This window comes from Hydra vulgaris, chromosome 02, assembly GCF_038396675.1.
Source record: "Hydra vulgaris chromosome 02, alternate assembly HydraT2T_AEP".
Lineage (NCBI taxonomy): Eukaryota > Metazoa > Cnidaria > Hydrozoa > Anthoathecata > Hydridae > Hydra > Hydra vulgaris.
The window spans coordinates 21,686,299-21,830,477 of record NC_088921.1 but is presented as its reverse complement, the minus strand read 5'-3'; the positions used below and the strand labels follow the sequence as shown (position 1 = coordinate 21,830,477).

At 28.1% G+C, this 144,179-nt stretch overlaps 1 protein-coding gene across 2 annotated transcripts; it reads right to left on the bottom strand.

Annotated features, from left to right (window-relative positions):
• Positions 1-63,017: 63,017 nt before the first annotated feature.
• Positions 63,018-119,408, bottom strand: LOC100209617 (kinesin-like protein KIF23). 2 transcript variants are annotated; one of them, XM_065790288.1, is made up of 35 exons: positions 119,260-119,408; positions 106,251-106,337; positions 105,444-105,476; positions 99,584-99,689; positions 96,502-96,638; positions 96,055-96,167; positions 89,407-89,470; positions 87,404-87,510; positions 86,789-86,901; positions 85,322-85,443; positions 80,593-80,695; positions 80,011-80,102; positions 76,550-76,615; positions 76,397-76,450; positions 75,266-75,327; positions 72,061-72,095; positions 71,898-71,951; positions 71,690-71,754; positions 71,287-71,389; positions 69,621-69,679; positions 69,401-69,441; positions 69,130-69,175; positions 68,471-68,533; positions 68,324-68,383; positions 67,852-67,902; positions 67,677-67,766; positions 67,126-67,401; positions 66,072-66,171; positions 65,871-65,938; positions 64,991-65,020; positions 64,284-64,355; positions 64,004-64,104; positions 63,802-63,868; positions 63,669-63,727; positions 63,018-63,518 (listed from the first exon to the last, which is right to left on the bottom strand). In XM_065790288.1, exons 1-35 carry the CDS (start codon positions 119,326-119,328, stop codon positions 63,503-63,505), a joined length of 2,784 nt encoding a protein of 927 aa, XP_065646360.1. In that variant the 5' UTR covers positions 119,329-119,408; the 3' UTR covers positions 63,018-63,502. The 2 variants fall into 2 exon arrangements, with proteins under 2 accessions (XP_065646360.1, XP_065646361.1); XM_065790289.1 differs by lacking the exon at positions 64,991-65,020.
• Positions 119,409-144,179: the final 24,771 nt, after the last annotated feature.

Below are 144,179 nucleotides of genomic sequence, written 5' to 3'. Positions count from 1 at the left end.
TAGATATACGGTCAGTTTCATCTGGAATTTTTAATTTTGTTTTAAAAATTTGATTGCCGATTACTTTCAGTGCAATTTGTATTTCCCTCATCGAGAATCCTTCTCCATCTAACTCTGCACATGCATGGTAGATATCACTTAAGATTAAGTTTTTTGATTGTCGCACATTAGGTGGAACTTAAGTCTTGTGAGAACTATCTTCAAATATTAATTTTGGTTTTGATCTCGTCATGTATGGCAGTTTTGGTTCTCTTATATCAACAAACCTAACTCTCTCTTTTTTAATTGGTTCAGTGTCTTTTTCAAAAAACTGATGTTCATTTTTTGTTAATTCCTTTTCAAGAAATTCATCCTCATCTTCAAATTCACTTAACTTGCTATCATCATTATCAACGTACATTGTCTGATAAACTGCTGTTTCAATTTTTCTCCATTTTTCTTTTGTCATTAATAACTTTTTGATGGAAAGTTTTATCAACATGTAAAATTTTTGTTACCGCGCATGTTTTCTAGATACGAGTAGTCTTCAGCATTCATTGAAATACCGAAAAACTTCTCTAGTTTTTCACGATGTTGTGGATTGAAGCAGAATATGTCAAAAAGTTTTTTAAGAGATTCGTTCATAGAAATACATCTACTTAAAAAATCACCTTGCTTGTTTTTGTCAACACCTTTTAAGTAGCGATATTCATTAATTTCACTTTGCAGACGTTTTAAAATGGCCTGATATGATATTGTGTAGATATTACGCTCTGTCCAATGAATTTCTACTTACTTTGCAACTCTTCGACAAGCACTTTCAAAAAATAACTTATTGTTGACTTCGATAAAGATAAGTGAAAGAACATCTCAGAGTAAAGGCAACTTTGTATGATAAAATTTATCAACTACAGGGAGACCTTCTAAAGGAGTTTGTTTATTTTGATTTAAAACTATTTTGTTATTACGTCTTGTTACAATTTTTTACATTTTAATTTATATCTAAATTTAGTTAACAATAATAGAATCAAAGTATTCTCTAGCAAAGTAAAACAAAAGCTACTTTTTAAGTATATATAAATTTTACGTTTTAACAAAAAAAGTTTTATTACATTTTTTTTTTAAAACGCAACTATCATTCATTTTAATTCTAATTTATCCAATCAAAATTTAAATTGCATAAATTTTAACATAAAGTTGCGTAACTTTATACGCAAAATAACCGCTGCAAAGATTTTTCTTTTATATGTTTTTTTTTTTGTTTCTTTATAAATGTTTAAATAAAAGTAGAAGGCCAACCACAAAAAAATAGAAAAAACTGAATTATTTTTCAAACTATTCTAAAAAAATTAATAAGGAATAACTGGTTAAACAAAAAATAATTGAAAAAGATGATATGTTGCAGAAAACAATGTTTTCAGCAACATATCATCTTTTTCTGCAAGTTCTGAGCAACTGTATTTTCCTGAATTAAATTTAACAAACAGCTGCCAAAGTTTTCATTGTAAGTTGGGATTTCCCTTCCGTCCGAATATCATTGCAATTGAAAACAATCGCTCTACGGAAGCGTTTGTACCTGGCAAACATAAAGCGGCTTCCACCAATTTTAAGAAATTGTTATAAGGAACGTGATTATTTTCGAAATAAAAAAAAATTTCAACACGCTTGACACATTCAACACACTGTGAGTTCCAAGAAATAGAGTACTAATAAAAAAAGACAAATAGTACATTTGAGGACCTCATCTTTGATCTGCATTAAGAAAGAAAACATTTTCTTTAAATTATCATTAAACGTGTTTAACCTTCTCTTCTTAATATTCATTTTTTGAATTTAATGTATAAGTAGTTACAAAAAACTTATTTTTATGAACTTATTAAAATAAATCGCAAAGCGTTATTTACAATAATTAGGGAAGAAAAGGCATTTCAAGACATACAAAATTAGAGTAAAACGAGCGCATTTTCGCGTACGTATATTAATACATTTGATACATTTCAATGTTACCTGCATGTTAAAGTAACAATGTTACCCACATGCCATAGTAAACTCCGAGTTGCCTTTTCTTTATTTTCTTGTCAATAACATTATAAATCTTTAGAATGAAAAGCATTCTTTTGTTTGAACTTAACGCGTGAGTAAAACCTTACGACTGTTATTAAAATCGTTTGAAATAATATAGACATTACGATGGCTCCGCGCATAAACGGACTATCTGCTATCTCCGCCCATAACAAAAATCTGCAATCTCCGCGTAAAACAAAATTGGCTTATTTGAGATCTCCGCGTAAAACAAAATTAGACTATCTGCATTTTTGCTAAATGCATTTTTGGACTATCTGCGTAATTCGAGTGCGTAAATTTTAGATGGTGTTTTTTTAAATATTTGAAGTTTTCTATAAAATTCTAGAAATGTTTAAATAATAGCGATTATTTAAACATTTATTAATAGCGATTATTTAAAAACAAAACCTTGATCATTACTTGATTAAGTTTGTGAGTAATCAAGTAGTTTTAATTAAGATAAATATGTTAAAAATACTTATGTTGTTGTTAATAACAACATAGCATATGTAACCAAAACATGTTTGCTATGTTACATACTAATTGACAAATTCATAATATATACTTTATCAACTCAATCAAATCAAAGACTTTAGTTTTGTTGTTGTGACTAGTAACTTTAGATCAAATAAAATTCTTGTTATGTTATGTTGCATCGTTGCTAAGTGGTCTTTATATGCAAGATCTGCATATGAAGTCCACTCCACTTTCTACAAATGGTATATTCTTATAAATGTATTTTCTAAAATTGAATTAAATTGCAGAAGCTTTTAGGATTTAGCTGTAGTAATAAACATCCTCAGGAGGTTCACTACTACTGGAAATTCCAGAGATATCAATCCTAGAATGTTCTTCATGATTATACAAATATCTAAAAAGATTCTAGAAAAGTCTCCAAAAATGCTATAGAATCTTGTATTACAAAACTGCATTAATACTTTTTTATATGTTTGCAGTATTCCATAATTAATTTTTAATACTTTGGTGACCTGAAAATGTTTTATATATATATATATATATATATATATATATATATACATATATATATATATATATATATATATATATATATATATATATATATATATATATATATATATATATATATATATATATATATATATATATATATATATAAGTCAGGAAATTCAGATATCTGCAAAAAAATCAGGGGATTATCAGGGAAATTAGGTTAAATTTTAGAAAAATCAGGAAAGATGGTTCTTCATCAAGTTTATATAACTTAAATAAGTTGTATATGGTACACGTGATATAAAAGTTTATTTGGCAGATAGTTTTATGAACTTTTCTTGATATATTTAATACTAGTTGTATTATTATTTATATTCTTGAAGTTTAAGGGCATTTTTCTAAATGAATTTAGGTCAATTTTTTTGAAGTTGAGTTTGGGTAACTTTAAATTAAATCAGAGAAAACAGGTAGAAGATCAGAGAAAAGTCAGTGAAATTCACCTTAATATATATATATATATATATATATATATATATATATATATATATATATATATATATATAAATGTATGTTTGTATGAATATATTAGTATTTAAGCAAAGTATAACAGGTTTAGTAAACATAGTACAAACATTCTACATTTTTGCAATTAATATAACATCAATTAATTATTAGAATTGTTATTTTTTTATCATCTTCCATTTTACTTGTTATTATTAGTTTGGTTCAGTATTTATTAAAAATTTATGTCATGTAGTTTGTTTCAATTTAAGAAAAACTACAGAACAATGTTTGGCCTGACCCACTGCAGTCTCTATCTATACTTATTAAAAGTTGCTGATATTGTCTGAAGAAAAGATTGTAATTCAAAAGTGATATATTTTGTGTTACAGCAAATTTACCATATCAAATGCAAAAACTATGCTCGCAGTACTTACATAATCCAACATAAAGTCAAGCTCTTCAATATTTTAGTAGTAAATAACTAATTTTGTGATAAAAATATAGAAACAGAAATACTTTGCGAAAAGTATTTAATATATGGTATAAATAGGATTTTCAGTTTTGGAAAAACAGGGCAGGACAGGAAAATGTGACTAAACGTTGAATGTGTTAAACTTGTAGATTTACATAGAAATACAAATTAAGAGTACAACTTACTTTGCAAGTAATACTAATGTTTGGCTATCAGAAAACCGTCGATATATGTAGAAAACTTATTTCAAGTTCTAAAATCAATAATAGGTATAGTAAACTAATAACAAGTTTCAAGTTTTAAGTTAAATTGTTGAATATGTCTAATTTCTTATAAGTGATTCAAACTTGTCTTTAGTTTATATTTGTTTGATATTTATTTTAATAAAGTTTTTTTCTCAATTTTACATTTCTTATTTGTGCGAGTTAGACAGTTTTTGATTATATCATTTTTTTATTTTGCTATAGTAGTATTATATTAAAATATTTATTTACAGTTACATCTTTAACCACATGTAAATACAGGTTTCATATCTAAACTTTTTCCCTCAGATCATTAAGGCTTAAGGAGCCTCGCCATGTTTAAATGCACAAATATTTTTCTCTTGTAGTAAATAAAATATTTTTTTAAATTAGTTTCATAAATGTAAATGTATGATTTTTTTTTCAGTCATAAACCTTATCTACTTTCAAACATAAACATTTTCTTTCAGCATACAAACTTAAAGTTTTTAAAAAAGAAGTTTAAATATTATAAACAGTATATTATATGTATATATTATTACATTATATAAACACCTTTTAAATGAAAAATAATTTTACACTAAGAAAGATAAAGTTCTGTTTACTTTGAAATAAATTAATATACAATATTATAGTATATTAGTAAAAGAAAAAGAGTTTCCTAGTAGGATGGGAATGACCCCTGGATTTTGAAAATAATCCTAAGCGTTACTAAAAACACAATTTTTACAATAAAATAATGCTAAATTAATGTGCTAATTAACAGTGTCGGATTTGACATTGGCTTTAGGTATTTTTACACCCATTAGATATTGGTCAGCCATCGAAATTTTTTTTTATATCTAGAATGATTTAAGGGTTAATTCCTTACATATCAAATTTCAAAAACCCCATTTTAGACTTTATTTTTTCTACTTTTTTTAAATCTGTTATTGGGCAAAAAAAATCCAGCACTGTTAATATTGCCATAAATATAATTTGTAAATATAACATAACATCAAAAGTTTATTAGGCGGGAAATCATTTAAGTTGTTATTTTGGGGTTATAAGGCAAATCGGCGTAGAATTTCCAAGCAGTTTTTCTCGCAAATATTTTAAGATTCATCAAGTCTTTATATTTTGATTCCCCTATCGGAATTCTGGATTGATAAGTGTCAATAAGTTCAATTGACGTGTTAATGTTAAGATTTTGCGGTTTGTAATCTTCAGTGGAAGAGTAACTTAATTTATAAAATATTTTTGGCTCCGGAGTGTATTTCAGACATCTTATGTTTGTAACTGTTGCATCACCCTTTTTACTACCTGGTCTGATTTCTGTTTAATATTTAATATTTGAAAAACTTTTAAAAAAATCGTATTTGAGAAATTTTACTTTATACTTTGGAAAATAAATTTTTGCATTTTCAATGAAAGCAATGTAGTAACGAGGCTCGTGTATTGCTCTTCCTCTTAGATTTCTTTCAATATTGGCGTGTACACTGCCTCCTTCCATATGTGTTTGTCCTTATTCCAAATATTTCTGTTCAATTATTAAATTATTTTGAAAAGAAAACAAAAGAAGTGAATTTGCTATAACAGTACAAAGATTTTGGTAGGTACAGCCATCAGAATATATTGTTACTTTATTTATGTTTTGATTTTTTTCTTCATATTCTAATAAGTGATAAAATAATATCGAAGCAAACACATCACTTTCCAGCCCCCCTCCCCCCTCGGTTTCATCCCATAAATAATTGGTTGCCTCTTTTGTGTGGAGGTTATAGGTAGTTTGATTATGAATTTTGATCTTCTTTTTAAAGTACAAAGCACCAGCAGATAAAACCGGGCGTAAAAGAGTTTGCTGGCAATCCATTGTTAAAACTAGTACATTAAGGGCAACGTTTTTTTTTATCGAAATCTTTACTATTTTGAGCTTGCGTTTTTAAATACCAGTGATCAGTATAACTAGATGGAAGAACATAGTCAAGTGTATCTTTCTTTCACGAATTTCAAACATCACACTGATCTTTCTTAGGTTTGTGTATAAATTCGTTTTTCTTGTCAAGCAACTCATAAAATACTCTGCTGCTTTAATCTTGTTGAATCTGCAATATATATATATATATATATATATATATATATATATATATATATATATATATATATATATATATATATATATATATATATATATATATATATATATTATATATGTTACTGTTACCCGCAGTACCAGGAATTAGCTAAATACTAATGTTTATAATACATTATTAATTTGTTTTTAGATGGCTAATAATTGTGAAATAGTTATATGTTTAATGTTGTTTAAAATATATTAATGTGTTAATGTGTATTATTTGTGTATTAAAAAATAATAAAATAAAAATAAGAAAATAAGAATTAAAATTGATATAAAAATATACATAATATTATGAAATATATTACAAAAGCTGTTTATGTGAGTAATTTATTAGTTAGCCTAGAGATATATGGAGCAGATTAGTATAGTTATTTTTATTTACAGTTGTTAGTCAGGTTAGTAGCGAGCTTTGTAATTTTTTAATAAAAATTTATTTTCGTGGCGGCACTTTGATATAATTTCGGTTCTCTTATTTAACAGTTCTTCAGGTTTTGGATATGATATAATATTAAATTTCTCATTCAGGCATAGTGGGCATCTTTTGGAAATATTCAAGTAGGGGGGTACTGATTAGAGAATAGACCATGTTAACATAGGGGTTTCATTAAAATTGTTTTTTAAATCCCAGACATAGTTTGATAGGGCGGTAGAATTTTTGTATTTAATATTGTTGAATGATGATTTGTGGTTGTTGTATCTGGTTTAACGGAAGGTGAGTGGAAAACTATGTCTGTATGAGAAATTTACTATTATATCATATCAAAAATAACTATACTAATCTGCTCAATATATCTCTAGGCTAACTAATAAATTACTCACATACACAGCTTTTGTAATATATTTCATAATATTATGTTTATTTTTATATATAAATTTTAATTCTTATTTTCTTTTTTTTCTTTTTTTATTTTTTAATACACAAATAATACACATTAACACATAAAAAATATTTTAAACAACATTAAAACATATAACTATTTCGCAATTATTAGCCAACTAAAAACAAATTAATAATATAATTAACCTTACTACTAATCAATTTCCGTCCCGTAACGATCTAAAATACAAATATAAACCGTAACGTCCACTAAACAAATCGTAGCCAAATTAAACTTTTACTACTTGCCTGATGATTGTGATAACACATGAAAATCAGAGTTGCAATATTAAATATATTATAAACATTAGCATTTAGCTATTTCCTGGTGCAGTACCAGGAAATAGCTAAATAACATATATAACAGTAACAGTAACATATATACTATATAGCTCTAGTATATCTATTGAGCACTCTTTCAAGTATACAATATTATACATGATAATATAAAGATATTTTCTTTATTCATATATATATATATATATATATATATATATATATATATATATATATATATATATATATATATATATATGTAAATTATGTTAGTGTATTTTACAAATAGAGTGCTCAATGTTCTTAAAGAACAGAGCAATAATTAATTAGTAAAAAACACTTATCTAACTTTTATCTAACTTCAAGTCGAAGATAAAAGTAAGATAAGTGTTTTTTACTAATTATATATATATATATATATATATATATATATATATATATATATATATATATATATATATATATATGTATATATATATATATATATATATATATATATATATATATATATGTATGTATGTATGTTTCTGTATAGTATTTTATAATTACTCACAAGAGAGGTTACTTATTTGAACATTATTGCGCGTTGGTTTAAATGTTTGTGCTCTCCATTTAATTCCCGTTAGAAATCCACATTTTAAGGCTCAAGCTTTTTTTTTTTTTTTAATTGTTAGGGGCTAGTGCATAATTGGTATTGATATTATTATTATAAATTTATACGTCTCTGATTACTCATTATGTTATTACTCAATGTTGTATTAATGATTTTTATAGTTACAACAGTGCATTGAGAATTTAAAAACGGTGGTACAACATTTTGAGCTCCGATCTCGAATTTCAGGTATCTTAAGTATGAATTCTTTCTAAGCAAACGTCAAAATCTTTTGTTAATCGCATTATTAAAAATGTATTGTATTGAAGTAAATGTAGGAAGTAATGTTTCAAAAATTAAAAATATGCTTGCACCTATACTATAACACACTGACATACGCAACCCCCCCTCTCCCCACTCACTTTGAACATACGCATTATCAATAATCGAACTCTTTTCCTCAACGCAAAATTTTTTCAAAGCATTGAAAACAAAAAAAGCATTTAGAATATAAAAAAAAAAATTAAGAGAGATAAAGAACAAACGATAGTCAAATCGCGTACGTACTTTTAAAAAGTTTTAGATTATATGAAGTATTTTAAAAACTGGAATAAAACTTATGTATTACCAGTTATATTAGTTAAGTTCTAGAATATCAGTTGAAAGGTCTAAAGTGTTCATTACAACTTTTTATATCATGATCCACAGTTTGATCCACTTTTGGTGTCTTTTTGACAGTAATGAGACTCCAATTTTTCTAACGAATCAATAAACTCATCAGCATACTGTTTACTCAATTGAAAACTATCAAGACTAGTAAATAAATCTGGTTTAGATAATACGTAAGGATTTGCTTTTGGGAATTCTGTTAGACAAAAACGTCTTACTGTGCTATGAGGCAATGCCAGAGTGTATAAAAAAAATTGCTTGCATACAGGCTGTATAGTATTTTTAACTTTAAGGTGGTATGCATACTCATCATTTCTTGTGTATTTATCGTATGGGTTAAATACTGTTCTTTTTTTAGTATCGCTGACACAAACTAACAATTTAACCATTTCAATTTTCAGATTTTTATCAAGTAGGCAGAACTTGGTTAAAATATGTTGTCTTATCTCGTCATTAATCTCACAACACCGCAGATTTTTTTGAAAACACATAGTACTTTCACATCTTGGACCAAGTTCTTTGGCATTTTTTTGAATTTTTTTTCGAACCCCATCAACTAGTTTAGTACCGGTATATTCTTTACCTTGTTTGCGCAGCCTTTTGCTTACATTCACAAAAGTGCTTTTTTTTATACTTTTTCTTAATGCGTTGTTAAGATCATTTCTAATATTTAATGCATTACTTGATTTGTCAAAAATATCAGGTAGTTCAAATTTATTTTGGAGTTCAACTGTTAAAAATGTCCTTTCTCTGTCCGATGAACCATCATCATTTACTATTTCAGCCATACTGCAATCAAAATACGTTATTTTAATAAGGTTATATGACATTAAACTTATAAAAACCGGATGCATTTAATACCTTGGTTGACTGTTTTTACTCACTCTCCTTAATTTCCGTCAAATTTAATTGAACACAAGATTTTTAACAAGGGTACTGCCGCGTATAGAGGTTAAGAGCCTGCCCTCCCCTTAAAAGGCCTGAAAATTTTAAATGTTAAAAAAGCCCTTAACATTGTAAAACGACCCTTAATTTTGCAAGTGGGTCTCTAAGTTCGTTAGAACCCCCTAATTTGGGTGTGGAGCAGCCTAGTCACACCTCTATCCATTATTATTATATGATACCTATATTAAAAACTAATACTTTGATGTGTACAAAGAAATTTGCTAAGGCACGAAAAAATGTTTTTACAAGATTAAAATTATATAAAAACTTTATTTTTACTCACATAATAAATAAATTAAAATTATATTAAAAACAGATTGTAATAATTTCCATTAATTTCCTCAAATATATATATATATATATATATATATATATATATATATATATATATATATATATATATATATATATATATATATATATATATACACATATATATATATATCTCTCTCTCTCTCTCTCTCTCTCTCTCTCTCTCTCTCTCTCTCTCTCTCTCTCTCTCTCTATATATATATATATATATATATATATATATATATATATATATATATATATATATATATATATATATATATATATACTTCTAAAAAATGTAACATGTGTATAAAAAATGTAAATGTGTGTTTATGGAAACCACCATAGTGTCAGGTGCCCAAGGCACCTGACACTATGGTGGTTTCCATAAACACCAAAAATTTTTTATCTCCGAAAGTATATTAACTTGGGTCTCAAAAGAAGTGGTTTTATATATGTAAAAAGTTTGTTAAGAAGCGTATTAAAACAAATATAATAATTTTTATTAAGAACAACTATAACGTTTTTAGACTTGTTATGAAATTTTGCTGCTTTTGAGAGCCAACTTAATATACTTTGAGAAAAATTTTTATGATATATGTATGACACTTCCCATTTTATTGAGAAACTTGGGGTGTTTCGTTTTTTGAGTTAATACTTGCAAATGACATTTTCTTAATTTAGAAAGATGTAAAGATGATTGTCCCAAACTACCTTAGGCCTAGAGATTTTTATTTTTTGATCAAGATAATAGTTAAAGTGACATCTGGCTGTAATTTACTTTGAATTGAGCTTCAAACTATAGTTATATATAACTATATATGAAGCTCAAACCAACTGAAGCTCTAACCTAACTAAACCAAATGCGGAGAAACTGATTTTAACCTAGATCGTATAGTTACGATATAGGTTATTATATATATATATATATATATATATATATATATATATATATATATATATATATATATATATATATATATATATATATATATATATATATATATATATATATATATATATATATATATATATATATATATATGCTATTTAACTAAACACAAACTAGTTAAAAACTCATGCATGAGTATTAAACATTATTGTTACCAACTTTTCTTAAATTTGGTTTATCAATAATTAGAATCAAAATCAAACTGAACCTAAGGTTCAGTTGGATTTGGGCTAAAACCATTAAACATTGGTTTAATCAGATATCACCTTAACTGTAGTGATAATCAAAAAATCTTGGTCTAACTATATTTGATAATTTTTACATACCCAAGGCTTTGGGATAATATGATATATAAAAAGGGTTGTTTTTTTAACTATGATAGTAATAACAATGATACTATCAAAAATAGCTGCATTATTTCTATAAAAGAATAATTACAAAATAACAATAAGCTGCTGTTTTAAATAAACATCCTTAACTTGTACATTGATCTGAATACCAGGCTTTTATTACTTTTACAGCATATCCAATATAATAAATCATCATATTTTTAATAGACAATATTATTTACTTGAACTTAAATTATAGTCATATTTAGGTAACTATTAGGTAACTTTAGAAATTATAATTTAATATAGTATCACAACTTATCTAAAACATCTATAACATTGTAGTCCTAACATATTTTTAAGATCTACCATATTTTATTTGATGATAGCAATAATACACTTGAATTAATTAATTTTTGAAGCTAAACAAACCAACTTGTTATTTACACATTTAACCAAAACATGACTGACTGCTATATACTTTATAGTATACCTATATAATATAGATAACACAGTACTTGTTTTTTTCGGTTGAAAATAGTCAAACTTGAAAAACACCAAACAATGTCTCAAATAAGCCTCGTAAAATTGTAAAACGTTTTCTTAATCCAGTAGCATTCTAATTTGAACACAAAAAGGTGGTTTGCGATTAGCTACACATTGATCAATTCATGATGTGTATACGCTTACTAATTAAGTTCAGAATTGAGATTAAAGTAGATGCAGAATGTTCTTATTTTAGATGCTAAGATGATGTTCTAAAAGTATTGTAAATTTTTAATTTGCATTAACATACTATATGTCATATAACTATTTAAGATAATTACTTCAAACAAAATCAAATGTGGCACATTAAACTTTGTGTTAAAACTTAAACAGATTTATATCTCAGGAATAGATGGAAAATAATGCAACTACTGTTTTCTTATTAACAACTTTTATCATCAGATCTGCAATTTGTAGTGAAATCACATTTGTCAAGGCGCAAAATTTCATGCAATAAAAACTTTGAACGCCCGGAGAATGCAGATAGTTCAAAAATGAAGCTGGCGGAAAATGCAGATAGTCTAATTTTGTTTTACGTGGAGATTGCAGATAGATCAATTTTGTTATGGGCGGAGATAGCAGATAGTCCGATTTTGCGCGGAGCCATCGATTAGCTTGTTTTGCAAAATCAAGTAATAAAATTTGTTCAATTGCTGACGTTTTTTATGGTTGAAGAAAGGTTTTTTTTCAAATTTTATTTAAAAGATCTACGATACCTTTTAATGGATAAAAGTTCAATTCAGAACTACTATTATCGTACAGAAAAAAGATATATTGCCGTACGTCTGATAGATGTAAACAATGCTCAAAAAGAATTAAAACAGCAGAAGGAAGTAGTAATGGTTTACATGGCCATCAAAAGAGTCAGCATAAAAGTAATTTATTAAAAAGAAATATATATATATATTATTATTATTATTATTATTATTATTATTATTGTTATTATTATTATTATTATTATTATTATTATTATTATTATTATTATTATTATTATTATTATTATTATCACATGACTGTTATGTATCGTACATTTTCTACAATTGGCAATAATAAAAGTACTTTACAATATTAGCACAACAGATGTACAAGATGTTAATGTTATACTTAATGTTGGTTCTGATTCTGATTTTTCTGAAATTGAACTTAAAAACTTTAAAGTAGAAAAGTAAAATATACGTGGGAAGTATATTCAAATAGTTTTTGACTATTTAATGACCATTCGTCCAGCAAGTGTTAAACCTGAAAGAGTATTTTCGCGAGCAGGACTAATTTGTACTAAACTTAGATCTCGGTTAGGAAACAAGACATTGTATAATTTAAGCTTTTTTAAATGATATTACATCTAAAATATACAAGTATTGAATGAAAGAATAATAAATCTTTTCATAATCTCACACAAAAAAAATAATAAAAAAATAGGAGGGGGATATATATATTAGAAATTGTAAAAATACAGTTAAAAATTAGAAATACTGATAAAAAAAAATTGAATACTATTATATAAATAGAAACGCTTTTATTTAACTTTGGCAAAATACGCAAAAATAAATCCACTGTATTTATTAGTTTTAGTGGTAGGGGAACCTGTCGGACCTTTGACCACTTTTTGCTTTAAGGGGTCTTTTAGTAAATTAAACCATTCAATTCTCTATTGAGTAAATTTAAACCATTCAAACTATATAATATTCTCTCATATTTTGCTAAAAAATTATACTTAGGACTTTTTTTTTCATTTGACCAAGAAGTATCTTTTTCCCGCGTTTTATAAAAAGAAGTCAATTGGTGAAAGGTACAACACGTATGTTGTACCTTTAACCGATGCACGTTGTTCCTTTGACCAAAGTGTTATTATTATTATTATTTTTTTTTATACATGTTTTATTTTACAACTATAAAGTAATTACAAGTAACCAATCACTGATTGGCAGTAAAGATATACAAATTTAAATCATAAATATAAAGTTCGAAATATACGAGGTAAATAAAAATATAGTTGCTTACAACTCCGAGACATGAATAAAATAAATACCAATTACAACAATATAATAACGTGTAAGTAAAAATATTCCGAGAAATATATCTCTATATTACTCCAATTAAAATAAAAAATACAAAAAATCAAAATAAATCTGCTGATTTATTGGAGGAGAGTTTAGAATGTTCACTATAAGTTTATTTATCACATTTCAAAATAATGTTAGTGTATAAATATAATAAAAACAAAATTTGTGGTATATATGTGCGTGTTACATACATACCTTGTTATTAATATCTTTTTGTTATCGATTTCTATTAAAAGTTAAGTTACATTTATTTATTTATTTATTTAAATTTAAAAAAATTCCTTACAGTTGTTTAATTTGATTATTATTAAGCCTTTTTTTTCAGAGAGTGTTTAAGTTTAATAGTGATTCGTTTCTGGAAATTATTTTGTTAAATAAATAGGGACCACGATATGTAATTTAGAATTTTGAGAGTCTTGTTGTTTCAAAATCTTAAAGTTGTCTGTTGCTCTTGTATTGTATTTATTTATATTGTTTTTAAAAAAGTGTGCTGGAAAATGTTCTGGAACCAGACTTAGTTTATATTTAAACATGAAAGTATATTTTGAAAAATATTTATTTGGAATATATTTAGTGCGCTTATTTGTTCCAGTAAGGGTTGAGCATGAGTAAATTTGCTTTTGTTGTATACTAGTCTTGAAGCGTGTTTTTGACGTAAGTAAGGTGGTTGTAATTTTGATTTGTGGGTACTGCCCCATGCTATATTGGCATACATGAAATAACTATGTATGAATGAAAAGTAGATAAGTTTGAGACTTTTTTGTAACAAAAATGGTCTTGCCTTGTAAAGTAAACCTATGTTCTTTGATATTTTTGTGTTTATGTAGTTTATATGGGGTTTCCAGGAGATGTGTTCATCAATTAGAACTCCTAAAAACCTTGTATTCAGAGCTCTTTTGATGATTATATTTTCTATGTTAATTGTTGGTAAGTTCAGGGGTATTTTTTTAATTTGTCGATTAGAATGAAATAGTATATACTTAGTTTTTTCTATATTGAGAGACAGTTTATTTGATTTGAACCATATGTTAACTTTTTTTAGTTCAGCATTTGTTTTTTCATAGAGGTCTTAATTTTAAGTGATTTAATAGCTATTTCAAGTTCGTCTTGATTAATTTCATTGAAATTTAAAGAGCAGTGTGAGCCTGTTAAGTAACTTTTAAATGTATTATTTGAGCATTGAATTTTCAATGCAAGATCAGCACCAATGTTGGCAAAGTATTTGTTAAATTCATTTTAAATATCTCGCTTATTGTATGATTCATTTTCATTAATTATTACTCTTGAAGGCATTTTGTTAACATTAAATTTACTTTTACCAATAATTTCCTTTATAATGTCCCATGTCTTTTTTAAGTCACCATTAAATTTTTGTATTTGATTAGAATAGTATAAAATTTTGTGTTTTTTATTTTTTATTTTTTCAAATAGGTTTTTGCATTGCTTGTAAAGGGATAGGTTTGCCTTGCTTCTATTTTTTAAGTATTTTACGTATAGTTTTTGTTTTTGTTTTGAGGATTTTCTTATTTCTTTTGTTATCCATGGACAATTTAAATATTTTGTTTTTATTTCTTTTTCTTGAATTGGAAAACTTTTATTATATTGTAGGATAAATAAATTTATAAAGTTGATGTACGCAGAGTTTGTGTTTCCTTGGTAACATTCTTGGTAAACAGTTTGCCAATTTGTTGCCGATAGCAAATCCTTAAATTTTTGAGTAGACGTTTCATCGATAATCCTATTATAACATAAGATTTTTGAATTATTAATTTTTGTGGAATTTTGTGACAGAAGGAAGTATATTGGAAAGTGATCTGAAATATCTGTTTTTATTATTCCTGATTTTAGAGAAGGATCTTGTATTGAGTTTGTTAAAATATTGTCAATAGCAGTAATAGATTTGGAAGTTACCCGGGTAGGTTTATTGATTATGGGGAAGATATTAAGTTGAAACATGTCGTCAAAGAAATTTTTAGTAATAGCATGTTTGTTGTACATTAAAATACTTATGCTTATATCTCCAATTATGAATAACTTTTTCTGTTCTCTATTTTTTGTAATTATATGTTTCATATAATTTGAAAACTTACAAGTATCACCATCAGGTGGTCTGTAGCACGTAGAAACTAGAAAGTTCTTTGAGGCAGTGTTTATAACTTCCATTATGAAGACCTCACTATTGCCATCAGAGTTTGAAAGGTCGTTTCTTATCTTAATGTTTAGATCATTCCGTATATAATTCACAATTCCTCCTCCTCTTTTGCAAACTGATCTTTCTTTAAAAAATAATTTTCAGTTTGGAATTCGGAGGTCAGAGTTTGTTTCTGCTGCTTCTTTAAGGCAGATCATGGCTGCTTCTTCTCTGTAAGGCAGATCATACTGAAAGCATGTTTGCATTCAAAGAGAAAGTTTTTTAATTTGTCTATATTAATTAGTAAACTTCTGATGTTTATGTGTATTACCGTAAAGTTATTTATAGTGGTTATTAGTTCAAATTTAAAATTTTGTCAAAATATGCAGAATCGGAGTATTTTTTGTTTAAAAAGCTAAAGTCGTCATAATGATTGTGTGGTAAAAACTTATTACCAATTTCAAAGATATTCAAACGCAGCGTTACAAAGTCTATTGTTTTATAAGCCGTAATGATTTTTTAGAAAATAAAAACTTGTTTAAAAATGCGCTTGCTTAAAACAGCTGTTTATTTTTTAAAATCTCTGCAATAAATTTTATCAAATTTAATGATTACGTACTTACCAGCTTTACGAAGTCGTTTAACTTCCTACCACAGTTTCTTTCGATGTTCAATTGTTTCTTTCGCGTAGTCTTCGCTTATGTAAAGGCCAGCCTCTCTTAATTTTTTTGCGTTGTTGAGAACTTTAGTTTTATCTGAATAATTCCGCAGTTTAAAGATTATTGTTCTTGGTAACTTATCATTTCTTGCATTTCCAATGCGATGAGCTCTTTCAATTTCAATTTCGTCAGATATGTTAAGTTTGTTTTTAATTATTTGTTTTATCGAGTTTCGACAATCATCTCAGCTTTCACCTTCTTTTTCCTTTACACCATCGATCCTTAAATTGTTTCTGCGTGAGCGGTTCTCTAAGTCCACTGTTTTTTTACTAGATAGTTTATATCATACCCCAAATTTGTTATAATTTTTTCCAATTTTTTATTTATATTTTCTTCTTAAAAATTCAAGCTCTCTTTAATTTCTTAACTTTCTCTTTCAATGATGGCATCTTTTAAATTGCTTTCTTTTGCTTCATATTCAGGTTTGTCGAGTCGTTCTGCGAGAATTTTTAAGTTTCCACTTATTATTAATATAAAGTTTTGTTCTTGTTCTTTTAATAACTTGCTTGTTCTGAGAGTATAAAAGTTTTTTGTTCTTCAAGCTTTGTTGTTATTAACTTTTCGATGTTTTTTAACGTTAAATCCATATTTTATTTTTTTATTAAGATTGATAAAAACACGTCCGTTCACAAACACGTCCTTTCGCGAAAAGAAAGAACAATGATTAAAAAATCATGAAATGTTTGAACCACTTTAATATTTTAGCTTGTTATATATTATATCGCAACTTCTGGGGTACTTTATAAATTTAACTATTTTGTTAGCAATCCAAATCGTCTAAAAAAAATTAGAAAAATCAATCCTTAAAATCTTGCAAAGACTTGTGTATCGAAGTTACTATACTCAGTATTACTGATAGTATTACTAATTTTTTAAAATGAAATCAGTTATTATAACTATTGAGATAAAGTCACATATTTTCTTTAGTTTATGTCGGTCAAAAGTACAAGATCCTAGTCAGGTCAAAGGTACACGAGATGGGTTTTTTTAACAATTATCGTCTTAATCCCCATTTACAGTCAGTCATAATCATCCAAACTTTTCCATAACAAAAAAATGATGTTGGGTAATGTTTATAATGTCGTAGATGAATCAAACAACAATTTAACACATTTTTAAAATCAGATTAAGATTAACACAAATATTTACAAATATTTATGATGTTTTACAGTAAGAAGAGTGGTCATGGACTATTATTTCAACTGGCACTTCACGTTTTTTTTTAAATAATGGTGAGCCTACAGAGTTACCAAAGGTACAAGGTGGGTAAAGGTACAACAGGTTCCCCTACCTATGTAAGTAAAATAATTAGTTATTTTACACCATAAAAAAAAGAAATTAAAGAAAACATTACTTACTTGAATCGTCTGCGGTAGTGAGTTATTTTACTTAACTTAAAATTATAATATTTTTTTAATTATCTAAATAATTAATTAGTATTGTAATAGTCATAGCCGTGTCTAGACCTTATTCACAGGTTGTGCACAACAGTGGCATATTCAGGGGAGTAGGTAATGCATCCCCATCACTCCCTGAAAAAAATTAGGTTTTGGTTTAGGGATTTGACCCCCAAATTTCTTTTATAAGCTTTATGATTTTGATCTAATAATGATTAAATCAGTTTTACTTTTTTTATTAGGAGTAAAAAATAATATTCCTTTTATTAGATAAATAATTAACTAGGCAATATGAAAATATTGTAATTAGTATTTTAAAATATAATTTGTAATTTTTTTACTTGTAAATTGTTACAAATTTAATATTTTTATAATTAAAATTAGTCTTAATATATATTATAACTTTAACCGTCGTTTTGTTGGCATCATCACTTTAAATTCCTCGGTAACTTCGTCAGAATTAATATATTATCATTAATACATATATACAACAAGAATACGATAATTTGCAAAAAAAATAAATAAATAGATACATTAAGAAATAATACAAGATTTTTTTTTACTTAAAAATACAAAAATATGTTTGTGTCTTTTAATTCAAGTAAATACTGTTTAACTATATTTTTAAAACAATTTATTAAAGTTATACCTTTCATATTTTCATTAAGAACAACGTTCCACAGACAAGGTCCTCTATATGAAATTGAGTAATCAGACGTTTTATGAGTTGACTTAGGTAAATTAAAATTATGGATAGAGCACCTCGTTAAGTATTTATGATTAATTTTTAGAAATCGATTATTAAAGGCTTTTGGAAGCATATCATTTTGATATTTAAACATGAATAACAAGTTTTGGAACATGTTTAACTCATTGACATTCGGAGCTTTAATTTCCCGGAGTAACGGCTTGGAGTGGGCGTATTTATCCACACTACATATAATTCTACTGGCTTGTTTTTGTTTAATATATATATATTTTTCAATGCTGATGGGCAAGTACTTGCCCAAGCAATATTACAATAGCTTATGTAGCTATAGATAAAAGAGTAATATAAATGTATTAAAGATTTTTTACTTAGTAGGTGTTTTGTTTTGTGCGTAATGTCTATAGTTTTAGAAATTTTGTTTTCAATTAGCAAAATATGATTTTTCCAATTGCAGAGACGAGTCATCGGATTTAGATTAGTAAGTAAATAAAATCTACATAGTTTTACTGATATTCTAAGAGAGTTTGTTTGATTTAAAACAGTCATTAAGCTTTTCCAGCTCACGATTTACTGTAAAGAAAATCGTTTTTGTATTGGAATGGACTTTAAATAGATCTGTGTCATCAGCAAAAAGAACGATATTATGCATGTTTGAAGATAGGTAGATATTATTAACGTAAATCAGAAACAGTAAGGGTCCAAGAATAGAGCCTTGAGCAACTCCGCAGCTTATTGTTTCTAACTTTGTACACGTTGAATCATAAGATACTCCTTGCTTTCTATTTTTAAGGTAACTTTGCACCCACTTTAAGTTACTATTTATTACTCCATATGTTTCTAGTTTGTACAAGAGAATTTTATGATCAATAGTGTCAAAAGCCTTAAGGTTTTAATTTAATTTCAGTTTTAATATATTTGTAACAGCAAGTATAAGTTTAAGAGTTATTACTGTAACAATGACATGTTACTGTAACATTACATATTAAAAATATTTTTTTGATATATGTATTATATAGTAATGTAATATATTGTTTTATTTTATATTTTGTTCAATTTTTTCTTTGACTGAGCAAGAGTAGAGTAAAATGTAGAAGCTTTGACTGACGATATATTTGCTAATAACTACAAGTCACAAAACGAAAAGTTGCGCTCGTTTTTATGTCCTTGAAAATGAGTTTCAAATACATAAGATAAAATTATTTAAGGCCTATTTACTGCCTAATAAACGTTTATTTATTTTTGATTTAAACATGGACGTATAAGATTATATACAGTATATTATATTATTAGATTATATCTCTTATACGCCCATGATCTAAATAAAATAATTTTTTGTCAAATACTTCTTTACTATTCGATAATCTGAACAACATGAGTAAGACAATTGCATTTTTTTTCCAAACGGAAACCATATGCACCATTTTCGTCTAGTGAAGAAACAATTAGTGAACTACCTGAAAGCCCTCCTCATACAAATGCGTCTATCATAGTAAAGCGACTATTTGTGAACTACCTGAAAAGTCTTTTTTTAAATGAAGTTTTTATTATTCTTATTATTGTTATTATTATTATTATTATTATTATTATTATTATCATTATTATTATTATTTGCCGTATATTTAAATTTACAAAGAAATAAATCGTGTTAATAAATAAGAGAGCTGGAGCAAGCAGAAGACATAAACTGTCTTATCATCGAGCCCCATTTACATTGAAAAAATCGTCAGTTTATATACAAAAAAGAAAAGTAGCTAAGTACATAATAAGAATTTTACACATGTTAGTTACAATATAAATATTAATATAACATAAATATTAGTGTTGAAATATAACTCACTATATCAAAGATTAACAAAAATATAAAAGTATTAGAGTTTTTCAACAAAAAAAAAAAAAAAATTAAATAAAAATAAAACTGCAACAAAAGAGAAGTAGTGTCAATAACTATTTTTTAGATAATTTATATTATTTATGTATTTATTTTAAAAGATATATTTTAAATCAAAGTCATTTTGTAATAAGAGACTCGTAGATTCTTTCCTGAATTGTTCCAAAGAGATGTTTTGAATATTCTGTTTTTTTTGTAATCAATTTTGAAAAGTGTTTCTATAGAAACGGTCCACGGTATTGGATTTGGTAAGAACTTTGTTTTAAATTAGTTTTTGGTACAATAAAGTTGTTAATTGAAAATTTAGTAGGATACTTGTGCGAGATGACACTAAAATAAGGCTGAAATACAATAGGAGAAAGCCCGTGTTTTATTTTAAACATGAATTGTAGAACTTGGTGAAGTTCAACAAGAAACAACTATCCACACCAAAAATCAACTTTTTCTTCCGCCAAAACATTATGTTTTTCCCAAAACAAAAGTTGAAGGTCGAGATTTATGCTAGCAAAACTGGTACAAGGATTTTCCGTGGTTGCATTATAATGAAAATTAAGATACATACATTTTTAATTTTTCTGTCAAGTTATAAAAGTTTTAATTAATTAAAAACTGCTATTTTTAAGGTTTTTTACCATAATTCTTTGTTAAAATGATCGCATTTTACTTAGATCTGACTGTGTCTTCTGCTACTATTGTGTTATTCAAGAATGAAAAGGAAACCTAAAAGATCAGAAAAATAAAAATGATGCTTATATAAACAAGGCTTATATAAACAAAGCTTATATAAACAAGGCTTATATAAACATTGCTTATATAAACATTGCTTATATAAACAAGGCTTATATAAACAAGGCTTATATAATCAAGGCTTATATAAACAAGGCTTATATAAACATTGCTTATATAAACAAGGCTTATATAAACAAAGCTTATATAAACAAGGCTTATATAAACATTGCTTATATAAACATTGCTTATATAAACAAGGCTTATATAAACAAGGCTTATATAAACAAGGCTTATATAAACAAGGCTTATATAAACAAGGCTTATATAAACAAGGCTTATATAAACAAGGCTTATATAAACAAGGCTTATATAAACAAGGCTTATATAAACAAGGCTTATATAAACAAGGCTTATATAAACAAGGCTTACTTTCATGAAAAAGAATTCTAAAATGTTTTCAGACTCACCATAATTCGACATGTCACAAACAGCCTCGTTTTAACAGCTTAATGTTGTGCAAAGTCAAAATATTGCGGAGTTAACGGATAAGCAGATTTCTAATCGGATTGCTACAGAAAAAAAAATCTTTGCAAGTCATTCAATGTCTACGCTACCTCGGACGACAAGAATCAGCTTTGCAAGGTCATGGTGTTTCCATCATGACCTTGCAAAGCTGTTCTAACTACACATAACGAAGTTTAAAATGAGAATTTGGATTTATTAGCTTCTCTTACAGCATTACAAGAAAATTTAAAAACCATTCAAGAAGTTTTTTTTCATTATTGTACTGATTTTTTCAATTATAAGTACTGATATGAGCATTAAAGAATAGTTATCGTTTTGTCATTAAACGATAGATAAAGATTTGAATCCTTGTAAAGACTAATAGGATTTTACCAGTTGAAAAATATTAAAAGCGGTATTATTGTACTTGTTATCAAAGGTATTCTCTTTAGAATTAATTTAAGTATCCACTATTGCAGGGGGCAAACCTATAATAGCGCATCTAATATGATGGGGAAAATGTGTAGTAAATGTGGAGCTCAAATTCTTGCTGAACAGCGAAAAGCTGTTGCTATACGCATTCAAGAGCATTAGTTTAGCCATGAAACCACTGACTACAAAGCGTGACATTTTTCGAGATAAGTTGAGTGATGTTGGAGAAATATGTTAAGTTTTCACCGAAAGGAGAACATTTGCTTGGAAACATTAATGAGAGCATCAATATAGAACAAGGCTTTGAACCATTCAAAAAGCTAAAAAAAACTTGCCTTAACAAGATGGACCGTTCGGGCTGAATGTATTAGGAAGTCATCAATAATTATAAATCATTCTTTCAACATTGGGACGAATGTTTGAAAGAAAAACTTGACCAAGACACAAAAGCAAGAATCTATGGTTGCAAGAGCCATTTGGAATCCTTTAACTTCTTGTTTGACATCGGTCTCTTTTTTAAGCTTTACGCCATGACTGATAACTTGTCATTCCTTCAATTGACAAAAATGTCGGCAACTAGCGGAAGAAAATCAGCGTATTTAGTGATTGATACAATAAAAAATATGAAAAAATGATGACGACTTTCATTTGGTTTTTACGGTGATTAAGAAAGTAGCAAACTCAATTAAATCAATTGAAGAACCTATTTTGCCGAGGAAACAAAAAAAGTTGAAATATTCCACTTTTCAATACGTCATTGGTTACGAAGAACAAACAAGCAACTCTCAGAAACTGCCGATGGTTATTTTAAGTCAATACATTTTGAAGCTCTTGACATAATTATTAATGCAATAAAAGATTGACTCGAACAACCATCATTCAAAAAGTATATGAACGTTGAAGAACTGTTTTTGAAAGTTAATAATAAGACGCTTCTTTCACCAAGATTTTCTTAAACTTTATTTTTTCTACCTGGACCTTCTTTAAATTTAATTCTTTTAACAAGATCAGAAAAAAAATTCCTCCTGTAAATAAAAAATTAATTAAATAGAATGATATCATAAAGAAAATTATTAACAAATAACTCTTTTTCTTTACCTGCAGCCAAACACCCTCTTTTAAAATCAGTCTGTCATAGTTTATATTATGCTTATCTAACTTAGCTCCCACTTTTGCTTAAAAACAGACAACTTATTCTTTGAGTTAGTACGCTCTGATTTATCGAAGTCATCTTCATGAATGTTATAAATTTAAAACTTCTGTTATGTTATACATTTAAAACTTCTTTAAACAAAGATTCAAACAGATTAACTTTATTGAAAACTAGCTCTTAAACTTAATATTTAAAATAATTAAATATAATTTACTTGCTTCAATTTGCTCCAATCTTTTATCATGAACTCGCCTAATATAATATTTAGCAAGTAAATGATAAAAGTTCTATTTTAGATTGGAGCAAATTGGAGCAGGCAAATTTTATTTAAGGTGACCATATTTGAAAAATACCAGACGCGTACAAGTAATAAATATCGTATGTATAAGTACAAATGGTTTTTTAATCAGTGCCAAGCCTGATTTAAATATCATTTCTTTAAGGGGGAAGCACTTTTTTTAAGAGGCGCCAAAAATAATATAAAAACAAAGGCGCCCAAGGGCAATTTTTTTTAACGTCTATATTCACCTATTTTTTGATAAGATTATGCATAAATATTATAAAATGGTTAATTAAATTTTTTATATTTTCAAGACGGTTTCGCCTTTTTTATGTTGTACTAACAATTTTTGAATATATGTTTAATTTCAATTTCTTAGTGGCCAAACAGGACAAAGCGCAGGGGAGCACGTTCCCCTCTCGCTCCCACCCTGCCTACGGGCCTGGTTTAAATGGGTTTTACTAAAAACTTGTTTATTTATTTTAAAATAGCATATGAAACATTTTTCATAAGAATGAATTATTTTCAGCAACATGTCATTTTTTTCAATTTTTTCTGCAAATCTGAGCAGCTATATTTTCTTAAATTGAATTTAACTGCCAAAGTTTTCATTGTAATTTGGTATTTCTCTTCCGTCCAAATATCATTGGCAATCATAAACAATTGCTCTACGGAAGCGTCTGTACCTGGCAAACTTAAAGTGGCTTCTATCAATTTTAACAAATTGTTATAAGGAACGTGATTATTTTCGAAATGAGAAAAAAATTCAACACATCGCTTGTCACATTCAACAGACTGTGAGTTCCAAGAAGAAAACTTTTCCTTTGTGCAATATAAATTAGTTCTCCGAATTTCGTCAAACATTCATTGTCATCGAATGTGACTTCTATTGATTTTTTCAAAAAAGTTATATTTTTAGTAATTTCAATCCATTTAACTTTACAGTTAAGTAAAGACCATTTAAAAACTTCAATCTGATTAAAGTGACGCGTCCACTCATATATATACTCTAGACAGACACTGTAAAAATGTTTACTTTTTTCAGAAATTGGTTTTTCAAATGATGGCTACTTTCTTCAGTAACTTGTAAGACAGCATTTACCATGAAAGGAAGAAATTTTTTTTCTTTTGTAGATTTTATCTGGTCTTTCAAATCCTTTAATACTACGGCAACTTCAGCAGCAGAAGTTGCCGTAGTATTAAAGGATTTGAAAGATATAAGATAAAGGATCAAAACTATCATCTTTCTCAATTTTTTTACCGTGTTATAAAAAACATTGGCTTGCATGTGAACAAAAAACAATACTATTTCACTCATTTCGTTATTGAAAATGTCAAATAAAAGTTTCGGACAATTTTCTAAGCTTAAAATGTATGATCTCAGTGGCTGATATAACTTAAGCACTCTTTCGATAGCTGGAAGGAAGGCCAACCAACAAAATTTTGAAAATCCTAGCAATTTTTGATATTCCACACCGGCCTCATCGCAGAAATTTTCTAAACTAAAAACTCGAACAGTAAAACGGTAAAGAAGTAAATAAATTTGAGGAATAATTATCTCCACATCAATAGATAAACAACCAAATGCAGTGTTTATTGCGTTTGATAAAATATGAGCAACCGATATCAATGATTTCACGGTTTAGCTTAACGATTAACTTTTTGTATATATTGTTACAACCGTTTCGTTATAAACCTTCGAAATTGGTATTGGTGTTGTCTGCAGAAATAGTTTTTAAAACTTTTGAGGAAGTATTGTTAGCACTAATGCATTTAAAGATGACTTCTGATAAAATACCTGATGTTTCTCCATTTTCACAATCCATGTTAATCAGCTGAATTTGCACTTCTCTTTAACATCAAAATAACGAGCCAAAATTGGATACATTTTAACGTCCTTGTGGTTTGATGCATGAGAAAGAATTGACACATATGATGCTTTTAACAAAGCATTATCTGAGTTAGTTTCACAATATTTCTTGAACACGTTTATTACTATTGCTTCACGTTTTGTACGCGCACAAGCAAACCTTGGATTATAAATTTTCTTAATTAGCTTTGATGTACAATCAGCACTTCAAATGCTATGGTTGTGTTTGATTGTGTGGAATGCAATTGCTCCTTCTTGAACGTCTAATATTTTTTCATTTTGACTAATGCTCTGACTCTTTATCAACTTTGTGATTTTGTTTGACGATAAAGAAGCATGCAACGTCATTTTGTGTTTGATAGATTTGAAATGATCTTCAATTGCAGACCGTCTACGAATACTAATGTCAAATAGGCTTTGACAAATAGTACATTTGAGGAGCTCATCTTTGATCTGCGTTAAGAAAAGAAACATTTTCTTTAAATTATCATTAAATGTCTTTAACCTTACTATTCATTTTTTGAATTTGATGTATAAATAGCCATAAAAACCTTAAATTATTTTTTTATGAAAACTTATTTTTATGAACTTCTTATTAAAATAAATCTCAAAGCGTTATTTACAATGATTAGGGAAAAAAGACATTACGAGGCAAACAAAATTTGCGTAAAACGAGCGCATTTTCTTTGTCGTACTTGAAAAATCTTTCGAAGTAATTTTTTTTCTTCTCTTATGGGAGTTTAAAAAAGTTGTTTTTATAAATGTTACAGGAATTTAATTCATTTAGTTTCGTGTTTTATAGCTAAGTTTATTAAAATTTTATTCATATTGTTTTTAAACTTTGTTTTAGAAAATGTATTTATTAAATATAATATTTTTTGAAAGAATTTGCTTTTTTTAATATATAAACGCATACACAAACGCGTACAAACCCCAAACGCGCAAAATTACCGTCAAACAACTACTGTACGCGCCAAACGCGTACGTCACCTTATTTTATTCCATTAAATAGAATATTGCTGACAGTACTCAAAAACACTAAAATCAGCGTGAAGTTATGTTGAACATTTTTGTTCTTGTATCACAAATAATGTGTTACTAATTAAAAAAAAAAAAAAATTTAATATTTTTTCTTTGTGCTTACAATTTAAATTAATAAAAAATACTAACATTTTAACTACTTTGTTTCCATAAAATAAATTTCTATAACTGACTATTTTATCGAACATTCACGTTTTTTTTCCGTCATAAAAAAAGCATTAATAAATTGCTTCAAATTAATACACAACCTTGCAATAGCTTCAAAAAAAGTTTTAAATTGTTATGCATCCTGGCCATCATTAAAAGTTATTTGTAAATTTGAATCAAATTTTTTGTAATTAAATTTTTTTTTAAAAATTTAAATTAATTTTTTTCCTTTTTTGCCACTTCTTAAGGATTTTGAGCCACTGTGTCGCGTAGGGGATGGGGGGGGGGGTAGGGATTTGGTTGAGAGGCCAAAGTTTTTTGGACCCGAGCCAACTAAGGAACTTTATTTAAAAGTTTGTCAGTATTAGAGATAACTTGCAGTATTAAAAATAATATTTAACAATTTGTACCAATGATCATGTAGTCAAAAAACTCAAGTTCTTGTTAAGATTATTTTTTTCAACTTTAATAATAATCTTGACGATTACTTTAAACAGTGAGCAACTTTTTATTTATTTATATCTAAGAAAATTAAAATAAAATGCATTAATTCATAAATAATAAAATAGTATACAATATAATGTCTGTAATGTCGCCTTAAAAAAAAATTAATAAAATGTAAGTGATAAAGCCAACACGACGGAAAGGTATTCTGAAATAAAAATATCAAATATGTCAAGTATAGATAAAGTAACGTAGCAACACGTTGAAAACATATCGCCAGCTCGGAATAAAAGTGTCGTATCGAAAATTTATTAAAGTTATATATAAATATGTAATTATATATTTTATGTAAATTTAAAGTTATGTAAATGTAAAAAATTATTTTTACTTAACGTTACTATATAACGTTATACAAAAATATTTTTTTTATTTACATAATGTTTAATTTAAATAAATTAGATAATTACTATTTTATATGTAATTTTAATAAATTATCGAAACGACGCTTGAATTCGGAGCTGACGATATGTCATTTATCTGAAATTATTTGTGAGCAAAACCTTTCTGATTTTTTAAATTTTCAAGATGTTATAACGTTAGAAAAAAATACAATTTATCTTATTTGTTGGTTTTTGTCTTCACGCAGGAACAAAGATATTAAAAGTTGTTAATTTTCAATAAATTACTTTAGAACAATTCAAAGAGGAAAAAACGATAGATACTATGTTACTCGATTTATATCTTTTTATCAGATGTTCAATTATTAGCCTCTTGACCATATTAATTATTTATCGCCTCAAATTCAGAATGAAATTATTTGTTTTAGTCAAAAAATTTAGTAAGAAAAAGTAACACTGATATCAATTAAATCCTTTTTTTTCAATGATTGTTGATACTACTTAAGGTTTATCTAAAAAAGATCAACTTAGAATATCCTTTCGATTTGTTAAAATTTATTTTAGCATCATTGAATCTACTCTCCTAATAAAAATAAAAGAAAAATTTCTAGGCTTTTTAAGTTAAATCAGCATGTGCAATATCGAATCAAATTTTTGATATATTAAAATCATTTGGTTTTGATTGAAGAACTTGTTGGACAAGTCTACGATTTTTTCCTCGTCTGATCGAGCTTGCCACTTTTGTAAAGGCATTTTATAAGCTAAATTATGAAATGATTCAAAGAAGCGGGTCCTTGTATGAAGAACCGAGAGTCCAAATGAAATTGCTTCTGTATTGATTTGCTCTTTTTTATTAAATTTATTAAAATCTTTTGATGTTTCTCCACAAATATAGCACCTCATAGTAGATGTAGTATCGGTTGTATCGTTGCACACTTTACAATCTATCATTGTAAAAAGCAAAGAATGCTTTATTTTTTTTAAATTTCATTAGGCAACCTTGTTTCCCTGAGATTCTTTATTTGGTTTTTTACGTGTTCCACCTCGTCCATTGTTGTGTCTTTAGATTTACTAATAAAACGTATTCGAATGAGCCTGCAGAACCTTGGAGAAGAGGTGACTAGATTTTAATATATAACTTTTTCCTGTTCGCCATCAATTTTAACAATCATTCTCAAAGGTATTAAAGAACTTAAATATTTTTTGCATCGCTGTCGGTGATCACTGAGCTCTATAAATAATTTTGATGGCCGACCAGGTTTCCGTCGAAGGTTTTGCCAATAAACGTACAATGTATTGACCATTAAAACACCTTGATATTTGATTTAAGCTATCGTCTATTGTTTTTTATAAAACATTTTCGTTTGTAACTTGCAGCTATTCATCTTTTTTTTAAATCACTTTTTAAAAATTTTAAAATTCTTGTTATGGTACTTTTTTGATCTCTTAGATATTTCACAACTGCTAAAAGTTGTTCTTTCAACAAAGAAAACTTTTCATCAAGTTTTTTACTTTCATAATCTTTCATTATTTCATAATCTTTTATTATTTCATAATCTTTCACTATTTCACTCTCTTTGAGTGAACAACTTTTTGACTTCAGACGAATCTCCGATAAATAACAAAGCTGGGTAAAGGTGTCCTTAACGATCGACAAATAAAATATATTTGTTTGAGATTTTATAGTTTAATAGTTTAATATATCTATTTAAGATTTTGTTTACGTAGTTTGGTTAAGTTTGTACAAAGTATTTGAAAATTGGGCTACAAGAATTTATTCTATAGATGTTTTAAGACTTTTAAAGAGATTGTGTAATGGTTTACACGCTATTTTCAAAAAGTTAATATAAAAAGTGGCAAACGTTGGCGGATAATTTTACAAAAGTTTCTGATTGTCAACAGCCTATAAAAATTATAACTTGACAGGGCCATAGCAACATGCTAAGCAGTAAAGTAGTATCTCCAATATTGCCAAAATTGAGATATTGCTACCTGGCGGTTAACATTGTGGTTTGTATCATTTTTCGCATTAAAAAAGCAGTATGTTCAATATTTAACATTAAAAACAAGCATTTGAAATTAAGAAAATAAACAGTAAGTCTATAGTTTTTGTGAAACTAGAAGCAAAAATACAGTAAATCGTAATAAGTTGCAAATTAGCAGTAAGTGACGTGTTACTGTTATTTCGCTTATTTTTAAAACATTTCAAAGAATATTTTCAAAACGGATCGGTAATATGTCTAAACTTGTTTTTTCGATTTTCAAATGTTTCGTTTAGATGGAGATACTGCTTTTTTGCTCAGCACGGCAGCATACTTGTTAACAAAAACATTAGCATCTTTAATTCTTCGTCAAAATTAAAACTCGAATAGACCATCATAAATGCGCTTTACATTATGCACAATAACAATAAATTTATGTAATTTTATTTAAAAATGTAGGTCCTACCTTTCTTTGCCAGAATTAGAAGTTTAATTTTGCAAAACTGAACAATTTGATAACAATAGCTGGAATAACAAATGTTATAAACTTAATCTTTTGACTTTTGAGCGGTTTTGTTATACAAATACTCCACTCTGCGTTGTGTAAACCTCTTCATGTCTTTTTCACAAAGTTGGCTATTGGATCGGTAAACATAATTTGGTCAGTTATTTTTCAGATTAATCATTTACATTATTTATACCTGGTTATAAAACTAATTTAGTACTAAAAATAATTAGTTATGAAATTTTTTGATTCCTCAAAATGATCTTAAAAAAAAAAAAAAGATTCATCAGACCGTCAAGTTTTTAAAACATGTCAAGTCTAACTTACATAAGTCTGGAGCTCAAATGAGGAAACTCAAAAATAAGATAAAATCAAAAGAATTTTGTAGTAGTCAAACCAAATTTAACCAAACTGTAAATGAACAGCCTTCTAATGGTAAAATTGAGGATTGTAGAGAGAGTAACTCTAGCATCGATGTTATACCTGAAGATCATATTGAAATAGATTTATCAATTAAAAAATCAGACAAAGAAAATAAATATGTTTTCATTGATTTTGAAGAACAAGGCATCAGAGAAAATTCTAAGTATAGTACGGCAGAAAATGATCTAAATTTAGATGATGTTTCTGATTAATAATAAATCAAAAAAAGTCTGAAATGACCCTAGTATATGGCGCAAATTGATTTTAAATAATCAGCGCCAGTGTTTAGTAATTTCTTAAAGCTTTTAGAAAATTAAGCGGATTTATGAAAATTTATCGAGAAAGAAAGTTTTATGAACTTTTGTTGTTTACAAAAATGAAAAATAAACGAGCAAAAGATTTTTATAAAGAATGCTTGGCATTGAGCATAACAAAAGAAAAACTTTGTTGTGTACCACGCCGTATTTTTTTCGATCGAAATAACAACAATTTGAGCAGTTTAGTCAGTGTAGGATTTAGCACGACGGTTGGAGATCTTCATAATGATTATTTCTTAGGAATCTTAGAACTGATTGGAAAGTACAATGAAGTAACACATCTAACAAAGTTAAAAAAAACAATTAGAATCAAAATGCATGAAGGGACAACCACATTGTTTGTCTTAGTATTCTCAAAATGAACTAATCAAGCTATGTTCAGACAAAATACTTTAAACTATTTTAAATCAAAGATAATATGCTATAATATTTGCCACTCTAGAAAGACAAACATAACTCTAAAGAATGTCGTTCACAAGGTTATGACAAGGTGTCATATAATTTCTTGTTTAAAGTAACATTTAAAAAGGACGTTATGATAAATAATAAAAACAATGTTTTCATAAATAAATATTGACGACGAAATGGAATAAGGAAACTCACTTGCTTGGCTGAATTTAATCAGGTCAAGCTTGGTCATATTTGTGGTTTTAATTTAAGAAGTTATTTGATATTTTTAAAGGGGGTGTAATGGTACCATTTCATCATAAAAGTTAAGTTAAGTACTTCAATCTTTAAGTGAATAAATCTTTAAAACCTCATTAAGTTGAAAAATTAATTTTGAAAAATCGATTATTTGAAGTTTAATATTAAAAAATTTATAACTTAATCTTTTTAGAAACAAAATGTCCCTTAATAAGTAGAAAAATTAATTTGAAAGTAATAGATATTTGTTTAAATAACAAATTCAAAGTGTTTTTTCAACTTTTTTTCAATTTTTTATCCGCAAAACAAATTTTTTTTTTCCCTCTTTGTTGCTCAACCATTAAGGGGACCCTCAGAAGACTCTAATAAGGGGCCCCGTTCAGATTTTGGGGCTTTGATAACGATAGTAAAGGTCATGATGGTGTTTGCTGTAATAGCTACACTTTATCATGTTGCTTTGTCAAAATATGAAAACTAACACTTTCCTTCATGCCTTGAAGGTGTATTTAGGAGGTGTCGGTGTAGTCGCAACAAAGCAAACTGTACATTAGCATACCCACCTGGTCCTGGCTTACCAGTATCTATTGTTCGAAAGCTTAAGCTAATTTATGATGACTTAACAAATGACATTCTTTTAAAAAATGTCTTCATGACTTTACCCTAAATAACAATGAATCTTTTAACATGACAATATGGGAGCGTGTACCAAAAAGCCATCATGGTTTCGCTGATACAACTTTTATTTTGCAAAATTTGACGCAGTTGTCTGTTTTAACATTGATAGATAAGCTAGTGCTTTATTTAAAAAAAAAAAAATTGAGATCTACAAAGTATTTGTTGGAACAAAGAAAAATAATTAAAAACGAATACACTTTGTTTGATAAAAAAGTAAGTCGTGGAAAAAAAAAGAGTTGATATGACAAATCCGTTGAAAAAGAGGCAAACCCATATAAACTGGTGCATACTAAAAAGAAACTTTTTTTATTTGAAAAATTGCATATTTATCTACACTATTTTGAAATTTTTTATGTTAGCATTTTTAAGATCTGTTTTTCTCCGGCAAGCATATTTAAAAAACTAAATGAGGTTTTAAAATGAAATTTTAAATATGAATTTGTTTTACTGTCGTCAGTGATTTAAGTGACAGATTTAAAAAAAAAACTACATCCAGTCCGTTAATAGGTCAACAAAGCCATAAAATATTTTACCCCCCAACCCCTATTTTTTTTTTTGGTGGTTGTTAAGATGCTCACAGAAATCTATACGGTCTTATCACAGAGCACAGCGGAAGAGCGTTTAACTAGGAAGTTCGCGCCTCCTTCCTTACCAATGTTGCTTATTTGGTCCAATATATTAGTTTATTGAAAACTATTGTGAAAAACGTGTTATTGACATGACAAAAAAAACCAGCAAAAAAGATTTTGATAAAATTTTATACCATTTTTGATAAGTCGACCGGGGTCTTTAAATATTATGATGTTTTTTGCACCGGCTACAGGTGCCATTTTAGCCCCAAAAAATTATTGTTGTTTTTGGTTTATTCTGTTATTCCCTTTATGTATACAAAGTAAACATATAAAATATTGATATTTACTTAAAAAAAAAAATCTAGGGGTTTTCCACTATAAGTCAATTTCATGTTTATAAGTAATAAGAAAAAAACTTGTTTTAATTTGGCTGCAGCCTTGAAGATAAACAGTTTAGACCTGATCAAACCATTGGGTAATTAACAGAACAAGAGGAAATAGATCACAAATTCTAATGTGCTAGTCTTTTAAAATAATCTAATATTAGTAGATTCTAAAAATGTTTGTTTAAATTACATTATTCAAACAAATAAGAACTGTGGGCAAGATGGCGAATGAGGCAAGATAGCTTTTCATATAACAACTCAACAAGAAAACTTAAATATGGGTGAAAACAAAACTATATTTACATCTTGTATTTTAAAACTCTAATTGGTTTTTATAAATATTATTAACGCAATTTAATAAGCATAAGTTTACTTTTTGCGCTTAAAAAAAAAATACCTCAGTTTCGGTTATTATCATTGGTGTCCTATAGGTATAACTTTTTTAGGATCTCTTTTGTGCAACACGTATTTATTTTGTGTTACTTTAGTTAGAGTAGTTGGTAGTTTTTAAAATTTTATAAAATTGGTGATATAAATTGCATAAGTCAACTTGCCCCGGTCGCGTAACCAAATGAAAAATTTATCAACTTTTTATTTTAATTTCAAATTTTTCTTATTGCAAACTTAAAATTTATGGAGGCAATGAACAATTAAGATAACATAAGCATACTAACAGAGTATTATTGCTTCATGACTGATAGTTTTGCAATAGCTCAGGCTTTTCAGAAGATTCTCCATCTTGCCTGGTCTTCCTCTACATATTTTAATACTTATTCATAAGGATTCCAAATCCGGATTTTGGAATTTCGGAACTCCGAAATTCAATTGTTATTATTAAATTTTAAATTCCGGATTACACTGTTCTCCAAATTGACCGCCAGGTTAAAACTCTCCCCATTAGTAAACACTATCTAAGTTATCAGAAAATTCTGAACTAAGTGCTAAATATGTATAACACCTTCAGTACGTGAAAAAATTCAAGATACATCTGTCCAAACTTCTATTTTGATCTTGAAGTTTGTTTTTTAGTAGTTTATTCCAACTGCGGAAGAAACTTATTTAGCCTAAACAAAGTGGAGACTGCATATCCTTTTAACTGGTTAGAGACTATATCAAAGGTACTTTAATATGAATTAATTGCTACTTTATATATATATATATATATATATATATATATATATATATATATATATATATATATATATATATATATATATATATATATATATATATATATATTAACGAAGAAAAAATAACTTTTCTATGGTACTTTAAGTTTCATGCCTATACAGCAATCGTCAGCCGTTGCATGCAAAATCAAAAACAAAAAAACCCGCAAAAAATTTCAAAATACTGTGTAGTCGGATCTTTACGTCGCTAGGACATACTTGATGGCAACCAAAGAAAAAACAAAATATAAGCCAATCACCGGTGTCAAAAAAAGATAAGAAAAATTTATTCTTGTGCCTGCATTTTGAAATCTACTCATTTCGTTTATTTAACAAGTTATCACTTTTATATGTTAAAATGAGGAGTTTCTCGTATAAGCAAATATTGCAAATTTTTGACGAAGCGTTATAAGGTTTTACAATATTCCACTTAATTAAGGGTGTAAACATTTTGTCATTTATGTCCCAAATTTCTTTAGACTACTTGGTATCATTTTTATATTTATTTATGTTAAAAGATTTTAGGTGATAAGCATACCGAAATTTGAATGGTGTTTCACATAAGCCAAATTATACTTTTTCTTTGTAGTTTATTTGATGACACGGTGGCTTGATAAACGATATTTTTCAATAAGCACTGGTTGTTCATGGGACAGATGGATTTGTTGACCCAGTTGCATGTTTTTCCCTCATCTTTACCTTGGCTATATAATACCCTGTGATTGTGCGAGTTAATGATGGACTTGATGTTTGGCATAATGAGTAGCTTATTTCAATGGTATTTTGATTAAATATCTTACGAAGTTTGTGACCAACCGGAAAGTGCAGGTGTACCGTGTTCAAAAAAACGACTGCCTATCTTTGTTGCAACATTGGTACTGAAAGGTGGGTTGTACCATATTATGTTTCGCTTGTGATTTTTGAATTGGGTTGGTTTTTTATTTGAATGGTAAGCGAATTTGCAGGTAAAATCTGATTTATATATTGCATCTTGATAAGGATGGATTGTTTAAAAATATTTTCGTTAGAAGAATTGGTTGACAATCTTAGTTCGATAGTTTGAGGAAAGCTTTTTAGTATACTAGGAGGGTGGTATGAGTCAGCATTTATATAGCTGATGAAGTTACCAGGCTTTTAAGTCCAGATAATTTACAATTTTAAAGTTACATCGAATGGATATAAGAAGATCATTATTTTTAAAAGTTTTCACAAAGTGCTTTTTAATTTTTTTCATTTGTTGACCACTCCGGTTCTTTTTTTTTTTTTTTTTTTTAGGTGCCCCAAGAAGCTCTATACGGTCTTGTCACAGAACACCGCGGAAGTGCATTTAACCAGGAAGTTCACGCATCCTTCCTTACCGTGACGCGAAAATTTGTCCAGAGCTCGTTTCAAACCTGGATCTCCTGCTTATAAAGCAAGCGCTCTAACCACTGCGCCACGGCCGCACACTTAAACACTGCTAGACTGTCATCTCTATACAATCCGAATTCATCTTTATTGTAAGACTGTGGTAATTGAAACAAGATAAATATTCCAACTAACTCACAAACACTTGCGCCATCAAAGGCTCCTGTGATGACATCAAATAAACCTCCACTTTTTTAAATCCAGGCTTTATCATTGTTAAATAATAATGATTTCCTGGCGTGATATATTAATTTTTTTTCATCTTGTTTTATAAATTTTCATTAATCGTAGGATAAAAATCATCTATATCGAAAATTAGGAACTTGTTTAGATGTTTATTTTTAATACTTTGAAACCAATCTATAACGTTCTGTGAGTTTAGCCATTGATTGATGCAAACTTTTTTTCTAAGATCACTATTTGTTTTTAAATCTATCTGTCCCATGAACAATCAGTGCTTATTGAAAAACATCGTTTATCAAGCCACCGTGTCGTCAGATAAACCTGACTACAAAGAAAAAATATATTTTGGCTTATGTGAAACACCATTCAAATTTCGGTATGCTAATCACCTAAAATCTTTTAACATTAATAAATATAAAAATGACACCAAGTTGTCTAAAGAAATTTGGGACATATATGACAAAATGTTTACACCCTTAATTAAGTGGAATATTGTAAAACGTTGCAATCCCTATAACGCTTCGTCAAAAATTTGCAATCTTTGCTTATACGAAAAATTCCTCATTTTAATATATAGAGTGATAACTTGTTGAATAAACGATATAAGTAGATTTCAAAATGCAAACACAAAAATAAGTTTTTCTTAACTTTTTTTGACACCGGTGATTAGCTAATATTTTGTTTTTTCTTTGATTGCCATCAAATATGTCTTAGCGACGTAAAGATCCCACTACATAGTATTTTAAAATTTTCAGCAGGACGGGGATTAACAATTCCCGTATAGGCATGAAACTTAAATTACCATAGAAAAGTTGTTTTTTCTTCGTTTATATATATATATATATACATACATACATACATACATATATATATATATATATATATATATATATATATATATATATATATATATATATATATATATATATATATATATATATATATATATATATATATAGATCAGAGAAGTAATTTAAAAAGTAATGACCATCTAAAACCATATACTTTTAAATATCTATATATTTTTTTCAAAAATATAAATAATAAAATATAAATATATATTTTAAATATCTCGACAACTCTTGTTCTCAGCAAAACAAACAAGCAAGCAATTGCCTTCTAATAAAATGCTGATAAAAATTCGAAAAAAATGTTGATAATAACATTATTCGATTTGACAATCAAATTGTGATGAGTAAAAACCTCACGTGTATTACAATAAATACTTCGTTTTTTGCAATAAAATGCTGTATTGAGAAAATTTAAGATTTCCGCAGATTTTAAGTTTATCTCAAGAAAATAAATGCTATAGAAATAAAGTCATTCTATATATTTTACAATAGGTTTCTGATAGAAAAATATTTAAAAAAAAAATATTGGGGGGGGGGGGCTAGACCCTCCTGGCCCTCCCCTCTTCCCCGGCGGTTACGGCTCTGATATATATATATATATATATCTTATATATATATATATATATATATATATATATATATAAACAGGGCCGTACCGTGAAATTTTTCAGGGGGGGTTGTTTTTGAAAAAAAAAGGCACTTTTGAAACATATATCTTACTAAATTTACTTAATAAAATTTTCGTGAAACATAGCTGTATTTATGTAAACAATGATTACATAAACGAATTTATTGTTCTCCGAATATTTTTCTATTTTTATACTTCAAAGGGCTTATACGCCTTTGTATAAAAATAGAAAAATATTCGGAGTTCCTCGATACAAAATGGGTATCGATACAAAGATTAATAATACTTTGATAAACGGTTTAAATTTTTATTCAAAAATCAAACTTTTTTCATAACTCTGAATAAAAATTTAGACTTGTTTATAATCAGCAATTTCATTGTAGTGGATATTCATGATGGCTAATGAACCAAGTCTATCTGCAGTCATGCTGGCTCTCAACCATGTTCTTAATCTTCGCATTGCTGCGTTCACATTTTGCGGACGTTACGGGTAGTGTACATCCGATCTTTAGAAGCTTAAAGAGATTAGGATATTGATTTTCATCGCAGATTTTAATGGCTTTAGCTAGAGTATTAGGCCTATCTTCAGGTTTAATAACAGACCATTTTCTTTTCCAAAACATTAATTCTTGATCTACAGCTTCTGAGTTTGGAAGATGACTTTTATACATTTTAACTAACTCCTGGAAAGCAGTTATATCCTCACTGCAAATTATCGAGGGAACCAAGCATGACCCCTTTGCATCAATGCAATTTGTCTTTTGGAATCGTATTTTGATTTCTGAAATGATGGTATCGAGAAAATGTGTAATCAAGGCCCGTTTATAATAATTATGGGGATTCTCTGCATGTAAATTATTTCTGTTAGCCTGTCTCATAGTGATTCTGGGAACCGTTGGTTCTACAAATAATTTACTTGCCTTACGAGTAGCTTGTTGGTAAATTGCGTAAGTTTCTTTTTCAACATTTTTCCGTAGATGGTTCAAATCGTCGATTGTTTCTTGAATGTTACTGTATGAACATTACTCAATGAATACTGCACAATATTAGTTGTGCGCTCTTGTAACCTCTCTGTTATATACGACAACGGGTCAAGTAAGCGATACAAAGTTATAATACCAATTATGAATTCGAACTTAGTGAGTGCATTAAGGAGTCAGCTATCCTCTTTTTTTCCTTGTGCGTTCCAATCTATACTAGACTCTATATTGAACTGTTCTATATTAGAGTGTATTCCTAAAACAATCTCTAATGTCTCTGCCATAAATGGTATAGCTAAATAAAAGTGTTCATATGCAGCATCTCTTTCTGACCATCTTGTTTTGCACATCCCTATCAAAATTCTTTTTTTTTCAGTTGATTTACAACGGATCTCTGCAACATGCTCCAGCAAGCGCTCTCTTTTCGGAGAGGTATTGAAATAAATGGATATATTTCTGTAAACTTCCAAAATGTTATCAAAAATTGATATTTTTGATGTTGCAGCAATTGATAAATTCAAATTATGTGAGCTACAATGTGTTACAATTGCTTTTGGTGATCCTTTTAAAATATGTTTGGTGCGCCATCGTAACACTGACCTCTACAAGAACTAAGATCAATTGCACTTTCGCTATAAAATTTCACCAAGCTTTCCCTAATATGTTTGCCTATTATCCTGTCAAGATTCAAAAAGTCAAGAAATACTTCTCTATTTTCTTTAATTAACTTCTGTTTTAAGTTATTCGTAAACATTTTGAATATTTCATGCGGTGATAATTATTGATTTCCGCGCAAGAGTTCGGTAATATCATATCGTTTTTCTTCTTCTTTAAAATCACATTCCTTTAAATTTGTTTGGTCTTCTTCGCTTTTGTTAACATTATTATCATTTTTATTGACTTCCTCTTTTTCTTTTACTTCGGGTAATGTTTTATCGGTTACATTTTGAGAACTGTAGATATTAAAAAGCACTTAAAACCTAAGTAGTTATTAATAAACTTTCAGATCTTAAACTATACAAAAATTAAAAAAACTCGCGTAAGCATTGCAAAAAAAAACAAGTAATAACAAAAGTACTATCATAAAAAAATTTAACATATAGATAATATCTTTATCTATATCTAGTTAATATCTATATCTAGTTAATATCAAACCAATTATAAAAAAAAAGTCAAAATAACATTTTTACTTAAAATATTCACCCAACGATTTGCATTTCTTTGCAGCATTTTGAAGCACTTTTCTATCAGCTGCTCATTTCCTAATTTGGTTAGACATGTTAACTCTATCGTTTGCTTTTAAAAGTGAATTAGTATTAGTTAACTATGAGCGAGATCTCGTCTCATAGATTTTTGATTAAAAATCTAATTAAAAAATTTTAATTAGATTTTAAATAAATTTAATTAGATTTTAAATACAAAAACTTTTTGTATAAAATGGTGCACTTTTGACTTAATTTCATTAGTTTACCAGTGGAATTCAACTTGACACATATTGTTCATATTGAAAAGAAATATTCTTGTCTCATTTCAACGATCAAAAATGTCATCAAGAAAAAACAAAATCTGGAGATATTTTCAAAAAACAAGTGACGGTGCTGAATGCAAGGCGTGCAAAAAGTCTTTGAAAAGAAAAGATGGAAACAAAAGCGGACTTCATCGTCACCTCGAAAAAAAACACAGCCAAGATTACGTTGAGTATTTTGAAAAAACTGACGACTCTCTACTTCCTCCTCCTAAGAAGAAACAACGAACCATTGGACTTTTCATGCTATTGACGAAAATCGGAGACTACACCACTGGACACCCCATGTCCAACAGTTCCCAGGCAGACACTTAGGTATCTTAATTGAAGGAAAGCTGGATTCTTTTTTAGAAGAACTAAATTTGCCTGCTGATATGCCAATGTACTGCGTGAACGACCAGGCAAGAAGCATGAAACTTGCAGTCAAATTGTCAAAGCGCCTTGACCAATACTTGTGCAACAACCATATTTTGCAATGTGCAGTTCGAGACTCATTTGGAATGACTGCTGGAATGGATGATGCGTTGCAAACATGAAAAGATTTGGCTTCTTTAACTCACCAGTCAACAGTTGCAGCTGAGTTGCTTGAATTAGAATTAGACGCTCAAGGAATCAATTTTAGACAGTTACGCCAATCTGTTGACACAAGATGGAATAGTGAACTGGATTGCATGGCTTCTGTCCTACATCTAAAGAGTGCAATTATCAGCTTATGTGCAAATGAAGATATTTTTTCTTCAAAGACCATCAGTGCATCACAGTGGAATCAATCGAGGAAGCAGTAGAAATTTTGGTACCACTTAAAGAAGCTACAGAAACGTGGTTGGCTGAGCCTATTCCAACAATTAACACTTTCGCCGATTGTCTTTATTTAATCCATGACAAAATTGATCAATTTATTGAGACGGATGGAAAAAATGGCTACGGTGTCTTGTATGCAAAAAACTTGAAAAGCTGCATTGAGAAAAGATTTCCTCTTTGTCACACTGGAAACTTATTGAGTGCTGCAGCAAACTACTTAAATCCTGCTTTAAAGGGACTTCACTTGAAGCTCTCTAAAAAATTTCAAACAACAAAAGAATGGTTAGCCTCACAGGTTAACGATAATGTTGAGTGCCAACCTGTTGCCAGAGTCCTTTCAGCAGATTTGTCCCCTAATTCAAAACTGAAGCGCAAGTTAAACGTCAGACTTGAATTACAAGAGCCAACATCTGAACTGAATCCTATTTTGAGCGAAATGTACCAGTATGAATATCTCCCTGATGGCAAAAAGGACATTCCGATTCTTGATTGGTGGAAATTGCATTCAAATACATTGCCAGAACTCTCTTCATTAGCTAGACAAATTTTAGCTATTCCAGCAAGTTCAACTAAATCAGAGAGAGTTTTTAGCTCAGGTGGAAATGTCGTCCGATCATCCAGACACAACTTACACCCAGAAAAAGTAGAACAAATCATCTTAATCAGAGAAAACATTGTCTTGTTGGAAAAGTTTGGCAAAAAAATTCTGAATTAATATTTGAAAAAGTTGTTTACATTTGACAAATGTCACTTGTGTCTATTTGTCAAAACCATGTTTACATTTTTTTTTACTTGGATTTTAATAAATTTGTTTTCAAAAATTGTTAAATTTCTCGTCTCGTCTTGTTTTCGGTCTCACGAGAAGTACTAACTTCTCGTATCGGTCTCGTCTCGGTTTGAAAAAACCGAGTCTCGCTCATGGTTAGTATTAGTAGAGAATTTTAATTACAGTATAAACTCTGGAAAGACTATTTTTCATTTTTCGTTTACAAAAGATTTCACAATGCAATGACTTGTTATGACGTCATACCTTTGTGAAACAATAAAGTAAAAATTGTTTCATGAGAATGATTCATAAAAATCAAATAATTATCATAAAAATTTTGATTTAATATTTTGATATCGAAAAGAGTCTAGAAATAATTTTTGGCGTCAAATTAAAAAAGGCACTTTGCATCAAAAGGGGGGTCAATACACCCAATAACCCTCCCACGGTACAGACCTGACATATATAAAAAGAATAAATAAAAATCATGTAGTTTTAATGCATAAATATATTAGCACTGATTTAATTTATAAAGCAACATCATTGGTATTAGTGAATCACTTGGATATAAAATTGCAGAGCAAGTAGCTTCTGGATTGTTAAAATGTAAAATGGGTCGTGAAAACATTGTAAGCGGAGAGCAGTTCATGTTGTCTACTGGTGAAAATCTTTTCTTTGTTACAGCTGGAGTATGAAAATAATTTAAAAAGAAAGAAAGTAAATCAAGTTTGATTCCAAACTATTATGGAGCTATCAAATGTATTAGATCTCTCTAAGAAAAAAACTAAAAAATTGTGTTCTACTTTACGCAGTAATCTAACTGGTGTAGAATCAAACATTAATATTAAAATGACTGAATTATGGGATACTCTAGATACTTTATATAAATGTAGAACTGAAGAACTCCTTAACGGCAATGAAATAGTTGTTAGAGGTATAGTTTATGTCAAGTATACAACCGAATTTATCAAATTTACAATTGATGAAATAGGTATACCTAGAATACCCCTAATGCAATAGTAAGAATATCTATAAATGGTGGTCAAAACTTCCTTAAAGTTATCATTAATGTTTTTGATCCAAAAAATCATTATTTTTTATTCGAAATGAATGAAGATTCTAGTATGAAACGATTTTTTTTATTCTTGCCATTGTGAAGATGGTTTCTGAGGATAATGGCATGGAATCTCCAAAAATTATTGGCACCTTTGAAACTCGAAGAAGTAAACTTTAGTTTAGCATTTGATTTAAAATATGCAAACAGTGTTTTTGGACTCTCAAGCCATTCTGGCAAATATGCTTGTCTTTATTGTGAAGGAGAATGCTCCCTCGAAGCAGGGAAACTAAGAAAATTGGGTTCCATAAGCTTATGTTATGATCAATATGTATGTAAAGGAAAAAAAAATTAAAAATGCAGAAATACAAAAATGTTATAAATCCTCGTTTAATATACTTAAAAGAAGATCAAGTAACATTTCTTGAACACATTCCTTCTCCTGAGCTCCACATTATGATGGGAGTTGTGGATAAACTTTGTACCATGCTTTTATGTGTTTAGCCAGCTTTTCAAAATTGGTTAAAAACACATTACATATTAATGAGAGGATACCATGGAGTAGGTTTAGATAGAAACAATGCTAATAAAGTTATGTCCTTGTTAGATGTTTTTGAGATGGATGTTACCTTAACTGCAGCAATTGATATTTTACCTATAATTAATTGTTTGCGTAAGTTTTCATTAGTGAAATCAGCAGTGTTCAGTTTAGAAATGGGTAGAGATATTTCTCTTAAAATTGAAGACTTCAAATGTTCTTTTTTTAGTCTCCAATTATAAGCAAAAGATATTTTTGACTACGATTTGAATGTTTCCTGAAAAATTCATGTTTTAGTGTGTCATATTCTTCCCTTTATAGAATACAATAATATTAGTTTAGGAAACTACGCAGAATAATGCGGTGAAGTTGTTCACTACAAATTTAAAAAAACTTGGGTGAACTATAAATGAACGCAAAAGAACACAAAAATTATGGAGACACATATAAGACACAAAAGTTATGGAGAAAAGCTAAAATCTGCTGTTGTGTATTTTAATTTAAACAATCAGTAGCTTAATATATTTTTTTGTTATATATTTATTTGTTATATGTTTTTTGTAAATTGAATTAATTCATGTTGATGGTTCATTTTGAATAACACAATGGCTGACTTTAATCAAACTTAGGAAGAAAAAAAAGCAAGAAATTATAAGTTTTAATTTTGAAAAAATGTGTACTATGCACTTAGTTCAGATTTTTCTGACAACTCAAATTGTGTAATGCATATGATTAAATGCAAAAAAATCAGGAGTGGGGAGAGTTTCAATCTGGCGGTCAATTTGGAGAACAGTGAATAGAAAGAAACAGAATTCCGGATAATTCGAATTTTTATATCGTTACTTTTTTTCCGAATTTGAATTTTTGTTGTTGTTGCGCTTAAAAGCAAAAACCAAAATATAAAACCGTAACACATTTTGTTGTGAAATTATGAACAAGAAGGCTGCGTGAGTTTACATTAGTTTCAATATTTATTATATAATAATTATTATATAAGCCCAGATAAAAAAAAAAAAGCAAAGACAAAGCATATTAGGTAAATTTTATTGGTTTTAACGTTGTTTAAATTTATTGCGTATACTTAATTTTAATCTCTAGGATGTCGGGTCAGTAAGAAGAAATTTTTGTAGATGAATCTAAAGAGAACTCATCAAATTTGGTGTGGAATTATTTTTTACGAGGGACAAAAACCAAGTGGCGAAGTGCATACAATGAAAGCAGACTTTAAAGATATTAGGTGGATGTACGACACCAATGCATACCCATTTGCGAGCAAAGCACAATTAGGCAAACAAAAAAAAAATTGAAAATGATTCAAGTGTTGCTGGTGCGAGTGCTGTTAGTTTTTTTGCTGCTGTACTATCTGGAATGGTCTCCTTAGACGGATTATTGTTTCACGTTTTTTGTATTTCAGAAGATTTTAGAAAATGTTTAATAATGCGTGGATTTGATGTTCCTAAATTACCCACTAGTATACAGAAGGTTGTAATGGACTTCAGCAAAAAAATTTGCCAGTCAATAATTTAAGAAATCGTTTCCCAAAAAATGAAGGCATTTTTCAGTGTCACACTTGACGAATGGACTCGTAACCGGCGTTTAATGAATATTAAAATTATGAAAATGGAATGCGGGTAGACATGGGAAATGAAACTGATATTTTAAAAGCCACCGATTTCCAACTAAGAGCATCACTAAAACTACGAGCATTGATCACTAAAGTGCGAAAAGTTGTTAAAGTATTCCGTCTTTCGCTTTCGAAAAATAAAGTGCTTCAAAAATACGTAAAGCAAGATCGTAAAAAAGAATTAAATCTTGTGATTCGAAAACTAGATCGAGCAGCATGTTGTTCATGTTAGATCATTTAACTGTTTTAAAATCTTCAAAAAGAAACCACTAATTGATATCAATGCGGACATCAGAGGGAAAAATAAATTCATAACAGTACTTCTGTTTATTCTAAAACGGAAATAAATAGCTTAATTCTAACCTTTGCTCAAACTTTAAAAAAACCATCAACTCAATCAGCAATACGAAATGAAATGAAATTTTGGGACGAAAATGGGTCGCGTGGACCACTTTTGGAAAATATTTACAAAAATCTGTTGTGTGTTCCCTCAACAAGTTTTGGAGCAGAGAGAGCTTTTTCCGCCTTTGGAACATTTTCAACAAAAAATCAGGTCAAGATTTAATGATACGATAGTGGATAATTTGTGCATGCTAAGAAGCTTTTTAAAAATTTTAAAATAAAATGATATAATTTTGGAATATCATGAAATGATATAATTGTAATTTTTTGCAATTACAGAATTATATCATTTCATGATATTCCAAAAATTCCGGAACCCATTTTTCAATAAAAATTGGATTCACTACTTATTTAGGAATTTATTTAAATTAATATGTATAAACAATAGCATTTCTACGCGTTAAGGTAACAAGTTTAATTGCTTTTTTTCGTAAATATTTCTGTATTCAGAAAACAATCTCTCCAAAAATGCAGATGCTAATAGTAACCCAGTGGGCAAAGAGACGTCGATATCGACGTCCTGAGGACGTCCGTTTTGGACCAGGAGACGTCTCAATTGGAAGAAGGGGAGACGTCCAAGGGACTTGCCAATTTAAACATGTTTTGTCCGTCTCAAAGGGATGAAATACTTACGTAAATAGGACGTCACAGAGTCTTCCAATGGGCGCGCATCTGACGTCTTACGGCCGTCCTTAGGAAAATCATACATTGACGTATACCTAAAATTAGACGTTCTTGGGACGTTTAATTTTAGGTTATATATTAAAATATACACGTAACTAGGATGTTACATGAGACTTCCTATGGACGCACGTCCGATGTCTTAATGACATCTTTATAACGATCATACCAACTGACGTCTTAATGACATCTTTATAACGATCATACCGGACGTCCTTGGGATGTTTTATTTTAGGTTTATTTTCTTCAATTTAGGGTAAAGTTCGTGGTTTATGACTATGTCATAATAGTTTCCATAAGTAATGCTAACTAATAACTAATCAAGTTAGAAGTCCCTCTCGCTACAGAGAAAATAACTAAAAAAAAGACAACAATTAATAAACTAATAATATTTATTTGCAAAAATTAATGCTCCGAAAACATGTAAAAAGCAAAATAAGTTAAAAATATTATTTATCTATTGCCTCTTTGTTCAAAAATCAAGCTGTATTTCAAATTGCTCTTTTGAATCACCAATATTAAAATCATTTATATCCTTCCTCAAGATTTATTGAAGGATCCAGAAACGCTTCTAAAAATAAAATAAAATATAAACTTGTGTATAAAAATATATTAATAACTTTAATTTTTTTCATAATCAAATTGTAAATAAAATTATATATTTTTAAATATGTTTATGCAATTTTCATATCAATTATGTTTTTTAAATACTGCTTTTAATTTTCAAATTTTTGATTTGTATTATCAATTTTACTTTTTAAGTTACTATTGTCTTTAAAAAAGCTCTTTTTCCAGATATCCCATCTTTACAAAATAAATTTCAAACATTGCAAACCATCAATGCATCTAATCCAAGCCTTACAGTTTCCCGCACATCATTTGCTCGAAGGGCTTTTATAGATATTTTCTATTTAAGAAATGTTATAAAAATTTATTTTGATCAGGGAAAACATTCCATTTAAAATTTGCTAATAAATTCAGCATAAAATAAAAAATAAAATTACTTAAAAGAGGCAGATCAAAAAATCGTATTTTTCAAAAGGTTTCATTGTCATAACTTTCAGAACAGTGAAAAAGAACAGCTGCTACACTTTCTTTCATTGCATATAAACTACCAATGTTCTGTGTGATAGCTTTGCCATAGTAATTTTGCAATATGTTAATAACATTTTCTGTCAAACAACCTGCTCCTTCTAGTTTTTTACCATAACTTAAAGTTTCTTTGCTGCTTTCTTTTAAGTTTCTTAAACGCGTGCCAACTCGTTTTCGAATATGATCAATGCGCTCTGCTTTTTTAATTTTTACATTATGTCCATAAGGTTTAGCAACAACAACACTGGTATTAGAACTACTACCTCCGTCACCAAGATATGTGGTATACCTTACATTGTTTTTCTTTTCAGAATGATGAAAAAGATTTAAAACACCACTTGATTTTATAGTTGATGATGATCCAGTATGACTAATTTTACACTTTTAGTAATGTGTTGACTGGAACTTTTCATATTTAACTGGATACATGTATTTTTTTAAGTTCCATATTGAACATAATTTACATGATTTTGTTTCTATTTAACAATCAATACATTTACTTTCAACTGAAATTGCAGAAACAACTCCGTTATTCTGGTCAACTAAATTTTGATAAACATCCAACAGGTTATGTTAAGTTTTATTGTAGCTTTTTTTTTTATAGATGGCTTCATATTCACTATTCCAAAAAAATTTTCTAATGACGAATCCTTTACCCATTTCACGAAAAGCCACAATGACACGTGTGTTAATATCAAATGGTTTTTGTCCACTAAATTTGCTTTTACTAGGCTCTTGTTGTTCGATTAAAAATTTTTTACAAAATGCACCAGATAAAAAAAAAACAGTTTTCTAATTGCAACTGTTAGAACATATTTTTAAACCAATACTTAAACCATACTTTTTTGAGGAATCAAACATTACCTTCACACAAATTTGGGCATTTCAGCAGTGATATAACATTTTCCAACAGACTAAAGTTTATAACAAATTTAAAATCTGTACTTTGAAAGTCTTGAAAATCTCTATCAGCAATATTTAGTTTTTTTTTGAAGAAGCAGAATGAGTAGCGGGTTCAACAAAAGATAAAGCTTTCATTTCTAAAGAAGGGATCTTTGAATATCTGTTTCCACAAAATTTTGCTTTTTTATAATATTTTCTTTAACTTGATATTGTATTGAAGTTTATTCTCCTCAGGCATTTACCGTGCAGAGTTTTAATAATGAATACAGTAGTTATATTTACAATTTGGTCTACTGTTCCACTACTAGGTAAAATATAGTCTCTAGAGGCCACATCAGCAAAAAAAAAAAACACGAAGAAGAAAAAAAGAATCAAAAAACAGAAAAAAAAATTAAAAATTTAAAAATTATCTGGGCATCTCAGTTTAAAAAACGATTGTTGTTCATTTTTATATTAATTTTATTTTCGTTGCTCCAAATTTGTGCAAACCCTAAAAGAAGAAAATCGTTTTTATTTGTTAGCTTCGAAATTTCGAATTCTTGTAACAAAATCTTTTTGATTTTGTTTTAAAATTCTACTAAGAGCGTCACTCTCGTAAACATGGACTTTTAGTGGAATGACCTCATTCTGTTGCATTATAACTTATATAAAAGTTCATTAAATATTATTTTACCAATATTAAAACTATTTACAGAAGGTGATAAAGCAAAAAGAAAAGATTTAAATGTATTTTTTAGAAGTGGATGATGTGGATAAATTTTTCGGATGAGAGCAAATGTATATTTTATTAGTGGCTTTACTTTCTCGCATTTATACATCATGTGGGGTAGATCTTTTTTATTCTTACATTGGGGGCAGAGATCATTTTTTATGTATCCTCTCTTTTTAAATACTGAGTTGGTAGATAAAACAAAGTGTATGATTTTATACCTTCTTTCATCTGCTTTGTTGTTGGTGTTGTTTTTGTGGATTGAGCAGAATAATTGCGACCATTCTTTTGCTGTGGTGTTTTTTATGCTATTTTTGAAATGATTTTGCCACTTGAAATATTTTTCGGGTAAATTTGTGTTTTTGTAGTTCTTCGAGATGATGTATAAATTTTTTAGATTGAGTTGTGACCGTACATTTTATTTTGAGTATTTATGAGCTGTTTCTATTGAGGTAAGAAGTTTATAATTTTTGTTAGGAGGAGTTGTTTTATACCGATTAGTTGATTTACCAGAAATCCAGGGATAAATACTTTTGCGATATCACCTAGCTTTATTACGTCGTTGTTTGTGGATTCTTGAGTTGGTTTGCGAGTTTTATTTTGTGGCGTATGTATGGGTTATAGAATATAGGTTGCTTTGGTATTTCTTCGATTGTGAAATTTGTGTGGTTATTTATTTTTCTATATAAGCAACTCCATTTTTTTATAGTTTGGTGATAGTAAGGAGGGAGAGTTTTTAATGATTCTGTTGAGTGTGTGGTGAGAAAGATAACGTTTCCCTGGTTGGCGTTTCTGTAATTATTGAATATGTAGAAAGCTGAATCTTTCCACGCTCCTTGTTCATTTTCATTAAAATATTTTGAAATCCAACTTAGTTGTATAGATTGAAGTTTTTCCTAAACGTCTATGACATTTAAGCCTCCCTTATCAACAGGGGGTTTAGATACTTGTCTTGGAGTTTTTATGGTGCAATTGTTCCAAAGAAAACTTTCGATTTTTTGTTCTATTAATTTAAATTTTCGGTCTCCTCGAATATGAAGCGTAAAGGCAAGATGCCATAAGCTGCTTATGAGTATTTGGTTTCATTCATTTTACCGATAAATGAAACCTTTTCCAGCTTTCTGTTTTTTTGCTGATTTTAGCGATACCCTCATCCCATTGGTGGTTGGTATATCGACTTCAACTTGAGAAAATAACACCTAAATTCCGAAGTGTGGAGTCTTGCCACGAAAAATTTAAGAAGTTTTCTTTTATTATTGATTTGTTCTTTCCAAGCCACAACCCTTGGCATTTGGCAGTGTTCAATTTAGTACCTGTTGCTAATTTATAAATATTTATGGCATTGCCTAGGGCTTTTATGGAGTTGTCAGATGATAAATAAAAATGTGTCTCATCTGCGCATTGTTGTAGTTTAGTCTCTTTATTGTCAAGGGTAATTCCTTTTATTCCGGGATTTTTTCTAATATATCCTGCAAAGACTTCAGCTTGAATTATGTACAGTGTCATTGAAAGGGGGCATCCTTGCCGTACTTCTCTGTATATATTTATTTTATCAGATAGAAAGCCGTTTATTTTAAGATTGGAACTAATTTCATAGTATAAAGTTTTAACAAGATTAATAAAGTAAACACTAAAACCAAATTTAGATAAACAGTCATTTAAAAAATTTCTGACGACACGGTCGAAGGCTTTGATTTGGTCGATCGATATAATAGAGGCATCTAAATTGTTTTTATTTGCGATATATATTATGTCTCTGATATATGCCAGGTTTTGGTAAATTGTTCTATGAGGGATACTTGCTGTTTGGTTTCCGTTTATGATGGTTGGGAGAATTTTTGTGAGTCGGTTTAATATTATTTTAGTAAGAACTTTGTAGTCCGTGTTTAAGATATTGATATTGGTCGCCAGTTTGAAATGTTGGTTTTATCTCCTTTTTTAAAAAGGCAATTTATAATGGCTTGTTTTTGTGTAATAGACATTTCGTTTTTTTTTATTATTTCATTTAGAACTGTAACTAAACTTTCACCTAAAATGTCAAAATTGGATTTGTAGAATTCGGCAGTTAAGCCATCATTTCCGGGTGATTTATTATTTTTCATAGTTTTTATTGCATTTTCGACCTCACAAAGCATAATTGGTTCGTCTAATGAGCGTTGTTGTTGCTTGGTGATTTTTTTTGTCTGTTATTGAGTAAAAACTTTTGAGAGTGACGTCATTATTAGTGTTTTTATTGAGCATCTGCGTATCGTCATCGGAATATCGAAACTAACCTTTTTAACTAACTATTTTTAACTAACTATTTTTAACTAACTATTTTTTACGATAATGGGTTTCGATATGAATTACTATAATCTGATATGATTCCGATAAAATGTCCTTTGGGTTTCGATATGCACGATATCAGTATCGCTTTTAGCGATAAATATCGCATTATTTATCGCTAAAAAATGTATAACGATATTTTTTGAGTTTCAATATGATTCGATACGTTCCGATAAAATATCGTTTGGTTTCGATATTTTACAATATTTTGTATTAGATATAATTAAATGTTAAATTAAGTTATTTTGCAATATAATTTCTCAATTATTATTTTTTATCAATATTTTATTGATTAAAATATTGATAAAAATTATTAATCGCCTAATTTTGAATGTCATTTTTTAGATTAAATTGTTAAAAACGGCTCAGGCGGTTAGGAGAACAATCCAACTGTTTAGTTTTTTAAATAAAAACACACCGTGGTGTGACCTGACAAAGTCCAATGCGTTAAGAAAGTCCTAATTTAAGAAATGACAAATTTTGTATATATAAAATAAATATTTGCGGAAAATAATTTTGTTATTTTAACTTGATATATGGGGTCATGATGACTTCCTAATTATATTGATATCTTAATCGTTTGTGGGTAAATCAATTTTTAATTACAACAATTGGAGTAATTTTTAATTGAAATCACGTGACAATTAAATCAAGTTACTATTCTCAAATCATTCTTTAAGCGATCATCAAATATTAAAATATTTTCACATGCTCTTTTTTTTATCAAATCATGTTACATACAGGGGCTGTATTCTCATCTCTCCGTTTAGCTTAACGGAGCGTTAGTCAAAAATTTCTTTTATTATTAAAAATTATTAAACATTATTAAAAAATTTATTTAAAATTATAATTTTTTAAATAATTATAATTTTAAATAAATAATTGTTTTATTTTGGTATACGTTTTATTTTAACGAATTTATATAAATTTTCGTCATTTCTTTACTTAGAAATATTGTAATGAAATTTCAGACAAAAGCTCCGTTAAGCATAACGGAGAGATAAGAATACGGCCCCTGATCGTTTAAATGCCTTATATCCCATAAATCAGTACAAAAACAAATCTATTTTATTTTTTCAAATATTTAATAATTTGAATGATAAATAAATGTCATAGTTATGGAGTTTTTGAAGATTATTGTTATTATTATCAAATATATATATATATATATATATATATATATATATATATATATATATATATATATATATATATATATATATATATATATATATATATATATATATATATATATATATATATATATATATATATATATATATATATGCTAATAATTTTGATAGTTGTTTGCAACTACTATTAAAATTTGTTTACTTTGGCAATTATACCGTTACTTTGGCAATTTTAAGTTGATCAGGCAAAACTCCTTCGCTAGCGCAAGACGAAAATATTTTAAATAGAATATTGAATGAATTTATAAAAACATTTCCGTTGATATCGTCGAATCCTATTGCTTTACCTGGTTTAATCGTTTTGAAAGCAGCTTCAAATCCCTTATAAGATATTTCAATGCAATTAAGGTTTGTTGTTTTTTGAGGTAAAAATTCAAAAGAATTACCAGTAGGGGAGAACCGGGTGAGATGGGACAAAAAAATTTGCTTGCGTGCTGCGCTTTAAACTTTCCACAAAAACCATACAAATCGGTTTAAAACTATAGTCCAATGAATTGTCATGTTAAATTATTGCAAAACCCATTATTTAACCATCAAATTAAGTTCAAAGGCTTGGTTTTTTAAAGTGACACTGTTTGTCCCATGTCACACCATGTTGGGGTGAAATGGGACAAAAATAGAAACAAATAATTTTAAGCATTATTTTATTGTTTATTCTACTCCTAAAAAAAAACTACTCCTATAAAACATAACAATACACAAAATTTATTTATGTTTAACAAAAATAAAATACCATTCTAAATGCATTTGTAACTTTGTTCAACAGGTTGCTTGATGTTTAAATTGAGTCAAAAATACGTTGATGTCTGAGGGGGTAACTTTTTTTGTTTTTCTTATCTTTATCTTCTTTTATTCTTTTACATTCTGATAAACTTTCAACTAGGTCATTTCTTGTTGGTGTGTCAGTCAATACCATAGACCTAGAACAATTTCTTTTTGCACTTTTTCTTTTTGCCACCCTTTCATCCACTTTTGGAAAAGGCCTTATATCTTCTGCTGTCCAATGGTAGGCAGAAGTGCAGATTTGCTGTTTCTTTTCATTAATAACTTCAGATACAATACACAGTGATGTGGGGATTGTTTGTTTGTCGGAATTGTCATTTGCTGGAATTGGTCGATCAGATATATAAGAACATAAAAAGTCAACATCACTGAAAACATATGGATCGTGCAGGAAAATGCCAGCTGCTTTAAAACCATTTTGAATGTTTTGGGAAGTAAAGGCTCTCGTATAAGCTATTCCTAAATTTTCAGAAATGTCATATATCGTCATAGGAGTATTTGAATGTGCCTTTAACCATGAATCACATGCTGAATTGTAAAATTTCTTTAATGGCCCAAATACTGATCTGTCAAGTGGTTGGAGTTTGTGGCTGCAATGGGGTGGCAATGTCAAGAGCACAACATTGCTTTCCTTAGCTTTATCCATCAGTTCAATCGATATATGAGTATTCTGGTTGTCCATTATTAAAAGTAATGGATGATTCTTGCTAGGATGTCCATACTCCACAAAATGATCAAACCATTTCAAAAAAATTTCTGTATTTATCCATCCACTAGGATTAGCATCACCTTTTGTACCTGTTGGTGCACCTTTAAACATATGGCTACGAAAGTGGACACGAGGAATTATCAAAAACGGTGGAATAAAATTTCCAAGGGCATTAATGCAACCCACCATTGTAACTAGGATTCTCCTTTCAGCAGAAGTTACCTGTCCTACTTGCTTTACTCCTTTACCAGCAATCATTTTCACTGGCTTATGAACAGTTATCAGACCTGTTTCATCAATATTGTAAATGCAATCAGCAGAAAAGTTATAGCGCTTCTGCACAATGTTAAAGTTTTTGAAGAAAGTATCTACATTTGTGCGATTGAAATTAGGTTTTCGACTGAGGCTGGTAGCTTCTGGCGTACGAATAGATAATTTCGTACGATTTAAGAATAAATAAAACCATTCAGTTCCAGCTGTTTCACTCTTTATCCAGTTTTCTGGTATTTTAATGTCATTTTTAATTGCATATTGATATGCAAGTTGCTTTGTTTCTCTAACATCAAGTCCATAATGCATATTAGATGCTTGACGAAGATATATTGAAAGTTCATCTTCTTGTATCTTGTTAAAATATATACATGTTGTTTATCAAAGTATAAGTTACTGTAAGAAGTTTCTTTATTAACCTTTATTTTCCGCTGTAAACTTGATTTTGAAATTGTATACTCTTGTGCAGCTGCTTGTAGTGATAAACTGTCAGATTCGACAGCCATCACAGCAGCTTTTGTTGTATGAGCATCAAGCTTTAACCGACTTGTCACTCGTTTGTAATTTCTTGGCATCTGAAAAATTATTACTCATATTACTCACTCCATTATTAAAAAAAATTATGCTCTTTTTAATTGCATAACCAAAATCCAGATTAGGCTATAAATTTATATTTATTTTAATGAAAATAAAATAGTATCACAACCCTATAAAACTTATAATGTGATTAAATTTAATAAGGCTAATAGTAAAGAACTTTATTTAAACTGAATTTAAAATACAAAAGTGATTGGCATTAAAGCAATACTTACTGTGAAAGATGTCTTCAGGACAAAGTAACAAAGAAATCCAATATAATTGTTATTATTTTCTATGATAAAAAACACTTTACTATAAAGTAAATAATGAAATCTTATCATAAACATAAACATAATTTTCTGTTCACTTGCTTTTTTAAAAAAACATTGATTATAAAAACTAAAGTACAGTAAATGAAAAAAATGATAAAATTGAACATTTCATCCCAATTCTTCTGTCCCGAGTCACCCCATCACTAGTAGGTGTGAGAAAACCTTTATTTTATATAGTTCTCGTAGCCATACGCTAATCATATTTATTCAGTAGTTAAATAAAAAAAATAGTGAATAATTAAAAACCATAAACATAAAAATATATGCAAACAACACTTAAATATATAATATTAATGATGTCTTCAAAATCCAGGAAAATTGTTAGATTTTTAAATATTCGCAAATAATCCGAAAAAAAAAATACTTCTGAAACTTAAAAAACACAATAATATGAAGATGCTATTGCAAACTTATAACATATATAAAAATTTTGCTTTATTAAATTTTTCACTGAGATATTGCCAAGTTCCATCTCACCCCATGTCCCATCTCACCCCGTTCTCCTCTATATGGAACAGTTTTTGCTAAATTAGGCCCTGCTAAAATAAAATGCTTATTTAATTCAACTGCAATATCGCTTGAAGCATATAAAATTTTATCATTAACTTTAATACCGTTAGGCAACGCCTGATTTAGTTTTAGGTTTACCAGTGATTTCTCTTAAAACTTACCAAGTGCGTTTTGAGTTTTTTTTTTTTTTTAAGTAAGTCAAGGTATTTTTTTTTGAAATTTTTTCTTTGTCTTTTGAACACTCTAGCATAATTTTTGTAAATGGTTTAATTTTCAACTGATTCGGATTTCATGTACTTAATATATAACTTTTGTTTAATTGTGGAAGATTTTCTTAGTATATCGGTTATCCATAGGAATGTTATTTTTTTAAGCTTTTGATTTATTTTAATTTTAGGAAAACTTGCGTCATGATATCATAGAATGTTTTAAGAAAATTGCTATAAGCTAAGTTGGCGTCGCGAAAATAATCAAAATGGTGCCAATGAAACATTGATAATTGGTCATTAAATGATGCTAAATTTGCTTTGCTATAAATGCGTTTACAAAAGCTATTTTTTTAATCTAATGTTAATTTAGTATCTGTATTTATGGAGAAAAAAAGCGGAAAATGATCTATGATATTGCATTTAATGATTCCTTTTTAAAGAGAAACGCTCCGTTTTTAAATAAGTCATTGTAAAACTCTTTAATGATGTATTTGACGTGATACTGTAAACAATCAAAAATAAAATCACCAATTAAATAGTTTAATTTCTTTTCGTGGTTACTTTTTTTAAAAATAATTTTTTTTGGTTTTGGTTACGGTTTCAATTACGGTTCTACTGAACCGAAATTAACTAGCTAATTGTAATAAAAACGTTTTTAAAAACTCTCTTGGAAAAAGTTTAAATTACTTAGATATACATTATAAGGCTTTTAAAATAAATTTTTTTTTATAAAGAAAGATGTTAAAATTTTAGTTTGACGTATTAAAATTGTAATTGAACAACATTTTGAAGAATGCCAAGGCCAATGACCGAAATTTGGGGTGGAATGCAAGAAGCGAACTTGAGTCAAGTTCGCTTAAACTTTACATTGTAACCAAATAGCGGCAGAGTATGGGTTTTCCCCTCCAAAAATACTCTGCCGCTATTGGTTACAATGTAAAGTTCAAGTCGAACTTGACTCAAGTTCGCTTCTTGCATTCCACCCTTGGAATCACTTTGATGAAGAGGTCAGTACTACACCTGATGAAGAGCGACTTGTTACTGCAAAATGCAAGTATTGTTTTACAATTTGCAAGTTGACGGACATAAACACATCTGGCATGAGATCACATTTGACAAGGAAGCATCATGTTCAGTTTGCAGCCCTGGAAAAAAAGCGCCATGTTCCTTTTGACGAGTTAGAACAGGTGCAATAAAGTTTAGAAACGTTTTTACTTTTTTAATTTAAATATTAACTTTTATTTTCATATGTGTTAGTTATTACTACTATTACAATACCAAGATTTAACAAGATTTAGCGATAAATATCAATAAATTTCAGTAAATGCTGATGAATGTTTCAATAATAGGTATCTTAACAGGTTTCATATTAATTTTTAGACCTCCAATGAAGACGAGGTTTATGACCAGGTCCGAGATGATAAGACGCCATTAGCGTTGGGCAGTAAAGTTAAACAAGGAAGACTTTCCGGACCATCAGCAGAAAAGGTCCAAAATCTAAAGTATTGGATCAAATACAAGCCACAAGACCGTGAACAGCTTAGAGGAGACATTGAAATTGTCAAGTTTTTGGCCCGTTTAAATTTGCTATTCTCTTTGGTTGAACATAAAGATTTTAAAGATTTTGTTCACTACTGGAACCCAAAAATGAATGTGAAGGCTGTAACAACATACTCCCGGTTTAAGTTAGCAAAATTTTAATTGTTTTAAATAAATTTCATTTTGGGGTGGGGAGTCAATTCAATGGAAGTTCCAAGAGAACTAAATTTTTTAAAAAGCTACTTTTTTAAGTAGCTTTTTAAAAAATTTAAGTAGCGATCCACACCAATTTTTTTTTGGTTTTCTTAGTAGGTAACCAAATTGATATGTAACGAGAAATACCATTAATAACTAATTTTTTATTTTAATTTTAGGTTGCCGTTGTTGTACAAAAATGTGAAAATCTGTGTGGATGATATTCTAAAGGAAGAATTGCCAAAGACCGCTGGATTTGCAATCTCAACTGACCTTTGGCAAAGCAGAAACAATGATGCATACCAAGCCAGTAGATTGCACTAAGTGAGTGAAGACTTCCGGTTAAAGATGTTTGTAATTAGAGTTTTTCCGTTTTCCGGACAACATACAGCTGAAGCCATTGCTCTTCGTCTGGATGAGTATGTTTTAGTATTTTATTTTTGTTAAAATTTCTGTAAATTAAGTTAACCGTTTGAATTATTTAGAAAAATTTAAAATTAATGGCACAAATTAATACTTCTACTTATATCTAAAATAAAAACAAAAGTATTAGTTTGTATTTTAAAATATCAAAAGCAAACAACTAATTTTACTTTGCTTTTCAGGAATGTCTCAGAGTTGGCCGGAAATAATGGAGTTTCGTCCGTTGTGTGTGTCCATGAAGACGGCAATTAACAAGTGCAGTTTTGTGCATCTCTTTTATGTGCTGATCATCTTTTGAATTTGGCAGTTGAAGCAACTGTCAAAGAAACAAAAGGTTTTGACAGTTTGGATCTTCACGAAGCAATCCAAAGAGCAACTGAATTAAGTTCAAGATACCACAAATCATCTTTGTCTAAGCAAAGAACTAAAAAAGAGGTAATTATTTTTTAGTTTAACATCCTTTTTAGCTTTTATAGCAATTTAGTTTATAGTTTAATACAATACAAACGCAATTTAAACTTCTCAGCTATCATTAATAACTGATAAAATGTTAACACTTAAAAAGTAAAAACATATAACATAGTTAATATCAATTTTTAATAATAGTAAATAGTACTAGTCGCCTTTTATTTTATGTTTCTTATAATTCTATTTTAATTTTTAGCTGTTGGATGATGACCGTGATGTTGTTGGCAAGGATAAGTTGAAAATTGTGAAAATCATCACTCCCGTGAAAACACGCTGGAATTCAACTTTTATGATGTTGGAAAGCATTGTAAAAATGCGTCGTATCCTCAGCTCAATTAGAGACATTCCTGGAAAAGATGACACCAAACTAGCTCCAGTCATTCCTTTAGAAGATGAGTTCAATCTTTATGATAAAATTTTGCCTATTCTGAGGAGAGTTGCTTAGATTTCAGAATGTTTCTCTGCTGACAAAGAAGTAAGCATTCACCAAACATTTACACACTGAGGCAAAAATGTCTGGATTTCATCAAGGCTGGTGGGGCATCACCAACACCACAAATGTTTCACCAAAAATTGGTGGAAAACTCGGATGTTCGTTTTCCGGACACTGGTTGTCAAAACCTTTTTTACTCTGTTGCCAACTTGCTTAACCTCTTGTACAAGGGAAGAACTCTGAAAAAACTGGGTAGATTTGATGAAGCCTATGAGGCACTGATTACTCAATCCAATGCTTATCAGGAATGGATTACTGCAACAGATTATTTAATGAACGGTTACATGCTGAAATTCAAGGTCATGTTTCAGAAGATGATCCTTTCTATAATGTTGGAATGGAAGAAGCTCCTGCACTTATGACTTCCTATTCTGGTCCGGCTCCACCTGCAAAGTCAGACATTGTCACTGAATGGGAAATATTTCAAAAACTCCCAGGGGTTGTTGGTGTGGACGTGATGGAATTTTGGAGAGCAAATATGTACAAATTTCCTCTCCTTGCTCAAGCTGCTAAAAAATGGCTATGTGTACCTGCTTCCTCAGCATCTTCAGAAAGAGCCTTTAGTGCCGGTGGTGGAATTGTCTCTTATAAAAGAACAAAATTGCAGCCTGAACAAGTTGAAAAATTGTTGTACATTCGGTAAAACTACCCTAAGATCTAGATCAAAAGATGGTTTCTAACCAGTCAGGATAAAAAATAAAAATTGTTTGAAGAGGCTTCTACCAATGACTCTGAGAATAAAGCTGCTTCAAGTCAGGAACCTTCTACTTCAACTCTTACATCAGCAGTTGAAATGGATGACTAACTTAAATTGGTTCATGGCCTAAGTGGCGTCATTGGTCTATTTCACTGCTTAGAGATTATAAAATTTGTCATATAGTGATTTAGTGATTTCAATAAACCTTGTCTTTGAGATTAAATTTTAATATTTTTCTTATATTAAGTCACAAGCACAAACCTTAATATGTTAAACATGTGAAGCCAACAATTTATCAAGTAAAACATTGTTATTTTTTGTTTTTAGTTGTTTTTTGCTTCAGCTTAAGTCGTAGATAAATTAAAAAATCAAAATTAAAAATAAAGTTTCTTTTTTTACATTAAATAGTGCACTTGCCAGTAATTTTATTAAAGTTATTTAGATTTTTAAAAAAATTATTTTTTTAGTCGGAAAAAGTAATATCGTAATGAACCGATAAGTGTTGTTATCGTTTGAGTTACGATATTTATGGTAATTGAACAATAAATATCGTAATGAATCGATAAATATCGAAACTTTACCGTGCAAATTTTTTGGTTACGATATTATCGTAATATAAAAAAACTTACGATACCCACATTCCGATATCTTATCGCATCGTATCATAATAAGAAAGGTTTCGAGACGCAGACCCTTAGTTTTTATATAGTTTTTTTGCAAAATTGTTCAAAACTTTTAGTAATATCTTGGGTGTTTTTGTTTTCATTTCCGTTTTTGGTCTTTTATTAACGTGATTTGTTTAGATGTTTTTGCTTTTTCAAGCTGGAAAAAGAATTTGCTGGATTTTTCACCATCCGTTCGCCATTTTACTTTTGCTCTAATTTCTGCGCCGTTTATTTTATTTATTTCAAAGCTTTAAAGTTTTACCTTTAGAATTTCGCTGAGGTATTTCATTCTGGGGTTATAGTGGGACTTTTTAAGAGAATTTTTCCATTGTTTTTTGATTTTATATTCCTCAACTCGTTTTTTTTTGCTTCAGGTTTACTGAATTTTTGTGAAAAGTTTTTTATTTCTTGTTTAAGAAGATCCAGTCAGATGTTTTGTTTTCAGAATGATATATTTTTTGACATCCTGTTTTAATAATTTTTGAAACGTTGTCAGTGTAATTATATTTGCTTAAGTTTTTATTATTTAGAACCCAGACTTCTTTTCCAATTTCTGTTGTTCATCAAAATGGCGCATATAGCATTTTAATGGTCTGAAAAAATCATTGGTTCATGTTCGATTAATTTGAGTTGGCGCATGTGTTTGCTTATATATAGTCTATCAAGGCGAGAAAAAGATATATTGTTTGTTGATTTGTATGTGTATTCTCGGACATTTGGGTTAAAAATGCGCCAGGTATCTTCGATATTAAGTTTAGTTAATAAAGTTTTTAAATTATATGTTGACAGGCATTTTCTCCTGTTGATTTGCGGGTAGCAATCTTTATTGTCTAAAATCATTTTCAAATCACCCCCGAGTTTTGTAAACTAATTATTTGAGTTTTTAATTTTTATTTTGTTATATATGTTTTTGAATAACTTTTTTCTTTTGATTTGATCAGTGTAGCTCGAACCAGATTTTGCACAAACGTTTATTGTTAAAATAATGTAGTATTCGTTTTTAACTATAATATGATTATAATGACCATCAAGGTCTTCGAAATGTTCAATTATTTTAAAGTTATAATTAGTTTGGTTAGTTAAGATTAAAGTACCACCTGTGTGTGACGTACCACTCGAGAAAAAACCTGGATTATTCCATTGCCGAATAAAGTTTTCTGCGTTTTGCGTATTTAAATGGGTTTCTTGCAAAAGATAAAAATCATAATTCATTTTTTTTAGTTTTTTAATAATAATTTTTTGCTTTTTTGTGTCACCGAGGCCGCATATATAAGCAGAAAAATGTTTTATTGCCTTCGTTTTTGTTTGAGTGCGGTTTTTAATGACATGACGAAAGAGAGTGAGAAAATGCGCAGAAAGCATAATGACAGATGGTTTTAGAATACATTTTCTTAGAATATAAAAATATGAAAAACAAAAAATCAAAAAATACTTGAAGATATAAACTAAATATTTATTTATACCGCCCTTTGTCGTGCAACTCTTTTCGAGCCTTCCTTTTGAGGAGTCGGCGATGGTGCATTTCTGCTACAAATATTTTTGTCGTTTTTTATTTCGATCAACTCGCCTTCTTCGTTTTGACTTTCGCTGTTTTTTTTTAGTTTTAGTTTTTCTTCTCGTTTTTGGTAACGGCTTTTAACGACTTAAAAGCTTGGTTGTGAAGAAACAGTGACATGTATTTTGCTGTCAGTTTGCTTTTTTAGCAAGCGTAATATTTTCAATCGTTTTCTCTTTTTCTGTCGATTTTTTGCTATTTATTTCGATAGGCTGTTTTCTTTCTTTGGGTTTTTCTGTTGAGTTTTTAATAATTTGAGGATTTCTTATGTGAAATGCATCGTTGTTGGGGAGGGTGTGAGTTGCAGCATGCTTCGCAGAGAAAAGATTTCCCTGCAAAATGTAGAGCGAATGTAGGTTTGTTATTTTTTTTATTTTTTAAATATGCTTTTTTTGTTTTTATAAATACATCTTTTCATTTTAAAATTGGCTAAGATTGCTTGTGGGTTTGTATCTCTTTTAAAATCTTTTAAATAAACTTTTTTTCTCCAAAAAGTTTTGTTTAATATCAATGTTTAATAATATATTGTAATAATATAACTCTTTGTAAAGACTAAAAAGTTGAAAACAAAATTAAGCAAAAACATTTGCTCAAAAATATAATCTTTTTTGTACTAAAAAGTGGAAAATAAACTTTTATTTAATAGTTTAGTTCATTAACTAAAGATTGACAGGTCTGCACAAGATTTATATAGAAACATACTTGTCATTTCTTTAGTTTATGAACTGAACTATTAAATTAAAAAGTTTATTTTCCTTTTTTTAGTACAAAAAAGATTATATTTTTGAGCAAATGTTTTTGCCATATGACCCACCCATATTATTTTTATTATAAAAAGATAAGAGATACTATAGCATAAAAAATATTGTTTGAATGCAGCTTGAAGCTAATTACGCCAGTAAAGGCATCACACAAAACTAATTAACAAGAAGTCGTTGCAGTCTACAACATTGCACTTAAAAGAGTTGACTAGACAAGTTTTATGGCTTTTTTTTTTATAGTTTTACTTGTTTCTGAAGCGCATAACAACGGAATAAACAAAGCGTTGCTAGGGGGAAAAATAAAAAAATATTTTATACCGCTACATTATAAACAAGTTTTAACATGTAAAGCTTTTCTTATTTAATTAAATCAACTAAAATTTCGAAATCTGCGATGATTATATTGGTTAAATAATGAAAGTAAAATAAAAAATTTTTTTTCACTTTTATTTGTGAACTACCACTTTAAAAAGCGTTATTTACAGAAATGGTCAAGTCATACCAGTCTAATGTTGTTTAAACAATTTTCTTTGTTTTTTGTGAAACATAAGTACTGAACTTGAGATTAAAATGTTTATTGCTTTAAGGCTATTTAAGGTTAAATTAGAATTATCAACATTCTTAATGTCAAATTACCTAATAATGAGCATAGAAACAATACAGCAAGCTTCACCAAGTGACAGATATTTTTCAAAAATTATAGCTTAATCGTTGTTGGATAAATTATTGTCATGAAGGAAAGTAATACTTCATACATTTTAAAACAACATTTCTATTATAAATAGTTTTTTCGTTTATAAAACGATTATATATATAAAAAAAACTACACATATTTTATTTCGTACACAAAACCAGTCACATTTAAGTTGATTAGAGGAAAGCGAGTTGGCTAAGTGGAACCGGGATGACACATCTCTATCCAATTGGATAATTTGACTAGCTTGACTAGATAATTATTAAATAACTTTTTGCAAAACATTTTTGTTGGAGTAAAAAGACATAAATGGCTGCAAAACTATGTAAGAAAAGTAACTTAATTATCAAAGCTTTGTTTTAAACATTAACAAACCAACACATCGTTGTTATGATGAGTCGGTTATTATCTGTAAACTCGTCTCATATAATCAGGTTCCAAGTTATTTAACAACTAATCAAAGTGCACTAGGTTTTAAAAAATTAAATCGTGTGTAACAAAATTTCAAATATTTATAATAAATTATCATAAAGCAATCATTTAAAAATCAGTTCTTCGATTTCCTAAATTGAGAAAAAGGATAAGATATATATATATATATATATATATATATATATATATATATATATATATATATATATATATAAACACACACATACACTAATACTAAGCCATGGTAATCAACATTTACTGCTTTTCAAAAACCAACTTACTTTGCATGATGCATTAGACCAGGTTCACATCCAGGCTTTCCTTCAATACCAACAGCGCACTAGAATATAAAAAAGAAGCTAAATATAATGCCTAACATTTTAAATTATAAACAACAGATAAACAAGTTGATACCCTTGTCTCAACGCTAGTCCAACTATCTTCGCTCTGTGCGCGATCTTCTAAAGATTTCCGCTTCCCTCTAAATATAAAATAACAAACAAAAAATTTAATATAATCTGATGCTTAAGAGAAAAAAAAAATTTATATAATTTTTTTTTATCCTAACATATAAAATTTTCTATTATTTATATATAAAAATGAAATTATTCCTAACATTTTGGGAGTTGAAGATTTGCCCTCAATTGTTTTCTTTAATGTTTCTACATCTGTGAACTGAACACTAGTTCCGCCTCCTCTGGTTTTCATAATCTCTCCCTAAATCATTAAATATATAAGATTATAGCTTTATCTATTAAATATAGATTATATATAATTTATAGAATTATAACACTATAAGATGTTTTGAACGAAGAACAGAATTTAATTTAGTGAACTAATTTCTTCAAGTGAATAGCTATTTGAAAATTTTGAAATAATTTACGTGTGTAATGTACCTTAATTAATTTTGTTTCAATTTCTCCACAAGAATCCTCTTCTTGATGTGTTAAAATATAATTTGGTGTAGCCTAATAAAAAAAATATATTTATTTTTTTAAACTTATAAATATGAGATTAGTTCGATTATGTTAATTTTTATGTTTATGTAAACTATATGCACCTTTAGTTAATTATATTCTATGTAATTGCCAATTAGAAATGAGAAAAGAACGTTATTTAAAAATAGGATATTCTACACTTTATATTCCACACTTTAATAACTACTGTAGCATTTTGCTAAAAAAATATTTTAAACCAAATAAATAAGTTTTAATTGAGATTTCATTTAAAAGACAAAATGATTGTATTACAAACAAAAACATGAAAATCATTGATCTTGAGGATCACATTATATAAAAGCGTGCATAGTGAAGCAAGGCATTGCAGTACTTTTTTTTTTTGATACATACATAATACTTGTAAATACTTTAAAAGAAACAAATATTTATATATATATATATATATATATATATATATATATATATATATATATATATATATATATATATACACATATATACATATATATATACACATATATACATATATAAATATGTATATATAAAACTTGAAAATGTTAGTGTTAGTAGAGACATGCTGAACTCAATGCTGAAACCTTTTAACACCTTTCAAATAAAAACTTGTCTAAAAACATCAAACTTACACTAAACATTAAATCTAAGCCAAACGCTTTCTAAAACAAACAAAAATTATTATAAGAAAGTATTCGAGACAAACATATGACACATAATACAATTTGAACAAAATTGTATAACACAAAATTTGAGGGAAAAAAAAAAACATAAAACGGCAACGGTCGTCAGGCATACTATCTTTGTTCATTTTATCTTTTAATATATGAAAAATATTTTAATATATCGAAAGTCCATTAACAAAAGAAAAAACTAAAAAATTTCTGTCATTCCGGCTACCCAGAGATTAGTGACTGACTGAGCACAAGCTATTGTAAAGCCTCTAATACAACATATCACTAAATGCAATTAAAAAACTATGTACGTAAAGAAAAAAGAATATAAAAAAACAACAAAAAACAAATTCTGCTGAATAATGATTGATTAGTCAAAAACATTAAAAACACAAATTGAAATTATAAAAACTATGATAAAAATAGATTAAACTTACGATAAAAAAAATTCTTCACACATAAATTTAATAACAAACATTTCTCATTTAATATTTATGATAAAAAATGTTGTATGTATCAAAAGTTTTACGATGAGTTCATGCTATTTAAGGAAACAGTGACTCACAATCCCTTGCTTACAAAATCACATTTGCAAAGAAGTAGACTTATGTTGCTTTAACATTGTCGTAGGGTTAGATTACAAGTTACTTGTAATCCATCATTAACCTTTTTTTGGAGATTATATTAGATTTAGGGAACGGAAACTTAATGCAATACCCCAAACAATTTTATTATTAAATTTTTGAAAATTTAAAAGTAAAGTTTATCAAAACTGAACTCAGTCAGTCACTTAAGCAGGGCTGGATATCAAAATTGTAATAAACATTATCAGAAATACCTTGAAGTCTTTTACATGAGGTGTGTTGACGGTTTTTTTTTTACGTATTTGAGGCTGCATTACAGTATCTAAGACAAAGATAAACAAAATTAAGTTTAAAAGCAAAAAATAAAGTCTAAAAACATTACTAACACCGAAAAACCCCAACAAATTATCAATTAATTTTAGTAATCTAACAAACTACAAAAAATACAAAAATACCAGTGTTTAATGTAGTTGAAGGTTTGTGTTCCAGCCAATAGTCTGATGACCTTGACCGACGATGCTTTGATCGAATGGGAGTTTGTTTATCTGTTATAAGCTAAAAAAATTATAACATTTATAAAAATTAACTTACCAATATTTAAATATTTTAATAACTAATATGAAAAAAAAAAATCTATTAAACACAACTTAATCTTATGAAACACAACTTGAATATATGACTAAAGGTATAACCAACTTTTTCTATACATTTTTGTACTATAAAGTATAATCACACTAAAGTATTCAAGTGCAACCTAACAATTTTATACATTTATATAAAAATTAGTAAAATTATAAAGTATAATTTATTAGAGTACAAGTAGAGCATTTAATTCATTCCAATAAAATTGTTCTACTAATCATAATTAAAACCTTTGTATTATTAATTGTAGATAACCTTTTATCAATTAACACTAAGCAATGAGTGTCATTATCAAATTGATTTGGTTTGATTCATATTAGGCTGTTGTAAAAGTTTTTTTCCGAATTCTATGCTAGCTCTTGTAATTGTGTTTACATTAACTATAGTATCTAAAAAATGTCCATGTTTTCATAAAAATAATTATTTAGCTGTTTTTATCTGCTACAATATAATGCTGCAAAATAATACACATGTACATTACTTTATTTTTATAACCATAATATATTTTGGAATATTTTTTAGACCTAGTGGGTTGCAAATTATAATTTAATGTTTCTAATTTTTTTAATAAACTTGAATGCAGCAAGATTTAAAAATTTGGGATAAGGATTTTTTGACACTACTAATTTTGAATTGTGTTATGTGAATATATTTATTTAAAGGATGTTAAAGGGTAATTAAAATTTTTTTGAAGTATGATATCATACAATGTTTATGTCATGATTAATATAAATTATTGCAATTAGGCAGACTTATACTAACGCATACTTATCTATAAAAATATCTATACATTTATATCAGCATATATATATACATAAATATAAAAAAAATATATGTATGATAACTTTATTAATATAAAATATATACCAGATTACTGACTTTTGGAGTAGGGTTGAGAACAGGTGGAGGAGATTTTGATCTGTACTTAGGCGTTGTACCATTTTGTGTTTTAGTTCTTAGTTTTGTAGGTGGTTTAGCTGCAACTTTTGGTGGACGAGGAGTTTTAACTAACAAAGAAGGTTTTTCTTCTTCCACATTTTTAACTCTTGTTTCCATCATTTCAGAGGAGTAGTTGTAATTATAATTTTGCATTGGCATAACACTTAATCGAGTTGAATTTTGTTGTTGAGGAAGGTCTAAGTTCTAATAAAACATTTAATAATAATGGACTTATTAAGGAGTAAAATAAAGCTAAAACACATGCTTTATTCAGGTAAAAAAAATTATGAAACTATGTTTGAACAAATATATTTTTATTAAATTTAATAAATGTACTTTAGATAAAATGTTTAAAAAATTATTAATTTGTATCAAAAAAAAACTTATTGATCAAATAGATTTTAATTTTCAGAAAAATTTAATTTAAATTCTTTTTACCAAATAAAACAAAAACAACAACATCAACAACAAAATCATACCTGAACAACATCTCGAAGTTGCTTTAATTTTTCAGATTTTTCCAAAATATGTTCCTCCATTTCAAGTTTAGTTGCTCTTACTTGTTTGTCCTATAAAAAAAAAAAATAATAATAATAATAATATAAAAAATAATTAGTTAGGAAAAAACATCAATAATAATAGCATCAAACTTACACACTCTTTCTTCCACCGTAACCTTTCAGAAGAAGTCAGATCCTTTAATGTCTAAAAATAAAACCTCTTTGTGTGAATTTAACAAAACTAGTGTCAATTTTCTGCAATTACACAAAATATTATAACAAATAGCATCATATTTTTGATATTGGAACCAAGAATTGAAAATAAAATAAAAACAGAACCAGATTAAAAATTAGTAAAATAAAAACAGAACCGGATTAAAAATAAACTAAAAAGAACAATGTAAAATAAAAGTTTAAACATATAAACATTACAAATAAAAAATGTAGATAAAGAATAAAAAAGAAAAAAAGCTTAAAGAAAACATTATTGATTTGAAATAAATATTATATTTGATTGATTTTATTTTAGCTGAATTAAAATAAATATTTGTAAAGCAGGAAATCTGTAAGTTAAATACGCCTAAAGTTGTATAGATTTTTTTTTTATTTAAATAAAAAATGATTACTTGTTTAAGTCTTTGTTTTTCTTGCTTTTCTTTTAACAGTAAATCTTTTTGTTTCTCAAGCTAAATAAAACAGTTTAATTTAACTTTTCTATTTAAACTGTGGGTGCTAACTTTAAAATTAATATATTATCATTAAAACAAAAATACCTCAGCTTCTGCTTGTCGCTTTTGTGTTTCAAATGATAAATTAGATCGTTGTAAATTTTCAACCTAAATAAATAATAAACGTATAAAAACCATAATAGTTCACTTTAGTATCACTAGATAAATAGTAGTTATGACTTGAAAGAATTTATTAAAACTTTCAACAATACAGTTTTAATTATTTACAAAGTATTTACAAATTATTAAAACAAATTATTTACAAAGTTAGCAACATGTTAAGCTTACAATTGTGTTTTAGATGTCCTAACAAAACACTACATACATGTTAGGTTACAACAGTGATATAGAAGTCCTTACAAAAAACTAGCAATATGCTAAGCTTAAGGATTGTTTATAAAGTATGAACACTTTGACTCTCTTCCTCCAACCCACCCCTGCAATTAGCTAAACGGTTTCTTGGGTACCCTCCACCTCTCTAATGTACCTACATTTAATATTTCTTTAAATTTAGTGTCTTCTTACTTTTATAATTGACCACCTGCCCCCTATCTCATATATGCCATTTGCAGATTCCCTCTCCCCCATCCAAGGGTACGTATCTTATGGAGGATCTCTTACAATTATGATATAAACGTATACAAAAAATAAAAAAAGTAAATAACAAAGAACATTTAAGTCAATATAATCATAAAAAAATCAACCTTTTCATTGATTTGGCGTATTTTTTTCTCAAAGTTTTTGCTTTCACTAAACCAAATAATAATAATTAAGTTTGCCTTCACTAAAAAATTCAGCTAAATTAAACAAACAACAAAAATTGATTGGTAAAAACAACCACAAGAAAAAAAGAAAAAAAAGAAAAAAAAAAAAGAAGGAAGAATGCACCACTATTATTATAAAATGGTACCTATAACTTAAGCATCTAAATAAATACACATTATTATAAAAAAAAATTTTTTAAATGAATGTTACCGTTCTTTTTCATTTAACACTACTCTCTGTTCTTCTATTGCCTAAAAATAATTTTAAAACAAAATTAGAATATTGCAACAGCTATTTCTTAAAAAAACACAGTAAAAAAAAGATAAGGCAAAAAATAAACTTGAAGCATTGGTTAAGGAATGCAGTAAATACCCTAGCATCAATAATAATAACTAACAATAATGACAGTATAGTAATAATACTAAAATACCTTTGTTAAATCAATATTATCTTGTTCTAACTGCATGATTAAATTTCGCACTTCAATTTCTAGATTAAAAATAATAACCACTACTTAAAATCAATTTTAGATTAAAGACATCTTTTTCAAGACAAGTAAAAATGTAATTATTTAAAACAAACATCTATATAAATACAAAAGATTTTTGTTATACAAAAATTACATCTGCTTTAAAAAAAAAATTGAATCTGCAAAATATAATTATAAAAAAAAATTAATATTTTATATTAATATTTGATAGTAGGACTGTTTGTTTGTTTGCATGTATGTTTATATACATACATACATACATACATACATACATACATACATACATATATATATATATACATACATACATACATATATATATATATATATACATACATACATATATACATACATACATATATATAAACACATAATAATAAAAACAAAAATAATAACTTTTCGTTTTTATATATAATAAAGCATTTATATTAACAATGATTACTGTTAAGTACACTGACTTTGAATGACAAAATACAATCTTGCTCAATTCAGTTTCTATTTTTATTTGAACTAAAGACCGGCAGTATGAATGTTATATAAATGCTATAAAAATCTACTTGTATAAATTTTGGCAAAAAACAACAAAAAAAAAATTATAGTTTAGATAGGTTAAAGGTCATTGCCTTGTCTTTTTAATTTTTTATTTCAATAAGATAAAATTTATAAAATTTATTATTTATAAAATTGTTATAATAATATGAGCAAAAGTGCTGGGGTGATTTACAGCCACATCTAATATCATTAAAGGCAAAGTTAAAGATTAAAAACAACATGAAAGATAGGCTACAAAAGCAACCTTGTCTATAGATTCAATTAGACCACGGGATCTAATTGAATTAAGGTTTTATTCAAAAAAAACAGGAAATCAAATTGTGAGCTTAGAAGCAGGATAAAAACAGTTAGTTTATTTAATAGGATTCACTATATTAGTTCAAGGTGATTTGCACATAAATATAATGACACAAATTATTTATTATCAAAATCTTTTTTTCTTAAAAAAAAAAGACAGAAACAAATGTTAGAAAATCTAGAAAGAATGTGGGTCATAATAACATAAAGCAAGAATTGGTGCCATGCAAATGCAGAAAAACAGACATTAAAAATAACGACAAAAAATAACCCAGTAAATTTTAAATAATAATTTTTCACCCTATCTTGATAATCCAAAAATTACAATTAATTTAATTTAACCAACCTATCTACAAACCTTGCATTAGTCAAAATTAGGCCCAATGATTACTCATTAATACTTTATAGTAAACAGTTTATTTAGATAAACCTTTTTTTGTTCTTTCTCTATATAAAACTTAATCCAAAAAACATTTTAATGTTTTTTGGATTAAGTTTTATATAGAAGTTTTCTATTAAAAATATATAGTTTTATATTAAAAAAAAAAATTTTAATGTCCATGTTTCTGCATTGAAATGGTATGGATGGATAAAATGAACACTCCAACAAACATAATTTAGAGCAAGCGTATACTTTTTTTTTCCTTAATTGAAGTCTTTTTATATCATTGGTAACAAACTCTCTACAAGTTTTCTTTTTTTATGCTACATTTATAATTAAGAAGCAATAAAAACATCATTTAAATTTAATCCTTACGTCTTTGATTCCAATCCATATATAACGTTTTTCTTAATTTAATTCTTTCTTCTAAATATATTGCTAAATTACGAAGGGTAATCATATCTTCACTCGAAGATAACTATAATTCAAAATTTAAAAATTAAAAACACTATTTGCTTAACTGGAAGTTAAAATTTTGTTTATAAAAGATTATTTCTATGACAATCTTAACAACAATTCAAAAAAACTTATATTCAAAACGAGAGGAAATTAGAAAACTGAAAAACAAATACAAATGATCATGTAAAAATATGCACAAGTAAGATTAGCAAAATGGTGCAATAAAATACTTCACTTGTTATAAGTGAGATTCTAAATGGAAATAACTTGATAATATACTAAAATAAATGCTCTGTGAAGGAAAAGGAAACAAGTATACTTGTAGTAATGGCCATTGGGCAAAAACTTGTATAGGTTGAAGTAAATCTTCTTGACTTCCTGTATCTAAATATACAAACAATACTTAACTAGGAAATGAAAATTAATTATACACTCTATTCAAAAACTGAAGTTTTGTCACAATACAAGTGTATTAGATTTATATATGCACTAAAAAGGTAAATAAAACAAAAATTAAATGACCTTACCACTACTTAAAACATCATCAATGTCTTTGCAAGTATCTTTAAAAGCTTTCATGGCTAAATAGTAGGTTTAAATTAAACAGCTGTTATTACTAACATTATTATTATTATTGTATATTTAGTTAAAACATTTAAGACGTGAAAATTTTTTTAAAAATGTTTATACCATTTCGTCTTCCAGGTGTTAGTCCGAGGTCAAACCTTTAAAATAATTTTAATGCATTTAAAAGTATATCTTTTATTTCAAAATAAACTAGAAAATAACTAAAACAAAGTAAAAATGCTTTTTTGTTTTGTAGATAATATGAAAAACAAAACAAATAAATAAACAATTTTCTTTTATCAACCTTGACTCAATATTGAAATCAAATGTCATAACCAACTTGTTTTGATAAAAATACTCAATGATAATATTACATTATTAAGATATACACACACATACAAATATACACTAGTGGCCATAGGAATGGACACCCTTTAAAAATATATGAAAACTTTACTTAAGTGTATTTTTTAAAAGAAAATAACCATATTTATGCGGTTTTCTATATTGATTATTATTTTTTGACGTGATTAGATAAAAAAAAACTAAAATTTTGATTAAAATTCATAATTTTAATATAAAAATATAACAATTTAATGACAAAGTGGCAAATTATGGTAAATTTAAGTTTTACAGCTTACAAAACATGTTATTAAAAAAATGGCTTATAAAAAAAAACTTAATATTTTGTTGGATATCCATTATTTTTTATTACTGCAGCAATCCTACGAGGCATTGAGTCCACTAAATTGCCCAAATCTTCAGTACTGATCACATGAAACCAGGACTTGATTATGGCCTCTATTAATTGTTGCTTGTTCCTAGGTTTTTCTTTCCTTACAAGTTTTTTCAGTCGAGACCACAGGTTTTCTATCAGATTCAGGTCCAGACTGTTTCCAGGCCACTTCAAAAAGTTTATCTTTTTGGCTTTAAACCAATTTTTGACAGTTTTTGCGGTGTGGCATGTAGCACTGTCCTGCTGGAACACACATGTTTCTGTTTTGCCCTCAAACAAATCATCAATCGATGGGAGTAATTTGGCTTCTAATATGTTTTCTTGGTATTTTTTGACGTTTAAAATACCATCCACAATGTGGATACGACCCACAGCATCTCTGGTCATGCATCCCCACACCATTACACTTATGGGATGCTTCATTGTAACCAATGTGCACTCAGGTAAAAGATTTTCACTGGGCCTTCTTCTCACATAATTGATTCTATCACTTCCAAAAATGGAAATCTTGCTTTCATCACTCCAAATAACTTATGCCAAGTCTTCCTTTCTCACTCCAGATTTCGTAACTCCATTTCCTAACTTTTTGGCGATTTCCATGTACGAATAACCTTCTCCACGTAATGTAACAGCTTTGCATCGCTTTGTAGGCAACCAAAATACTTTCGCCATTGTAAATAAAAGTACAATTTTAAAAAACACTAAATCTTCAAGAGCACTGTCGACTTTTCACCAGCAATTGTTGAAACTCAACTAAATGACTACAAAACAATGATCTTGTATTTATACCTTAAAAGATTTATGGATAAAAATGTTAACTAATAACATAATTAACTATTAGTCATCACAATAAATAGACTAATTTTCACAAAAGCACAAAAATAATGAGACATTCACATTTTACTAGAGAAACTCATTAGCAGAGCAATGACTCATTTTTGACACCAATTAACAATAATAATCCATAATTATGTTTAAAATTGATATAAACAATTAAAATTTTTGATTTCCTATAAGCTAAATAATAGATGACGTGGTTTAAATATAAAAATAAATAATTAAATCTACTAAATGCATTGACATATCAACTTTTCTAAGAAAAATAGTAAAAATTACAGGGGTGTCCATTCCTATGACTACTAGTGTATTATTGAATGCACTCCCAACAACAACAACAACAACAACAACAACAACAACAACAACAACAACAACAACAAGGCTGCAAGAAACCTCTATTTAGTTGGTAGTTACTAAAAAAAAAAAGATAGAATTAAAGAAAGAAATGTTTGGCAAAAGATTTAAAGATGAAAGACATAAAACATAACATAAAGATGGGAGAGAGTTATAAAACTTTAAAGTGCAGGAGAAAAAAACTAAATAAATAAAAGTTTTTTTAAGCATGAAGTGACAGATACAGTAAAAGGATGCAACTTTGCTGAATTAGGACTCAACTTTGCAAGAATGAGTTTTGGGTTGATGGAAAGGTGATATCTCCTTTGAGCAGCAACTTTAATAGCATTTGTTGAAAAAAGAAAGAGATGCAACCTTATGACAATGGGAGAGAGGTTCAAGCTTGGTAGATAAAGTAGATTTAACAATGCTTACAATGCGCTTTTGGATCTTTTCTAGAAGTGAAAGAGTATCATTAGAAGAATACATTTTTGGATCTTGTCTATAAGAGAAATTTACAAAATGCGAAATTTTTTTACAAAAAACAGTGACAGGCAACTTAAAAGAGTAATTTGACCTAATTTAAGGACAATTAGAAAAAAGATATTTAGGTGTTAGAACACTTGCTGGCGCAAAAATGCATCACCATTATTGATAATACATTAAATTCAAATGACAACATCTCTAGAATTCATTCAAACGATGTCTGTCTTATTTTAAATATTCCTCTATTAATCTTTATTATTGTCTTGACAACTGTCAAAATATGCTTTGTTTGAAAAGTAACTCTCCTTAATTCTAATGTACTTCATTTCTTCCTTCAGGCATTCACTGCTCGTGTGTGACCATTCGGCGAATTTTATATATGTCAGAATTATATATATGCCAAAGTTTATAAATAATATTGGGCCTAGCCCGTAAGGGTTAGTGTTACGGTCATCGAGCACGACTATTTTCCTAAATCACAATTACTGTCACCGCGAAAGAAGTTGTTTGTCTCTGAAAGACGCATGGGCTAGTTTTCTAGTCATAAGTCAGTTATAAATCCATGCATAGGTGTATTACTCCCAGTCATACTCCAGAAAACCATGATGGATTAAACACCTATCCATGGATTTATAAAAATTCATACTTCATTTATCTCAAGAACTGATGAGTATTTTATTCATGCTGTTTTATATAGCATGTTATTTTAAACACATTTTTTTATTACTGTTTGAATAAAATAAAATTTGAACTTTTATCACTTTCTTACTATTTTTAAACTTTTAGCAGTAAAATTTTTCATGTTTATGAAACAAAAAAAAAACTATTTAAAAACTTAGATTCCTTTAAATAATTTGCTATATAACAAAAAACCTTAAAAAACTCAAAAAAAAAAAATACAAAAATGATTTTAACGTTACTTTTGATGCTACTTACTTGACTCCATCTGATCGTGATACTTTAACTTCCTGTGTCATCTCAGCAAACTTCATAACATGCTATTTAATAAATAGGTAATTGAATGATTTATGAACTATCGAAATTATTTTTATTAAGGAAAAGCAAAAATGGATGAAAAGTCATATCAATTTATTGGGACTCTGGACCTTAAATTTTAAATGATTTTTGTCTTAACAATTTTTGAGAATATATTTTTTTCTGGTTGAAATTGTCCTGGAAAAGCAAGGTAAATATTTTATAAGGTTTCTTTTTAGATTAAATTTAAATTTAAATTTTTTTTTTTAATAAAGTGAAAACAGACTAAATTAAAAATAGTAAAAGAGGCAAAAAATGAATATAATTTTTATATATTTATATAGTAATTTTATACCAAAATATCATTAAAGACTTTACTATTTTATTTTGTCCTGGAATTGATATTTATTATTGCTACAAAAACAAATAACTTATTATGTACAACTTTTTAGTTTTTCTCTCCTTAAATTTATTTCATTTGGCAAACCTACAGACACACTGTAGGCCAAAAAGACCGCCAGACTTAATGTCATGTCACTAAATAAAACCTTTTGTATTCAAAAGTATTTGGATGCACAGCAAAAAATTCTTTTGTCTTTGTACTGATCAGCAAACTGATTGTAAACTGTTTAGAAAATTTGTATGATATGAATCCATGTAGATAGGAATAAGTTTATTAAAATAGCATATGCCAACTTATACTCAGTCGCAAAAGTTTGACAAATTTTTTTTTTAAACAATTTTAATGGTTTTTATACACTGAAACCATGTAACTATAACTATATGTCTAAGATTTAAAAAACTGAGATTTAAAGGAGTATTAAAAGACAATATTCTATCTTAGTATTAAAAGACTTCCATCTTAATATTAAAATATCCTATTACAAACTAATAGTGACACTGATAAAAACTAATTCTAATTAGTTGAGAAATTTTATCTTTTCATTTCTTTAATTACAAAAAACCCCATAATTTTATCAGGACACCCAAAATCATTGATTTTAAAAAAATATCATAACATTATGTGTCATATAAATTTAAAGAAAGCTGTATTTAATAACTTATGCAAACTTTGAAATAGCAACAACTTACTATACTTTCATCAAAATCTTCAGAACGAGGATTTAAACAAACTATCATTCGCACCTAAACATTTTTAAAATACTTAAAAACTTTTTAATGTCTTTTAATGTTATATATGCATAAAAATATCTTTAAATGTTAAAAAAAAAATTTATATGTCACCTTTCCGTCCCCATCAAAAAAGTTTTTGAACAAATGAGTCAATTTGGAATCACGGTAAGGTACAATCTAATAAAATATATCTGCATAATGTAAACACAATAAAACAATAAAAACTCAACAAACCACAAAAGAAAAAAAAGAAAAAAAACTAATTTTGCCACTTTTCCTCATACAAATATTGACTTGAAAATTTGAAAAATAAATACAGCATTTTACAGTTTATTTTTAAAAAAAGCTTATATATTTACATTTATATATGTATTATAAATTTATGTATTTATATTACATATACTAATATATTTGTGTATATTTAAGATAAATATACTTTTAGTAATATACTTAATTATATTTTTAGTAACTTTTGAAATCTGAAAAGAAACCAAGCTAAAACATTTATAAAATAATGATGTATACTTTTTTTTTATCACACTGTAATAAAAGTCTTCGTAGTAACAACAAAAAGTCACTAAAAATTTTTACTGCAACTTTTTGAGATAATGAAATACATTATTAGTAATTTAAGTAAATACGTCACAAGAACTTTTTAATGTCAACTTATTGTTTAAATAGTAGAATGGTTTATAGATTAAATTTTCATTAGTTTAGCTTTAAAAATGTGCAAGAAGAAAAATGTTATAAGAAAATCAATTAACCAAAAAAAAAAAATATCTAGATAACAGAGTTAAGTCTAATTAAATAATAGAGTTAAGTTTAATCAATAGTCTAATTAGATTATATAAAGAAAAATCTAGTTATATTTCTAGTAAAAAGGCTCGAATCAATTTTATCATTTGAACTAAAAAAACAATTCAAGCAAAAAATATTTTTAGCAACAAATTAGAAAAATGACGACTGTACAGTAGCTTTAGAGATTTTTTAAAAATATCAACTAAAAGATCTGCAATGTTATTCTTCAAAATATTAAAGTTGCAAAGCAATTTAAATTCTTTACCAACTAAAAGAAATCCTAACGCCTTAAAAAAATATTTATTAGGGATGAAACTGATGTAACATTTTTTTGCATGTAGATATTACAAAAACAAATTTCTTTAAAGTCTAAAAATAGTAAAAAGTACAGCTTAGATTGCATTATATTGAACTTTAATCAAATTTTGATTAGAATAATAAACATTCAATTTATTGTAAGTTGTTTTAAACCAAACAATATGTTAATAGTGGATAAAAAATCTTCTGTAAAGTGTGTAAACTTTACTTTAAACATGCTAAACTCAAAATAATTGTTTCTTAACAAACTTTTTACTATAACATTTCCAATACATTGTTGATATTCTTAACAAACTGATTTGCTGAATTTATATAGTTGAATATAATATAACAACACAAGCCTCAACGGGAAGCGAGAGCTTTAGCTCTTGCTCATGCCCACACTCCAATAAAATGGTTTACAGGAGCATTTTATGGCTATCGCAAAAGTATAAATTTTTCTCTTAAAAGTATATTGTATTATTATTGTAACTAAAATGAAAAACACAAAAAGTCATTAAAAAAAAACAACAAACAAACAACTAGTTTCATATTAAACTGTAATGTTTTTAAAAGACATGGTTGAAAAAAAAAAAAAAAAATTATATATATTTATATAAAAAGCGCCGATTTAAACGTAAATGTTTTTGACTAACTTTTAACAAAAAATTATAACACTCTTAATTATACTGATAAAATATTAAATTATTTAACTGATAAAAAATAAAATTATTACATTAAATTATTGCATAATAATTTTTATTTTATGTAATGAATTATATTTATTTATTTACTACTTAAAAATATTATTTACTTTTATTGTAGAATTTTTAATTGTTGTAAAAATTCTTAAAATGCATTCTATTACAATAAGAAAGTATAAAACTTTTTCTTTGAGTAAAAACAACGCTCGTCTAAAGGATTTTTTCATGCTGCAATAAATGACACTTGTTATGTATATATTCTTGTAATATTAACGTAACAAACATATGCTTGCAGGGCCTGAAAAATCGACAAACATGCAAACGTTTGTAAAAAAAAGAAAGAAAAACGAACATCACATTTCTTTATTTTTGCATATGCAAACATTGGGGTTTGCTTAAAAATGAACGCAGTCAGCAATTTTTTTCCTAAATATTTATTTATTTATTCTTATTATCACCAACAAACAGTATAAAACAAGTGCATAAAACTAATATTTTATACTTTCATTTTAGAGTCTAATTTAAATTCTTTTTGGAATATCCATCAAATTCCTAAATATTAGTCTTTGTTCTCTGATATTCTAGAATTCAAAGGAACGGTTCAAAATTGCTGCTATATTGTCTACTATGCCATCGTAGCAACGTTTAATCCTTATTTTTTTCCCTTCTATCAAACACTGGGCAAAGTTTAGCTCAAGTTGATTGCACATTTATATTACTTTGTTGATAAATAGGTATATCTTATAGGTATATAATATCTTTAGTAACATCAGATATCTGAGTCAAAATCAAGGAAAAACAAGTCGGATTGTTCAGTAGTCTGATAAACAGATTTAATTTGTTTCGAATGAGGATGGTAGATATATCATCAATTTTAAAGAAGGGATGCAGGCAGTTTTTGCTGTTTTTTGATATATTGAAGTGGAATTTTAATGTTGACCTTCCAAAAGTGTCCAATTTATTAAGAACGCTGTTATGTCATTGATAGTTTTTTATTTCTTATAAAAAACACATATTTATAATATAAAACAATTAGTTACTAAAATTTAAAATGCATTTTCAACGACTTTAAAAAAAACCAAGCTAAAACGGGATTACTTTTACTTTTACGTTAAATAACTAAGTATTCCATTGAAGAAAAATTTTTGTTTTTGCATGGTTTTTATGTGGATTTACAAAAGTCTGCAAAATTTTACTTAATATGAATGCATTTGCTATTACTTTAAAAGAAACCATGCTTTATTTAAAAGCGTGCCGTTTTTTTGGAATTTTCTTATTATCGTAAAAGTGAAGTAATGTTTGTTTGCATACTTAAAGACACTTTTAAAAGTTTTGAAAAGAATGTTTAAGTTTTGCTGAAATATATAACCTAATAGAATGTATAGAATTATTATGATTATTATAGTTTTCATTTTTTATTGTATGTTTAACAATGCCAATAATAGGATATTTTTATTAACTTACTATTAAATAATTTAATAAAACATGCGCTATGTTTTATCAAACACTAGATATAAATCAGACTAATTTACAATTGAAAATTGTTTACAAAAAATCATGTTATTTATAAATATGTTAAAACAAATTTTTGTTTAGACAGCCCTCGAGATATTTATTTGTTACTAATGAACAGTAAGTAATATTTATTACTTATCTTGAATTAGATGTTTGTTAATAAATAAAACATCAACATAAAAAAAAAAGTGTTTTCAAGCTTAAAATATTAATACTAATAACACAAAATTAAAAAACAAAAACTAATTTAAAATGTACTTTAACTGGATTTCCAATATCCTGAGATTTCTGGTTTTCTCTTAAACACTCAATACAAGATCGCAATGTCATCAATGAGTTATTTATGTTTCCTAAAATAAAAATACTTAGCTTCAAATCAATGAACATTTTATTTTAAATTTTTTAATTGGTTTATTCAATATACATAAGAATGATATAAAATTATAAAATGGAATATTAAATGCCAATTAAACATAAAAGAGGTATTTTATTTTTAAATTGACTTTGGTTCCATCTGAATGTCTAGTTTAGTTCTGGTCACGGTCTAAAATTGATTAGGAAGTTCCAAAGTTTTTAGAGTGAAAAGAAAGGACTATATAAGTCCTGAGATGTATTATTTTTGAACTGGAAGTTTTGGAGTTAATAAATACAACAATATATGAGAATTCAAGGCTCAAAAATTATAGATTCCAGAACACTTGAAACCTTATACTTTTTCAGATAAAATTCAGATGTTTCTAAACATTTTCGAAGTCAGGTAAAAATGATAAATATTTTACTAAAAACAACAATATTTTTTATGAACTTCTATAAGTAAATTAGTAATAAAAATTTACTTGCCTGCCTCTCTAACACGATCACCACCAGCATTAGTTCTGCTCATTCTTTCTGAACCTGCCAAATCACATAAAGATAACTGACTGATACCAATGGCTTCACTGTTCTAATGTCATACAAACATACATATATATATATATATATATATATATATATATATATATATATATATATATATATATATAAATATATATATATATATATATATATATATATATATATATATATATATATATATATATATATATATATATATATATATATGTATAGATATCGATATATAGAATATATTCGAGGTTAAGTATTTTGATGTAATAATACGAAGTCTCTTGTACGTGTTACAGTGCTCAATATTACTGAATAATAGAGCTATATATAATTATATTTAGATGAATAAAAACAACTGATTAGCGGGACTTAAAGTTTTATGCCCCATGGGGCATGAAACTTTAAGTCCCGCTAATCAGTTGTTTTTATTCATCTAAATATAATTATATATATATATATATATATATATATATATATATATATATATATATATATATATATATATATATATATATATAATATATGTATACAATATGCAAAAAAAATAATCATACACAAAAAATCATAATTTTAAAGATATATAATAAAATTGACTGCCAAAAAAATAGTCGTAAACTAATAAAATAGGTCTTTATTTTAGCAAAAATCAAGCGAATTGAATAAAACTAGTCAATAAAATTGAAAATAGTAATTTTTTAAATACACTTTGGTCCTAAAAGTAAAATAGCGTTTTAGTAAAATGGCATCAAAAAAACATTTGTTTTTCCATCAACTAAGCCTCGTAGTTAATTTGAAAAATCAAGGAAAATCCTACCGTCAGATCCAAAGAGAAACTAAGGACACTGTTGTAAAAAAAATTCCTTTTACGACAGTGTCCTGAATTGTTAAGAAGCATGATCTGATTGGAACAGTTGCTAGTATAGCTGGCAGAAAACAAAAACACAAGACCACCAGTGCAATTGATCGCAACATCATCATTAATGTGAAGAAAAATAGATTTGTTTCAGCAGCTAAATTACTTTTAAAAATTCAAGAAAATCATTGATTCACAACATCACAGTGAAGTGGAGTCACTGTGATGTTGTCAACAATCAGAAATCGTATGAGAGAACAAGGATATAGAGGAAGAGTAGTTTGACCTTTTTTAACTTCTAAACAAATAAACATTGATTGGAATTAGCAAAGAAGTATGAAAAAATGCTGATATCATATTGGAAGAAAATTTTGTGGTCAGATGAGTCAAAATACAACCTCGCCTCATTGGATGGAGTCCAGAAAGTGTGGTGAAAAAAAGGGGAAGTTTATAAATTGAGTTGTTTGCGGGGTAGTGTAAAGGCCAAAGGAGGTCCTACTTGATACTAATTTCCATGGAATTCGATCAATTTGACATTATTTTTGAACTGTACAATTATTTTTTTTGCAGTCAATTTTATGCATCATTAAATCAATTGTGTAAAATTCAATAGATTTGAAAAGCAATTAATTCACTGATACACAAATAAATTCTTAAAACATACTTGATAAAAAATTCAAAAAAAAACTAATTTTTTTGATGCAATCTTTAAAATTATGATTTTTTTAAAAATGTACAACCAATTCTTTTACATTTGTGTTTATATCAGGTTGTCAAGCAACAACTTTATAAAAAAATAGCAAAAAATGACAGTATTTTAAGGGAAAAAATAGCAAAAAATGACAAAAAAGGATTAATTTTATTGAAAAGATGAAAAGTTTAACTATTTTTAAAAACAAAACAAATCAGAAGTCATCAAAAATGTCAAAAAGAATATAAAGTAAATTAACAGAATAGAGGAAACACCAAATGACAACGCCAAATAAAGTTATAAATAATTAAACAAAAAGGCTCACAACAACTTTCTCTTTACAATACTACTTTGATTTTTTGAAACGTTAAACTATCCATTTCACTTTTTCATTTTAAACTCTTAACTTTTTTTGTTCATTTTTATGTGTTATAGCATTTTTAAGATTTTTTTTTTGAAAGTATTCAAGAAGTATTTTTTGTAAGTATTTTACAACAGATATATATATCCATCTCTCATTTGTTGTGGGTAGATATTTTTTTTTTCACATGAAATTTTTTTTGAACTAAAAATTACATATTCACTTTTGAAACTCAACATCAGTCAGGAATAATAAATAAATTTTTTGATAAAATATCTAGAAAAGATAAATATAATCAATAACTAATCCAACAAACATTAGTTTGCGTTTACTCTTAAATAAAATGCGTAACAAAATGATAAAAAGCAAAGTACTTGGTTTTTAGCTTCCTTGCCAAAATCCATTTTATTTAAATCAAGGCAGATAGTTGAATCAGAAGAATCAGTTTTTAAAAGATCTTTGGAAAGTTTACCATTAACAGTAGAAGGTTTGAAAAAACGCATCATCCATGATATAAAAGATCTTTCAATTTATAAAATAAAACATGAATAAGTGGTCCTTCATTTTGGAATATGGTCAAGTATTTTTCAAACAAGGGAGCTTTACAAATAAGAAATTTGACAGACACAAGTACCTCTTAAAATAATTAATTACTATAATATGTATCTAATAAAAGAAATTAAAAAAACAACCTAAACTAACTAAATTACATTTTTAATTTCCTTATAATTCTCTGAATTCTTACATAATGCTTATTGTTTGTCAGAGTCTTTTTATATTCCTTTTGTTTTGAATCATACTCCAAAAAATATTTTTTAGTATCTTCCAATCTTAAAACCATAGTAAATCTAATCTTTTATTATAATGTATATCTGCAAGCATTTTTTTGATATCTTCTGCTGTTGCTCTGCCAAAGAATAGCGATGTTAAATATTTTGTAACAACTTGGTTCTCTTCTTCTGACCAAAAACGACATAGAAAATCCATTTGTTTTTTTAGCTGTGCTGTAGTTGTCAAACATTAAAGTAAAAGCACCTTAACTTATTGATATACTAGAACACAGGCATTTCTCCGACAAAGGTCCAAACCCATCTTGAAATACATATGAAGTTTTTTGTCTACTCATACTAAAACCTTGACTTACTATACTATTTGGAAACATTCTTTGAAATAATAATAATGTATTATCACAATGTCTTATAGCAAAATCATTTTCAGCAACTTTAAACAGCCACATAGCTATTTTAAACCGCCACATAGCTGCTTTAAGTTAAGCTGAAAATTTAGATTATTCTATAAATCAATTATTAGAGTATTCTATAAATTTTATCATTTATAGAATACTCTAATTGTACTACTTTCTCTCCCCAAATAGAGTTTTTATTTGAATCTATATATAAATGACAAACTATTTTTGATAATTTAATATCAGAAACTAATTTATGTTTAGATTTTGTAGAATGCTGATAAAGTGTTTGAAAACCATCTAAACTGTAACTCACTTTAGTTGGTTTTCAAACACTTTATTATCAAACTCAGTGCGTTGCTTTTGAAGCCATAAATCAAACACCCATTGTTGCAGTTTCACCCAGACCTGCAAAATTTTTAAAATAATTACCATAAACTTGCAGATCAGATAGAAAACTTTATTTGCAAAAGCAAACTTATTGTACCCTAGCTTGACAAGTTTTGTAAGAACTTTAACACACGCAGGGTCATTATTTGCTGTTTTGTCTACTGTCACAAAAATGTATGATCATGGCTTAACTTTGCAGAGCAAATTTAAATATGGTTATTGAAATTTGAAAAACATACGAATAAGGTTTAAACTTGCTCTGCAAATTTAAGACTTGTTATTATGTTTTTTAAAAATTTAAAAACTCTGTTCAAAACATTTATTAAAGTTTTTCAAAATAATAAACAAAGTAAAAATGATATATAATAAAAATAATGCTGCCACATGCAAAGGACAAAATGTTGTGAGTTAGACATTCCAATATGACAACAACCCAAGGCACACCTCCAGGCTAGTCACAGCACTTTGTGGTTAAAATAAAGTTTGAGTTCCACCACAATCTCCGGACCTAAACCCAATATAACATCTTTGGAAGTATCAAGTGAAAAAGTAGCAATCACAAGATAACTAACCAACAGGATTTGTTTGATTTAATTAAATGCACTTAGGAGGATATACCAATTGATGTTAATTAATTTGGGTAATTCAATGCCACATAATTACCCAAATTAATTAACATCAATTACACGTAATAAACAAATGCAATTCAAAAAAATTAAAAATTAGATACAAAAAAATTTTTTGTGTGATTTTGTTTCTCTTGTACATGTGTCTCAGATTATTTCTTTTTTTTTTTAAATTCCAGGTCTTTTGTAGTTGATATTTGAGGCTGTTACAAAAAAGTTTATTTAAATAAAATTTTGGATTTTCCTTTTTGCAGTTAATCTTTAATGACCACAGACTAAAGTAGGGGTAAAACCCAATCAAACCCAAACCAAAATGTGTAAGTTTATTAACCTTCTAAACAGATGTATAATAGTGAAACAACACATTTTTTTTTTAAAAATGTGTTGTTTCACTATTATACTTCTGTTTAAAAATGTTAGAGCCATTCGACAGGTATTATTATGGAATTTTCTCAACGCTGCACAAGTACGGTAGGCTGTGCTGGGTAAAGAGAAGGTTAAAAAAGAATATTTATTTGCATTAACACTAATGCCCAAATATTTAGTTAAAAAATATAAATATATATAAATAAAATACATTGAGAACTGCAGCTCCATCAGGTCCTAATGGAGCTTGAACCAGTCGAATGTTGAATACACTATGACTTCTACTAGATTCTGTATTTAGTAACGTGTGTGCTGTTTTTCTTCTGTTTTGACCTTAAAATAAAAAATAGCAATATCTTTTATACTTCATTAAACTTTCATTAAAACTTATTATACAATTACTGACTTCCTAAATATGCTGTAAATCTAATATTAGATTAAACTTGAGAAATACTGAAAATATTTCCATATTCTGTCTTTATATCAAAAATCAATTTTTTAAACAAAAAATCCCTTTTAGATTTTTCAGATGCACAAAAATATAGACAACTTTTTGATTTAATTCTTTTGCAATTAGAATTTATGCATGGTTCACAGCATTTTCATATGTAAATGCAACTCCAAGTCTTATTTTTTTAAATGTTACTTATGAAAATATCTTTACACCTTTCAAATTGAAAGAAATTTAACCAAAGATCTAAACTAAATATAACTAGAATTGACAAAGATATTGTCAAAACAAGATCAAAAAACCCGTTTTAATGAAGGTTTAACATTATTATTATTATTTATTAAAAAAATATTAATGCTATGATCTTGAAACTATGATAAAATATCTCATTTAATTTATTATTATTACAAACTATGATTTAAAGTTCAACTTATTTAAATATTCACCAGATAAAAAAAGAAAAACAAACCATAAAATACATTGCAATATTAAAAAAGACTTAAATTAAAGAAGGGTTTAAAAAAATATATAAAAACAAATTTAAACAACTTAAAGTTTTAAAAAAAAACAAAAAAAAAAAAAAAAAAAAAAAAAAAAAACCTTAATAACATAATTTAAAATATACATTTTTAATACTTTAATTATCAAGTATATTTAATTATTTTTAATTAATATTTAACTTTGATGATAATATAAATGTTTAATTGAAAATATTTAAATCTTTAAATAGCCAATTACCAATTTAATTAGGCTAAGTTAATTTATTTTATTTAGTTGATAAATCTTCATTCACATTTCATTGTAAAGTTGTGGAAATTTTTTTTTAATGGCATTAAACATTTATAAATGCTCACAAAAATTGTGTTTTAACGTTTGTACAATGTGCAAATAGCTTAAACTTTAGTATTATCTTTTAATGGTCAATTTTAATATAATATTAACACTATTATTTTAACTTTTTCATTTGTTTATAATACTTTAATTTGGTTTAAATAAGCAATAAATTAAAAAATGCATGTTTTGACTGTTTTTGCCTTAGCTGTAGTAAATTTATTGCTTTGTTTTTTCATAAATTTTTGCAATAGGATAATTTCCAGAAATTACAGTTTACAAACATTTAATTTGAGCATTAACTACAATACTACATACATAAAACTTATGCAGACTTTAAAACATGTTTACACAAAAAAGAAATTTTTTTTCTTTTAGATTTTACTATTAGCGAACCTCTGTAAAAAAGATCAAATGCTTCTTCAGTGCTTTTTACTTCAATTTCAACAGCTTCATAAACATACATATTCTTCCGTTGATCCTCTCGTAGTATCTTTGACACTGGTTGCCTAAAATTATTATATATAAAATTTTCATTATAGATACGAAAATATATTCAATAATTTAAAAAATATTTTATTATTTCCAAGCAAAAAAAAAAACATTTCCATTGATAACAATTTTTTTAAATCTTTTTCTTAAATAAAGATTAATAGATTTAAAAATGTTAAAGACAAATTAAAAAAAGTAAATGACTTAGCATCAAAAATGGATTTGTTAATTAAAAATATTAGGTAGAGGTCAGTGTTATAATAAAATTTAATTGCCATGTAACTATATTGTAAGTAAATATAATATAAATATAACAATTACAAAGATAAAAAAGACAGATATTATTTTCTACTATTTCGGTTTACTGTTAATATTGTTGTTAATAGTGACTTTAACGCTGAATGTCTTGCCTGTATTATTACTGACTCTTGTTTGTACCTATCAATTTCTTATTAATTATTATTCATATTAACAAGAAAAGTTTGGGATTTAATTTATTATAACTATTATTCAACATACTTTTGTTTGAAAACATCATTTGCTGAATCTTCAAGCAGATCAAAGACAGAATTGTTGTAAATTTCAACAAACGAAATAAATACACTGTAAACATTATCTTGATCAACCTAATAAAGAAATTGTTTGCATATCATGCTTTAACACAAAATTATAATTGAAAAAAAACACAACATTAACTAACACTCCTATTTACTTTTATTAATATCATTTTTAATTGTATATTTATATGTGTATGTATCTATATATACTATATACACAGATATAGTATATATATATATATATATATATATATATATATATATATATATATATATATATATATATATATATATATATATATATATATATATATATATATATATATAGACCTACTATACTCAATCCATATGTAGGGATGCAATTTCCTAATATCATTTTTGCGCTCTTAATGTAAAAATGTGTGCTTTAATTTTTTAGAAAAAGAGGAAAAAAACAAAGAATAATTCAAGAAAAGATTGCTGCCTCATGCCAAGCAGCACTCCTTTGCGGCAGCAGGCTATAAGATAGTCAATGTATGTACTACCCCTTGTAACTTCCTTATTTTTTTATGATATTATCTATGTGCACCTAATGCTGCATTTATATGTGTATGTATGTATGTATGTATGTATGTATGTATGTATGTATGTATGTATGTATGTATGTATGTATGTATGTATGTATGTATGTATGTATGTATGTATGTATATATATATATATATATATATATATATATATATATATATATATATATATATATAAATTAGTAAAAAACACTTATCTAACTTTTTTACTAATTTATTTAGTTTTTTACTAATTTATTATTGCTCTGTTCTTTAAGAACATTGAGCACTCTATTTGTAAAATACACTAACATAATTTACATATATATATATATATATATATATATATATATATATATATATATATATATATATATATATATATATATATATATATATATATATATATATAAATATATAAATATATATACATATATATAAATATATATATATATATAAATATATATACATATATATAAATATATATATAAATATAAAAATATGTATATATATATATATTTATATATATGTATATATATTTATATATATATATATATATATATATATATATATATATATATATATATATATATATAATATATATATATATATATATATATATATATATATATATATATATATATATAAACTATGTGTGTGCATATACTGGGGGTCCGATGTTACAACTAAACAAACTCAATATTCATAGTTTTGAGATAATGATAGTTTAAGTTTTTTTCAACAAGTTTACTTTTGCTAATTGTCTTATTTAAATTTAACAATGGTAGCGTATTTGAGATATTCACTTAATGCATTTGGTACTCCTTGACATAAATGTAAATGTTTGGCATAAAAAACTCAAAACCACCAAATTTTAACTATATCCAGTTTTAGTATTGGGTCCACAATATATAAACATACAGCATAAAAAATGATGAACAGTCAAGAACATTCCACAATGAATAAAACTGCTGTTTTGGTCTTAAAAAATTTTCCCTAGTCGAGGCTGATCTGCTAGAAAAAATTGAAGTTTTGGAAAATAAGGTTTTGTGAATTACCAGAATATAATTTGAAAATACATAACAAATTTTTATAACATAATTCAAACATTTATAAAACTAAAATAACTTTGTTTATAACTCATTTATTACCTCTTTAATTTTTGTCTTGTTTTTTATTTATTTGCTAAATTTTTCTTTTATTAGCTAGAATTATATAATTTTTCTATTTTCTCTCTTCTTTTTTTTTGAATTGAAATTTTTTTTACCTAAGATTTTATCAATCCAAGTAGATTTTGTACCTATATTTATTTTTATGTTTCCCATTACATTTCTATTCAAAATATATTTCGACTATGTCCTCTGTTACACCTTAAATTTCAATTGCATCTGTAATATATATTAAATTACAAAATTTTTCTACCTCTAACTTAGTTAAGTCAGGTATTCTTATCATATCAGCCATTCTATCTTCTTCAGTTTGCTTTCTGAAAAAAAAAAAAAAAATACCAGTAATAATATTATTTAATAGATCCATATGATTTAATATTCAAAAACAAAAAAACAACTATTTAATTTTGAATAATAAATTTTAAGATAATTAAAACTTGAAATATTGAAGACAATATTCTTCTGGTTTCCTCCCTTTTTCATATTAATGGTGCAGTGCTGAAGTACTTGTTTTAAATGTTTAAGGAACTGGTTAGACCTACATCAACTTTTTTTTTCTATCGTTAAAATCAGTTTAACAAAGGCTATTTATAAGAAAAAATTTTCCTAAGTTATTTTACGTTTACGCAAATTAATTGTGGTAACTTCCGCATTACTCTCCATAATTAAATTGAACCAGATAGTAGGCCATAGTTAACAATTATTTATTTTAAACATAAAATATTTTAAATTATTTATGTAATCATTTACCATTTTGTGTAAATATAGTATTTATTTTATAAATAATATTTTTTATTTGTTTATGCTGACTTAAATCTAACTTCATGTAAACGGTTAAAAAAGATTGTCAAATAAAGTATTAATACACAATCAGTATTACTTTTTTGATCGCAATTAGATCTTAACTAGATAATAAGATGATAAGATCCAATAATAAGATCCAAAATTAGTTTATAAATTTTAAAATGTATGAAGCTTTTAAAAGTATTATTAACAACTCTGATATTGTTGAATTTCTTTTATAGTAAATAGTTTTTTAAAGAATTTATGTATTGATGAAACTAAATCTAGTTTTAATAATAAAATGACTTGATAACTTGTGTAATGGACTAACACAATATTTGTAGATTCTTCAGTGAATGGTGAACAACATTCTTCATTACTTCACTAACCACTACAGCAGTTTCTTCACCCTCTACTAGAGAGATATACTCATTAACCACTTCAAAGGCTTCTTAGCAATTGGATGAGCCAAAAAAACTTTAAACAGTTGCATTTTTTAACAAAATACAGCTAAAATTAAATAGTATCTCAAAGCAACGCTTTGTTCAAATATCTAGTGATTTAATTCAGCATAGGTTGATGAAAAACAATGGTTGTAGTACAGCAAAGAGCAAGGAAATGGGATTTGATGTCACCTTAAAACAGAGGCACTTTCAAGGAAGAGAAGCAACAGAAACACAGACACAAAAAAAGCAAGCATTAACAATTGTTTATGAAGAGCAATCCTAGAGAAACATTTTATATAAAGTAACTGTAAAATTTATTTATTTTTTTAAAAAAAAATAAAGACTCTTTAATGTGGAGTTTAAACTTATTGATTTAAAACAACAAACACCACATATAAAAAATGACCCAGCAACATGCAATAAACCATCTTTCTGTATTGTATTCAGAATGTATACTGATTTTTTTTAAAATCAGTATACATTCTGAATACAATACAGAAAGATGAACATCTGGCAAATATTTATTTAAGAAATTATATGGATTTGACATACAAGTTTTTTAAATACCAATGTACTATGTCCTTAATGAAAGGAGTTAGGGAGGAGGGGCGGGGGTATGGAAGACGTTTATTAATTTTTAGTAAACCCCCCCCCCTCTCTATTATTTTGATTTGTTATCAACAAAAAAGTTTATAACTAAGAAAGTGAAAAAAAAAAAATTCAGTGTAAAACAGCTTTAAAATTAGAAAATAAGTATTTCAGTCACGGATAAAAACAAAAACTTTAAGTGTAAACAGGCTTATTATTAATTAATAATTAATATTTTTATTTATTAATAAATTATTTAATATATAACAAAAAAAAAAGTGTAAACAGGCTTTAAAAATAGTCGACTTAGTAAATCTCGATTCGTCGAAAATAAGCTTTTGGTTTATTTCCAACCAAAGTATAAAATTATATCAGCATTTTAAATGCTATAGTAGTTATGATGAAACAGCAATTAGAAAACGCACATTTGACTGCAAGCCAAGCTAGAATTAAATAATATTATGCGCATTTTGTAAAAAATATTAGTTCAGATTTATAAATTGAGATTTTTCATAAAAAAAAACTTATATTGTAACATGGTGCCAGATCAAAAGTTTTCACAAACTGAAAAAGATAAATATAGTTAAGAAGAAAAAAAAATCCACTCCCACCTTTTGTGAAACACCCACCCACTCTATTTATTAGATCTGAAACAAACCCCCACCCCCACCCTTGTATTAAGGACTCAAGAATAAATTACTAATTATGTGAAGAGTTTGAAAAAAACTTGGGAATAATTGATACACAAGCATGTGGACACAGGACACTGAAGGCATTAAAAATATTGCAATAGTGTTGTGTTATGTGAATGCAGAAGCTACTGTTGCTACGCAATATATTTGCATTTAGTAACAGACTGGTTGTTGATAGAAAAACTAACATTACCACAAATAGTCTAAAGAAGTACCATATTAGCTTGAATTGTAAAAAATTGATTGAAATTGTCAGCCTTATACTATAACAACGCCACACCATGCCTGGTTGTATTAGTGGTATTACACTGACTCACTGGTGTGTCCTTAAAGCAAATTAACAGACCCTGAGCGGGACATTTAACAACAGATATTGATAGCAAATAATGTAAGCACTCTGCAGGAGGAAAACAGTTAAGATGGAGCAAATGCTTTTAGCCTCTTGCGACAAATGAGACAATGGGTTCAAATAATTTGCTCCAGTACTTTGTTCCAATAATACATGGCAGTATTTTGCTGTTAAAATTTGTGTCAGCAATTTGCTCCAGTATTTTGTTTTAGTTATATGCTCTAGTGTATGTTTTTAAGGTCAGGTCAGAATAAGAATCATAATAGATCACCTTGCTACAGTTAATGTGTAATCTAGTGCCTAGTGGCCGCCTAGTGTCCTATTGCCTTTTAGAACTTGTTTGAGACAAAGGCTAGTGTAAGTTAACTCTGAAATAAAATACCCCTGATCTAATGGTTCTGAGGTCAGCTAGTAGTAAAGATTCCCGAACCCTTTGGTAGTTCTCAGAGATGCCAATTCCATCAACAGTTGTAAAATATCATAGTACCAACATTGACATGTTGAGCATAAAAGTTGTCCCTTATGGTGCTTTTGGAGTGCATACTTAAAGCCACAAAAGCTCTTTGTTATAATTTTAGGTTGATTAGCAAGAATGATACAACTAGCTTATTGCTTAAGGTGTCACGCACTATCTATGATTAAGTCAAATTCTCTAATTATTAAAAATATGAATAAAATACCTAAAATTATTATTTTAAAAAAACCATCACTACCATCCAATTTTTTAGGTCTATCAATTAAAAAAATTTTGGTTTGTTGAATTTTAAATTTTAAAAAATTACCAACACTTACTTGCTATTTATGAGAACAATTTAAATTTGTTTGTTTCATCAATCAAGTTGATGGTTATTATCTTTTGATTTCCAAAGACTCCAATAATTGTCACATACTATGCTTAGGAGAGTCATTACAGAAGTATATCTAAATCAATTGACCGATTAGTAGAAAATCAATTCTCTATTCTTTTATGTGCTTTTGCTTAGGACTTCCTAACTCATCATCACTCAGGATATTTTTCTTCTTGTTATTTATTGTACTTCTTGTTATTAATTCTTTTCCTCCTTCCTAAGACTGCACCATTTTTAATGTTTTGAACAAATTGAACAAGTCCTATCTTTTTATTTTCGAGCCAATATTGCTGTCATGACTTAAATATTGATCACATTGAAATGGACACTTTTGTAGCTTAAAAACTTTTTAATTTCTTACTTAACTTTGTGATTAGTTTTCTAAACAACCTTTAATCACTTATCTTAACTCCTTGATTTGTGCCATTTTACTAACCTTAGTTTAGACTTGATTACTTTTAGGTGGTTCTGATTCAGATTATGCTATGATCTCACTAATACTTTTATCTCATACTTCTTCTACATCAGATTCACCGTATCAATACACTTCTTAGGTTGAAGACCTTAAGACTAAATGGAATTCATTTCATAATTTTCTCCAGCATTCAGGCATAAAAACTCTTATATAAATTTTTAGTTATCTATTTTATGAATATACATATATACAGGCCTCGGCGGGAAGCAAAAGATTTAACTTTTGCTTATATTTATTAATTATATTTTTTCATTTACTAATTACTTTAAATATATTATTCACTATTATTGTGGAATTTTTGACTGTTGTAATAACTCTTAAAATGCCTGCATACTATTACAATAAGAAAATATCAAACATATTTTATAAGCAGTAAAACCTTTTGAGCTCTTTGTCAAATTTTTGATCAAATAAGTAATGTTGTTAATAAAAAAAAGGGTAGTGTGCTTGCGCCTTGGAAAAATTCTTTTGAAAAACATTTTCTTTGTGTGAAAACACAAAGAAAATGTTTTTCGAAAGAATGTTTTCAGGGTGCAATTAATGACGCTTGTTATGTATATATTTTTGAAACATTAACATATTAACATTACAAACATATGATACTTACAAGGATAAAACCAAGTTTTGTATATATAAGCAAATTTTTAAATGAATAAACAAATAGGTCATGCAAAAACCAAAAAATCTCTTAATAAGTTGTTTAGAGGAGCAGCTCGCATGGCTCGCCACTTTTGTTTTAGGAGACCTTTTCTCTACTCTCACGCTCATTAACTTTTGCCGAGGCTTGTATACATATATATATATATATATATATATATATATATATATATATATATATATATATATATATATATATATATATATATATTTATATATATATATGTACAGTATCGGAGAAAACGAGTGCAACCAAATAATGCTAATTTAGTTTCTTTATATAAAAGTGCTGCATGTTTTCAATTAAGAGAAATAACTATGTAACTGTTTAGAGACAAAGTTCTTCAAGTTTTATTCATCACAAAGTTCATTATTTGTACACAAAAATAATTAAATTAATCAAAAGTATTAAAAAAAGTTGATTTCCTTCTGGACAAAACAAGTGCAACTCGACAAAAGGTTGATCAAGCTGTATTTCGCTATCAATATTTCGTGGCGAATCCTTTGTTGTCGATCACAGCCTTGCATCTTCGAGGCATAGATTCGATCAGGTGATCAATGAAACTTTGTGGAATCGCTGCCCAGGCCTTTTGGATTTATTCAAATAGTTGATTCTTATTACGAAAACCTTCACGATTTATTCTGCGGTTGACGATCTCCCACAGGTTCTTGATAGGGTTGAGATCCGGAGATTGAGGCGGCCAATCCATCACCGATAGGTGGTTGTCTTGAAACCACTGCTTGACTACTTTTGCAGTGTGTTTCGGATTGTTGTCTTGCTGAAAAACCCATTTTATTGGCATATTCCATTCAGCATGAGGTAACATAACATCTTTCAGGATATTTTTATACATGAAATGGTCCATTATTCCATCGTTTCGATGTATTAGACCGAGACCGTTAGCAGAAAAACACCCCCAGACCATTACATTGCCTCCACCATGCTTCACGGTCTTATGGCAGTAACATAAATCGAGGCGTTTTCCGGCCGGTCGACGTACACGGCAAATGCCATTGCTCCCAATGATGTTGAACTTCAATTCATCACTGAACAGGACAGTTCACCATTTCTGAACATTCCAGTCAATATGAGATGTAGCAAACAGGAGTCTTTTCTTCTGGTTTTTTAGTGAAATCAGCGGTTTCTTTGCAGGGCGTCGAGAAAACAATCTGGCTTCAACAGCACGTCGTCTGATTGTTTGGTCCGATACAGGCAGCTGTAATTGCTTTTGTATCTTGACTGATGATATACAGGGATCCTTCTTGGCGGATCTGAAGATCATAGAATCCTCTCTAAAAGTGGCGTTTTCCACTATTGTTATCTGCTGCCAACTTCCCCGTAGAACGATATTTGGAACATAATCTCGATACGGTCCATTTTTTCACGCGATATTTATCACAAATACCTTTTTGTGACATTTCACTTACGTAATCGCCAATAATTTTCTTTCTTAGTTCCAATCTAAGACTGTCGGGAGCCATTTTTGCACTTGAAGTCATAAAAATAATAAAAATAAATAATCTTGCTTCTCAAGGCTTACCGTGTTACATTTACCTTGTGACGATACAATAATGCTCTGTGGAACACAACGTCTTGGTTGGATGTAGACTGTATTGATGTAATGAAACACTTCTTGTATTTCACTTCTTCTATTGATGTTCTTTGATAAAACACTTTGATAAAACTCACTTCGATAAACTGTCTTGATAATACTGACTGATTGACTTCCATATACTGACTGAATTACATGTCGATTTAAATGTTTCTTATATAGTAAAATGAACCTAGGTGCTTCTTTTCGATGCTTCTGGAAGCTTCTGGATGCGTCTGGATGCTTCTGAATGTTTTTGGATACTTCTGGATGCTTCCAGATGCTTCTTCTGGAAACTTCTTCTTGTTCAATGTTGGTTGCTAATGTTTTGTCCAATACTGTATATACATATATATATTAGCTATTGGACAGCAGATAAGCATTCTGTTATTGCATTAATACAATTAAACAAGTTAAAAAGAAGAAAAATACTAAGAGAAAATATTTCAAATTACAAACAAAAATATTTACCTTGATTTCTGAGATAAAAAAGCAGCCTGCTCCAAAGATTTTCTTTTTGCTTCTGAAGAGGCTTCACTATCAGAAAGAACTTCAAATCCATTGTAACAATCAGGTCTGAAAACCTTTTTAAAGAAAACATTTTTACAGATAATATGTTTTCTAAAATATTTTTTGAAAGTAAGTTACACAATTTCATTTATTTAATGAAGAGATAGATCTAAAAAAAAACTAAAAAAAACTAGTACCATATTACTATTAATTAATATTAATTTGGTAGTAGTGTAGTGGTAGAACATTTTGAAAGCAAGAAATTCAATCCCCCTCACACCCCTGGTAGAATGGGAATCAATTTATTTGTCAAGGCTAGTATTATTGAGTTATATAGTTAAGAAAAGGTTGTAGCCATAATAAAATTAATACATAAAAATCAACAATAGATCAACAAAAAAATCTTACACATCGTGAAGCTTGATAATCTCCAATACTGTTAAATAAAACATCTAAACAACGTGGGAGAACTCCTCCATCAGAAGGTGTTCCATTCATGGTATGAGTTTTTCCTGATCCAGAAATCCCATACATAAAACATAAACCTAAAATTATTAAACAATTTATAAATTCTACTATAATAACAAAAATAAATACAAAAAATTATAACAATCAGTGACATATCCAGAAAATATTTGGAGACAGTGGTGAATGATCTTTCATTCAAAAAAACTATATATGTAAGCTCTTTGCTATAGGTGTGTGTACATATATACATACATACATAAATACATACATACATACATACATACATACATACATACATACATACATATATATATATATATATATATATATATATATATATATATATATATATATATATATATATATATATAACTCTATATATATATATATATATATATATATAACTCTTAACTGGTTGTCAGAAAGTTTTTCTGTATTTTGTTGACAAAAAGTAAAAATTAAAATGCAAGACCGGAATTTTTTTTTTCATTGATCGATGGACTGCCTGCCCCAACCAAACCCTCAGACGATGCAGCAGCACTTCCTTGCGAGTCAGGTTAAAAGATAGTAGATGTAGCAGCACTCCCTTGCGGGTCAGGCTATTTGTCAGTCTATGTAGCAGCACTCCCTTGCGAGTCAGGCTATTTGTCAGTCGATGTAGCAGCACTCCCTTGCGAGTCAGGCTTTAAGATAGTCGATGTAGCATTATTCCGCGCATGATTTACAGTAAAAAAAATAAAAATAAAAACATTTTATTAAAAAAATTAAAAATAAAAACATTTTATTTAAAAAAATAAAAATGAAAACATTGTTTATATTGTTAAAAACATTCAGATTGTTTTAAAAAGATTCTGGTCAATTAAATTTGCGTTTTAGTGGTTTTTTTAAAAAACGATTAATTTGTAATTAAATTAATGGTTTTTACTTTCTGACAACACGCAAATGTTGGATGAAAGTCTAAAGTAATCAAAAGTGACGTATTTGTTGGCATAAGAATCATTTTTTTCCTTCCGTACTCCCAAATGCAACAAACTATATGTGTATATATATATATATATATATATATATATATATATATATATATATATATATATATATATATATATATATATATATATATAAACACACACACACCTATAGCAAAGGGCTTAGATATACAGTTTGCGGTAAAAAAAACAGATCTTCGATTGTCTATTTAAACTGACAAAGTTAAGGCTAAATTAAAACATAAGGCATTAATTTAATTTAATTATTAATTAAATTAACAAATTAATTAATTTAATTGCAGAAACTAATTAAGATAAAAAAACTACAAAAACGCAAATTAAAAGACTACAATGTCTTTAAAAACATTCTGAATGTTTCTAAAAACATTTGTTTTATTTTTTAAAAATAAAAACATTTTGAATGTTTTTATTTTTATTATTTTACTCTAAAACATGCGTGGAGTGTTTGAGGTCAGCAATAAATCGCCGACCTCATTTCTATATTTAATGTTCAAACCTTTGTTTCACATTTTTTCTGCCGACCTCAAACAGATTAAGGTCTGCAAATTATTACCAACTTCTGCAAATTATTGCAAAATTCTAAGGGCTGTATATAAATATGTAGTCACTGTTCAAATCTTTAGACACTATTAACTAGACACACTATTAATTCTATGCAACATGTTATGAATACAAGAATTTGACCTTTTTAAGAATTGTGCTTGGTTTGTGATCAGATGTTTAGCCACTTACCTCTTGATCAATTACCACATATTTCAATAGAGTTTATATCTGGGCTATTACCCAGCTAATCCAACAGGATTAGCTGGGTAATAGCCCAGATATAAAGATATTTTGCTTTTCCAAAAAAGCTTAAACAGACTATGTTGTGTGGCAGGGAGCTCCATGTTGCTTAAAAATAAATGAGAAACCATTTTCTGTGTTGCAAAACCAACTGAACATAGTAAACATCTGTGCTGGTTTTTATTTATTTTATATAAAATGAAATTCAATTCGTTATTTGTGATGAAATAAATTAACTTTTTCCAGAAGTTAACATCTTTAATGCGCCAATGTTTGGCCCACTTAAAATGCTTTGCTTTTATTGTAGCTATTAAACCTAAATCCTTTCATATAATTTTCTTTGAGCACTGTGCACAGAAGCATCCAAATTAGCATCTAATAGCAATTTGTGATTTTTGTGATAGCAATTCTGTTTTCAAGACAAATTTTCTTTAAATATCTGAACTAAGAGTAACAAAGCCACAGAAACACCTCAACAAACAACTTAAACCGGATTGTACTCTCTCTCTCTCTCTCTCTCTCTCTCTCTCTCTCTCTCTCTCTCTCTCTCTCTCTCTCTCTCTCTCTCTCTCTTTATATATATATATATATATACATATATATATATATATATATATATATATATATATATATATATATATATATATATATATATATATATATATATATATATATATATATATATATATATATATATATATATATAACAACCCTTGGAATTAGGAAAAATGAGGTCGGCAATAATTTGCCGACCTCAATCTTTTTGAAGTTGGCATCAGGTTGGCATAAATTATTTGATACAAAGGTTAATAGCAATATTTGAAATAGCAATAACACACATGTGAAAATAATAAACAATAATTTTAATGATTTAAAAACATTAATCTTATATTTAGGGTTTTTTCAGTATATTCATTTTTAATTTTTTAATTTCTAAAAACATACAATTGAATCCTGGATTTATTGATGAGTTGATTATCAACCTGGCTTAGCAACACAACAAAAGAAACACATATCCAAAATAAAGCAACACACAAGTCAACATTTATTTAACTTAAATTAATTTGACAGGAACAACACTCAATACAGTTTTACAAAAGATAAATTATTTTAGCTGAAGTTTCTTTAAAACTAGAGTCAACATTTATAATGAAAGTTTGTCATTATTATGCTATTATTATTAGGATGTTAACATAAAATCACATAAATATTTTTCATAAAGATTAAACTACCATTTTTGCCATTAAGAAGATCTTGAACCAATGGTAAGCCAACACTTTGGAATAAATGGCTTTGGGTAGTATAACCAGGGAAGACTTGACTGAAGGTACATCTGAGCTAAATATAAAAAAATATGTAAGTATATATATATATATATATATATATATATATATATATATATATATATATATATATATATATATATATATATATATATATATATGTATATGTTATATATATATATTTATATATATATATATATATGTAAATTTATATATATATATATATTATATATATATATATAACACATAATATATATAACGTATAATATATATATATATATATATATATATAAATTTATATATATATATATATATTTATATATATATATATATATTTATATATACATATTTATACACACATTCATATATATGACAGCTACATAGCTATGTTCATAGCTTGCCTAATGTATGACAATAGTTAAACATAAGACAAGACATAACAAATAAGGTAGATAAAAATCAAAATAAGGTAAAAAAAAATAAAAAAAGTAAAAGTCATTTATGAAAAAAAAAAAAAAAAAAAAACGTTATAAACACTAAAAACATTATAAACAAGAAAAAAAGTTATAAACACATTGTACAACTTTAACTAACATATGTAAACTTAAGTGATAATGTGATTTAAAAACAAAATATGCGTTGATAATGTATGCGTCTACACACTTTTGCTTGTGGGTTTATTAAAACTTGAAAAGCATATAAAACTTTTTTTGACCAAGTAACCAATATATACATGTTTAACAAGATATGACATTAAAACAATATATATATATATATATATATATATATATATATATATATATATATATATATATATATATATATATATACAATAAAAAATTTAGTATGCGGCTGTAAAGATCTAATTAGAATCTCATTAGAGTAAAGCATTGTGGGATTGATACAGACAACCATTGCACAAAAACAGTAAAAAAAGCAAGTGGTTGTAAGATTGATATTCAGAAAAACAAACAATTTGACGTCATTGCTATTGGTAACACTTTTGTAAACCATTTGGCTTTTAAATATGTAAACTATTGTAAATTGAAACTTTGCTTTTTTTTGTGACAAAGTAACTAACATAGATAAATTTTACAATAAAAATTAAATCAAATAAAATAAATAACAATATGTCAACAATAAAGAAACAATGTGTTATCAAATTTATTTAAATGTAATAAACAGGATTTCTGAAACTAGTTTGTATAAATGAATACGTTCTAATGCCAAAAAATGATTGTTACAAGCTAATTTCCAAAATAAATATATTTTATGATAAAGACCACTTGTCAACGTTTTTGACAAATTTTTCCATATTAATGCATGCAGATTTTAAATCATTCAGATCCTGGTTACAATTTCTGTCAGAAAATGTGTTTTTTTCTTTAGAATAAAATGTTATTTGCGTGTATTTGGGAATGTTTGTATTTATAACCTAAAAATGTGTTTGCAATTATTCTTTTAATTTGTTTAATACACCTTAATAGGGCAGACTCTAGACAGTCTATCCTAAGTCTCTCTAAATGCTATAAGAATATTATTTTTGTAAGTTTTAAATAGCTTTTTTCACAGGTAATAAAAAGATTAACAGAAACTTTATTTTTACCTGAAAATTAAGGAAAGTCTTAAAAGCTGCCCAAACCAATAATTTGAGAATCAAAAAAAGCGCTGCTTAACAAATTAAAAAATCAATTAGGTGTTAGCAAATCAAAACAAGAAAAAGTTTTTCCTTTATTTATCTATTTTGATAAAGGTTATTTATCATCTTATGTTATAGATCGACCAGAGACTGCTCAATAGAATAGCCTTAAAACATCTGACAATAGTGTTGATCAATGTGTCTCATCTTCACTAATTGCTTAACTGCTTGCAACAGCTTTACCCAATGATAATGATTATGATGATCTGATCAACTCTAACAGCCTGTGAAACTCATAGTAAAACACCATGGATATCCTTATCTCATAATATTAGTCATAACATAAGCACGAAATCAACAAAACATCTTGAAAAAATAATGTTGAAAAATTTTACACACAATGTGTATCAACTTCACTAAAATAACAAGTATCTATTAATTCTAGCGGAGGACAATTTAAAGGGTAGATCTATGGTAGTTGATACCCAAAAAAATATTTACTGGGACAAACCTTCAAAAAGCAATTTTTCAAGGAACATTGCCAGATAAACCAGTAGACAAACAAATTTCTTCTGATGAGAGTACATACAACCTTGATGAAAATGGACTCAATGGCAGCAATACTGATACTTTCGATGTGCCAGTAGGAAGATATGATGGATGTGGAAAACAATCTGGTAATAACTATACAGCAAAAGTTGTTCAAAGAGCTTAAGATGGTCATGAAGATGTTGCTCAATGCATTCAAAAGCCATCTTTTTTTTAATGATGTTTTTCTTACTTATAAACAATTCCTCCTTGTAACAAAAACTGTTTGCTATATATATATATATATATATATATATATATATATATATATATATATATATATATATATATATATATATATATATATATATATATATATATATATATATATATATATATTATTAAAAATACAACTTTTGACTCTTGCCAACAATTAACCATAATTATCCAAAACGTTATAATAATAAAAAGATACAATGTGTGACTTTAGTCAATAATTAGCAAAGCTAATTAATGACGCAAATCAAAATCACAACATCTTCCCCAGCTTAACAAGAGCTTATACATAATCATGAAACTTTCAGTTTGGAAGTACTCTCCTGCCATAGCAAGTGAATTAAACAAGTTGTAACTGTTGGATAGTATTGATCAACACACCCATAATTTTGTCTGCTTTGCCGTCGTCCAGAGCATTAATTTGAAATGTTGGACCATTATTGTCAACATGTTTTAAGTTCATTTTGAGAGATTTGAATAGTGTCAAATCGTAATCGTCATCAGCTGTTAGATCTTTTTTGTCTACATGATAATGCTGCAGATGAGAGAAATGTCATAGTAATGTATGCCCAATGACTTTAACTTTAGCTGTTAAACTATAATGCAGTGCTACTATACATCCTTTCAACCATTGCTGTGTGCATGATATCATATTCTTGGGTTTCATCCACTATTTGATTTTCCTTGAAACTCAGTCACAAACTTTTCTTTTGATTCGACTTTATTGATTCCAGAAATTTGAATGCGTTTGTAATGTTGACTATAGATTTCAAAAGGTATAATATGTTTTGATGGAATGTTGTTGATCAAGATACAGACATGGGTATACCACATTTTGCTCTTGCATAAATTTTTTTTACCATCCTACGAACTCTTTAACAACTCCATTTCTTGATGGTTTTTCAACAGCTCAATAGATAAGTTATATTTCCCATTTTGATGCCATGGTTCACAAAATCTGAGATCTAAATGACTTGGAATTATCTATGAGAACTTCAGAAGGAGGCCTAAGTGATGACCATATTGTTTCTAACAATTGAACAACTATTGCTGCACTTTCGTCGCCTAATGGAGTCCATAACGTGTATTGATAGTGTGGGCCACAATCAATACAGGTATCAATATAGCAATGAATTAAAATGAGTAAAATTGCAGACTACTCTTTTCCATACTTTACTAACAGCAAGATTTCTTTTATCCCACGAAGACACATTAGGATCAATTGAATCATATTCAGCAACAACAGTTTCACTGTGTCTCTGTTGAAGCTGTTACCAGCACGCGCACATAATTCTATACTCTTGGAATCTCCCATAAATTTATCTACAACTTCATGCATCATTTAAATAACATACTTATTCATAATAGGCTTATCTCAACCTACTTCGTTTGTACATCTTTTTATATAGCTGCATGCAAGTCTCCACCATCCTACAACTGGTAGATTAGCAACCAGAAAACCGCATAACGAAAATATACCCCTCTTGGTTAGCACAGTTTTAATAACAGAAAACTTGTTTCCTCTCTTTCAAAACATTTCCTTTGTTAATGGATTTACTGTGACTTCTAATCTTAATGCCAAATCTCGGAATTAAGAAAAATGAATTTGGCAATAAATTGCCAACAAAACTGTTAGAAGATTTTTATAAATGACAGTTTGGTAAGGCCAATGCCTTTTATGCACATGAATTTGTAGATATGCTTGTTTAAGGTCCACCACCAAGTTATTGCTATTTTTACTTATGAGTCTTATCTCTTATTGCATCATTTGACATCTGCATTTCTTCTAGAGCATTTTATATACGAGTTAAGCCTGCGATATTCAAGCACAGGTCTTATCTTCTTTTTATTTTTTTTATTTTTTTGAATGAGGCACATCAGCAGTAACACACCTTTAGCTTTACCAATAATTTCATTATGATATTTAATGAGTATGCCTTCTTTGATCATTTATTTCGTTGTTAAAAGCCTCACAATGTTGGTCAGATATGTTATGCTGACTCGTTCTGTTTTTCAAGTTATTTTCTTTCATTTTCCCATTTCCAACTTACAATTCATTTTTTGCCATCAAAATAAGCTTTGATTGTTCTGATTTTAATTGTTGCAATACGTCAATGACAACTTAATCTAAGAAGTACAGAATTTCAATTTTCCAGTGCCAATTTTTAGTCCATCGCATGTCTTTATAAAGTCCATACCCATACTCATGTCGTATTTGTTTATTACTTCATCCTAACATAAAATGCATCCACTAAGCACCTATTTGTTGGGTGGTGTATTTTTACACAAACTTCTTCACATCAAATTATTTTGCTTATTGTTGCAACATCTACTACACAGACTACTTTAAAATTAGACGGCAGAAACTACTTGGTGTTAATTGTATCCACAACAATTATCCAAAAAGGGCGGTAGCTTTTCTTCGATTTATTACCAAATTGATAGCAGGTAGCATTGTTTCGGAACGAGTTCTTGCATAAATACTTAATGCAAACATGGCCCATTTAAAACTTCCTGGTCTTGTTGACATTTGTAGGAGTCTTTCACAACATGTTTAAGCAAGGATTTCTAACATAAAGAAGCACATTCACATGCAATGTGATTCAATGATTTACAGTTGTAACATTGTTTTTTTGTCTTTGTATATGATTTGCCATTTCATTTACTTCTTCATTCACAGATTAACATGTCGCATCTAATATAGTTTTTGCATTCTTCGTTGCCATTTACCAAATTCATACCGTGAGATTAACAATGATTTTCATACTTCCAGAGTTTCCCATTATGGCACTAATTCTTTGCACGAAATGTCCTCTGGAACTTCTAGTGCTGTTAATTCTTCCATGGTCTTCAACAGCAGAGCAGCAAACAAGTATGCTAAGAGTTGGTCTGAAGTTATATTATTTATCATGAAGAAAGAGATTCTCTGTTTAATGAATCGCTTTGGTTGTCTATCTTTATATTGCGGAGATAATAGACACACCTGGTTACCTTGCTGTTAAACGCATTTAAAAGCCATCTAGTTTTTAATAATGTTTTTCTTACTTATAAACCATCTAATATAGAATAAGCATACCACACCTATACCAATGTAATGTTTGTATTGCCAATCTACTATCTTTTACATAAACTATCTTTCAGAGGACAAAAAGTCTTGCTTTAAGGACATGATATATTTTAAGCACAATTTAGATAAGTATCAATTGCAATAATTCAAAAAAAAAGAACCACCAATTAACAAAAAAATGTATTTATTTGATGTTCATATTCTCCACCATGCATGTTCAACGTCAAAGCAAGCTTATAATCCTGCTATAAAATGTAACAAGCTGGCTTTACAATTAGAATATCAAACAAATAATATACCTGTTCAACACGACCTGTCAAAGTCTTCAAATTCTAAACATAAATTTGTGTGATATAACTAATTTAAATTATAAAACCACATATATTTTTTTCTAAATAATTAAAAAATCTAAGAATTTTTCGAAATTAAACTTGTCTGTATATAATGCATAATAATTTAATATCTGAATAAAATTCTACTAGTACCATTATATGACAGAGACACAAACTTATGCATATAAAACTTTATAAACTATTATTTATTTACAAATTAAACAAATGTTAACTCTATTTGACTGCAATATCAGTACATTTTTTAAATGTATTTTAAAAAAATAATGTGATTGGCTTATGCTCATCAAAAACATATATATATTTTGAAAATTTTGATATTCAATATAGTAATGTCATCACTTCGATCTCATTAAAACTTTCATATTTTGTTGTTGTTTTGATTTTCGAACATTTTCAAAGATTTTGCTTTTATCGGTTTAACTAAATCAAAGAATTGAGCAGAGATTTCCTGAATTCAGATTTTCTGATTTCTTTTACTTATTTAATATATACTATACCATGTTGTCTTATCACTATATAGGCAGGTAAAAGGCAAGGTACTCTAGCTAAAAACTTTTTGAGACATAAGAAAATAAATAGCTGAATAAACATTTACTATAGCTATTATATAAAAAACTCAAGCACAATGAATAAAGGCATCATGTTTACTAATTAATTAATAATTAGTAAACACGATGGCCTATGCTTAGTTAAAATTAACTTTTAGAACAAGAAAATAACTGAAGATTTAATCAAATAAAATAAAAAACTTACTTTTGGGGCATTTAATTGAACAACATTGTCTCCAATGATTTCTACACATGTTTCACCATCAAAACATGGCCTGATTCTACAAAAAACCTAAACAACAAAAACTAAGTTAGAAATAACGATTAAACTATTTTCACTTTTATACTTTTAACAACAATATTCAGTTTAATATTCACTTTACACTAGTAGATGTAACACCTTTTGCTTTTATTTAACTTTTTGTTCTACTCTTTTTTAAACTTTTTTGAAGCAAATAAATCATACTGTGATTTATGCTTTTCTCTTTAAATAGTTTTAAATTTGAACAATTACTTAACAATACTTGCGCTTTTACACATTTTCTTTGCCGCTCTGAAAATAAATTTAATAAACCTATAAGTTAATTGGTTATATATATGTATGCAGGTACAAGATAGTAGTGTAATGTTATCATCTTTAAAAAATTAATTAATTCTTTTTATGTGGCAAAATAATTTTATTATGAAATATTTTAATCTCTTTACCAATGATAATGCTGCCATAAACTAATAAAAAAAAGTAGATAATAAACAAAATAAAATTTAAACATCAATATGTAAAAGACTTGTAATAAAAATATAAAGTCTTACACCAAAAACTAATATCTAAATTACTAAAGGGTAATTCATTGTCAATTGACCCAGGCCACTATACATCATAGATTTTGCTGATTTTTATACAGTTTTATACAGAGAACATCTAGTAAAATAAGAATTCATTGAAATTTTTAGCCTCCAACTCCAAGATCCTTAAATATGACCATTTTACCCTTAGCAGAAATTGAACAAGTCCCTCTAGCCCTTCAGAATTAAACATTTATTTTAAGGTTTCAATTACAAAACTTTAAAAATATTTGATTTTTTTTCCTTAAAAACTTGTACATGGCTATTTTCAGGGGCAACAAATCCAATAAAATGATCAGAAATATAAAAAATTATTAATAAGTTATTAAATACAAGTGTATTTATCAATTTAAATAAAATTAGGCAATTTTTTATATACCTGTTTTCAATGCCCAAGAAACTTATGCGGCCTTGATAATATCAAAAAAGTATAAAAATTTACACATCATTCTATATTCATTGATCTTTCAGAAAACTTAAGCATTTTGATCTGCAAGTATATGGATTCCTATGAGGAACAGGGCACAGACCCCACTTTTTTTAGCGGAATATTGTGAATGATTTTTTTGTAGCAGAATAGTGGATTGAAATTTTAACAATCTGCCATCATCATGAAAAGATTTCAATGAGAAAATTTCATTTATCATACCAATACAAAGAAATGCATCAGTGCAGTATTTACTCAGAATTAGCTCATAAAATTTTAATCTATTGATGTTAGTTTGCCGATTGTTTGGGAACTTGAAATACCATAAAAAGAAAAAATTCTTGTTGTATTAACATCTTCACTTGTTCGTTTAAAGCTAATAGTATCTATACAGGGGCTATTCCAGGAAAAAAATTTCGGGGGCAGGACTCCCCTGTCCCTGAGAAATTTAGTAGAAATATTGCAGAACAAAAAAAAGTCCTCAATTTTTGATTTAGGTGATGTCCAAAGCAACGCCCTAATATGGTCAGCACTGTCAAAAACATCTAGAATAGCCCCTGCTATTTTTTCTTGATTAAATAATGATAGCTCCTTGTTCCAGGAATTGCTCTACTTTCTAACTTTTATCATGATGATGGCAGATTAAAATTTTGTCATCTGTTATTCCACATCTCTAAACTAATTATTTTTTGGCATCTTTCTATAACAATCAAAACTTTTTAAATCAGCCTTTCTACAATGTATTAGTTTATGGCAAGTAGGGTTAGGATTGTAATTGTAATGTAGGTTATTGTAATTGTAATGAAAACAATAACAGTAACAATAATTATTTTTATTGTATTAACTTAATTTAGAAACAATAACAATACTTGTGATTTACAACTATTGTAATTATGTAATACAATAACAATAAATATTGTATTGCAATTCATCTTTATAAAACAATAATATCTGAAAAAAAATGTATTGTAATGACCCACAACAATAACAATAAATATTTTTTTGTAATTTGTTTTTGTAATTCAATAACAATATATTGTTACTGTAATAAAATACATTAACATTTTTATTTAAGAAGAATTAATGTTTAACTGTTTGTGTTACTAAAGTTAATTTTCATATATATTTTAAGTTCCTTTGCAGCATTAAAATCAAGAGGAAAAAATAAAAGGGCTGAATAAAATAATTTATGAATAATATTTTTCATAATAGTAAGGCTATCATCAGACAGGCAATATTTTGCGGCCATTTAGAGCTTAGAAATACATAACAAGATAGGTGATGCGAAATCTAAATATGTAAAAAAAAAATTTGCAATATATTGCACATCCATAAATAAAAAATAGCAAAAATAATAATAAGTTTGTCAGAGATGAATATAAATATGTTAAATATGTTAACTTTTCTACTTTAATGTGAAGTAATACACTACAATAGTTATAGTAATTGTTTTCATCAAAAAAATACAATAGTTATTGTAATTTTATTTCATTAAAACAATACAATAGTTCTCGAATTTTATTGTATTGTTAGAAAAAAAACAATACAATACAATATTGCTGTGATGAAAAACAAATACAATAAGTATTTGTTTTTCATCACAGCAATACAATACCGAAATTTTTTTATTATTTCTGTATTCAAAAATAATGTAATTCAAAAATGTAATGTAATTCAAAAATGTAATGTAATTCAAAAATTCTGTATTCTGTATTTCTGTATTAAAAATTTTTTTATTATTTCTGTTATATTACAATCCAATATTATTGTATTATAAATAGTCCTAACTCTAATGGCAAGTATCATTTTTCCAAAATCACACGAATCCATACTTACTGTAAAACTAACTACTAAGTTGCATTTCAAATTAAATTAAAAATGAGTGACCAATAGTAATTAATATAATTAAAGTAACTTAAACACCATGGTAATGGAAAACTAAACAGATATTGATTTCTTTTATCTTTTTTTGAATGTGAAAATAATTTTTTGTCTCTTTAACAAGGTTGTTTAATTGAAATAAAATTGTTATAAATTTTTTATAACAATTTTTAAAATAAATTTGTGCAACGTCACATCCTTTTTTTTAACAACATGCGCGCACATTTGTAGGCAGAAAAGATTAAAACTTTATAAGGAAGCATAACTTGAAAATATAAAAACACTTTGAAAGTGTTTTTTGCATTTTTTTTATATCCTTAAATAAAATTTTATCTTCTTTTTGAAAAACGATTGAAAGAAAAATTAGTTAAATAATTTTTATATTGTAAAAATAAAAGTTTTCATTATTTTTATAAACTTTAATTACTATTAAAAACTTTTATGTACATATTTTATGTTATTCTGCAAATTTTATATTCAGATTGATAACAACAAAAATTCTTATAAGCTTTTTCAATTCGTATTGCTTTTAAAAATCTTTTGTAATTTAATAAATAACAACATTATGATTGAATATTTTTAAGTAGGAGTAAATTTTGAAGTAATAGTAATTTAGCATCCGAGATGCATATTAGAGACACCTAATATTGCCATTTGTAACAAGAAGTAGTGACAAATCAACAGAAAATAATAAGAAAGTTAACAGCAAATGCAAAAGACCTAGTTTTGGAAAAAATATAAAAAATTAAAGTAATTGTAAAAACTTTACACTTGTGTTTGAATAAAAGAGTTCAGCGCAGTACAAAAAGTATTAATAGTTATGAAAAGATTTAAAAGACTTAATAACATCAATATTTAAAAGTCAATGAGAGCACTTTTGAAGCAAGTTTATTTTTTTGGAGATTTTTTGTTGCTATTTTTGTTGCTTTGTATGTTAAAGTTTTAATAGATTTTTTATAAGAAAGTCAGAAAAATTTCATAAGAATAAAAGAAAATGGAAAATGAACAAGCTGACCACCCTGATTATATACATTTACATTAATCAACTACACTCATATTAAAATGATTAAAGGCATTCATATTCAATATAGTATTATCCAACAGATTAAGTGATCTTCACAGTTATGTAATTAACCGGAAACATTGTATACATCAAATTCCTCTATTCACGAACATTATGCATAAGAACCTTAGAAAACTGTCTAGATTATGTGTTCAGTCTTTAGTAAAAGCTATGACTTTTAATGTTGCCCCAATAACAACTCTAATATCGAGCCCACTGCGTAGTGAATTAATGGTAGTACATTAAAACTCAAGCTGGTATAGAAGGTTTTGTTTAGCAAATTAATAAATATAAAACCTAAAGATACAATCATACTATTTTATATTTTAAAAAAATACAATAGTTATTGAAACAGCAGTAAATGGTATGAATCAGCACTCTGTCAGCAAGAATAGTCATCAGTTTACATTTCTGATAAAAGTTTATTCTGATATAGTAATGTCTGATGCAAAATCACCTCAGTTGGAGATAAAAAAAACTAATTTGCGTTTGATTTCACTAGCAAAAGATTTTTTTATTTGCTTTCCAGCAAAAAACTCCCCTGATGCTTTCATTCGACGAGATATTGTTCATTTTGAGATATTAGTAAGGTTCAATTCTAGTGTTATCTCAGAGCATGTGATTTTACGATCTTTTTTGACAGCATTAAGAATATAACGATCTTCCTATTTAGATGTTTTAGGCTTTCTCCCATATCCAACAGACCTTTCAGCTGTACCAGTGTGTTTATATTTCTTCACTAATCTACTAATAGTTTAGTTTTGTCGTTTGAATTGTTTTCCGATGCTTCTGTGAGACTCTCCTTGGTCAGCAGCTTAAAAAATTCTTCCAATTTCTATATCTGTTAGTTGTTTTCTAAAATATTAAGTGTGCTTGTATTAATCTGTTTTTTAAAGATTTTATTTAAATAAATATTAGTGTATATATAAACATACCTTTTCTGTACAAGGTTTTTCACTACCACATCCAATTTTTTTAGTTTTGCTTCTTTATACATTATATACTTAAAATCAAGAAAAAATGTTAGTGTGGCTTTTTTTTTTGCACCCCACTATAGAGTAATATAAGTGTTAGAGGTCGGCAAAAATTTGCCAACCTTGTTTCTATGTTTTATGGTAAACCCTTTGTGCCTTTTTTGCCAACCTAATGCCGACCTCTAACAATTTGAGGTTGGCAATTTATTGCCGAATTTATTTTTTATAATTCCGAGAGTTGTAGATATATGTACAGGGCTCAATTTAACAATCAGACATTGCCATCCCCTGGACCTTTCTTGAGACCTGCGAGAGGAGGGCAACAAGCCATTGTTGATTTTTTCAGTAAAAATAAAAAATGGTTGGTTGCCCCCATAAATCAGATCTTAAAAACAGTCTGGGGCGGCAATGTCCGACAGTATATATATATATATATATATGTATATATATATATATATATATATATATATATATATATATATATATATATATATATATATATATATATATATGTATTTCGTTTTCCACCATGGCAATCCCACTGTGGAAAATAAAAAAGTAGTCAAATTTTATTCTTTTTTTCATCAACTTTTAGCGAATGAATATTGTTGTAGACACATAAATGTTTATTTAAGATATACCTCAAGTACTAAAATTAATTTATTCAAGTCATTTTTATGCTTCCAAAAGTTACGGTTTTTCTCATTTGTCACATGATTAAAAAAGTATCATTGTAAAATGTTATTTTAACCATGAATTTATTTGCATAATTGGAATTAATTTAGCATGAAAACAGAGTTAACATGTTCAAATTGTTGTTGGTCAGATATTATACTTTATAAAATATATATTTCGAAAACGAAATACATATATATATATATATATATATATATATATACATATATATATATATATATATATATATATATATATATATATATATATATACACACACATATATATACACACACACACATATATATACATATATATATACACACACACATATATATATATATATATATATATATATATATATATATATATATATATATATATATATATATATATATATATATATATATATATATATACTGTCGGACATAGCCGCCCCAGACTGTTTTTAAGATCTGATTTATGGGGGCAACCAACCATTGTTTATTTTTACTGAAAAAATCAACAATGGCTTGTTGCCCTCCTCTCGCAGGTCTCAAGAAAGGTCCAGGGGATGGCAATGTCTGATTGTTAAATTGAGCCCTGTACATATATCTACAACTCTCGGAATTATAAAAAATAAATTCGGCAATAAATTGCCAACCTCAAATTGTTAGAGGTCGGCATTAGGTTGGCAAAAAAGGCACAAAGGGTTTACCATAAAACATAGAAACAAGGTTGGCAAATTTTTGCCGACCTCTAACACTTATATTACTCTATAGTGGGGTGCAAAAAAAAAAGCCACACTAACATTTTTTCTTGATTTTAAGTATATAATGTATAAAGAAGCAAAACTAAAAAAATTGGATGTGGTAGTGAAAAACCTTGTACAGAAAAGGTATGTTTATATATTGTTGTAAACCATAATAAAATAGTAAAACCATAATAATAGTATTGTTGTAAACCATAATTAAAAAGTCTTTCATGTATATTTTGGCTTTTATCAAATATAAGAAAAAGGCTATATAAGAACTACAAACATCTATCGTATATAAATAGCGTAACTAATAACCGTATGTATAATAGATTATATATAAATAGCGTTACTAATAACTGTAATATTCAGAAGACGGGAAGTGACGTCATTAATATTATATTGCATTATTACTTAAATTATAACAGTCTTCTCCACATTAGGAAAGTTTTAGGGAGGAGAGTATAGACTTAACCTCTGATATTATACTAGGAAAGAAAGTAGTCGTCGAGAAACTTTGGCCTCTTCGTAACGCGTCCTGTTCTTGAGGGTATATTAGTAAGATTCTCGGGAGTAGTAACTTTCTGCATAGGCTGACTAGGTACCGCTGTTGTAGGTGACTGATTACAAGGGATACTATCTATAATTGAATTCTCAACTAATTGGCTTGAAGTTACTTCGTTGGTTTCGTTTAGTTCTTCTTGGTTTCTGTTTATTGAATTGCTGGTATTGTTGATCATCTCTTCAATGTTCAAATCACCGGATTGTTGTTGAACTGATTCTGTTGGGGGATTTAGGTCTTCTAGTGGGGCGAGGTCTTTTGTTGAAACAGTATCCATTTTGAAATTTTATTCGAGCGTAGTGGGGCGATATTGTTTCTAGCAGTTGAACTCTGTCAACGAGTGGATCTCCTTTCATTCATACTTGACGTCTGTAAAGGATTGTGGAATCCTGTTCTGTTAAGAAGTTAGGTAAAACAGTGCCTATTATTGATGAGCGTTGAAAGTTCATCATCCTCTGATGGGGTGTTTCGTTAGTGACCGTACACAGAAGTCCTCTTATGGAGGACAAAGCCATTTGCAATACTATTTCCCATTTCTCTTTTCCTAGACTTAAAGTTTTCAGAGCTAGACTAACAGCTTTTAGTATTGTTCCGTTTATTCGTTCACACTGACCATTGCCTTGGGGATGGTAAGGAGTGGTTCTAGTTTAATCTAATTAGTCTAATTACTCCGTTCTTTTCTAGAAAAACTTTAATTTTTAAGCTTTCGAACTGAGTTCCACGATCTGTATGAATAGATGATGGTGCACCAAATAATGAAAAGAGGCTAAGAAGGTGTCGTATAACAGTTTCAGCTGATATGTCTTGACAGGGGAATGCAAATGGGTAGCGTGAGTACTCCTCAACCACCACGAGGATGTATTTGTTTGTTGTAGTGGATTGTAAAGGTCCAACAAAGTCCATCGATAAGCGTTCCCAAGGCCTTGTTGCCTGAATGAGACGACCTGTGGGTGGTTTATAAAAACGTGGTTTGAGTTCATTGCAAGTTGTACATTGGTTTGTTAATTGTTTGATTTCTGCGGTGGAGTATGGTAGATTTCTGGTTTTGCAGTAATGTATCATTCTTGTAACTCCGGGATGGCATAGCTGGGAATGGATACTGTAAAACACTTTAGTGTTATTTACAATCGAGCAACATCTTGAAAGGGCATCTGCTACAATGTTTTGGTTCCCCGGCCTGTATGAGATTGTATAATTAATATCAGCTAATTCTAAACGCCATCGAGTTAATTTTTCATTTTTTATTTATGTTGCATTCTGTTTATTGAAAATAAGGGAAATGGATCTTTGGTCGGTTATTATATTAATATATGGTACTGAGTTAATCAAATGCCTCCATATTCTACAGCACTCCACTATGGCAGCCGCTTCTTTTTCAACTATCGCATGCTTCCTTTCGGCATTAGTTAATGTTCTTGAAAAGAAGGCAACTGGCCTGCCAAGTTGTAATAGTGTTCCTCCGAGTGCTGAGTCGGAGGCATCAGTTTCTATTGTTAATGAAACTTTTAAATTAGGGGAGGCTAGACAAGCTTCTACAAGTTTATTTTTGAGTATTTTTATTGCTTCTTTGGCATGTTGGGTTAAACCCTTTGTTGGAAAATTGTCTCTTGCTTGAGTAAGTGGGAGAGTTAATGCTGTGCAATTGTGTATCCACTTAGCGTAATAAGCAAATAAACCTATCATTCGGTTTAGCTCTTTTAACGATCTTGGCTCAGGCATATTTATCAGTGCTTCGTATCTTTTTGGGTCTGGCTTTATAGTTCCATTTTCAATAATGTGGCCTAAGAATTCGATATGAGTTTTTTTGAAGTTACTCTTTTCTTCGTTTATCTCAATGTTGGTGATTTTAGCTGTGTGTAGAAAGCGACTAAGATTTTTACCGTGCTCTTGGGCATCTTTTCCACCAATAATTATATCGTCAAGATAAGCGTATGTGTTTTCAAGTTTATTATCCTGAATGAATTCATCCATTACTCTTTGGAAGATTGGTACTGCGTTTGTACATCCAAAGGGTAAGCGTTTGAACTCATATAATTTGCCATTAGCTTCAAATGCGGTTAGTTTGTAATCTTCAGGTCGTATTCTCACTTGATGATACGCCGATTTGAGATCAATTGTGCTAAAAATTTTATGGACTGCTATTTTAAGTATTAAGTCATTGATTCGTGGTGTAGGATATGAATTGAGCGGAGTGTGTAAATTAATTGTATTCAAATAATCGATCACGAGGTGATTTTTATTTCCTGTTGATACTACAAAACATTGAGCTCGCCAAGGGCTGCGGCTTACTTGAATTATGTCTTTTTTTAGTAAGCGGTTTATTTCATCTGTTATGACGGAGATATTTTTGGGAATACGCCGTGAGGTTGTAGCTACTGGTTTTATTTTGTTAATATCAATTCCAGGAATTAAGGCGTATGTTGAACATTTCATGCTTTTTGTTGCTAAACAGAATTTTAGAGGCTCTTTGTTTCCTTTAAAATTAATGGTAATTGAGGAATGACATGTTAACACGTCCATTCCTATAATTACTGGTGCTACCAAGTCGTCCACAACGAGAAATTGTACTTTTAGTTTTTCTCTAGCCAATAATAATGAACCATGGAAGATACCTTTAACTTCTAATGTCGAGTTGTCTGCCAGTGATACCTTTGAGGTAGATTGAGTATCGTATGAAAATTTCCATTGTCGAAGAAGTTTTGATGTAATAAAAGTTTTGTTGGACCCAGTATCTAACAGTGCATATGTTAGATTTTCGTTTATGGTGACGTTAATTAGTCTATCAGGTGAGTCAATTGCTGCTATGACCGTAGATATTATTGTGTTATCATCCTTTTCTTTATATTCTTTAACAACTGCTGCTTTGGTATAAGTTTTGTTTTCTTTCTTAGAAAGACAGACAGTTGCCCAGTGGCCCTTTCTATGACAATGTGTACATGTAGAGTTTCGTGCAGGGCATTTGATTTTTGAGTGTGGATCATTACCGCACCAAAAACAGGGAGATTTGGTGAGATTATGAGTTGCTGCAAAAGTTGGTAGCGTGGTAGTATCTGTTATGGTTGTTGTCAAATTAAGGGCATCTTCGGTGGCCAATTCCATTGTAAGAGCTGTTTTATAAAGTGACTCTAGATTGTCATCTGTAGCTTCAAGCAGTCGTTGACGAATAGAAGGTGAGCGGATACCAGCTATAAAAGCATCACATATTAGTAGGTTACTATGTTGATCTGCTGTTAGAGCTTCTGTTGGACATTTTCTGGAAAATTGTTTTAAGTTACTCATAAAGCTTTCAATCGATTCCCCTTCCTTTTGTTTAAAAGAGCGAAGTTTATGGCGCATCATGATCGCTGTCGATCGTTTTTGATACTTGTTATCAAGAATTTTGATTGCATCGTCGTATGATGTAACATCCTGAATTATCGTAAAAGCCTTCACTCCGCATAGAACGAATAAGACTTGAAGTTTACAGTCCTCTGGGATTGTGGCTTTATCTAGATAAATTGATAGCATTTTTTTCCAGTTTATATAGTCTTCTTCGTTTGGTTCGTCGCACAGTACTTTTTTGAATATTTTTGCATCCATACTGATTTATATTTATATATACTAAATTTTTATATTTGATAAAATTGTTGTAAACCATAATAAAATAGTAAAACCATAATAATAGTATTGTTGTAAACCATAATTAAAAAGTCTTTCATGTATATTTTGGCTTTTATCAAATATAAGAAAAAGGCTATATAAGAACTACAAACATCTATCGTATATAAATAGCGTAACTAATAACCGTATGTATAATAGATTATATATAAATAGCGTTACTAATAACTGTAATATTCAGAAGACGGGAAGTGACGCCATTAATATTATATTGCATTATTACTTAAATTATAACATATATACACTAATATTTATTTAAATAAAATCTTTAAAAAACAGATTAATACAAGCACACTTAATATTTTAGAAAACAACTAACAGATATAGAAATTGGAAGAATTTTTTAAGCTGCTGACCAAGGAGAGTCTCACAGAAGCATCGGAAAACAATTCAAACGACAAAACTAAACTATTAGTAGATTAGTGAAGAAATATAAACACACTGGTACAGCTGAAAGGTCTGTTGGATATGGGAGAAAGCCTAAAACATCTAAATAGGAAGATCGTTATATTCTTAATGCTGTCAAAAAAGATCGTAAAATCACATGCTCTGAGATAACACTAGAATTGAACCTTACTAATATCTCAAAATGAACAATTTCTCGTCGAATGAAAGCATCAGGGGAGTTTTTTGCTGGAAAGCAAATAAAAAAATCTATTGCTAGTGAAATCAAACGCAAAAAAAGATTAAAGTGGTACATTTTATAGTACAAAGATTGGACATGTGAGCAATGGGCTAAAGTTATTTGGAGTGATGAGTCTTCTTTTGTTTTGTTTCATAATAATTGATCTCACTGCTGGAAATTAATCGGGGACAATTTAAACCCCCAAACATGGAAGGCAACCATTAAACATGACAAAACGATTAATGTTTGGGGTTGTTTTAGTGCACACAAAGCTGGAAAGCTTCACCGGGTAGAGGGTACCATGGACCAGCATTTGAACCACAAAATCTTAGTTTATTAACTTGTACCAAGTATAGAACTTTTTCCGAATAATGACTTTATCTTTCAACAAGATAACGATCCCAAATACAGCATGGTTGAATAAAAGATATCTGAAATCGAAATTGATACCAGTTATGTCTTGGCCAGCACAGTCTCCTGATTTAAATCCAATAGAAAATCTTTGGTCTATATTGAATAGAAAATTGCAAGATCGTTGGGCAACAAATGAAGATGAACTGTTCCAAATTCTTCTTGTTGGTTGGAATGCTTTATCAAATGACTTATTAAAAAGACTTGTAAATAGTGTGCCTTCTAGTTGCACAGAAGTTATAAGAAATAAAGGATGGCCAACTAAGAACTAATACAGCTAAAACTTGAAAAATACTTTACAAATCCTAATTCCTTTTCATTACATGTAATGTACAATAATATTATATACATTTCTTTATAATTGTCCTGAATTACTTTTATTATATGAGTTTAAGACATTTTTTAATGTTTTTTATCAAAAAATTGAGTGGCTTCTTTTTTTGCACCCCACTGTATATATATATATATGTGTATATATATATATATATATATATATATATATATATATATATATATATATATATATATATATATATATATATATATATATACCATCTAATTAATATTTATATAAACTTATTAGATAATTATATTTATTCATATACTTGCCTCATAATATTATAATTTCATATAAGAAAAAAGTTGAGCAAAAAAGTTTGTTTTATTTATTTATAGGAACAATTTAAAAGAAAAATTTATCAAAGTAAAAAAATAAACACAAATCATACCATACTTATATTTACATAGTATGTAAACATAGACAATGTATATGTACATACAAAAAAACTGCATTAATAAAATTTAATATAGTATGCAACAACTATTTACATGAAAAAATCTTTGGAGATTTTATAATAATTTCAGAGATAAGTCTATAAATTATGACATTTTATAACAAAACATCAAAATTTGGAACATTGTGGGTATTATAGAGTTATATTCTTATACTAAAATTTTGAAACCAAGGTGACATTAATGTAAACAAAATATATCAGCTTAAATCTTACACTTAAAACTATTTGATTTATTAGTATACATAAATGTTGGTGAATTACCATAAATTAGTAGATATTTATGGTGCATTACTATAATTAAACAAGTTAGCAAATAAGATGAGTAGTATAACTAATAAACTAGCATGAATATTCAACACACTAACATGAATGTTTAATGAACTAACAGGAATACTAAACCACAGCATTGCAGTTAATTTGTTAATTTTTCAAATGACTCAACAGAAAAAAAAATTATGTTAAATTTAAAAAAGTCATATTTATTGAATCATGTAAATGTTATCATGATTCAATAAACATAATATAATCTTTGAAATCAACTACCAATTTTATTTAAGTTGAATATTTACCTCAACTGGGTCCTTCAACTTCAAAGATGGAGATGCTTTTCTTGTTCGTAAAATTCCATTTTTATTCATCTTTTATAATCTTAGTTAAATCTGCAAAACTTAACAATAAAAATGTTGGAAATCACGAAAACGTATATTTATGTCAGTTTAATAAAATGGTTTTTTCTGTCAAATCATTATATTATATTTCAAGATTGGAAAGAACAATTCTACATCGTTTTACATCAAGCATTCTGATCTGCAACATTACCATATAATATAATATATGCATATAATTTATGCACTGTTACATTCAACTATTTTTACATTTTCGTGTTTTAATATTTAAAATTTGGGTAAAATTTACAATTAAAAAACTTTTAAATTAATGAAAAAAACTTGGTTAAAGAAGAAAAGGTAATTTAAATAACAATATGATTCATTTTAAATGTTGCGATGTTAATATTAAAAAAATATTTTTAAAAAATTGTTTTACTTTTAACTATTGAATGGAACAGCAAGATTTGAACTTAACTTAGAGGAATAAAATAATAATCTACTGATCTTAAAGTAACAACTTTTTTAATTTAAGATAATATTAATTTAAATATGAGATAAAATTAGAACGTCATTATTCTAAGATCAAAAAGAACAATTGATGCACTGTCTGAACATCTGTGTTTACATCCCTTAACTTTCTAAAACGGCATTAATTTGGCGCGTTTGTATAAAAAGCCAATCAAAACCTAGTTTTAATCTCGCTTACATCGGTTAAAAAACTTAACGAACTTCTTTAAAAAAAATTGCGCTCAGACATAAGCCGTCGTAATAAATACAACAGCCTCGTCTAGTTTGGACTGTTTATGTTAAACTCGTCAATAACCTACAGAAGGGATGTTAATATAAGCTTCAAAATAAATAGTAGCAAGTTTTCTTTTAAGATTACACTTGAATTAAGGTTATACTAATAATATTACTGCTAGATTTTAAAAATAATTGAAATCATTTTGGGTAAAATTTACAGTTACCTAAAGAGGTAAGTTTTTATGGATACTTTTTTCATTACAGACTTTAGAATATTATGTTATTTAATTGAAAGTATTGTTACCAACATTGCTGTGATGATTATGAAATTTTGTATAATGTTTCTCGCGGGTTTATAACAATCAATTAATTTTTTTTAATCTTTAAATTTATTGGAAGATGTTGCGTAATATTGCATTTTCGAACCCTGAGCTAGTTCAAAAGCAATTCTATAAAACCTGTGTAGCTGGAAATTAAAACCCAAAGAAATTAAGACTTCAACGTCTTGTTTTCCCGAAAAACTTTGACGTCATGGGTCTTAATTTCCTGAGAAACGATGATTGGAGCGGTTAATTGAGACTAAAAAATGACATAATATTGAATTTGATTGAATATTTTTCAAAATGTTTGGAGGCCAAACAGATCAAGGACAAAAAAAAATCGGGGAATTTTTTCCGTGGACACACGCAATGAGACCTACGCAAGTATCAAATCAACGTTTCATAAGTGGGCTCGCATAATTGAAGGTAAAGGTCTTGTCTTACTTCCAAAGATATATACTGATATTAATACGCAGAAACGTTTTGAAAATCTTACCAATCATAACAACAACAAAAGTATTGTATGTACATAAAAGCTCACAAGAACTTTTGTAAAATTCAGTAGATTAACCAGCCAACTACCAAATGATATCTGTGATAAACATGGAGATCTTCTTGGCTTATCTTGACACCTTTGAAAAATTCCTGGTATACCATAGATTGAATCTTCTGGATAACGAAAGTGTGTCAGCCGAACCAATCATCCTCGCAAGTTACATTTTTATAGCTTAAGAATGAGCTCTATAAGCTCACAGAGGCAGATTGAGAAATCCTGGAAAGTTAAGATGGTTGGTTAAACGATAATCATAAGGACGTAGAACAAAAGTTACTTTGTAAGGCTCTTTTCTGGCAGTTTTGGTAGCCTTGAGACTTATCAATCGGTATTAAACTGCCAGAAAATGAAGTCGACATACTTTCCAGTTTTTGGCGACCATCTTAAGTTATTGCATGATGGTAGTTGTCATTGGTTATTAGCATTTACTTCAGGTGGCAAGGTTCAAGTGTGCGATAGCCTGCGCAATAACCTAACACCGATTTCGAAAACATGTTTAAAATCCCTCTTTCAATCTCTTTCGAAGGATAAAAACTTGAAGTAAAATTTCTTTCCGTTGATAAGCAGACCCATAGTTTTAATTGTGTTGTGAATGAAATGCGCAATCACTTTATGAAATGCTTAACCGACGCTCACTTATATCTTTTCCCAATACTAAAATAACCGTCCATAATTCAAACAACAAAACTAAATTTTTCATGTTTTGATTTTAAAATAGATTTTTTATTTTTAAAATGTGATTTACAATTTACTTACAATTACATGTTTCCTAATCTTATTATATTTTTTCCTTATAGTTATAAATTTATTAAACTTTTTTCCAAAAACTCCCAACAAGTGTCTCTTATTCTTTACAAAATTGTAACTTGCTATTCACTTTATTCCATTAAAGTTCTGTAGTAACGTATTTTTATTTTTATATGTTCAATATTTCAGTATATTCCTTAGAGTTAATTTTTAAATTTTTACTAAGAAAATATTTGCGTTGACTTTTTTTAACAACACATTTTAAAAAAAGAAGCATTCCATTCCACCCAGCACTCCTGCAATTCTATAATATTTTGGTTATCAAAGGTTAAACAACCTTTTGATCATCAGTTTGATAAAATATTTCTTACAAAATTCTCGCAATTTGAATTAGGGTGTTCTATAAAAGTACAAATTCCCTGGGAAATTATGACTTGTAACTAAATGATCTTTCAATTTCAAGAGATTATTGGAGTCTTAATTTAAAGTTCCTCTCTTAATTTCCTGGGAAATTTTAATTCAAAATGTTCTAATTTCCCGGGAAAACTCGACTCATAGGGGTAATCCATAAATGATGTCAGTAAATATAGGGAGGGGAGGGAGTGCTGGAAAGTTTGACACTAATTGGCAATGGGGAGGGAGATGTTGAGGCCAAAATGATGACAATTTAAATTATTTTTATAGTTTTAATGAGCAGATTTTAACGGTATTTACATCTACTAAATGGTATAGAAATGATGTTTTCTTTGTGGGGAAATTAATATTAAATGCCGGGAATTTGATATTATATTTTATTAAATTATTTATAATATAATACTATAAATTAATATAATAAATTTCCCATAGACATTAAATAAATAACAACTACTAACGTAAAATAAAAATTACTATCGTTTTATTAATATATTACCATTTGACTGCGAATCAAATTATGTTAGAAATATTAACTCTTTGTATATAAAATTCGTTATTCGCTCCCTAGCGGATTATAAAGTGTAGTTCAAAGTAAACTCATAAAAGTAAACTCATAAATTTGTCATTTTTTGAAATTAAATTATCGTTATTTCAAATACGAAACTCTAGTTGATTGTAAAACGTGATGCAATGCAAACACATAAAGTCTATTGAAAATTCGAAACGCTAATTTCTCCCGAGGGGGTTAAAGAAACTCTTTTAAAAAGCTTGCGCTAACGATGAGCAAAATCATTATTCTGATTGTGATGTAAACAATACTAATAAATCAATATTAAAATATAGATAAAACCGCATTACTTAACTTATTGATGGTCTCGTATGGAAATGCTCATCCCGATAAAAAAAAGGCTAATATCCAGAAAGAAGTTGATAGTATATGGAATTCATTAAAAGAAGAGAAACTAGTGCATAAGGATCTTGAATCAAGAATAATGTATTTAATCATTTTATTTAATGAAAAGGCAATGAATTTCAAGAGCAAGCAATTATCATTTTGGGTCAATACTCCAAAACAGTCTGCCCCCACGTATACTCAACTTGAATTTGACAAGAATTCCTCAAAGTTTGTTGAGCTCATCAATGAGCGATCTGTTATTGATGATCAACAAAGTGCATTAACTTTGAGTTGACCACAAAAAATCAAAAAAAATGCAAGAACAGTGGCTCAAGATCGACTCAATTCTGAGATTGCAGCTTTAAATTGTGAAGACTAGAAAGAGAAGTGGATTCATTGCTGAAGCTGAAGAGGATGATTTGAAAAAGAAAAAGAAGAAATATCTATGTAAAGAACTGACCAAAAAAAAGTATGATCAAGCTCAACAGAAGTAAACTAGAGAACTGAAAAAAGCCAGAATGGAGAAAATCTGCTTGGAGCATCCAGAAGTCAAAGAAAAACTTAAAATCAGAAAAAAACCTGGTCGACCGTCATTAGAAGTAGATCAACCTCTTCTTTTGAAGGAGATTATGGATATTGCTCTCCATGGTTCGTCCGCTGATGAAAGACGTCGGTCAGAGATTCTTCGGGTAATGGTGGCTAAGCTATGTTTGTTAATATTGTATTTGTTAGAATTTTACTTTTAATTTGTACTTGCACTATTGTAAATATCCTTGAAATGTTAACAACTTATTTCAAGATTTGATTTGAATATAATTTACGAAATAAATCCCGTTTTCTGTGAAAAAGTTGATTATATCCAAATATATTTCTTTATTATTTAGAGCATTAAAACTCTCGACGAATTGACATCCGAGATGAAAAAAATTGGATTTGCAATCAGCAAGAGCGCCCTCTATACTCGTCTACTTCCGAGAAGTTACAGAACATTTGAAGGCAAAAGGCAAGTCAAAACAGTCCCTGTTAGATTGATCAGTCCTCAAAATGAATCTCATTTAAAGCATGTTGACGGGCTCTTTTGCAGTTCAACTATATAATATGTGGAAGAAGTTTGTTCTATTTTAGGGCCAGATGAAGTGTGTTTCATTAGCCAAGACAACAAGGCTAGAGTGCCAATTGGAAATCACATCAGCCAAAAAACAGGCGCCGTTGCTGATGCCTTTTGAGTACCGGGTAACTCTCCCGGATCACGACTGGGTCGTGGCTGCTAAACACAAGCTTAAACCATCTGTATACGCTGGAATTACGATCAAAAAAAATGGTCTCGGAAAAATCGATGGAGGACCCGACGAAAATCCCAGATACAAGAAAGTAATTAAAATCGGGATTCACCATTTCTTGAAGAATAACCTTGACGTTCTTTTCATCACGACGAACGCTCCAGGCCGCAGTGCATTCAACAGAGCTGAGCGACGAATGGCACCTCTAAGTAAAGAATTATTTGGGATGATTCTTCCGCACGAGTATTACGGAACTATCTTAATTCTCAAGGTAAATACATTGACAAAAGTTAATTTGTAAAAATATTAATATAGTTTTTAACCTATAATAACCAACATATCTTTTTAAATCAGGCAGGACAATAGATGATTTTTAGAACCAACCATTGCAGAGTATATTGATCCAGAAAAATCAGAGCTAGAGTCAAGGAGCCTTTTATTACAAGATCAACGTTGGATCATCTTCGTACAAGTCAATATTTTACTCAAATTATGAAATGTAAAAATCGTTCTTGTTGTCGGACTATTAGAAGCTCTTTCTTTACTCCAATTAGAGTAAGATTTCTTCCGCCACCTGTGCCTGTCAACCAAACGAGAGACGGGTTCAAAGCAGTAGATGTCTCAGAAGGAGCAAAAGAATTGTTTCCATCATCCGTCTTTATGCTCATTGCATCAAACATTGAAAGTATTCTTCCTCGTACTGCCAAAGGATTTCCAATTTTGCCGTATGATGCGTTTTGTCTATCAATTCAGCCTAGCCTAGCTGATAGAATCTAATAAAAGTGCAATATCTACTTTGCCTCTCAAGCTATGTTGAAAAAGCACGCTTCTTTCCATTCTTCTGCTATAACACTCCCTCTAATCAAAAGGGTCCAATCTGTTCGTATCGCTGCTAAGCGTCAGACAGAATTTTTGGCAGTCATCGCCTTGCAGAAGAGTTCAGAAACTGCTGAATGATTAAATGAAAATGAAGTTGACGCAACGAATTTGATTGTACCTCAAGAATACGATATCCTTTTAGAGCGCGGAGAGCATTCACTACCTATTGCTTCAATCGATGATCACTTCAACAACCCATGGGAAGATTATATTAAAGATATATAATACTATTTGCTTAGTTGATTATTTAATGAGACATCGACTATTATATAATATAATTTGATGAGATCTACTATTATATAAATGTATAATTTAGTCAGAAAAAAAATCAATGGTTTTTAAGCATTTTTATTGTTTTTAGGGGGGGGGGGGGGGAATACACAAAACTGACATCATATATAACGGGAGGTTGGCCAAAAATTGACAGTTTGACAAAGGGGGGAGGGGAGTCGAAAAATTGAGAAAAACACTGAAATTATTTATTGATGACTCCTAAAGTCTTATTTTACCGCGACACGCTTAAACCATTTTTTCCAAAAAAAGCGTGTATTGGTAAAAATCAAACAATAAATCTTAATGAATCATTACGAATAATAATGATGTGTGTTTAACTTAAACATTTAATGATAAATATTACTTAAACTTGAGTTTTGTGATCAAAAAACAAGTAACTTCAGTTTATGTTACATTTTGTATTATTATTATTGATTATTATTATTACTTACAGCGTATTAGTAGCATTTATGTAACACACTTAAATCCCATAACACGCTCAACATTTGAAAGATTTTTTTCTTTGGCTAGCGAATGAAATCATTGCACCTATAAAAATTTATTTGAAAATCGAGAATTAACGGATAGGTTTTCAGTGATTAATATTTTAAATGGCGTCATTAACTAATAATGTTAAAATAGCCTTTAAATGTAATTATGCGTAAAAAAGAAAAAATAGTTAATAATAAAAATATTTTTATGACTCTACTAATTTGGACCCTTACATAATAAATATAATTATGGATTCCGAGAGCTCTTTGCTTATATACTTAGCATTTTTAGGGGCAAGTTGGGCAACTAAAATATCTCAAAACTACTCATCACATGGCAAAACATTTAATGGACAAGAAATAGGTATTTAGAATGGTAATAAAATGCGCATTAAATGGTTGTTGGACCGCGGTTCAGTAAGATGCACGCACTTTTTCAATTTTGGACCTAAAAAGTGAAAAAAAAATATTTTTGCCATTTTTCACTTAGATACTTAAAAAAATATTTATCTGGAATCACTAAAGTGTTTATATTTTACCAATTTATTTAGCTATTGATTATACTTATCCTTTTTCCCCAAGCTTCTTTTCATAACCTAATTGATGTGTCGCCTTGTTTAGTAGGGGTAAGTTAAGCAGATTTGACAACGATTAATAAAACGGCCATACAGACGCGAAGATAAAATTTTGTTTGGTAAACGTTTTAATTCACACTTAAATTAATCATTATTAAATACTAATAACAATTTTAAGAAAATATCTTAAACCTTTTTTTTTAAATATTTTTTATTATGGTTTAAAATTATTTGATTTTTTAATATTTTTAAAAAATATTTTTACTTCAATATTACTTAGACAATAAAACTTTTTAAATTAATCTTGTTTACTATGTTAGCAATTCCACAGCGCTACAAAAAACATTTGACGTTTGACTAAAATACCGAATTTTCATAAACTCTCTTATATCTTTTTGTACAGTTAAGCAATCACCTTGAGATTTTTTGTATCAATTTGTGTTACTCAACTTCTTTCCAGCCATATATAGAAAGTACTATGCTTGATAGGGCTTCATTTAAATATTATCAATATCCTGAGACAACTTTTGATAAAAAAAAACTTCCCGCGGAACACGTTTTTTCAAAAGTATTTTTTGAAGGTAAGATTTCCTAAACACCAAAAGACATCTATATTATAATCTATATTTCCATATATATTAAAAAAGGGACAAGGAATCTAATGGAATGTGAACTTTTTTTAACATTCAAACATAATTTTTTTAGTTCTCAGCGTTTAAAAACTTCAGGGTTAATTTATATGAAAAAATCAGTGTTTTTTGAAAGAGTCCATGAGGAAATGGCAATTACAGCTTTTCCTTAATTTAAAACAAGTATTTATCTATGTTTTCTTGAAGAAATGATACTTAGGAATTTTGTTTAGAAATTATGTATGTTTTGTTTTTATTCCTTTGCGTACCGTTTGTTTTGATTTATGTGCTTGATTTCTGATGGATTTATATATATATATATATATATATATATATATATATATATATATATATATATATAACTATATATATATATATATATATATATATATATATATATATATATACATGTATATATATATATATTTATATATATATATATATATTTATATATATATACATATATATATATATATATATATATATATATATATATATATATATATATATATACATAGATATATATATACATACATATATATATATATATATATATATATATATATATATATACATAGATATATATATACATACATATATATATATATATATATATATATATATATATATATATATATATATATATATATATATATATATATATATATATATATATATATATATATGAATATATATATATACATACATATATATATATATACGCGTAATATATATATATGTATATATATATATATATATATATATATATATATATATATATATATATATATATATATATACGTATATATACGTAACCGCTGTATCTGCCACAGGAAATACAGTGCTTCTAATGTTTGTGTTCCCTCACAAAAATTACAAAGATTATTTTGTTAATAACGGTCCACCAGACTGTATTGGGGTAGGTAATGGAAGTGACTGGGTTACAGATATTGAATTTAAAAATTTTATGCAACATTTCATTGGGAATGTGAAGCCTTCAAATGAGTGTAAAATTTTGTTGATTTTGGACAATTACTCTTCTCACTTACATTTTGAAACACTAAACTTAGCAAAAGATAATGAAATAGTCATGTTGTCTTTCCCACCACACTGCAGCCATAAGTAGCAATCACTAGATGTATCAGTGTTTGGACCTTTTAATAAGTACCTATCAGTTGCAAAAGATGCATGGCTGAGAAACAATCCTGGAAAATTAATTTATGATATACGTAAAATTGTATTTGATTTATTGCCATTTGCTATAGCGTGTACTAACATTACAAAAACTTTTCAAAAAACTAGTGTATACCTGTACAATGCAAACATTTTTTCTGATGATTTTTTACCATCATTTGTCACAGACCGTATAGAACCAGCAAATCTTGTATCTGAGCTATCACATGGAGCTCATTCTGAAGTATGTTTAATATCATCTTCAGGTCAATCTGTCAAAAATAGTATTAATAAAGAGATAACGTTACATTTTTCTGAAACTCCTAAAGCATTTTCTCCAGAAATTGTGCGACCTTACCCAAAAGCAGCACCAAGAAAGATACATTTGACGAGACAAAGAAAAATGAAAACTGCTATTTTAACACATAATCCAGAAAGAATTATATTAAAACAGCAGCAAACTAAGAAACTTAAAAAAGTTGAGAAACAAACAAAATTATTCAACTGTCAATCTCTTTCAAATAATAATAAAGAGCTTGGTAGTAAAAAGACACAGTTATGTAGTATATTAAAAAAGTTAAGAAACAAACAAACAAAAAAACTGAGAAGAAAAAAATTTTAAAGAAATTAAAAAAATTGTTTCTAAGTCAGAACAAGGTTTAAAGACAGCTCTGTGAGCGAAATACATTTTTAAGTTTCGGGCTTATTTCAGGTATCGACGGTAGCGAAACTATCTTAAAATCATTATAGGGGGTAGGTTTTTTTGTGTCAGATAAAGGTATTAATGTTTTTGTTTTAAATTTTAAAGCTATTTGTTTTAATTTATATTTTTCGTAACCGTTTTCAGCAAGGACTTTTTTAGGAAATTAATTTCTTGTTTTAATTGTTATTGAATGAAAATTTTATTGGCTCTATAAACAAAACCAGTAAAAATACATTCAAGAACTTTTGGATCATGTCCCAAATTTTATTTAATTTATATATTTGTGATTGCATCTTTTTGGTGAATCTTAAACTCGCATCAGCTATTTTTGTTATTGGTAATAATAATATCTATAAATTTGAGTGATTTATTTTTATCTTCAAGTTCCATTGTAAATTTAAGGCTAATATTTTGTTGGTTCAAAATATCAAGTAACTTGTTAGCTTGTTCGATTGATTCAATTTGTATGTGACTGTCATCAACTTATGATACGTCGATGACAGTAACATATTATGAATTGAAAATCAAATTTTACGATAAATCTTTTTTACGATTCGTTAAAGATTTTATATTAAAAATAACATTCAATGTGATGGCCGTTGCATTTTACTCATGATGTTGCAAAAATGCTTCAGATAAAACAACCAGTAAAGCAAGACCAAAAATATTTAGTTTTCTAATTAGTGATAGGCAGTACTTTTAAAGGCAAAGATCAATAAGCTCTTTTATTTCAATAATTTTATTATTGAGCAAATTTATAATAATTTCATTATTGAGCATATTTATAATAATTTCTGTTGCTTCCTTAATTGGTACAGATGGATATAGGTTTATAACATCATAAGATACTTTTACCTCAGTAGATGTTACATTCCAAGACTTTGTTTTTTCGACAAATTCATATGAATTTTTTCTTAATCTTGTTACACTTTAATCAAGTGTTGGTTGTATAACTTTTACTATTTATTTGGATATATTATAACTTGGTGTTGCTATAGATGAGACAATAGTTCTAGTTGGCTAACTTTATCTGGCTTGTTTGCTTTTATTGCACCGTACATGCGCGGAGGTAAAAGATTACTTGAATAAAAATGCTTCAATTCCCTTTTAGTAAATCGCTTTTTTTTATAAAGTTTTCCGATTGTGGTCTGAAACATTCGGGTCATTTTTATAAATACTCGTTTTATATTTAATTTATCTATACAGTTTAGTAGAACTATTTTTTTTTATATTTAGTTTATATTAATTTTAGTTTAATTTATACGATTCTGTCAAATTATTCAATTTATATTTAGTTTATATTTAGTTTTGATTAAATTTATACAGTTGAATGGAATTGTTTGTTTACATTTAGTTTTGTTTATACTGTTTAGTGCACATATTTGCACTACTGTTAGCCTTAACCCTAATCCTTGAGCGTTTATACCTGCTTATCAAACCATCTATTTTTGTAAAATTAGTTTTAGACCATACTTTGACCATACTTTTAAGTGCGTCTGTTTAGCAGCATACTAATCGATCAAATTTCTCTTTGTTTTTCTCATGACTAAACTCTTTTTAATGTTATACCTGATTAAACTAATCGAAACATTTTTCCTATTGTTTAGTTAATTTCTGAATAGCTGGGCTTTAGTACAACCGACCTTACTGGCTCTACAGCTTAATGTTTTAGACTTTTCACTCAGGTTGGTAAATTTTGACTTAAGAATTTTGAAATACTAATTTATTTACTATCACTCCTTAATTTGTGTCTAATCTCTGATCCTTGCATACGCTTTGATTTGTTTAGTTTTTTAAGGTGGTTCAGATAGTGTTATAATATTGATGAAAGTTTATGTTGACCTTCTTTTATATCTGATTTTATTGCACCTCATAAAATTAATTCAAATTAGACCAGGATTCATTTCGTGATGTTTTTTGAGATGTTATTTGGACATAAGTCTTTCATATATCTCCGTGATAGTTGCGCCTCCTGCGTTGTCTCCAAGATTTAGGCAGGCATGGATGTTTTTAATTCTCTTTGTTGGTTTCAATTTTCTATTTTCTGCGGCTCTATTTTCTGACGTCAAAACTACAGTGACGGATTTACAATATATCTTTCGTGTAATTAAACCGGACTCTATTTAATCTGCCCCCTTTGTTTATTCTTATGTATTTCCTTATTTTTATAATTTTCGGTTGTTTTTTTTAAGTTTATTTTTTTAGGATAAAGTACTTAATAATATCCTATATAATGAATAGGATATTATATTATATCATAAATTTTTTAATTTACTTAAAAATACGCATTCGGAATAGTTTGTACATTAACATCGCGTTTTTGACTGGGCAAGTTGTTTTATGATGCCATCAATATTAATAGTGTTTAAAATGTCAGATTCTATTGACAAAAACCTACCTAAGGTTAATTCATCTTTTATCAGATACTGCTGTTCTCAAGTAATTTTTCATCTGTCAAAGTCAAGAAAATGATTGTTCTGACGAACATTTTGTTACAGCTACTTATAAATATTTGTAGTGTAATATTGTTTAGATATATAACAGGGAAATCTCTTTTTCTTATTCAATTAAATAAACCACCTACAGATAAATTCTTACTTTTTTCTTAACTTAAATGTTTTCGTAAGTAAAAATTTTTTTAGCAAAGCTTTCTTCAACAACTTCAACAAAACCATAGCAAATCTCCATGTTAGAAGTTCTTAATTGTTCGTCATGTAAACTTTTTAAATTTAAATAATACCTCATGGATATTGTATACAGATGCGTAGTCGTTTTACCCTCATTGTTATTGTATACAGTTTCGTATATTTGTTACCTCGTAGTTATTGTAAACAGATTTGTAATCGTTGTAACTTCATAGTTATTGTATACATGTTCGTAATTGTTATTTTTCTGGCTTATTTAACAATCTGTCTACAATTACAAAAAATATCATTTCGGTACTTATCGGAAATAAAAGTTTACTTTTTTCTCATCTTTACTTAAATCAGGAAATTATCGTTTTCCGTAACAATTTTTATTTTCGACGTAGTCCTCTTCTAACATTTCTTTCATTTTTTTCTTGAAATCAACAAAATTATTGCTCTTTAAATAATCGATATGTGATTGCTACAATAACACGACTGTTATCAATATACATATAACATCTAAAATTCGCGGATATTTTAGGTATTTATACCTGTTGTACCTTTGACCACGTTGTACCTTTGGTCACTCTACTCTGTCGGCTTACAATTATTATTTAAAAAAAACGTGAAGTGGTATTTGAAATGATAGTCCATGGCAACTCTTCTTACGGTAAAACATCATACTTGGGATAGATGGTATTGATCCACAAGTAATTATAAGATTTGGCTCTTAAAAAGTAAATATTTGTGTTATTCTTATTCTGATTTTAAAACTGTGATAAATTGTTGTTTGATTTATCTACGACATAAACATTACCCAACATCATTTTTTTGTTATGGAAAAGTTTGGATGATTATGTCTGACCGTAAATGGGGATTAAAACGATAATTGTTAAAGAAACCCATCGCGTGTACCTTTGACCAGACTAGGACGTTGTACCTTTGACCGACAAATACTGTTTCCTCGGTAATTTGCGGACTTTAAGAGAGCAAATTTATAAAAATTTATTATCTACTTGATTAGGCGTCTGTGCTTTATTGCTTTTTAATGCCAAAATGTTTCTAGTATTATGGTAATGAAATAATTCCATTGAATTTTAATGCAATTCACTATTTCTTCTTGAACCACTACTACACTTAGAATAATCAATTTTGTTAATTTAGTTAGTTGGACAGTTGAGGCAATATTATTATCAAGCTTATTTTATTACCTAATTTCTGCACAGCTATTTCAGTGAAGCTGTAAGACATTGCACATTAAAATATCGACTTTGATATATCAGTTGAAGCAGTTTAAAATATATAGTAGTTACGAATAGTTATATTCACATACCAAGTTAAAAAATTATTCTCAACAGAAGAAGAATTAATTTTGGTAAACTACTAGGCAGATGCTGCAAATATGCATTATGGATTTACATTAAAGCAGATAAGGTCTTTTGCATATGAGTATGCTTTAGCAAATCATAAAAAAATTGAAACTTCATTAATGAAAAATAAATGTGCAGGTGAACAATGGCTGCGAATGTTTTAGATTAAACAAACTATCATTAAATATTGATAAAACTAAATGGATTCTTTTTCATCCTTATGGCAAAAAGCACCAGCTGCCTAGCAATTTACCTTTTCTTTTTATCGATAACATAATTATTAAAAGAGTTCTAGTGACAAGATTTTTAGGTGTATATATCAATGAAAATCTTAATTGGAAAAGCCACATTGCTAACTTGTGCAATAAAATTTCAAAGAGTATAGGCATTTTATACAAATTAAGAAACTTTCTAGATAAACATACCTTAATTCCGTTATATTATTCGTTAATTCATTGCCATTTTAATTATGCAAACATTGCTTGGGATAGCACTTATAAAAGTAAACTTAAACCTCTCTATTGGCAACAGAAACATGTAGCACGCCTTATAAATTTCAAGGACCGTTTTGCTCACGCCAAGCCTCTTTTATATGATATGAAAACACTCAATATATATGAGTTAAGTGTTTTTAATATTCTTTGTTTTATGTATAAATGCAAGACCCACCTATCACCCGTTTCTTTTTGTAACTTGTATTTACAAAGAGATAGAAATAAATATATTTTAAGGAACGATAATTTAATTCGACAACCATTTTCTCAAACTAATTTTGGTTAATTTCTTATTTCATTTTGCTTTATTACAATATTTAATTGTAATAAATATTGTAAAAAAAAAAAAAAAAGATTTTTGCAAAAGATATAATAATAGCTACATTACCACAACCTACAAATCTTGGTAGATCTTCTGCATTCAATAGAGAAACAGTAAGAATTGTATATAAAAATTACAAAATTGTTTTAGAATGTTATCATTTCGACCCATCAAATATTTGGAACTGTGATGAAACAGGAGTTACCACAGTCCACGTACCACCAAAAATTCTAGCTAAAAGGTAAAAAACAAATAGGGAGCATGACATGTGCTGAAAGAGGCAATAATGTAACAATGATTGAAGCCATTAATGCTACTGGAAATAGCTTTCCACCATTACTGGTATTTCCACAGGCTAAATTCAAAGACTACATGTTAAATAAATGTCCTCCTGAAAGTGTAGGAGCAGCTAATAAGTATGGATGTTCAAATGAAGTCATTTTTGTACAATTTCTGGAATATTTTATTAGAAATGTGCAACCATCAATTGAAAAACCTGTTCTTTTATTAATGGATAATCATGAGAGTCATGTAAACATTTCTGTTATTGAGTTAGCAAAAAAATCAGGCATAGTTTTAATGCAACCTCTCGATCGTGGTGTTTTTAGACCATTTAAAACTTTTTATAACAATGGCTTAAATAACTGGATGATATCACCAGGCAATGCTGGTAAACCAGTTACAATTTATGATATATCTTACCTTGTTGGTCAAGCTTATCCTCATGCTTTTGTACCAAATAATATTACAAACAGTTTTGCGTGTACTGGAATTTATAAATTTAATGAAAATATTTTTACTGATATTGATTTTTTAGCTGCAAATGTTACTGATAGGCCAATAGTGAATATACTTGATAATGAAAGTAAAATTGTTTCTGGCAATTTTTTAATTGTCAAGTTGGCCGGAAAGAAATACTCTAGACTTTTTGTAGCAGATTTTCAGTTATAGAAGTTATAGAAGTTGTTGGTATAGTTTACAAAGTTATGTATCTTAAGAAATCAGGAGAATTTTGTAACAAATTTATAAGAGAAGATGACAATCTTTATGATGTGGAACTTGAGGATATTTTTATGAAACTTCCACTACCAAATATTGGTCACGGTTCATCTAAACGTCAATATCTTATGTTTGATGTTGATCTGACATGAATAATTAATATATTATACTCTTTTAATATCGATTATTTGTGTCATCTTTAAAATTTTTCCTATAAAAAGCATTATGGTTATATGTAAATGAATATAGGCCACCAGCTAATATAAGTTATAAAAATGTATTTTTGCTATTTTTTTTATCTAAAATAATAAAAATAACTGTAGATATTAGAAAATATGTTTTGAAAAATTAAGTTGCATTTGAAGTTTTGGACCTTAACCCTAATTATTTCATGTAAGAAGAAAATATGTGACTTCATTTATATAATTATAGTAACTAATTTAATTTAAAAAAATTAGTAATACTATTAGTAATATTGACTATGTATCGTAAAGGGCCATCCATAAAGTACGTACGCAGGTATGGGGGAGGGGGTTACCAAAAAGCGTACGAATGCGTACAAGGGGTTAAAGACAGTGTTAAAGACAGTGAGTACGTACGCGGTTTGACTATCTCTCCTATAAAAAATCAGTGTTATATTTTCTTTTTCAAAATTCGGTCACAACTCTTTTTTATATCTCTTTATAAATAATAAGAGAAAAAAAGAAATCGAGAGATAATTGTTCCAAATAATGTTTTTTATTTTTTGCAATGTAATTTGATTGGAAGCGAGGTGAGAAGCAAAAAGAGGTTAAATAAAAGCATTTTGTTTTTAATTACGCAACGTGGTTCATTTCTCTTAAATGAATTTAATATTTTTATTTTTAAATATAATAAAAAATAAGTTAATATTATGATAAAATTGCTTTTAAGATTGGGGTTTTTAGTTCATTAAATGAATTTAAAGCCCCCCTTTTAAATGAATTTTAAGAATTTAAAAAAAGGTTTTAAGGCAAAAATACTTTTCTCTTAAAAAAACGATGACTATAATTGTAAAAAATAGTTATTTTAATGCAGACAGAAACCAATACTTTTTATTATGCAAGCAAGAGCAATTAATTTGAGTTAACGGCAAAACGATAACAATAAAAACTTTTTCATTTTGTTCGAAAACTGAAAACACCAAATTAGAAAGAAAAAAAAGTTATTTATTATTACCAAGATGCCGCACGGATTTGTAGAGAATGAGAAAAAATATCTTCAATTCATTGAGTTGTATAAAAAAGCGTATTCAACGCTTGAAAAACAAAAGCAATATCAGCACGCACAGGAGTTGTGGAATGTAGTAAAAAATGATCAATCCTTGTATGAAAAAAAAGTAAACAAGTTAAAAGTGAAAGAAAAAAAATCAAAAGGATCAATTATGTCATTCTGGGAAAATGCCTTTTCACCACCTAGCAAAAAAAAAAAAGATATTCATTCAATGCCGTCTTCATCAAATGAAACGCCAAGTTTTCTAAATGCAACTACGATAGAGCCTGCAAGCATTGAACTTGGTAAGCTAATTTCTGTAATATTTTAAAACATTTTCTATACATTGAGTTCAACTAAATTATAAATCAAACTATATCGTACGACTATAGAGCAGTCACATAAACTTATTTATCATTAGCCACTAGACCTATTTTCTATATCCAAAATAAATCGATTAGTATCAATTGCCAAAAATTTATAATCATTTTTCTGTATTTGTCAATGATAATTTCTAGTTTGAAATAAGAATTTGCGTACTTTTTCTTTTGCAACATCAGCCAAAGTTCGCAAAACCTTAAGTATAGAAGTTTTTGTAATGAAATCAAAGATTTTCAGAAATTTTGTTTTTAGATTGATTCGTGAAACGGCTTGTCAAAGAAAACGAAGACAAAAACTTTAAGAGAGTATCGAAACTGTGTGTCAGAACAACCCTGAAGCGTCAAGTGCCTTGAAACAGTTTATTCGATCCATCCTGGGCGACCACGTCTTAAAGTTGATCAACCAGAGCTTTTATCAACAATTATAAAAATTGTGCAGAACTCATCAGCAGCTGACGAACGTCGAAGAACAAACTGCCTTCGCAGCGTCTCCACTTTGGATGACCTTCAGACAGAGTTGACAAACTCAATGCGAAAAAAAAAACAACGATAGAATGTTTGCAAAGTCATTTATTGACGACATGTTTGAAGTTTGCAAATTGTTTAGACCAAAAGCTGTGCTTTTCATTTCCAACGATGATAAAGCCAGGGTTCCATTGGGTCTTGCTACAGCAAGCCTTCAGGCGCCGTTGCTGATGCATATGGAATGCAAGGTCAAACTCATGGATTACGACTTTTTCGTTAGCCCACAGCACAAATTGATCCCATCAGTGTATGGCATATGCGAAGTTAACAAAACTGGAAATGTATCTTACAGTGGCGACACTTTCATACGCATAAAAAGTGGAAAACACGATACATTAAATGCTTTTACACATGCTTTTGATGTTAGAGAGCTTTTTAAAACCAAGTTAATTGAACGTAGACCAATTATGTTAATGGAGACTGATGGAGCTCAGGATGAGGCACCGCGCTTCCCTAAAACCTTAGCAACTGCTGTTGATCTCTTCCGCTTGCTTGATTTAGATGCCCTTCTTCATGGTGTAAATGCAGCTCGGCTTTCAGCCTTTAACCCCGTCGAAAGAAGAATGACATCTCTTTCTCATGATTTGGCTGGAATAATTCTTCCTCATGATTATTTTGGCAACCACCTTGATTCTTCAGGAAAAACAGCTGACCAAAAATTGGAGCTAGAGAACTTTCAAAAAGCGGCTACCATTTTAGCCCAAGCTTGGGAGAAAACAGTCATTGATGGGTATCCTATTCATTGCCAGGCTGTACCAGTTGGAAAAGCATATGAACCACCTACTCCTGATCCTGTTTGGGTAGAAAAATATTGTCAGCAATCGCGATATAGCCTTCAAATCGTAAAATGCCAAGACAAGTCATGCTGCACACCATTTCAAACAAATTAAATGAAAAACCTCCCCCAACGTTTCATTCCATTTCCAGCCATTTACGAATACTGCGAGAATGGTTATAAAGCAATAGAGCCGTCTACATGTTTTAAAAACGTATCAAACCAATCAACATTAGCACCACTGACACATCGCCTTTTGCTACATGATATACCTACAGAAGGATTAAAATACAAAATAATACCATTTGATCTGTATTACCCATCGATGAAAGAAAAGCTGTCAAACGGAGTTTGCGTTAACTGCAATAAATACTGGCCAAGTAAGGCTGCAATGAAACGGCATAAAAAAGCACATAAAAAGCAAAGAAAAAGGATTGAATTGGAGAGTGAGGAGAGTGTAAGTGAAAGTGAATATATTAATAAAAGTGAAGATGTCAGTGAGGAGGTTGTCGATAAAAGCTGAGTTCATGCCTGTATTTGATAATATGTTTGACTTGTTTAAGTCACCATTTGTGGAAATATAAAATATAACATAGTCGCAAGAGTGCTTTTTTATAATATTATTCTTTATTTTTATTATTAACTTCCCGGTTATTAATTAAGTACAGAGAATTGTCGAAATAACTAGATATTTTTTGGTTTTTAATGTTTTATAGCAACCGTGGCGCAGTGGTTAGAACATTGGACTCGTAACACAAGGGTTGCGGGTTCGATCCACGCTCGAAGCAAATAAACGATATCGGTGAAGTTGGAAACTGAGAGCTAACTTAATAAATTATATTCTTCTTGTGGCGGTGCTCTGTGATAAGACCATTAGGACTTCTTAGAGCATCTAAATAACTGAAAAAAAAAAGTTATGCATTCAGGAAGGGGGGCTTTATTTTGGAATTAATAATGCGTAGGTACACAAGGGGGGGGGGGGGGTTGTTGAAAGCGTACAAGTGCGTACAAGGGGGAGGGGGTTCAAAATCAGTACTTTTACTGCGTACGTACTTTATGGATGGCCCCTAACTTCGATACACAAGTCTTTGCAAGATTGTAAGGATTGATTTTTTCTATTTTTTTTAAAACAATTAGGATTGATTACAAAATAGTTGGATTTGTTTTTTTATTGATATTAGGTAGGCCAGAAGTTGCTATATAACATATAACAAGCTAAAATATTAAAGAGGTTCAAACATTACATGATTTTTTAATAATAACATTTTGGTCAAAGGAACAACGCGCATCGATGAAAGGTACAACGTACGTATTGTACCTTTGACCAATTGACTTCTATTTTTAAAACGCGAGAAAAAGATACTTCTTGGTCGAATGAAAAAAAAGAACTAAGTATAATTTTTGGGCAAAATATGAGAGATTATATAGTTATAAAGTATATTATATAGTTTGAATGGTTTAAATTTACTTAAATTTAAACAACGCAAAAAACGAGCAAAAAGTGGTCAAAGGTACAACAGGTTCCCGTATGTTATATAAATATCTGAAATCTGTCAATACTTTGTATTTTTTTACTGATCACATTGGGTCATTCAAGGCAGAATACTACCATTATTCCAGTTTCAAAGCGTTCCAAACAACTCCATAGTCCTCTAACTTCTTTCGTTAAATGGATAAAATCTAGTTATATCGTTTTGAAGAACTTCATTTTCGATTTCATAAAAAGTAGTAATTCTTTGTTTCGACAATTGAATTAAACTTCGACAGGCGTTATCTTTTTAGGACCAGCAAGTTGCCAATTAGCTTTTCAATGTTAACTTCTCACCAATCAGAGATTCTAACTTTTGTCATCAACAATTTAAAATAGTGAAAAAGTTATACAATTCTTGCAGCAAGCAAGAATTGTATAACTTTTGTTTTTAAATAACATATTTTTTTTCATTTTTTGTATATCATCAGCTTTAAAAGGGTCAAAATCATAAATTTAATGGTTATTGAAAATTTTTTATTGCTTAAAAAACTTATTTTAATTTTATTTATTTATACATAGTTTTTTTACTACTACAAAAATCTTTTGTAAAACCTCACTCAATAATTCAATAAATAATTTCTTCATCATTTTCCAGTCATTGAATCCTCTTATTTTGAATTGTATGTTTTCGTTAAATAATTTTCATGGTCCACAAAAAACTTGTTCAGTACTTTCTAAATATAGAGCCAGATTTACCTATAAACTAACTAGGGCTATAGTGATTTATTTAAAAATATTACTTTGATGATTGTAATCCTCTCTACACAACAATATTCTCTAAAAAACTATTAATATTTTGTAGTTTAAATTAAAGTTTTATTTGCGTAATTATTAAAGATTGCAACACTAAATTCCTTGGAAATTATTTCTTGAAGAAGGAAATCTAAAAAAAATCTATATACAAGCCGTAGCACTAAACTAAAGAAATGAAAATTAAAAGGCAAACAACAAACAGTTTAATGGTATATATAATATATAATGGCTTTTCATTTAAAATATTTATGATGGCCCCAAAAACTGATTCATCCTAGTGTCCCTGTTTAAATCTGGCCATGTCTAAATATATGAGTCATGGTTTGTTATATTTTTATAACCTTAATTAACTTTCGTGTGAACATTTTACGAGTCAAATACTGTGTTTGTTCGTGGTTAATTATTTAGATTTATGAATATTAACTTTATTTTGGTTAAACCCGCGGACAGCGAAATTATCACAAGAATCAATTATAGCTATTTTTCTATAAAAATGATGGTTTGGTTGCTCTTGCAAATAATTTATTTTGACAGATTAGGTTTTTCAGATGTTTTTTTTAGTTGTTTGATTAGATTGCTGATTTTAATAAAAAATAAATCAATTAATAAACACGGAAAAAAAAATCAACTCGTTATATGTTTTTTTTTTATTATTATCAATTTTATGCGGGGAAACATTTAAATTTTTAAAGCCTAAATTTTTAGTATAAATTATGATGAATATATAAAAATACAAATATATAAACTAAATTTAAGAAATAAAAAACATCAATTTGAAATAAAGGTTATAGATAAATTTATAAGTGATGGAAAACTTTTTTTTAATATTTAAGGGATACTGGGGCAAAACGAGATACTTAAAACTAAATCACAAACAAAATCATAAATACAAATACTTAAGTAAACATTTAATATAAAAACAAAAGTTTACACTATAAGGTACACATTTTATTATCAAGAATTGAATAGGAAGTTGTAATATTTTTTTTATTAATAAAATAAAAACATAACAATAAAACCCCGTTTTGCCCCATACCTGAGGCAAAATGGGACTAAAGAAAATTTTCAAACATTTATAAAGTAATGATCAAACAGAAAATGATGATAAATGCACTCAAACACAATTCGCAAACAAATTCTAGCTCTTTCACCCTTTCCTCTATGTCAGCATACGAACAATAAGTTCAGTTACCACAAGCTGTAAAAGCATCACAGCTTTCCTGGCTCTCTCTGTAATTACAGTACAGACACCTTGTGTCATCCTCTTTATTTTCTATTTTTTTTAGTGTTTTCTTTTCGGGTGTTTTCTTCTCCTTAGTTTTGGCTGTTTTCTTCACCTTAGCCACAATTATTGAGTTTTTATAGGGGGAAGACGTTAGCACTGCTGTACTTCCTGTTTGCAAAAACATTCTTTTTTTAAAGCCCTGCTTTTGAAAAGAAATGATATGCCTAGGAGAAGTAGTAAAAAGGCTAGGCAATTTTAGAATATGCGTGTTGGGTTATGTAGAATTTGAAGTGCTAGGTATTGGTGAAGGTAAAATGCTGGATCTTAGTGAAGTTGATGCGCTGGATATTGGAAGTGTTGAGGTGCCTGGTAATACCAAAGTTGAGGTGTTTGGTAATGCCAAAGTTGAGTTGCTTGGTATAACCAAAGTTGAGGTGCTTGATGATACAAAAGTTGAGGTGCTTGATGATGCAGAAGTCGACGTGCTTGGTAATGCAGAAAATTAAGTGTTAGATAATGTAAATGTTGAAGTGCTAAGTATAGGTAATTTAAAAGTGCTAAGCAATAAATTGGAAGAGCTGGATAGTTTAGAGGTGCTGGGTGCATTAGTACAAGTTGAGGCAGCTGTGCTTGGAGTGATAGATGTATCCATAGGTAGGTCTGTCGTTTCAGTTGATAAAAAATCAGTATCTTTAAAAATGAACCTGTCCACTGGCCATACTCCAGAATTTTTAAAGCAACATTTGGCATTTTTCATGGTCGCTGCCTCCAAATGCGCAGAGCTGAATAGGATTGCTATTTGAAATTGATTGACCACTTGTCCAGGGTGCTCATAAAGCTATTTTCTCATGGCTTGACCATAATGCACGCTAAATGGCTTCATGAAGGCCAGGTCAAAGGGTTGCAATCTCTGAATACATTGTGGAGGAAGACTTAGCATTTTGACTCCATTTTCCATAGCCATGTCAATAAGTTAGAGGTCTTTTGTATGTGCATGCCGCCCAAGATCAAAAGCACTTTATTGTCTTTATCGCTTCTAAATGAGTAATAAATTTTCTAAACCAGTTTAGAAAGAGCTCTGACTGTATCCAGCCACTTGAGTGAAACTCAGTCCAAGCACCAAGAGGTGCCCCATCCATTAACACATATTTTCCGCTTGTCGAACAGCAAATAATAGTAGTTACAAGCTGTCCTCGCTCTGCAGAGGTGATTGCACCTACTTTTTTTTTCCCTTTGATCAATATGGTTTTGTAAAATGATTTTGGCACAATGGTGATGCCTGTTTTATCACAGTTTCAAATTCTGTTTACTGTTTTTTTTTTTTTTGCTGTTAACGACGTTTTCCAGCAGGTCAAAAAATGAATCAATAGCAACTCTATTAAAACCTGTTGCTCTTGCTGCGGAAGTAGCATCAGGTTTTCCAAGTAAAATACAATTAAAATCTTGTTTCATGAAGCCCTGTACCAATCATACCCAGATGCACCATATTTATGGTCGAAAGCTTGCGTCAAGTACCCATCAGAACTGGGTGGACTCCTCCAGACTCAAGTAAAACAATCTTCCACCAAGATTCGAACCCGGAACCATTCGCTTAGAGTCTGTGTGCCATACTACAAAGCATCCGTGCTCCCATGTAGGACAAGGTATAAGTGATAAATTTTTAATACAAATTGATTAAAATATAATGATTTCACATTTATATATATAATTCAAAATCTTTTTTACTCCAATATTTGTAAATCATTAGAAACTTTTGCAATTATTATGCAGACATATTTATAAAATGTCTGATTTAAAAAAACCAATAAGCCTATTAAAGATTTCATCTAAAAAAGATAAATAAACTTGCTCTCTTTACTATCTTCCTCGATATTCTTTTTTTACGTTGCTACTCTGCGTTCTAAATTAGGATTGTGCACCCTGTGCAAATTGGCAGCTTTTTTGAACCCATGCACTCCATTGACCACTGTCATTACGGTTTGAAGTTTTAATTTAATTTAAAAACTTTATTTTTTGTTGATGGTTACAATAGTTTTAACAAGAATAAACTAATTAAAATCAACACATTTAACAATTATAGATAATACACACTCACATGAAAATCGTTAAAAATAACATTAAAAATATTCAAATTCAAATTCAAATTACAACCGTTTCATTACAGAAAAATGAGTAAATATTGTATTATAATGTCAGGATAAATAAAAATAGTTATTAAAAACGACAGATTTTACAATAACAATTTTTGCATACCAATTTTAATGTGTTTTTTGAACACCTCAGAACTTTTAGAGGACATGGTCTTGTTATCTAGAGTGTTCTATAACGAGATGGCTCTAAATATAGTACAACATGTATCCTTATATTTGGAGCCATTTGAAGGTAGAATCATTTTTTTGCTACAACGAAGTTTAAAAGGAAGGTTTTTTGTATTGAATAAATCCTTCATAAATTGTGGATTTAGACAATTAATTGATTAAAAAACTTCTATCATAAGAAAGCGCAAATTTCTTAAGTGGATCCTCGGACTATTATCAAAACTTAACAATTCATCAAGAGATAAGTCAAACCTTTTATGGACAATAAAAAGAGCTTTTTTATGAAATTTATTTATAAGGTTGTCATAGTATTTAGAACAAAACATCCATATTAGGGGACAATAAGAAAAATTTGACATTATGAAGGCGTTAAACAACAATGTAGCTTTATTACGGGATAAAAAACTTCTTATGCGTGAAAGAGCAAAACATTTACCATTAGCTTTACTGCATAAGTATTTAATGTGTTCTCCAAAACTTAGATTCTTATCAATTGTAACACCAAGTAGTTTCACCCTATCAGAGGCAAAAACAGTTAAATTACCTATTTTTAGGTATTGATTTTTTGTGTTTTTTAAACCAACTAAAAGTAATTGGAATTTATCAGGGTTGGCAACCATCGAGTTTAACTTAAACCAGGCAATGGTATTAGTTGC

Bases quoted from the DNA above. Each gene is read 5' to 3' on its own strand.
- LOC100209617 (XM_065790288.1), bottom strand. From the start codon at position 119,328: ATGAATAAAAATGGAATTTTACGAACAAGAAAAGCATCTCCATCTTTG. The intron at 71,390-71,689 runs GTATACTTGTTT...TTTGAATTATAG, and splicing joins CCCAATGGCCATTACTACAA to TTATCTTCGAGTGAAGATAT. The intron at 68,384-68,470 runs GTATTTTTGTTT...TGTTTTATTTAG, and splicing joins AGCGACAAGCAGAAGCTGAG to CTTGAGAAACAAAAAGATTT.